Here is a 144,179-nt window from a genome sequence, read left to right as displayed (position 1 = left end):
GTTCTATTATCATAGTAAAGTCTTGCAAATTCAATAACGATATCTATCATTGCAATATCATCCTATCTAACAAGCATGTAGTGTTCTATCTCATAAAGCATATAAGTAAATCATCAAAACATAGCAATGTTATCCAAATCTTGAAATCATATAAGTTCTAAGTTTCAAAATGCATCAAAATAAAGTATCCATAATAGTCTAAATATAAAATCCACTGAAATGTCAGACTGAGTCGAGGTGAGGCCTCACACAGACTACGGTGTTTTAGAGGCTGAGAGGGATCATCTCTAGAAGGAGAGAGATGAGGCAGTTAGGAGAGCTTAGATCACCATGGATGCATATGATCAGCTATTCGGACTAGCGACAAAGGCACGTGACCAAGCAGATAGATATTTTGTTGTTGCACAGGAGGCTATTTATTATCGACATGCTTATGAGAGAGCTATCCTTGAGGGTTAGAGAGAGCCTAGTTATAGTGCCTTCATGGGGAGGAGATCGAGTCGATCTACTTCTCAACGGACTAGCAATGGTGGTGTTATGGGACCCCCTCCACATCCTGAGATAGGACCTAGTGGACAGGATCCACCCCCTGACAGAGGCAATGTTGGTTGAGACATTTTGATCATGTTATCTGAGCCTTTGGGCTTGTTTATTGTATTCAAACACATTATAATTTTTGAGTTATATATATATATGATATGTAGTTTTTGGCAGCAATCTATTTATGTTTTGTTTTCCATGTATGCTTATATGATGCTATGAGTTATATGATGTATATGATTCACGAATGCAATGGTTACTACATGTATGTATCAATGATGCTAATGAATGCAATGGTATCTATATGAATGCAATGGAAACTTTATGAATGCATGTATATTTTTTTTTTGTATGATAATGCCAGAACAAATTTCTAACTCAGATGCACCATGAAGAAATGTTAGTAAGATGATAGAGAGAAGAGATTGATGAAAGAAATAATGTTAGAAAGAATGTGATTTAGAGAGAAGATGAGAAATCAATAGACTATCAATAAGCACATAAGATGAGAATGAAATTGAAAGAATCACGAACCCGTGTCACATATTTTATTGTGCAACATATATTCATCAATGAGCCTTATTATTGAACAATGAAGCTTAGCACATCAGGGTATAAGGAACCAACATGTAAGATATCTCATTGTAGAAACAAACAAGTAGCAGACAAGGAGTGAACCCTCCATTCTGGGAATTACTCTAGGGGTCGAGGTATGTGTGGCATCCAATAGCTGAATGCTCCTATCACAGACACCCACTAGAGCAATTTCCCTAGAACTTCATCGGTTCACACCACAAATAGAAAACAAAGAAAAAGATAATGTCCATCATGGCTCCCCTAATTACATGTGGACATCCTTGAGTAGCATAGGAACATAATTTGTCACCAAATGATAAAAGATAAAGACTGAGCCGGACAAAATTCAGCAGCTATACTGACCTTGTGCCTTCGTTCTCAATTACTTGATGTGATGGTTGATAATGTCTGATCTCAGAAAGTTGCAGACCCCATTTAAGACTAACCTATCTAATTTCGAGTGTATCCTCTTTTGTTTCAGACAAGATAATGATCACTTGATATGGATATGATACAATTGATAAGACAGTTTGATCAGTTGATCGCAGATGCTTGACTGGATAGTCGTATCCTTTGTTAACATTGTGCAAAGTGTTTGTTGGATATCTGCTGGGGTATTTGTTTCTTGCGAGACATTTTATTGCAAACTTTTTGATTGATTTTTGATTGTTAGTTCTTTTCCAAGAGCTTTTTTGATGTTTTTGGATTATGTGAATTGATATTTGAATGTTTTTGAATGATTTTTTCAGGACATTATATGGATGTTTTTGGTATTTTTTCAAGATCGTATTTGAATGTTTTTTATTGATTTTTCCATGATCGTATTTGAATGTTTTTGATTGATTTTTTCAGGACATTATATGGATGTTTTTGGTATTTTGATTTTTTCACTGTTTTTGATATTTTGAGTTTTTCAATGTTTTTGGATTTTTTTCTCAAGACTTTATATGATTTTTTGGATTTTTTTTCAGAACTTTATATGATTTTTTGGATTTTTTCAAGACTTTATATGATTTTTTGGATTTTTTTCAGCTATGCCCCTAGTGTGCAGACCTGTATGAAATGATGATCTATGTGGAGACAATGAATTTTTCACATGACCTATTTTAATGAAATATGCATGATGAAGATGCATTTCCTATTCGAACAAGGTTGACTGTGTTTGTTTTAGCATTTGTAATACACCAATTGAAATGGAGATGCAAAACATTTCATAGATAAATGGTCAATCGATCCCTAAGGTCCTTTGGAACATCCAAATTAACACACTTAGTGGGTAGGATTTACAAATGGAGATGTGGAAAACTTCCCCATTGATTCTTGAAACTTTGATCTTCTTTTGCCCATGTGTGTGCAAATGAGTTAATTCCTTCTCTTGTGTTCATTAAAGATCCTTAGCATCCTATATGACTAGCTACATGGATTATCCTAACTTCAAAAACATCTTGAATAGAGCCTCGCTGCCAGCAAGCTTTTAGAGCTCCGACGAGTTTATAGACTTGTAATTTCTCAAATATTTCTCCATTGCCAATAGGCGTTCATAGCCCTGATGGAGTTACTCACATGTTCCCATAGTCAAGCTTTTTTTTTTTTTCATTTTCTTGCCTTGACTTGTAAGTTATGAAATCTACTTGGGTGTGACCATTACAGCAGCGCTGAAGTAGAATTTTATATTTTTTACTAATCATATGATCAACTAAGTGTCTAGAATGAATTAGAGATTTATTGTGTTTGAGATATAGCAATTGATAGATTTTGGGTTAACAAGTCTCAAATAGTGAAATCACTACCCAACCATAAGTAAAGTGTCTTCACAGGGTAATGCTGAAAATGAATGACCTTAAAACCCCAAAGACTTCATGTCTAAATATATAAGAAAGGAGATGACCCTTGTTTCTCTTGAATGCAAATGAATGATAAATTTGGACAGTTGCCTTGTTTTATTGGTGCTACTATATGAAAATGTAGAAACTTTGAGAATGTGATGCATAGATAAAAAAAAATTATATGTGATGCAATGCTTTGAATAATATGATATGCAATACGGAAAGTAAAACCTAAACTACCCAACCTTATGTTGATCTTCTAGTGCAATTTTAATTTGGTTGTATCCTGAAAAACCATCCATTAAGGATAGCATTTCATTCCCAGTTGTTAGGTCAACTATCATATCGATATTGGGTAGTGGGAAGTCATCCTAAGGACAAGCTTTATTTAGATCCCAGAAATCAGTATAGATTCTTATGCCTCTTGTGGGCTTAGTCACAAGTACCAGGTTGGATATCCATTCTACATAGTTAATAGGTCAAATGAAACCTACACCCAGCAACTTTTGTAGTTCAATTTTATCTAGTAATGCAATAATTCGATGCATTTTTCTCAATTTTTTCTTGTAAGGTTTAACTCCTGGTAACAAAGGTAAATGATGCAACACTAATTCAGGATCTAAGCCTAGCATATCTACGTAGGACCAAGCAAAATTGATAGGTCATTGCTTGAAAAAATAAGTGAATCTGTCTTTTTCTTCTTTGCTTAATGATTTTGCCATGTGGATGTTATGTACAATCTCTCCTTCTGCTATGTTTACTTCTTTAGTTTATTCTATAAGCAATGTTAAACTTTCTCTTTTGATAGGAAGGTTACCCAACTCGCTCTTGCCATTATGGGTGGTTTGATCTGTATCTTTTGTTGTAGAGGTACTTTCTTCTCCAAAGTATGTTGTTCTACCCAGGTCTACAGCAAACCCTACTTTGTGATCACCTTATGGAAATCCTTCTCTGACTCCAAGGAATTATGCAATTGCTTCATCATTTTCAAACCAATCTAGCGTTGGTTTTCCTTCTTGCCCCCAATCAATCAAGTGTGAATGTACAAGGGGTAAATCATTACTCCCTTCTATAGCAGATTTTGATAACATGAAGACTTGATTATTTGAATGACTTGATGTATTTTCTTCTTGTGTAGGCTTTATTTGATACCTTAGTATGACACTTGTTCGTGGGCTAGAATCATGAAGTGATAAGAACTCATAGTCATGAGAGTCTGTCTCACTATCAATGTATGTTTCATCATTTGAGCTATCATCGCTTATTTCTTCTTATTCCTATCACTGATTCTGTTGTAGATTGACTAGTCTTCTTTGGACACTAGTTACCCTTCTTAAGCTCGGTATAAGCCTTTGCAATCTTTCTTCATCTGACTCGTTGGGTTGAGCCTGAGTCATTTCCCATGGCAGAAGTATTGATAATAACCATGGATTAGATTCATCTATTGGTGGTAAGCCTGCATATGTTGCAACATTAGCTTGTACTATTGTGTTGGCAACTGTATCATTTTGTGACTCAATTCTAGGCTCTTACAAGAGTTATCTCATGTCTTCCCCATCTGATTCTGCGCTAGGCGATGCGGGTATTTGATTACTTGTTTGCAATGAAGAGGGAAGCACCTGCATGGACAAATCCCTTTGTGGTATGTAGTCTAACAGTTTCATTGGTCTATTTAGTATATCAAGGGTACGTTGTCTTGCTTTTGTGATATGTGGTAGATGCTTATACCCCAATCCTTGATTCCCTAGATTATCATTAGGAACAATAGGCTCTAGTCTTCCTTATTTCTGTAACCCCAAGCCTTTGGTACCATCATATCCATGTCTCTGGAGCATTTTGAATCCATTTCCATATTGATCTATGGGTATTCTGGGTATTGTCATATGATCCTCTTCTCTATATACCCAATAGTTGACATCTTCATTCAGGGATTCTTCTTGTAAGTCACCCCATCTAATGAAAGAGCATGAGTCTGTGTATCTGATAATTTCTTTTCCTTTGTCTTATTTTTGTACTATATTTTGAGGTTTCCCAAAAGACTTAGGAGATAGAGACAATTGTTTCCCACTTGAAGTATTTTTTAAAAAATACTCTGCATAACCCATATCTTGTATTTGTAAGGAGGACGTTGTAGGCATATTCTTTTTTGTTTCTGTGATCGTTAATGCCTCCAGTTGTGTAGTGAGAGGTGATACTTGATTAATAGGTACCTAATTATCCACACTTTCTTTCAAGTAATTGCAATGTTGGAAGGGATTTGGATCACCCTTTATGGTGATTTCAATACCATTATATGGGAATTTGACACACTGATGAAATGTGGATGGTACTGCTTTCATGGTGTGCATCCATGGGTGGCCCAATAACATGTTATATCCCAGTTCTTTGTCCAAGACTTGAAAAGAGACCTCTTTTTTTATAGGTCCCACTTGTATGGGTAATGTTACAATGCCTTTTGAGGGACGTTCTTCATCATCGTATGCCTTGATATTTATCCTCATGGATGTCAATGTGAAGTTTAGAATATCCTAGCGCCTTAACCAGTTTTAAAGTACAAATGTTGAGACCGGCTCCTCCATCTATGAGTACTCTTATGATTCTTCTCCTATGTATGTAAGCTTCTAGATGTTGCGGGTCATTATGAAGCATTCTATCACTAGGAATGTCTTGTTCTGTGAATGCAATACAAGTGCCTTGTGTCAAATTTCCTACCATGGACTGGAAGGCATTTTCATCTATATCTTTGTCCACTACTGAATCTTGGAGTGCTTTATCAAGGATAGCTCTATGAGTGGGTGAAATACACAAGAGTTCAAATAATGATATTTGTGTCAGAGTTTTCTTAAGTTGCTCAACAACATTGTAGGTCCCTACTATTGCTGGATGATTTTGTGGTATTCCTTGTAAAGTTACCTTTGATCTGTGAGTAACTACTACACAGTCTCTGTCTCTAGGAGTTATGGTAATCGTAGCCACTGTATCATATGACTTATAGGTATTGTCAGTATTATATGTTGTGTTATCAAGGTTTATGTTAAATCCCTCTTCATAGCCTTTATGTGTATATTTGACATCCATGATTTGTTCTATGAGTTCATCTTCAAACCATCTTGACTGAGATGGTTCATCATGCCCCCAGTCTCTGAGACAATGGTTTCTATCATCATCATATTTTAGTGCCTCTGATAGAATGCAAATTTGGTTATCATTTGTGTGAGCGTCTAGATATTTCTCACCTTTATCACACGTTTCTTGTGAATCATGGTTTACTAGATCCCTTGAGCTAATGGCATGAATAATGTAGTCGTATGAGACCTTTGTGTAGTTAGTTGTATTGTCTTGAGTACCTGATGTGGTAGCTTTCCCTTTTCATGCTTAACAAATGTATCATTAAAGATTGTATGATCTGTGTTTGTTGGGGTTTTATCGGTATCGATTGTGATGTCGCCTTGGTCTATCATATCTTCGACCAAGTTTTTCAATTTGTAGCAACTTGTTGTTTTGTGACCTTTAGTCCGATGATAATCACAGAAATCATTATCGTTCCACCATGTGGGTTTGAAAGGACCTGTTTCATATACTCTTATTTCCGGTAAAGTGATCATGTTTGTCTGTATCAACTTTTTGAGTGCTAACTCAATAGGTTCTCCTAGAGGTGTGTAATTTCTTCTTGGAACATTTACCCTGGGGTATCTTGTGTTCATGTTTTGTGTAGCGTTTACATTTGTTGAAGTAGGGTTATTCTTCATACGTTGATTTGATGATTGACTCGTTCCCAAAGATAAAATCGGTTGAGTTCTATTTACTGTTCTGGCATCTACAACACCATCATTGGTCACATTTTTGTTTTTCGACCAAAACTTGGATTTGTCATTGTTGTTGGTGTTTCCATACTTAATAAGACCTTGTTCCACTAGTCCCTTCTCACATTTGAGAGCTTTTTCCGTGATTTGTTTGAATGTGGTTAAATATTGCATTTGTATTGGATATTTAATCTTGGGAATCAAGTTTTCTATGAACATATCCACTTGCTCTATTTCTAGGATAATTGTCTTGCACCTCCTATAGAGAGCCCTCCATCATTATATGAAGGATGCAAATGTTTCATTCTCATATTTTTTAGTGGCACACAAGTCCATCAAAGTAACTAGGGTTTCAATGTTATGCGAGAAGTTTGCAATAAAATGTTCAGTTAATTCTCCCCATGATGTGATGGTTGGTGGTAAATGTGAAAACCACTCTAAGGTCGGTTTCACCAAAATATGCTATGCTTAAATACGCCATTGCTAAATAGGAAATAAGGACAATCACGAATTCCTTAACTATCGAAGCAATTCAAACATAAAACCAATGAAATAGATGCAAAATGGAATTAAATTAAACAATATGAAACTCCCTATTGTGCATCATGGCTTTCATTGTTCTTCTTCTCTTTGTGGTATGATGGCTCTTAGATATTGCACTGGCAACCTGTAATTGACACAAAGATTCAAAGTTCATGATCTAGAGGAATTGTGAGGATTGAATGCTCAATTTATAGATTTTTGGATGAGATTGATTGAAAAGGTGGAACAGAATGATCAAGAGGTGGAACTCAGGTGAGCTCACATGTTGATTGATAGTTGAACTACTGACTTGGAGGTGAAAAAGAATATATTGAATAGATTAATTGAGTCAACTGATTGAGTAAAGCTAACTAAAAGAAGAAAAAGAATGATTGGAAGAAATAAAGAAGATGACCAAGAGAACTAGAAGATGAAAATAGAGACTAGAGAGATAAATGATTTAATTAATTAATTTAGCATGTGCTTGCACTTTAACTTAGATTTTTAATTTAATCTTTGCATGAAATTTATTCAAATAATTAAATTTATTTAATTCAATTTAGCATTTGAATATATTTAGAACTTGACTTTGATTTTCAATTTGGTTTTTGAAATCATGCACATGTATTTGAATTTGGAAGAATTTAGAAGAATGTGAAATTAAATGAAATTAGAATTTGGGGATTTCGAAATGGAAGAATTAATTAGTTAATTAAATAATTTAAAGAAACTATTTAATTATGCTAGAAATGGACTTTAATTAACTAATAAAGATTATTTAATTTAAAGGATTAAATCATAATTAATTAAATAATAAATATTTAATTAATATTTAGAAAGGGGTTAATGATTAGATGATTAGAGATGGAAATTGAGAACAGAATTATTTAAATAATAAAAATTATTTAAATTGGGGAATTAATAAGAATTAATTAAATAATAAATATTTAATTAACATTTAGAAAATGATTAAATGATGATAGAATAGGAAATAGAATAATTAGTAAGATGATGAGAAAATTTGAAATTAGAAGAATATGATTAATTAACTTAATTAAATAATTTAATAATTATTTAATCAATTAGAGGAATAATTAGTACATGATCAATGAGACATTTTTAGGTGTCTACACCCTATCCAATGTACCGTATGGATTTTTGCATGTCAAGGATGTCAGAACATTTTATCACTGCAAACTAGAGGACGTGGGTGTATCAGTCATTCATGATCAGTATAAATCATTGTGTGATAACAAGGGCATATCGAAGGAACAATTTAAGAGTATCACCGAGAAAGGGTTCCATCATGCAATCAACTTCATTAATGATTTTGATAATGAGTTAGTTAGATTTGTTTTTGAGTCGTATTCATGATCAATTTATGTGGTTGGATCAACCACATAAAATAACCAAGGAATTCATCCATGCAGTAACCAGATTTTGCTCAACCGATGAAGTACCCTTACTTAGATCAGTACCAAAGAATGATATGGAGAAGTTGAGAGGATCAAAATAGGATGGTAGAGCCATGACAGTAAACAACATCAATGATCCAGTTATGAAATATGCCTCTATGGTGATCAGGTATAGGATTTATTATTCAAGCAGAATGAATAGCATACTGGCAGCAGCTATTCATACTGCTTACTAGATGGTAAAAGAGATTAACAAGAATGTTAATAGGAGAGACTAAATCAGTTGAGAAGGAGACTGAGATTTTGATCAAGAAGGCTTTAGGTTTGATCCTAGATGAAGAAAAAGATGAACAAGTTGAGGAAGGTAGTTTTGAAAAGTTCAAGTCAAAAGAACTTCCTAAAGGTGTTAAGATCGCATATTTTGAACCGGATAACAAGTATATACAAGATGATTCTATTAATACTGAACCGGAGATCATTTCTGATGATAACACCAGAGACAATGTTGATAATACTAGTGGTAATATAGATGTATTTGATGTTGATGTTCAAATGTTTGAACAACATGAGCAGCAAGAGGAACAAGTGGAGAAGAAAACTGAAGAAAAGAGCTTCAATGAGCCACCGGTGAACGAATAGCCTACTGATACTCAAACCCCATCGGTAAGTGTAAATGTAGATATTGACGATAGCCAAAAGGAAAAGACTGTTGATAAGAAGGATGAGGAAGTACCAATGAATGAACAAAATGTGGAAACACAACCACCACTGGTCAAGGACACTACTCAAGAAGAGAAGATAGAAGCAGATAAGATCGAGAAGGAGAAAACAAAGAAAGAAAAGGCAGAGAAAAAGGAGACAAAGGAGAAGAAAACAATTGATGATGATGATGATGACTTGGTGAGCATTAAAGGACCTATTGATATGGACAATTTGAGTTCTTTCCAATTGATGGAGATTGCAATAGCAATGCAATCTAGAGCTCAAAAGAAGAGAATGAAGGAACAGCAGGGAGAGGTAGAGACAATCAAAATAGTAGTTGATATTTTGTTTAGTCTCCTACCGATGACTAATACTGAAAGTTTTGTCACTCCCATTGACAAACTTGGACAGTTGGTTACTGATGTCAGAGATCAACTCAAGACTTTTGAAGATGCAACATACATATCAATTGAAAAGGATTAAAAGAAGAAAAGGATAGAACATCTGAGTCCTGAGATAGATAAAGGTAAGGTAGCACTTACGGTCAATAAAGACTTGTTGAAGAATGCACTAGAAACCGGAGGAAAGATTTTGTCTACTGTTTCAAAATTTTCACAATTTTGTATTGACTTGAAGGAGAAAAGGGAAGATGTTGAGAAAGAACTTGAAATCTTGAGTGAAACATTTACACCACTAAATGACTCAACTATTCATTTTGGTAGATCAGTTGTAGACTTACACCACAAACTTCAGGTGTATGAACATGAGCAGGTCAAATGGATAAGATCACTGAATGAGCTCCAGACTCAATTGATTCCTAAAGTTGAAATTTTACAATGAGCATACAAGGAGTCGGAGTCTATTTTAGCTACACCTGAGATTCGCACAATTGATGCAATGGAGGAATTAGTAGGGCAGATAAAGACAAATGTTGAGATTATCGGCACACTGTTAGAGACATGGGATAATGATCTAAAATAGTTGAAGTTTCATTTCAATGATACTTTTTCTAAAATTGCTTTGTAAAAGACTTTATGACTCTTATATCTATATATGCTCTGATCCAAATTTTTATGTAAAATGTATATATCTTTCATGTATTTTACTTCTTTATATGGCATTGTTGTCAAAGGAGGAGTAATAGTTAAAAGAGTCAGTCAAAATTTTGTATGCATTGTAAAGGGGGAGTAATAGGAGAAATTGCTAAGGGGGAGTACATTTCATGTAGTCAATTTTTGTATTGCACACTTAGTTGACAATTTTTTTTCCTAAGTATTTCCATCAATGCCAGAGGGGGAGATTGTTGGCATTTGATCAACTGGTAATTGTTTGTTTGCTTGATGCAACTGGTACATGTTTGTTTTATTAAAAGATTAGATTGTTGTATGATGACTATGTTGTATGTTGTCATTGATGGCAACTATGTTTCTACACTCATCTGAGTCTCACTGTTCAACCGGCAAGGCTTAACCGGTAAGCAGAGACAATTTTTATCAGAACCGGTAATTAGGAATTTAACCAGTAAAAGATAAATAGTATTATATTCTGACAACCGGTACAGGAAATTTATGAAGAATGGGATGATGCAGTTTCTTAGCAGCAATGAAGACTGGTAGATGAAGTTATGTTCATGACCACATGTGGTGATTTGATCAAATGAATGAGATTTGATTGAGAGAGTAGGTATTCTAATGGGCATTCAACTAGTAGTGATGAAAATCACTCAGATCAGTAAAACACAACAGAATTGGATTTGTTATGTCGATGGCTGACATAACTAAAGTGTGCAATGCAATATTGTCTAGATACATTAAACCTAGGGAATTGGTACAAGGTTCTATCCGACCTAATAATGTTTTTAATATGTGTGATGAGGTATGAAGGGATATATAAGTATGAGCTTGAATGTGTGAGATATCATTAGCAAATTTTGTATTTCTAATAGTGAGATGATCAAAGGAGTTCAGAGATGAATTATATGTGATGTTGTAATATTCTGAAGCAGATCTTATCAGACACTAATGGTGTTATACTGATATCATTTATACTTATTGTCTCCTAACAGTTGCAGCAAAAAATTCATCTCACAAGGTCACTCCTAATAGGGTGTTGTCGGATACTAACAGGTCTTATCATTAAATCCTCTAACCAGGTGACACATTAGCTTGTGTTTGCAAATCCCAATAACTTGGGTAGCTCCTAATAGGGATGGTCCTCACATGCCTTATTGTAAAATTCTTAACCAGGATTAGACACTCCTAACAGGGTGTGCCCCTAACTAGGTGTTGTAGACCTTAACCAATCAAACCTCTATATTACAGATAGTGGATCTTTGTGGGTACCAACTCCCCCCATGGTTTTTCCCATTTGGGTTTTCCATGTATAATCTCTTGTGTCATGTGGTTTATGCTTTATGTGGTGATTGCATACTTGGTGTTATTTCTTATATGCCTATTGAGTTTTAAGTTAGTGAAATTGATAATCAGATTTGTATTGTTTTTACTTGCACTGATTCACCCCCCCCCTCTCATTGCCTTATAAGTTCATCAAAGTTACCTCTAAAATATTTTTCTTGCGATAGAATTGGACATTATGCATTTAATTGCACTTACAAAGAAGACTATAAGAGACCTTATGATAATGAGAAAAAAATAGTTTAGAGGACACAACTTTAATAGAAGAGAGAAGAAGGGCTTATGTTCTATTGAGGAACATACATCAGAAAATGAAGTTGATGATAACTCAAATAAAGAATCCCTATTTCTGGCAATTGAAGAGGAGGATGCCTTGAAGGAACCAAAAGAAGAGAGAACAGTCAAGATAGTATTGCATTCTAAGATAGAACTGAATACATGGATTATAAACTTTGGATGTTCAAATCAAATGATGGATGATTTAGACAGGTTTATTAATCTCAAGAAATATGATGGAGGGTTAGTGAATTTTTTCAGAGAAGATGGTGCAGCTTTCAAGGTATTGAAAGTGTTCTATTCATGGTAAGCATTAAACTAATTATGTTTATTATGTTGAAGGATTAAGACATAGATTGTTATGTATTAGTTAGATGTGTAGAAAAGGCTATGAAGTTTTTTTTAGTATCACCGAATGTGTGAAGAAAACAGAAAACTGGTAAAAGAGTTGCAAAAGGAGTTAGAATGGTGGAAATGTATATTAAATCAAGGATGGAAAGGAGAATAAATATTTTCTAAAATAGAAGGTTGAGATTGTTCCAACAATTACAGAGAAGGTAAGTGATCTGGAAGAGAGAAAAGAGAAGGAATCAAATGATGATGATGATGAGAATACTCAGCAAAAGTGCTTGCCAAGTATGTTTAGAAGCATTATTCAGATAATTCGAGACAAGGAAAAAGGTGCTCAGATAAGAAGGAAGACTGCAAAAGCTCAAGAACAAGCCAATTTACTTTTTTCTATCAATAAATGAGCCGAAGACTTATGAGGAAAAAAGTTAAGATGAAAGATGGGTAAAAGTAATGAAAGAAGAACTAAATCAAATTTAGAAGAACAAGACTTGGGAGCTAGTACCTAGACCGGTGGACAAGAATGTAATAGGAACTAAGTGGGTATTCAAAAATGAGCAAAATGAGCAAGGAAAACTGACAAGGAATAAAGAAAGACTAGTATTAAAGGATATCCTCAAGTAGAAGGTATAGATTTTGAAGAAACTTTTCCTCTAGTAGTAAGGATGGAAGCTATTTGTATGTTTCTTGCATTTTCTTCTTACAAGAACTTTAGAGTTTATCAAATGGATGTCAAATCAGCATTTTTTAATAGAGATCGAGAAGAAGAAGTTTACATTGACAAACCAGATGGTTTCAGGCTGACAGAAGATCCATATATGGTGTGCAGAGTGAAGAAAGCATTCTATAGACTCAAACAAGAACCTAGAGCCCGGTATGCAAGATTGGACAAGTATTTGTTTCAACATAATTTAATTAAAGGAATAGCAAATAGTAATCTATATTTCAAGATTGATGGAGATAAGTTGTTGATTGTTATAGTTTATGTTGATTACATTATATTTGGAAGAAATGATATCTTATGTAAAGAGTTTGCTAAAGAGATGCAGAAAGAATATGAGATGTCAATGATTGGTGAGTTCTCATTCTTTCTTGGGTTGCAAGTTATTCAATCAGAAAGTGGAATTTTTATCTCTCAAAGCAAGTATGTGAATGAAAAGTTGAAGAAATTTGGTTTTGATGATTGCAAACTGGTTACAACTCCTTTAACCATTGGATGCAAATTGACCAAAGATGATGAGTCTTTGGAAGTTGAACAAAACAAGTATGGGTCAATGATTGGCAGATTATTGTATTTGACTGCATCTAGACCAGATATCACACAAGTTATGTGTTTGGTAGCTAGATTTCAAGAAAATCCAAAGGTGACACATGAACAAGTTGTGAAAAGAATTTTCAGATATTTGAAAGGTTTTGTAGATTTTGGACTTTGGTGAAAAAAAAGGTGGATATTTTATGTTGAAAGCCTATATTGATGCAGATTGGGCTAGAAGTGTTGATAACTAAAAGAGTACTAGTGGTGGTGCATTCTTTTTATCGGATAGATTGGTCTCCTAGTTCAATAAGAAACAAGAGTCAGTTTACCTATCTACTGCTGAAGTTGAGTATATTGTAGTGGCAACTTGTTGCACTTAGGTAATGTGGATGAGATGAACTCTTAAGGATATCAAGGTAACATATGATGACCCAATTCTTATTATGTGTAATGATACAAGTGCAATAAACATTTCAAAGAATCCAATTATGCATTCAAGAACAAAGAATATTTTAATCAAATATCACTACTTAAGGGAGAAAAATGTTGAGAAAGAAGTTCAACTGGAGTATATACCTACAAAGGAATAGGTTGCAAATATTTTCACTAAGGCATTGGAAAAGGATACATTTGAATTTATTTGAGAGAGGCTTGGGGTCATTGTCCCTCCTTCTTCTAGCTAGGTGCATTATGGGGATGCATCTTTTCAGGGAGAGCCTTCGTGCCTATTTCTTTTCCTAGATTGATGTTGCAACTACTTTGAAGGGGAGCAGTAGTGTGTGTATTGTTGTTGAGGCTTTTGTCCTTCATGGAAAAGCGGGGGAGATTGAGCAATTCAAGATAGAGATTTGGTTGGGGAGAGATTGAGCAGTTTGAGATAGAGATTTTTTCATTTGTTTTCTTTTGGGAAAGAGATTTGTTTCTCTTGAGAAGAGATAGTGTAGTTTGGGAGAGATAGAGACGTGATGAGATGTGATATGTTTAATAGAAAATTTTCATTGAGATATTGAGCAGGCAGTATTTTTTATAGAGCAGTATTATTTTGGGGTTTTATCAAGTTCTAGTTGTTGGTTGAGTTTTGTCGAGTATTGTTAAGTGTTTCCATCAATGATAAAGGGGGATATTGTTGGAAGTATGTGTTGTTGTGGTTGTCATTATTAGGATTCCCAAAGATACTGAGAGGGGGGGTGAATCAGTATCTGACCAGTATAATAATTTTCTTAACTTATAACATGAAAAGCATATCAAAACTGTGTGCCAGTAAACCAAAAATAATGCAGCAAAGAAGAATAATAACCACAACATAAGAAACACACGATAACACAATATTTTAATGAGGAAACCCAGTGTGGGAAAAACTTTAGTGGGATTTGTGACCCACAATATTCACTTACTGGCCAATAAGAGAATATTACTGCTTACAATAGGGGCCTGCACATGCAGGAAGGCCAAGTGCCTAGAGCTCACTCCTCAATTACAAAGAAGTCACAATGACTTACAAATGGATTATACAAATCCAATGTCTTATACTGCTTCAAATCAGCATCTACTATGCTAGATTCAGTATTGGTTTAAGCTCTGCTACATACATAAACCCTTATCCAATATCTGCCTTATAATTCGCATATTAGGTCTGCATTAATCCTTTCCTACTTCACATTCTAAATGATCTACAATGATCTCATACATATATGAGTCATATTACAATCTGCCAAGTTGGCTTACAAAAGATTTTACAATTAATTACAAAATATATATACACAAAATTCATGTCAGCCAGGGTGTCGGTAATCTTCCTTTTCAGTGTCGATGATATGTATGCCGATGTAGAGTCTATCAGTGCCGGTGCCTGTGTCTACCTGCCGATATCACATGATTGTAAGGTTTCCATCAATGACAATACCTTCAATCACCTACAATTTCTCACTGGAGTGTGCATTTTCCAATAATCTCCCCCTTTGGCATTGATGGCAACACTCATGAAAAAAATCCAAAAAACTGTGTGCTCAAAAATGTTGTTTCAAAACTGAGTGCTCCCCCTGAGCAAATGATGTCCTTTCTTCTGATCATTTTTCTCATCTCACTACTCCCTCTTTGGCACCAATGACAAAGGTCATCATTCGCTATCAGTGGAGTGTGTTTCCTGCCTGGATCCTTATATCCTATGGGTTACAATCTAAAAGAGTTCTGATAATACCAAATTTAGACTCTCAGTAAACTTTTCACTGTCTTTCAATGCAGCCTCTGTCCTTTGAATAGTACCGGTGAGGTGATGCATTTGTTCCTTTGGTGTCTTTTGTCCTTGAACAAGTGCCTCAGAGATCTCTTTACTCAAAGAGATGAGGTACTCCAATTTAGGGCTGAGTTTGCATTTAAGGTCTTTTGCCTTCCTTTTTTATTTTGTCTTTCTCATTTTCAAATTTCTCGTTATTCTTCAAGACTGTGTATCTTCTGCTCTGTAACTGATAATGGTTCAGATGAACCAATGAGGTTATCAACTATATTGTCAATCTCCTTTTGAACCTTACTTATTTCCTTGTCTATATCTGTTGTCAGAACATTTGTCTTGCATGTATCTCTATAGAGTTCCTTAAACTCCATTATTGTTTTGTTTAGTGTCGGTAAAAGGGTGCCAATGTGTTCCATGCACTTCTTTATTGTTACATCAAATAATTTCTCTTTCTCTTTATTCATTTTCTCCTTAAATGTGTCCTCATTTATTTGATCAACTATCAAAATGTTGTCGGTGATGTATTTAGACAATGTGTCTAGTTGACCTAAAGAATATTTATTATCCACAATGCACTTGGGTGCTATCAATTTAATGATGGGGATTGTATCATCAATAGCCTTATAGGCTTGTGCATTACACTCTGTGATTTTCTTTATTGAGTCCAATAAGACCTCTATTACATTTGTAGGCCAGAATTTTGCTATAGATGTACCAGATTTCTGTCCAACTATTTTTACAATTTACAAGTTGTCGGTTGTAGTAATAACCTTGCTTTCCTCTTTCTCGGGAGGATCTGTTTGGGTATGCATTTCTATTAGCAAAGGTTTTGGTTTTTCAATTTTTTTCGATGGCACTGTCTCAGTTTGAACTTGTACATTAACTTGTTTCTGTTCCAGTGCCTCAGATGGATTCTCTAAGCTCTCAACTATCAATTTCTCAGATGTAGTCTCTGAATGTACTTCTGGTTTCTGTGTATTTGCCTCTGCACTATTCATTCCTGGTTTCTTTGATTGTTTCTCAGTAGAGTCCTCTGTCAATTTCTCTGTCTCTGTGCTAACATTAATTTCCACATCTGCAACCAGTGGCTCAATAGCCACATATTTCTTCTTATCCTCAATGGTTTCTTTATCTACCACAATATTCACCTCTTGTGTATCAATATTCATGGTATACAAAATTTTAGATTCAAGATTTGTATCCTCTAGAGGAGTCTCCATACTCTTAGTAGTGGGTTGAGTGTCAACTGATTGTACCGATGTAGTATCAGAAGGAGGTGGGGGTAAGTTATCAGTTATCTTAAGGTTTGGAGGTCCACCTTCCTTACCTTTCCCCTTATCCCTGTCTTTTTTATATACTCTGATAGTCTTGGGTCTTTTGAGTTCTTCCTGTTCCTCTTTTACAACAAAGAATATGTCCCATTGGTCCGCAGTTTCTTCTGAAATTTCATTCATTCTTCCTGCCATCAGTGCTACATGTCGGTGACCGGTTGAGAATACAGTTCGGTTGGCCTCACTGATTAATTGATCAATTTCTTCCAGTGAGTTAACTGGATGCACTACAAGTAATTTTTCAATTTTTTATTTTCTTATCCAACTCAACAATAGCTACCCTTCTAGCTTCAAGTCTTCTATAAATATCAATGGGTATTTTATCAACAATTTCCATCAAAAATTTCTTGTAAATATCTAAGTGTAAGATTACATTATTTTCTATGCTCTCTTATCAATGGAAAGTGTATTGTATAGTTTGCTAATATTCTTCAACTTTCCATCCTCTGTTATTTCACTAAGGAGCTTATCTAGTGGAGCAATGTCTTGTTTTACCTTTTTCTTCTTAGGAGTCAACTTCTTTACTGGAGGGCTCACTGCCTGTTGCTTTTGTCTAGTTCTCCTGGGTGTGGGTGAGGGTGCCAGTGAGGGTTTTCTTTTCCTTTCTACCCTTTTGACTACCGCCTGTATATCACTCTCAGAAGAAGTTCCAACCGGTGAAAAGATGAGCTTCCGGTTGAAGTCCTTCCAACTCACTTTCCTTGATACCAGTTTGTTTCAAAACATCTTCCTTAATTGCCTTTTCCTATCGGGTTCCCTTCTTCACAGTTGTTCAACTTTCTTAACCCTTTTCCTTGACTGAATTCCACTTTCAATTGTTTCTGCATTTCCAAAGACTTTCTCAGTGGGTTCCTTTGGTGCTTCAAGGAGGGCTTTTGCATTAGTTTCTATGATGTTATCATCTGTTTCATAGTCCATTTCAGTTACCCAAATAGTTCTAGGGACAACTGCCTCCATCCAGATTTCATCTTTCTTAATTACAAAACATATTTCCTTTTGATATTTATCCATAATTGCTTGTGACAGTCTTGTTCTAGTCTTCATTTGAGCTTTTAGTGCTTGAAAATATTCATTTATGTTTTTCTCCCTGTTATCTCCCATGTTGTTTAGTGTATCCAAAAGTTGCTTTCCTACCGGTATGTCAAAACCAAAATCTCTCCTACCAATACTGGGTACTTGTTTAGTAATATACAGCATTAAACATACAAGTAAATTTCCAAATCTAAAGGTTCCTTTCTTATCTCCCTTTATCTTCTTCAGATTGTCTATTAATTCATCTTTGAGCCATTCACACACATCTATTCTAGCATTGTTGTTAACCATATCATATGAACTTTTAATACATAGGCTTGATATTGAGTTTAACCTATTTGCATGTGTATCTTTGGACCCTAAAATCATACTGACATTGATGTCCTTCACATTATTTACCCTTAGAGACCTTTTGTCAAATGTTGTGCCGGTTAGTTTCATTACTGTGTCATTTGAGACCTTTTGTGTTTTGTCAGGCCTACTACCGGTGGAAGCTAACCCTGTTACTGCCTTTACTACTTCTTTGGTGATCTTATGGATTGAATCCAACCAAAAGAATTCCCCCTGAACTCTGCTTAGCACAATCCTTATAATATCCTTGGGAAAATCTGGGACACTAAGGATTTCAGTAAAACCTAGGGTTTCCACTATCTTATGTTTCGGTTTGATATTTCCAGATTCATCACAAATCACAGTCTGATACATGTTCTTGATTTCATCATCTTCTAATTCCTCTATATGACAATGTATATATATCCTAGGGTCTTCAGCATATACTACTCCCTTAGGAATTTGAGAAAATGTACCTATGGTATCATCTTTCTTCGTAATTTTGGGAACAAGCTTGAATACGGGTCTAGGGCACTTGATTACTTCAATCATAGTAGGGTTTGCAATAAATTCAGGAGTGGATGAGGAAGCTATAGTTATAAATACCTCAATCTTCTTTTAGGATGAGTGCTTGGACAAACTGCTTCACTTCTTCATTAAGGATGCCTTCGCTAAGGAATTTTTGTGCTCTCGAAGATTTGAATGCTTGGTGAATGAAAAAGGAGGCCAAACACTTGCTTTATAATGTTATTTTCTCCAACTACCACATTTAATGCTTGTCGGTTAAGTCACAACTTAACTCATCTGTCGATATAGAAGTAATTCAACTTCTCACCATCAAACGAGGGAATAATAGCATGTTTTTCAATTTGTTGCTAAACCCCCAAATGATTTTCCTTCAGCTAGATGACGAGTCTCTTGCCGGTGGAGTGATACTTTGTTATGGCGATGGAGGAGTATTCCCATCAACATTCTAATCTGACTTTCTAATCCATTGCTTTGAGAATTCTTTCTTTACCTCTTCAACTTTTTCTTTACCTTTCAAACTAGGACCTTTGTTATTTGTCGTTGAAGTCTTGCTTCTACAAAATTTTGCAATATGTCCAATTTTGTTACAAGCATAACAAGTCACATTGTTTTTCTAAATAGCTTTCCCATATCCTATGTCAGTTTGTGTTCTGCATTGATTCGATAGGTGTCCAAATCTTCCACAAACATAACATCTTACATTCATTCTGCAGTTTTCTGAATTATGACCAATTTTGTTGCATTTAGAACATTGACTAGTGAGTGTATTAGTGTTCTAATAATTTCTAGATCTACACTGATTTTCTCTATGACCATACTTGTTATAGTTAAAGCATTTCCCATTGAATTTGTAAGCATTAGGTTGTCTTACCGGTTTACTATGATCATGATTGTTTGTAGCACCGGGGCTTTCACCAATTTCAAAGCCAAGGCCATTTGTATCACCATTAGGTTTCTGATTCTTCAGCATGTCAACAAGTTCTTCTAAACTTTTCTTGAATTTCTCCTTGTGTTGATTTTTAGTAGTCAGTTCATTCTCCAACATTTCTTTATGTCTCATGAGCTCAGTTCTGTCATTTTGTGTATGCATCAAATTTGTCTTTAATATATCATTTTCATGACTGAGTCTTGTGTTTTCATTTCCAGCATCATTCAATCTTCTAACCAAGTCTTCTTCATTCTTCTTCTGATTTTTTCAGTTTCTTTACAAAATCTCATAGTCATATCTTGCATCTCATTCTTCATTGTATTGTTTTCTTGTCTTAGCTTGTTTACCAGATCATTAAGAGTTTCCTTTTCATCTTCATCATTCTGCATCTTTTCACAAAGTTATCTTCTTTTGTTTCTTGCTATAGTGAAATTTTCTTAAAGTCCTCGAATAATATCCTGTGCAGCCTTCAGATCATCCTCAAGTTTGATATTTTTTACCTTTTTTGCATCATAGTCTGAAAGAGTTGTTTCCAATTGCTTTCTCAAATTTTCCATCTCTACCGGTGTCAAGATCTTCCTCACACTATTAGGCTTTTGAAAATAGAGGACCAGGCTCTGATACCAATTGTTAGGATTCCCAAAGATACTAAGAGGGGGAAGTGATTTAGTATCTAACCGGTATAATAATTTTCTTAACTTATAACATGAAAAGCATATCAAAACTGTGTACCGATAAACCAAAAATAATGCAGCAAAGAAGAATAATAACCACAGCATAAGAAACACACCATAACACAATATTTTAATGAGGAAACCCGGAGTGGGAAAAACCTTGGTGGGATTTGTGACCCACAATATTCACTTACTGGCCAATAAGAGAATATTACTGCTTACAATAGGGGCCTGCACATGCAAGAAGGCCAACTACCTAGAGCTCACTCCTCAATTACAAAGAAGTCACACTGACTTACAAATGGATTATACAAATCCAATGTCTTGTATTGCTTCAGATCAGCATCTACTATGCTAGATTCAGTACCAGTTTAAGCTCTGCTACATACATAAACCCTTATCTAATATCTGCCTTATAATTCGCATATTAGGTCTGCATTAATCATTTTCTACTTCGCATTCTAAATTATCTATAATGATCTCATACATATATGAGTCATATTACAATCCGCCGAGTCGGCTTATAAAATATTTTACAATTAATTACAAAATATATATACACAAAATTCTTGTCGGCCAGGGTACTGGTAATCTTCCTTTTCAGTGTCGGTGAGTTGTATGTCGGTGTAGAGTCTGTCAGTGTCAATGCCTGTGTCTACCTACCGGTATCACATGATTGTAAGGTTGCCATCAATGACAATACCTTCAATCACCTACAATTTCTCATTGGAGTGTGCATTTGCCAATAGTCATTGATGTCAAACTTGTTGTTTTGGATTGGTCTAGAATGTCTATGGTGCAGAATTTTCTTGCTATGTTGATGTTGCAATTGTTCTATTGGTTATTCTATAAGTATGTGGGTCCAGAAAGTGTTCCTGGTGTTATTTATTATGGTTATCTTTGTAGGATATAGTTTTCGTATCATGGATATGATAGTTTTGTAATATAAAAATATCCATGTGTTCTTCGGGTGTTGTAGAATTATTCATTATTGGCCATGATATTCTACGTTACACATATTCTTAGGTCCATATATGATTTTTGAGAGATTGGTTGATGTGTTATGGGTCTCACCGTAGCATGTGGAGATCCAAATTTAAGTTATTTGCATTGGAGAGTATGTTTTGACCATTAATTTCGTATATGGATGCGTAGCGTGTGGATATGTTGTTGGTTATGTGCCAGTAATTGTGAATTGGTAAATTGATCATTGGAAGATGTGTTTTGGTCCCCTCTTTCTCCTCGAGTGGATCAGTGTGTGTGGTTTCGGTTTGGGAAGTATATTTTGGTTCAAGCCAACTTGGTTCAAGATTTGATGATCTATCTTGTATATAAGTATGAGTGTGATTGATTTAAGTGTATGATTATGATGATGAGGTGTGGCATGTAGTTCTATGATTCAAAAATAGTCAGTAAGGTTCAGTGAAGAGCAACGTGTAACTAGGAAATCTAGGAAAAGCATCAAAGCATAAAGATTAGCTAACCACAAAGACTAAAATGCTATGAAATCAAGTCCTAATGCACTCGATAAAGGAATGAAAGACAAGACATTCAAACTGAAATGCAAACCATAACAAATTTCTCCCTTCATTTGGCCTCCATTGTCCTTCTTTATCCTTCAAATTTGGATATTTGTGGACCTCACACCTACAAAGCAAATGCAAGTGAAAGCAAGATTACAAGATGAAATTCACAACATAAGGTTACTCGAAGAATGGTTGAAAAAGATAGAAGAATGAGCTCAATTTATAGACAAATTGATGAAGACATGAAATTAGCATGGACAATTTTAAAGAAGCAACTTGATTTGAAATTGGCATGATTGAGGGGACAAAGCATGACAAATGCTATGTCAATTTATGACAAACTTCTATACAAGAAATATGACATATTTCTAAGACCATTTATAACAAATTAGCCATGAAATTAGCTTTCAAATTATGACAAAATGGCCTTAAAATTTGCTCATTAATTGATGACAAATTGGAGAGAAAATAGCTCTCAAAATATGACAAAAGCAAGCACAAAAAGGGGAGAAATTAGGGGGAATAATTAGTTGGCAAAAAGAAATTTGAAAATTTAGGTGGTACTAATTAATAATTTTTTCATTTATTAACTATCTCGCAAAAAGGATGAAGAATTAGCCAATTAAATAATTCAATTTAATTGTGACTCAAAAAGAAACTTAGGATAAATGAATAAATTTATTTAACCTAAGTGGTAAATGTGCTCAATAGGATTTAAATGATTGAATCATAAAAATCCCCTAGGAAAATGGACTAGAAATGCATTAGGTCATGACGATCGCAACCAAAGGACAATTGATAAAGACTTGATAATGACAAGGAACTGATATTAATTGATAAATACCAATGACAAATTGGTCAAGTACAACAAAAAGATTAATTTTATAGATGACAACTGACAAGGATCAATGACTAATTGACCCAAAGTTGATGAGGATTGATGATTGAATGAGATCGATGACAAATCAATCAAAGATTGATAAAAGATTGATTTGATGAAGGTTAATTTGACAAAAATATTGACCAAGATCGATGACAGATCGATCAAGATTGATAAATAATCCAATGATCAAAGATTGAATGGGATCTAAGATGATCTAAAATGATCAATAAATTGATATGAGATAATTGATATTTCAAAATGACAAACGTTTGGGATAAAAACCCTAATTTGACACTGATTAGGGTTGATCGTATCCAATTGATATGACAAATTGATCACGACCAATGATTGAGAATTGAAAAGTGATATTGAAAAGACCTAATTCGAATGCAAGAGATTAGAATCGAATAGGAAAAAAATATAGAGAAATGACATGATGTCGACAAATGATAAAGATCAAGTGCATGACATAGAAGAAATGTTAATAAGATACGAAAAAACTAAAATAAGGTCACGCAGACTTGTTAGAGTATGATGTCGCAAGTGTTTACCATTTTTAGATGCCTACACAATGAAGAAGAGTTGTGTTTGAATTATATGCAAGTTGTGCTAAGAATGTGATAGAGATTTCAGACAAAGTGTTGACAGTTGAGGTCTTAGTTGTGTGTGCTAATGTTGATAGCTTGATGTAGAGTTCAAGGACAACATCATGATCAGGAGATCCTTGTTTTCATAGCATCCTTGTATCTTGCCCTGTTGTAGATAGCTTTAGCTTTGCAAGTCCTCTTTTGTATATTGCCCCATGAGTAATTTGTCTTGGTTTGCAAATCTGGAGTAGTGAGCTCTTTTTGTAATCTTATATACATAGTGGATATATTTTTGTGGGTAGGTTCTCACCATGGTTTTTCCTAGTTTGAGTTTTCCACATAGAAAATCCTGGTGTTCATGTGTTGAATGTGTGTTGTTTAATTGTTTGTGTTTTGTGTTGCTTTTTATTTTGGATTGATTCACACCCCCTCTCAGTCCTACCTTGTGTTACACAATTGGTATCAGGGCAAGGTTCCTCTTGAGTAAGCTTAACAGCTTGAGGTAGATCCAATATGGATTAGGACGTGCATTACAAAGTTTTGATATTTAATGGTACAAATTTTTCATACTAGAAGGAGAGAATGGAGTCACATTTGGAGACATTGTAGAATCCAATTTGGGAAATCATTCAAACCAGATATACACCTCTGCAAGGTGGTGCTCAGATTTTGGATGAGATAAACTTGAAGGAGACTAATGTGAAGGCTAGAGCTATATAATCTTCAATTATATAAGCAATTCAGTGTTTGTAAGGGTAAAAGGATTGAAAGAAGCTAAAGTTGTGTGGAACAAGTTGTGTTTAACATATGAAGGAGATATGAAGACAAAATAGGATAGGTTGATGAATCTGAAGTAGAGGTATGAGTATCTGAGAATGCTAGAAGATGAAAGTGTTGAGAAGCATATTCATAGAGTGACTGATCTTGTTGTGGCATTAGAGCTACTAGTGGATATTTGGAGGAATATGATATTGTGCATAAGATCTTGCTAACTTTGTCTAAATCCTATGAGCCAAAAAGATGTGCTATACAAGAGAGCAATGATTTGAGTAATTATACTATTGGTCATCTTATTGGTTCTTTAGCAGCTTTTGAGATTTTAGAAATGTTGGAAGAGAAAAGAGGAACAAAAGAAGCAAGATTTAATGTTTCAATACATGATGATCCAAAATGCAATGGAGATCTAGATGAAGCTAAAGAAAATTTTGTGAGTAGACTATAGCGAAGCACTGGAAAATACAAAGGTAAGTTAGCTCTAAAATGTCTTTCTTGTGGTAGAATTGGACATTATGCTTCTAATTGTACTTACAAAGAAGACTATAAGAGACCAGATGATGATGAGAAGAAAAATAAGTTTAAAAGATGCAACTTTAATAGAAGAGAGAAGAAGGGCTTATATTTTATTGAGGAACATACATTTGAATATGAAGTTGATGATGACTCGAATAAAGAATCCTTGTTTCTTTCAATTGAAGAGGAGGATGCCTTTAAGGAACTGGAAGAAAATAGAACTGTCAAGACTATATTGCATGCTAAGATAAAACCGAATACATGGATCATAGACTCTAGATGTTCAAATCATGTGACCGATAACATAGACTCTGGATGTTCAAATCAAATGATCGATAACAAAGACAGGTTTATTAATATCAAGAAATATGATGATCATTGAAGTTTGTCGTAGAAGATGGTGTAGATATTTGAGTTATTGGAAGGTCCCGTGGATTTTGGACTTTGGTACAAAAAGGTGGAGATTTTATGTTGAAATCCTATACCAATGCAAATTGGGCTAGAAGTGTTGATGACCAAAAGAGTACTAGTGGTGGTGCATTCTTTTAGGGGATAGATTAGTCTCCTGGTTCAATAAGAAACAAGATTTAGTTTTCATATTTAGTGTTGAAGCAGAGTATATTGCAGTATCATCTTGTTGGACTCAGATAATGTGGATGAGACAGACTCTTAAGGATATCAAGGTAGCATATGATGAAGCAATTTTTATCATGTGTGACAATACAAGTGCAATAAGATTTTCAAAGAATCCAGTTATGTTGAACAACTAGAATACTGAGATTAGAGGGGTGAATCAATATTGCCTTGAATTTATTAAAACCTTTAAATAGTCATCCACATAACACAACTTAATTTGGAGAATTGAAATGAATAATAAAAAAATATAGTACACCACATAATACCAGATTTTATACATGGAAAACCCAAGACAGTAAAACCCATGGAAAGGATCAGCTCTCAATATTGTGTAACCAATTACATAATACAGGGGTGTCTCACTACTCAAAATATGATGACTCACTGTCGAAGGATGGCTTACAGCCAATATTATAAAATTTCAACTATTAAGATTGCATCTATAATATGCATGAGATACAGTTCCATTGAAGTACATAATAACTTTCACATTTGATGTACATAATTAGTTTCACATTCACTATACATAATCACTTTTACATTCACTATAGATCGCATGATATGATCAAGAAGATCATTATCCTATCCTTCACAAAGCAACTATATATATACCAATCTGAGTCTTCTCCAAGTCATCTCAATTGGAGGAAGGGTTGGATCAAAAACCATTTACACGCTACTGCTTAATTGTTCTTACTATACCGGAGAAGTCAGCCAAATCATAAAAGAAATTCTCCATGAACCGCGGATCAGGTTGAAACATAAAAACTATCATACAGTAGATGATTCCGAAGAAGACTGAATCAAAATCTTCACAATGCACTATGTCGGTAAGTAGGGTATCCTATTACTGGACCCATAACTATGTTGCAGCAAAACATTATCATCAGAAATATTAGATATAGATGTTATACCACATACAAAACATGTTCTCAAAATATTATGGCAATATATGGCATCACGAAGCAATGTGGACTCAAAAGAATATATATCATACTCAAATGTATGCCAGAGTGTGAGGCCCTACCCCGAGCCCATCATAGCACTTCATTTATTTTCATGATAGACTTACTATTTGATACACTATTTTGATGCATTATAGATTTAGATACTATTTGACAAGTGATTTGATATCGTTGGATATGATGTATTCCATCTTATGTTGATTTCAATACTTATGTGATGATGATATGATACATTTATGCATGTCTTATGGAGAGTTGATTTATATGATTCTTATGATGATGCAATTGAGTAATTGATTACATATGGATTTGCTAGGAAAAATGTTAATTGGATACTATCTCTATTGTTCTTTGATCAATTTATGAGATGTTGTGAAATTTATGTTAGGTGTATGATATGTATTTCCTTTAATATACTTATATATGCATGTGGTTTTGGACTACTGATGTGTGAAATGAGATGTGCACGAAATTAATCCATGTGACCATGGAAATACAAGACGAACTAAGGCCAAACCCATGTGTGATAGTAAAGCAAAGGTTTATCTATTTGAAGAGACAATACCTCATATGTGATGTGTTTAATTTAGTACTAGTGAATGCTTGAGTGTATGTTCAAATTTGTAATTGTTAATTTTAATTATTCCCTAAAAAGGACATGCCAAGTGTAATTTGTGATGTATATTTAATGGCGTCACTTGACACTTTTGAGGTGTTGTGACTTGGCATATGACATGTCTTTAGGAGGGAAATTGTGAAACCCTATACATTTTAAAATATCTTGTTGTGGTCCCAAAAGATAACTTGGTTAGAGAGCCTTTGGTTTGGTCAAATCAAGTTTGACCCGTAGACAAACTTTAGGTAGGTTTTTGGGGGGTCAAACTAACTCCTATAGTTGAGGTTAGGTAACTTTTGAAAGCCCACTTGATATTCCTATGGGTAAGGGACATTTTTATCCATTTAACCACTCACATGTGATTGCCAAGTCACTTCAAAAGTGGGTTTTCCAAGATGGACGAAAATTCAGCTTTTTGAAGATTGACCCTTGGTAAGACAACCTTCCATTTCAGTGATTGATGCACTTCCTCACCTTACACTTACCTTTTTAGTTTCCATTTTTTAAAAACATGTAATATGTTGGGAAGACCAACCTATGGGATCTCACATCATTTCCAAGGAAGTTGGAAAGTGTGAGGAGAGCCTACTTAGGGAAGAAATTCAAACTTGGAATTTTGATCACCCACTTTCCAATCTAGGAGACTAAGTTTTTGAGTAGGAATTTAGATTGAAGAAAGAAATTTTGGCTAAGGAGACCTGTAGGGGGAATTGGACAGCTCTTCTACAACACACATACCATTGACAGGAGTAAAGGTTGGTGTTGTTCCTTCTATAGCTTAGATTCATTCATGTTGTTGTTTGTAGATCTGAATTTGTTCATGAGTTGAGTGTGCTTCCACATTTTGAACTATGTTTAGGGTAGTTGATTTTTATTTGTGAATTCTTGTATTTTTGTTCATGGGAGTCAATACTAAACTCACCCTTAGGAGGGAAGAGTAGTCTTGGGGTGAAGGGTTTTGGGACAATCTTTGGGTGTAGAGTCTCTCTTCTAGGAAGAGAGGGATAAACAAGGATCTAGGATCCTTGCTACTGTTATTTTGTATAAAATTTGGGGGTCATAAGGGGAGTTTTGGCTTGAAATCTTTGGGGGTCATAAGATATGTTTTTGGTCATGTGAGAGACCAAGCAGGAGGTTATTTTAGCCTTGTGAAGACATTTGAATGTAATGGTTTTATTGCAGATCTCCTCTTCGATTCTTGGTCCACCTTCACTCCTTGTTTTGAGTCACTTGGTGACTATGTGCTAGCCTTGGGTTGGGAGTTATGTTTGGATATGTTTTCTCTTGTGAAATATGAATGTATGTTTGTGCTTTGTGTATGCTTGTATCCCATTTGGTTCTTGGTTCTCCTAGCTCAAGGGTGGCCTCTTGTAGGCCTAGGTTGGGAGGTGAGCCTCCATGGTCACAACCAAAGCTACATTTGCTTGCAGGTCTGCAACTTGTGTAAAGGATGGAGAAAAGAAAGGCTTCTTTGTGGCTGTCAAAGTGTGATTGCAAGTGCACCTTATTGCTCATTTTCAGATTTAATTTCTCCTAATATATATGGTTGTGATTCTGGAAAAAAAATTGTAAGGAAAGAGACTATGAATTCCTTGTATTCATTATATTCAAAAATGTATTGCTTTCCCTATTTGGTTTACTCATTATCATGAAAAAGAGATGACCTAACAATTTGAAATGTTAGGGCATTATAAAAAAAAAATAGGGTTGCTTTTCTAATAAAGTAAATATATTAAGATATATAAAAATATATATGTGGGTGTATTTGTATACATATAAAAAGTGGATTTTATATGTATATAAGTACATTGGCATATATTTAAAATATTTAGTGAATATGTTTGCAGTGTTTTTATTAAAAGTATTTTTGGATACAAATAAGAAGATATATATATATATATACATATATATATATGGATGTATATATTAACGTTATAAATATACATGTGTATTTTCACGAAACTATAGGGTATGTATTTATTTCCTATATACCTAAATAAAGATATTTTATTGATTTAATTGTGGTGAAGAAATGTTAAGGTTGGTAGAATAATGCTTATGATTTTTAAATCATTAATAATATAAGGAAATTATATTAAAAATAATATAGTTAAAATTGAAGAATTCAATTGGGCGATTTAATTAACAATAAAGTTGTATTGTCATTATCGGAATATTTTAATCAGCTTTAAATATCAATGAGAATTATTAGTAAATTATAAGAAATTGAGATATAATTTATTAGTAAATATATTTAAGATGAATTGAATGGTTTTCAAGACTTGGTTAAAAATTTAAATAATTTAATTATTAAATTACTTATGGACTTAAGAGAAGTTCTAAAGTTTCTCAGTTAAATAAAATGTTTAATCGCTCGCATTAAAGGCCTAATTAAGGTGACACTTAACATATCTAATTAGTGGAACTCAGTGAGCTACCACTTCTAAACATTACGTAAATCACAAGTAATTAATGTTGGAATACAATGAATCCAAGAACACTGAGAGGGGGGGGTGAATCAGTGTTATGTCGGTAATACAAGATTTTAATCTTTTATAACATACACATATAAACCGGTAAATGAAGAAACATATAACATGAAGTAAATAAACCAACCACATGAATGAACACCATAACACACTAAATTTATATGTGGAAAACCTCAAAGAGGAAAAACCACGGTGGGATTTGTGACCCACAATGTCAATTCACTAGCCATATGAAAGATATTGCATAGCATGGGGGCTTGCACATGCAGGAAGGCACACTGCTCAACACAAAAGAGTCTCATTGACTACAAGCTTTTGCTGAGATAAAATAGTAATGGTGAACTCAAAAAATGCATCTGCAATGCCAAAAAGAGTTCTGGTTAAAGCTTTGTTTTGTACTGGTTCATAAACCCTGAACTCTTCTACCGGCATCTCCTTTCCTTCAAGAATGCTTTACAAACCATCTACTGATCATAGCATGATATTACATTTGCATAAAAATGACCTACATACATATCCTTTGGATCACCTTATTCTACTACCTTGTCATATTTCAAAATGACCTAACAATACTGACTTATATACCCTTTACAAACAATATGCCTTATGTCATCTTACAATACAAAAAGATATTCAATGTCGGCCCTATACAATAATTACAAAATATTTTTACAAATAAAACCTTTTGGATCCCAAACCGATGTCGGCTTCACTAAAGTGTTGGATATCGATGTCGGTGCTAGTGTCAGTGCAAGTGATGACCCTGAATACTCCAATATTGGTATTTGTCGGTGTATGCCTCCAAATGTCATTATATGCCTTCAATAGAATCTTGTATCCATCAATGACAACATATGAATCCAATGAATGTCAATTTCCAACAATCTCCCCCTTTGGCATTCATGGCAACACTCATGTGAAAAATGGATTCCATGTCGGTTCAACTGAAAGATGAAACATGCTCCCCTTGAGATGATTGGCTCTATCTGCAACTCTATCGATATCCTCCCCCTAGGATTATATACTTTTCACATAATATACACTCTCCCTTTGGCATCAATGACAAAGACCGATGAAAGAATTGAAAGAATAATTACATATTACTTTACCGGAGCTTGACCAATCTCAAGATTTCCAGATAAGATTTCTCTAGCAACTGTACATAGGTATCCCAACTGGTTTTGAATGTTTCAGATATGGATACAAGTCCACTCAGTAAACTTGCAAGTGTTTCTATCTCAGTGACTTATGCTGGTGTGGGCTTCGCAAGCATATCCATACATTCTCTCTTATGTACACCAAGTGAATCCAATCTTGGACTCGCCAAACCTCTGAGACTTCTTGCTCTTCAAATAATCTTGTCTCTTTCCTTTTCAAAATCAAAAACTTGGTTCTCCAAAGTCAAAATTTGTCCATCAATGGAAGTTGTAAGTGAAGTTAGTCCATCAAAATAATTAGCAATATTAACAATATTTTCATGTAATTCCTTTAACCTCTTATCTACATTTGTTGTAAGAATTTCTATATTACAACAGACACTATAGATGTTAGTACATTGTTTCAAAGAATTTTCAATGAGTACAAGTTTCTCTTCAACCTTCCTCTTCTCTGTCTCAATAATCTAGTCAAAAGCAGCTTTCTTGACCAGAGTAAATCTTTCAAGTGCTTTCTTGTCAGAAATCTGCTACAATGACTAAAAAATTTTAGATATGTGTTTTGTCAATGCCTTAAGCTTGTCGGAAGAGCTTGCTTTATTTTCAATCATACATTCAGGAATCAATCTATGTAAAACTGTTATTGATTGATGTATTATTCCTTTGTCTGTAGATCCTTCCTTCATTAGAGTTTGAGTAGCCATCATCATTAGCTCTATGGGACTCATCTATGTGATTGATCTCTTCTCAACTTGAGAAGTGTCAATTGCCAAAAATTTTGGTAGGGAATCAACTATCGGTTTAGTCTCCTTTTCCTTATCTTCTTTATCCTCTCTCGGTGTATCCCTTTTCTCATCCTCTTTTGCACCGGTGGCTTTGCCACATGGTGCAGTATCTCTTATTGCTGGTGGAGTATTGTCTGTTAGGATTCCCAAAGATACTGAGAGGGGGGGGTGAATCAGTATCTTATAGGTTTGTTAATTTACTTGAATTTAAAACATGAAAAGCATATCAATATTGTGTATCGGTAAATAGAAATAGTGCAGTAAACAAGAATAACAGCAACCACAAGAAAATACACCATAACATAGTAGTTTAATGAGGAAACCCGGTGTGGGAAAAACCTCGGTGGGATTTGTGACCCACAATATTTGCTTACTAGCCAATAAGTGAATATTAGTCTTACAATAGGGGCCTGCACCTGTAGGAAGGCCAAGTGCCTAGAGCTCACTACTCAATTACAAAATGGGAAGTCTCACTCACTTACAAAATGGATTATGTAAATCCAATGTCTTGTACTACTTCAAAATAGCATCTACTATGCTAGATCCAATACCAGTTTTAGCTTTGCTTCATACATAAACCCGTAACCTATAATACGCATATTAGGTCTGCCTTATTTCACCTATCCACTTCCTTACAAAATGTTCTATAATGATCTCATACATGTATGAGTCATTTTACAACTTGCCAAGTCGGCTTACAATGATTTTACAATTAATTACAAAATATATTATAAACAAATTCTTGTCGACCTAGGTGTCGGTATACTTCCTTTCACTGTCGGTGTCCTGTGTGCCAGTGTAGAGTTTGTCGTTGTTGGTGCCGATAAATTGTCTTGCTGGTATCATATGATTGCAAGGTTGCCATCAATGACAAAACCTTCAATCACTTACAATATCTCATTGGAGTGTGCATTTGCCAACAATCTCCCCCTTTGGCATTGATGGCAACACTCATGAGAAAAAGTGTCATCAAAAAAAAATCTGCCAGAATTGTCTTACCAAAAATGTGTGCTCCCCCTGAGTGGATGATCTCTACTTCGAGATTTTTCTCATCACACTACTCCCCCTTTGACATCAATGACAAAGGTTGTCAAAGTGTCAACTGAGTGTGGTTTCCAGCTTCAACCCTGTAACCGGTTGGTTATGATCTGAAAAAGGTCTACCAATACAAGATTTAGGCTCTCAGTGAATCATTCACTGTCCTTTAAGGAGGCCTTTGTCCTCTAAATTGTACCGGTGAGGTGTTGCATTTACTATTCCGGTGTCTTCTGTCCTTGAACTAGTGCCTCAGATATCTCTTTTCTCAAGGAGGTGAGGTAGTCCAATTTTGGACTAAGTCTCCATTTTCGATCTTTTGCCTTTCCTTTTATTCTTTCCTTTTCTCTTTCCAATTATAGAAGTTCCTCCTCAAAACCTACTATTTTCTGCTCAAAAACTGATAATGGTTCAGATGAATTAATGAAATTGTTAGCTAGTTTATTTATTTCTTCCTGTACCATACTGATCTTCTTGTCTATATCTACCGTCAAAAAGTTTGTTTTACATGTATCTTTGTACAATATTTTAATCTCTTTTAGTGTTTTACATAGTGCCAGTAAAAGAGTGTCAAATTGTCTCATGCACTTCTTTATTTCTTCTTTAAAGAATTTATGCTTTTCTTTCTCAATTTTCTCTTTGAATGCTTCCTCATTTATTTGTTCCACTGTCACAATGTTGCTAGTAATATACTTAGACAATGTCTCAAGTTGATTTAAAGAATCTTTGTTATCCACATTACACTTGGGTGCGATCATTTTCAAAATTGGAATTGTCTCATCAATAGCTTTGTATGCTTGTGCACTGCACTCTGTTATTTTCTTGATTGAATCCAATAGGACCTTAGTTACATTAGTAGGTCTAAATTCTTCCATGGATGTACCAGATGTTTGTCCAATAGTTTTTACAATCGGTAATCCACCAATGTGAGTAACTTCTTTGCTTGTAGTGACCTCTAGTAGGTCAGTTTATGTTTGCATCTCTAAGCAAAGGTTTGGGTTTCTCATCTATTGCCGGTGGCACTATCTCTATATGAACTTTTTCCTATGAGGGAACATGTTGCTCTGCCTGTTTCTCAATGTTGTCCACTATTGGTTGTTCCTCTATACTACATGTTGTCAGTGGCTCAGTAGATGAATCATTATGTACATCTGTGGTCTTTTCTTTTCTAGTGTCCGAGGTCACTGTAATGTTTTTTGTCGGTGGCTCTTTTGCCACATTTGATTTCCCAGTTGATTCCTTATCTACCACAATATTGACTTTCTGAGTTTCAATGTTCATTGTGTATAACACCTCAGAATCAGGATTTGTATCCTCAAGTGGTGTGTCCATATTCTCAGTTGCCAGTTGATTGTCAGTAGTAACTACCGGCGGAGTATTTAGAGGTGGTGGGGATAAGTTGTCTGTTATTTTTATACTAGGTGGTCCACCAACCTTACCTTTTCCTTTGTCTTTTTCCTTCTGATATACCTTGAAGATTTTAGGTTTTAGATAGTCTTCTTATTTTTCTTTTTCTACCAGGAATATGTCCCATGCATCTGTTGTTTCCTTTGTTACCTAATTCACTCTTCCTGCCATCAATGCTACATGTCGGTGAGCAGTTGAGAGTACTGACTGGTTAGCCTCAAAGATTAATTGATCTATCTCAGCAGGTGAGTTAACAGGGTATACTGAAAGTAGTTTTTCAATCTTTATTTTCTTATCAAGCTCAGTAATAGCTACCCTTCTAGCTTCTAGTTTGTTGTATGGATCTCTCAATATTTCATCAACAGTTTGCATCCAAAAATTCTTGTAAATATCTAAGTGTAAGATTACACTGTTTTCTACTTTCTCCTTGTCATCAGCTGATAGTGTGTCATATAATTTGTTAATGTTTTTCAACTTTCCATCCTCTATAATTTCATTTAGAAGTTCATCAGTAGTTTGTTGAGTCTTCTTCTTGAGAGTCATCTTTTTCTTTGGAGTTAATTTCTTTGTTGGGGGCCTCACTACTTGTTGTTTTTGTCTTGTTTTTCTAGGATAAGGTGAGAGTACCAGTGAAGCTTTTCTCTTTATTTCAACTCTTTTGAATATAGCTGGTATGTCACTTTCAGAAGAAGTTGCAATCGGTGATAGATGGGCTTCTGGTTGAAGTTCTTCTAGTTCACTCTCCTTGATACCGGTTTGTCTTAATACATCTTCTTTGATAGCTTTTTCCCATCGAGTTCCTTTTCTAACAGTTGCCTCAACACTCTTAACTCTTTTTCTTGATTGGATTCCACTTTCTATTGTTTCAGCATTTCCAAAAACTTCCTCGGTAGGTTCCTTGGGTGCTTCAAGGAGGTCTTTTGCATAAGTTTCAACAATATTGTCATCTGTTTCATAGCCCATTTCAGTTACCCAGATGGTTCTAGGGACAACTGCCTCCATCCAAATTTCATCTTTCTTTATTACAAAATAGATTTCCTTTTGGTACTTATCTACAATAGCTTGTGACAATCTAACTCTAGTTTTCATTCGGGCCTTCAATGCCTGAAAATGCTCATTTATGTTCTTTTCTCTGTTCTCTCCCATGTTGTTCAGTAAATCTAACAACTGTTTGCCTACCGGTACATCAAAACCAAAATTTCTACTACCAATACCGGGTACTTGTTTGGTTATGTGCAGCATTAGACAAACAAGTAGGTTTCCAAATCTGAATGTTCCCTTTTTGTCTTTCTTTATCTTTCCCAAATTGTCAATTAGTTAATCTTTAAGCCATTCACACACATCTATTCTTGCATTATCATTTACCATATCATAGGCACTTTTAATGCATAGGCTAGAGACTGAGTTTAACCTATTTGCATGAGTAGTTTTGTAGCCTAAGATCATACTGATAAATTTGACATTGATATCTGTTACATCATTTACCCTTAAAGATCTCTTATCAGATGTTGCACCGGTTAGGTTTATCACTAGGTCATTTGAGACCTTCTTTGTTTTATCAGGTCTGTTACCAGTGGAGGGTAACCCTGTCACAGCCTTTATTGCATCTTTTGTTATTTTGTGAACTGATTCCAACAAGAAGAATGCACCATGTACCCTTCTTAGTACTATCCTTATAACATCCTTGGGAAAATCTGTGATACTGAGAATTTTAGTGAAACCTAGGGTTTCAACTATCTTGTGTTTAGGTTTGATATTTTTGGATTCATCACAAATTACAGATTTATACATATTCTTAATTTCCTCATCACCTAATTCTTCTATATGACAATGTATATACATTCTAGGGTCTTTAGCAAAAACAACTCCCTCAGGAATTTTAGAAAATGCACCAATGTTGTCATCTTTCTTAGCAATTTTGGGAACTAACTGGAATACGGGTCTAGGGCATTTAATAACTTCGACAACAGTAAGGTTTGCAATGAATTCAGGAGTAGATGAAGAATCCATGGTTATAAATACCTTTATCTGCCTTAAGGAATGATTGCTTGAAGAATTGCTTCACTTCTTTGCTTGGAATGCCTTCGCTTGGGAATTTTCGCACTCTTGAAGGTTTGAATGCTTGATGAAATGAAAATGGAGCCAAAACATTTGTTTTATAATGTTAATTTCACCAACCACCATATTTAATGCTTGTCGATTAAGTAATGACTTAACTTATTTGCCAGTATAGAAGTAATTTCAACTTCTCACCATCAACCGAGGAAATAATAGAATGTTTCACATTTGATTGCTAAACCCTCAAAGGAATTTTCTTCAGTTAGATGAAGAGCCTCCTACCGGTGGAGTGTTACTCTGTTCTGTCGGTGGAGGAGTATTCCTGTCAACATTTAGATCTGACTTTCCAATCCATTGTTTTGAGAATTCTTGCTTTACCTCTTCAGCCTTTTCTTTACCCTTCAAACTAGCACCATTGTTATTTGTCGGTGATGCCTTACCTCTACAGAATTTTGCAATATGTCCAATCTTGTTACAAGCATAACAGGTCACATTGTTTTTCTGAATAGCTTTCCCATATCCTATGCCAGTTTGTGTTCTGCATTGGTTAGATAAATGTCCAAATCTCCCACAAACATAACATCTTACATTCATTCTACAATTCTCTAAATTATGACCAATTTTGTTGCATTTGGAACATTGACCGGTGGGTGTATTAGTGTTATGATAATTTTTGGATCTAAACTGATTTTCTCTATGACCATACTTATTACAGTTAAAGCATTTGCCATTAAATTTATAAGCATTTGGTTGCCTTAGCGGTTTGCTATGTTCATGTGTGTTTGTTGTACCGAAGCTTTCACCAACTTCAAAACCAACGCCATTTGTATCACCATTAGGTTTTTGATTCTTCAGCATGTCACCAAGTTCTTCTAAGCTTTTATTCAATTTCTCCTTGTGTTGATTTGTAGTAGCTAGTTCTCTTTCCAATATTCCTTTCTGTCTCATGAGTTCATTTGAGTCATTTTGTGTATGCATTAGATCTGTCTACAACATATCATTTTCATGACTAAGTCTTGTATTTGTATTTTCAGCATCATTCAGTCTTCTAGTCAGTTCTTCTTAATTTTTCTTCCTATCTTCAATTTCTTTGCAAAATCTCATAGTCATATCCTGCATCTCATTCTTTGTTGCTATGTTTTCTTGTTCTAGCTTATTCATCAGATCATTAAGAGTTTCCTTTTCATCATTCTCATTTTGCATCTTTTCACAAAGTTCTTTTCTCTTGTTTCTTGCAATGGTAATATTTTCTTGAAGTGCTTAAATAATATCCTGTGCAGCCTTTAGATCATCTTCAAGTTTGATATTTTTCAACTTTTCTGCATCATAGTCTGAGAGAGCTGCTTCTAATTGCTTCATCAAGTTTTCCATCTCTACCGGTGTCAAGATCTTCCTCAAGTTGTTAGGCTTCTAAAAATAGAGGATCGGGCTCTGATACCAATTGTTAGGATTCCCAAAGATACTGAGAGGGGGGGGTGAATCAGTATCTTACCAATTTGTTAATTTACTTGAATTTAAAACATGAAAAGCATATCAATACTGTGTACCGGTAAACAGAAATAGTGCAATAAACAAGAATAATAGCAACCACAAGAAAACACACCATAACACAGTAGTTTAATGAGGAAACCCGGTGTGGGAAAAACCTTGATGGGATTTGTGACCCATAATATTCTCTTATTAGCCAATAAGTGAATATTACTCTTACAATAGGGGCCTGCACATGCAGGAAGGCCAAGTGCCTAGAGCTCACTACTCAATTACAAAATGGGAAGTCTCACTGACTTACAAAATGGATTATGTAAATCCAATGTCTTGTACTGCTTCAAAATAGCATCTACTATGCCAGATCCAGTATCGGTTTTAGCTCTACTTCATATATAAACCCTTAACCTATAATTTGCATATTAGGTCTGCCTTATTTCGCCTATCCATTTCCTTAAAAAATGTTCTATAATGATCTCATACATATATGAGTCATTTTACAACTTGCCAAGTCGGCTTACAATGATTTTACAATTAATTACAAAATATATTATAAACAAAATTCATGTTGCCCTGGGTGTCGGTATAATTCCTTTCACTGCCGGTGTCTTCTCTTATTTCCGAGACCCTTCATCTTTCTTCCTCTATACCCTTTTGAATGCAAGAGGTTGAATATCCTCTGCATCAAAGTCAGAAGTGATAGAAGAAATGAAAGTCTCATGCCTCTTTACCTTAGGAGCACTAACCGTTACCGATTGATCTACAGGTTTAGATCCAGAACCTAGTTTTGTATCTATCCTGTGAATTACATTCTGAACAAATGTAGACATTTTTCCTATCTTCTTTTCTCTTTTTTCTTGTTGAAGCCAATTTTATACTCAAGAGTCTTCTCCTCTATCGTGCCAAAGTGTTCAGACTTTTCATCCAAAGGAGAATCAATCAGCATTTTAGCATATAGCTCCAAGATGTTGTCATCTACTTCATAACCTAATTTAGTGACCCATATAGTTTTAGGTTCCATGGCTTCCATGAGTGTCTCATCTATTTTTACCATGAAGCAAATATCAGTGGAGTATTTCTCCACAATGTGTTTGGAGATTCTCTCCCTCAGTCTCATGTTCTCCTGAAAAGTTTTGAAGTAGCCCCAAAGCTTCTCATCCCTATTACTACCAAGACCGGTGATTGCATCTTTGATCTACATACCTACTGGTATGTCATGAGCCCAATGTTTCTTTCCCAAACCCGGTAGCTTATTCATGAAGTATAACATCAAACAGATTATAAGATTGCCAAACCGAAAATTTCCTTTCTTAGCACCTTTGATCTTGCCAATATTTAACATCAATTCACTCCTTAACCATTCACACAAGTCATACTTTTCATTATTCTTTATCATTTGGTGTGCAGCATGGATACAAGAATTGGAAACAGAGTTCAATCAACTTGATTGAGTTACCTTGTAGCCAATGATCATGCTAGCGAATTTTACGTGTGTCTTTGATGGTGCTGACCCTCATTGATCTTCCATCATGGGTTGCGTTAGCGAGCTTCTCAACCGCGATGTTGGATATCTTCTTACCTAGTTCCTATCCAACTTTGGGCAAGTTGGTGACTGTCTGAATAGCTTCCTTGGTGATCATGTCTGGTCAATCCAGCCAGATGAATTCATTATGGACCCTACTCAAAACATATCTGATCACTTCATCCTTGAATTTCGGTATATATAGGATTCCGATTAACCCTAGATCTTCAATGATTTGATATTCCAGTTTGATTGTTTGGGAGATTCCTAGTATCATAGATTGATACATTCCCTTGATTTCCCTAGTGCCTAAATCCTTTAATGTGCAGTGAATATAGGCCTTGACATCTTCCACAAAAACCACGCCATCGGGAACCTTTGAAAATGCGCCAGTAGAGTCTTCATTCGTAGCAATTTGGGGAACTTCCTTGAAAACAGGCCTAAGCCTATCCTTAACCTCAACAACAGTGGGATTCCCAATGAAAGTAGGATCAGATGATGATCTATATTCCATTTCAAAGAAATACCTGGAAAACAATCGTCGGTTTGAAGGATCTTGATTACTCCTCAGATAACTGCTAGAAATTCTTTGGAATGACTTTGCTCGCTTTTGATCACCTATGATTTGCCTTTGCTTCACTCTAGTTTGATTGAGTGTTGGGTGATTGAAAATGAATCTATTTTCCCTTTTTATCAGCGAGTAAACCCTAATTCATCACTGTCATAAATGCTTAGCGATGTACCCTACTAGATGTCGGTTTTCAGAGTTTTATGTCGAATAAACCTCCATCAATGATCAATACCACTCTCCAGATCTCTTTCGAGGAATATGCAAGATTTTCAATGAATTTTCCAACCCCTAAGGCGTATGCTTCAGTTACCAGTTGAATTTCCTGTCGGTACAGGAATGCTCTGTTCTACTGGTGGAGTTACAGGTGCAGTTACCAGTGTAGTTGCATCTCCACTTGGTTCTTTAGATTTTCTAACCCATGTCTTGGTGTGATCTTGTTGTATTTCATCTACCTTCTGCCTTCCTTTCTCATTTTCTTTATCATTTCTAACCGGTGTAGTCTTTCTTTTGTAGTACTTAGCAATATGACCTATTTTGTTGCATGCATAACATGTAACATTGTTCTTTTGAATTGCTTTGACATATCCGGAGTCATTCCTTGACCTACATTGATTAGCCAAATGTCCAAATTTTCCACATACATGACATTTAACATTCATTCTGCAATCTTCTAATTTGTGACAATATTTCTTGCAATTTGTACATTGACTAAGAACTAAATTATAGTTTTGATTTGCTCTATTTCTACATTGTCTAGCCATATGCCCAAATTTATTACAAACAAAACATCTACCATAGAATTTGTAAGCATTAGATTGCCTTACTGGTTTCCTCTGGTCTGATGAGTTCTGCATACCAGTTGTCTGATCTTCATTTGCAGTACCGGAGATTTCACCTTGTACAAATCCAAGTCCTCTAGAATCTTCACTTTGCCTTTGTCTTTTCAATAAATCATCCAACTATGCAGCACTAATCTTGAATTTTTCTTTATACTCACTTGCAGTAGTTAGATCATCTCTCAGAGTTATTATTTTACTTTCAAGCTCTTGTTCATTATTTCAGGATTGTACCAAATTAGTTTTCAACATATCATTCTCATGAGCCAATCTTCCACATTCTTCAGATTTTTTCTTCAGAGATACAGCAAGATTTTCTTCCTTCTTTTTGTCCTTAATATCTTTTGACATTCTCATAGTCAGGTCTTGCATTTCATTCTTCATGAGCATGTTTTCTTGACTCAGTTTCTGACATTGTTCCTTAAGTGCATTTTTCTCTTCATCATCCTAGTTTTGCAAAAGTTCCTTTCTCTTAGCTTGAGCAGATGATAACCTTTCTTGCAGAACAAGAATGAATTCACTAGCAGAATTCAATTCATCTTGCAGTTTTAAGTTCTTCATCCTTTCAACATCATAATCCTCAAGTGCCATCTCAAGTTGCTTCTCCATAGCCATATTCAATGATTCTGGTTTCGGGATCTTCCTCAAGCTATTAAACTTCCTCCAAGGTACCAGGCTCTGATACCAATTGTTGGAATACAATGAATCCAAGAACACTAAGAGGTGGGGGTGAATCAGTGTTCTGTCGGTAATACAAGATTTTAACCTTTTATAACATACACATATAAACAGTAAATGAAGAAACATATAACATGAAGTAAATAAACCAACCACATGAATGAACACCATAACACACTAAATTTATACGTGGAAAACCTCAAAGAGGAAAAACCATGATGGGATTTGTGACCCACAATATCAATTCACTAGCCATATGAAAGATATTACATAGCATGGGGGCCTACACATGCAAGAAGGCACACTGCCTAGAGCACACTGCTCAACAAAAAAGAGTCTCACTAACTACAAGCTTCTTCTAAGCTAAAAAAATAATGGTGAACTCACAAAATGCTTCTGCAATGCCAAAAAGAGTTCTGGTTAAAGCTTTTTTCTGTACCGGTTCATAAACCCTGAACCCTTCTACCGGTATCTCCTTTCCTCCAAGAATGCTTTACAAACCATGTACTGATCATAGCATAATATTACATTCACATACAAATGACCTACATACATATCCTCTGCATCACCTTGTTCTACTACCTTGTCATATTTCAAAATGATCTAACAGTGCTGACTTATATACCCTTTACAAACAATATGCCTTATGTCGGCTTACAATACAAAAAGATATTCAATGTCGGTCCTATACAATAATTATAAAAAAAATTTACAAATAAAACCTTTCGGATCCCAAATTGATGTCGGCTTCACTGAAGTGCTGGATGTCAATGACGATGATGACCCTGAATACTCCAATGTCAGTATCTGTCGGTGTATACCTCCAAATGTCAGTATATGCCTTCAATAGAATCTTGTTGCCATCAATGACAACATATAAATCCAATGAGTGTCAATTGCCAACAACTACACTTCTAAACATTATGTAAATCACAAGTAATTAAGTGTTTAAAAAAAAAATTGTTGTTGTGTTTTTGCCCAAAAGTTTGGGCACTACACAAAGCTTGATGGATTCATACTGGAGTATACCGGACTCATGTTGCCAGAACACAAAAATATCAATGACAACATTCTAACAATATCCCCCTTTATTATTGATGGCAACATGACAACTACCAACTATCTACATAGCATATATACACATCTATTCATATATACAAAACCATCAATACATATCTACATATCTACTCACTCATCACTCCCTCTTTAACATCAATGGAAAAGGGTACAAACAAAAATGCTATGTGCAAACTCTCCCTAAAAAAAATTGAACTAACTAGAGGATTGTTTGATTTTCTGAATATGTGTAGTCCATCTACTTGTATTGTTATCCCAATGCTGAATAGCATCTGTCACAAGTTCTATCTTCACTTGGAGGGATATTAGAGTGTGCTCTACTTCTTCTATTGAGCTTGGCTCAGAGAAAGTAAATTGTTGTACCTTGGATAGGGCACAATTCATCAATGAAATGCAGTCACTACACATGTCCCTTAACTATCCTAGAGGAAGGATAATGTTATCCATTTGCTATTACATTTTAAAGTTCTTTTTGTGCGATTCCTCGATAGTTGATCTTCCTGAGCCAGAGAGATCCTGAGATAGTTGAAAGTTGTGATAAGCTTGTTTGATTTTTGACTTGATGGAGTCAATCTCTTCCCTAATTCTTTTGGTTGCCTTTGGCCATTGCATACTATAAAGGTACAATGCATTTCTGCCAATAAGACATATTTGAACTTGAGCTATAAGTTGAGATAGATGATTATGTGCATTTGCACACTTACCTTTTAATTCTTGCAAGAGCTTCTCATTCTCAGCTTCCTTCTCTCTTGCAAATTTTTCTTCTAAGAAGGTGGAATAATTAAAAGAATGAATTTAATAAAGCTTTACACTTATCCAACCTAGAGGCAGATGGATCAATTGAACTATCTAGGATAGCATTTTGTAGTGCAACTATTGCCTCTCCAATCAGCTTATTATTTTCTTGCAAATCCTCGAAGAGATCTTTCTTAGTTGAAGCCTAAATGGTTTCTTCAATCTGAAACTTTTGAATTGGATCCACTTTGGTAAAATCAAAAATTAACTAAGAAGAAGTAATAGGTTGGAAAGTAAGGGGTGCAACAAGTAAGCTCTTCAAAGACTCATCAAGGGCACTGAAGTTGGTACCTTCATCTTCTTTTACCATAGTGTCATATGTTATGATACATTTATCTTATGATATATTTTCCTCTTCCTTCTTTTCTTCCAATTGATCCTTCACCACTTTAAAGTTGTATGAAAGGACATCAACAAAATTAGGTACATCTACTAGAGGATCTTCATCCATAAAAATGTTATCTGAATCAACATTATCTATAGCAACATTATTTGAAGCAATACTATCTATGATAGCTTCAGTAGACACAACCTCAAGTGCATTTGTACATGTGTTGGTATCATCAACTAACAACATTCCAAGTTTACTTGTTACATCCCTAAGCAATTCTATTGTTTCTAATTTCAATTTTTCTACAGCTTGCATATCTTCCATAAGAACATCTAATATCTTCTTGGTCTAGAGATCAGTTTTGAAAACTTGTGCAAGGGAGGCTTTGTTTTCCTTAGAAAGAGTATTGCCAATAGTTTCCAAAGCATACTTCTTAATCTCTTGATCCTCTTTTATTTCCTTTTGCATAAGCTCATCCAAAACTTTCCAAAGATATTGTGGTACATCCTTTTTTAAATCTTCTAAACCAACATCTAGTTTCACACAATATTGTACAAAATCTTTTACTATTGTTTCCTTATCTTCATCATTAGAATCAAGATGCATATTACCTACCTCTTTTATGTTTCCTTTGAGTGATATAGATTTGAACAATGTGTCAACATCCAGAGGTTCCTTGATTACTTTCTTGTCTTTGCCCTTTCTAACATGAATTATGAATAATTATGGTTTTGAATCCTTTGACTCTTCTTCTACTGATTCTACATCAATTATTTTAATTTGACTTCTTTAGGATTTCCCCTCTTGGATGGAGTAGATGAAGGAATCTCCTTCTTCCTTTTTGTTGGTTTCTCCTTCACTTCTTTCAGAGATGCCTTCTCTTTGATCGGGGTTCCTTATGAAGCAACAATCCTACCGGATCTCTTGACCTTCTCGACTTCTTCTGCAAAAACACCCGCTTCCTTCAAAGATTCATTAATAGCTTTTTGTACATTCTTCTTTCTTTCCTTCTTGGTATGTTCCATGTGAACTTGCATAGACTTTTCCTAAGTAGTTCCAAATCTTTTCTAAGTCTCATCAATTAGACTATCGAATAGAACTTTTGCCAATCCTTCCAAAGTATCTTCAGAAACTTCATATCCTATCAGAACTATAACTTCCATAATGCACTTATCTATTGTGATCAAAAAAGTCATATCATTTTTGTACCTCTCCATAATTGACATAGGGATCATTTCCCTATTGTGCATCTTATATTGAAAAATAGAGAAGAATGAGGTAAATGCAACATCTTTTGTAGTATTATCTTGAAAACTCCTTAAGTGTTTTGCAATCTGATGTGCAATTGGTTTGTTAGCTGCCCAAAATACCTTGCCAATTCTGGGAATCTCTTGCATGAAGTAGAACAAAATGCACAATGATGGGGTTCCATGTTTAAATACATGCTTCTTTTCTTTGCACTATTTCAAATCATCAAAGAATTGCAATTTCAACAGCTCACACAGATCATAGTCAACATTTTTCTCTACCATCTCATATGCCATGTTAACTATTATGGCTAAAATTGAGTTGTCCCAATTGGTAAAATAGATCTTGTTACCAATCATCAGAGATGCATATTGAACGGAAACATGCTCAACCATACAAACAAATAATGCCCATCAAATGTTGCCTTGGTCAATTTCTCAACATCTTTGTTCTTTGCAGCCTTAGGAGTCAGAGGTGCTCTTGAGTCATTCAATTCAGTAACAACTTTCATCATATTCTTGGTGATTTGAAATGATTCTTCAATCCATATAAATTCATCATGAAATCTACGCATTGTCATTCTGACCCATTTGTCATCCAAATAGAAATTGGGGAAATCATTCCATACATTCAAATTCTTCTCAATTAGGGTTCGAAATATAGGTTTTATCTCAGTCATCTTTTGTGAGCTCGTTTGTCCATAAACTTTGCATCTTGTTGTGGTCGTATTCTTCCAATTTCACATATATGTATGCCCTAATATCTTCTATCAGTAAAACTCCAAAGGGTATGCTAGATAGAGAACCCATTGGATCATTCTCAACTAATTTGTTTGGGTATCTTTTAAAATTTGTTCAGCACTAAGTGCTAATATCAATAATAGTAGGAGTTTCCATTGATGAAAATGTTGAAAATAACAAGTTCACAAGAAATATACCTTTCACAGATTGTCGGGAAACCCTAACCCTTGAATCTTCTTTTTGCTCCTTTTTCTTTCTTTTGGCTTCTAGTGAGAAAACTACTTATCAAATTCTCCTTTTAACCTTTTATGTCCCACTTACTTGTAATAAATGTACAGAGATAATATAGTACTACTTTATAATATATTCATTATGTTTGAGTCCATAGAGACCTTTCGGATTTCCGCATTCTACCACAGTTTAATGTTTTTCCAACAGAATCTTCATCATTGCGTGGGAAACAACATGTTGTAACTACAGCCTCGCATTCTTTGGCAGAGGAAAGATATTTCTTAATTTGCTCCCCCTAGGCCAAGCCTAATGATCTTAATTGCCATAATAAGTGTCTGCACTGGAGCTAGGTGCAACCTCGACTTCTGTCTTCCTCCAAATCTTCTTCACATCAACCTTCACATCTTTTTTATTGATTTTCTTTACCAGAACACTTATTTTAGCTTCTCCACTTCTATGTAGTATTTGCAATGTGTCCAGACTTGTTGTAGTTGTAGAATCTATCATTTTCCTAACTTTTCCTTGACCTATACTGATTAGCCTTATGTCCAAAAAATTTGCATGTATAGCAGCAACCTTCAAAATAACTATTTCTATTTTGATCTATTATATCATGATTTTTACATTGACTATATTTATGATCATAACTACTACAAGTATAACATCTACTAGAGAAAGATTTAACATTTTGATTCATTCTATTTATACATTCAAATTCTTTATGACCTAGATTATTACAATTAAAACAATAGCCATTAAAAGAAGTGTTTATTTTACTTACATGTTGCTTGATCAATGTCTTACCGTTGTCATCCTTAGTAGACTTACCAGGTTTTGGTTCTTCCGTCGGAGGTGGACCTTCTTTTTTTTTTGTCTTGTGTTGTGAGATTGCACTAGTTTCAAATCCCAAGCCATTTTTGTTTTTTGGAGACCTTTACACAGCTAGCATCTTATCAAGCTTATCTAAACTTATTTTAAGTTTCTCCTCTTGTTTCCTTAATTTCTCCAAATCTGATTTTAGAGTTGTGACTTCTTGTTCAAGCTTCTTGCATTCTTCTTATTTGCATTTAACCATTTTGTTTAAATACTCCTTAGTTTTTTCATCTTCTTCACTCTTTGTCTTTAGATCTGCAATAGTGCTATTTGATTGCTTAAGCTCTTCACTAACTTCTTTATGGCTTTCTCTAAATTTTCTTATTTACTCTCTTAATTTTCTGATGCATTCATTTGCCAATTGAACATTTTCCTTTAGATCTCTATTTTCATTTTCAACATTCTCAAGGTCTTCAAGAGTAGTTATAAGTTCTCCATTTGCATCGAAGTATCTCTCCTTATCAATGGTGGCTCTAGGTGCCATATGTTCAACTTTCTAAATCTCCTTCGAGTTATTAGACTCTTCTAAAGGACCTTGCTCTAATACCAATTGTTTAACATCTATAATATTGAGGGGAGGGGTGAATTAGTATTCCCTTGAATTTATTAAAAAAATTAAACAACCATCCACTTAACATAGCTTAATTTGTAGAATTGAAATGAACAATAAGTTAAATATAGTACACCACATATCACCAAATTTTATACATGGAAAACCCAAGATGGGAAAAACCACGAAAAGGATCAGCTCTCAGTATTATGTAATCAATTACAGAATACAGGGGTGGCTCATTGTCGGAGGTCTCACTGCCAAAGGATGGCTTATAGCCAATATTACAAAATTTGAATTGTTAAGATTGTATATATCATATACATGAGATACAATTCCACTAAAGTACATAATCACTTTCACAGTCTCTATACATAATCACTTTCACAATCACTATACATAATCACTTTCACATTCACTATACATAATCACTTTCAAATTCACTATAGATCGCATGATATGATCAAGAAGATCATTATCCTATCCTTTGCAAAGCAACTATATATATATATATATATATATATATATATATATATGAGTCTTCTTCAAGTTGGCTCAACTAGAGGAAGGGTTAGACCAAAAACCCTTCACACGCTACTTCTCAGTTGTTCTTACTACATCGAAGAAGTTGACCAAATTAGAAAAGAACTTCTCCATGATCCACAAAGTAGGTGAAAACACAAAAAACTATCATATAGGCGATTATTCCAGAGAAGACCAAATCAAAATCTTCACACTGCACTATGCCCATAAGTAGGGTATCCTATTACCAGACCCATAATTGTGCCGCAACAAAATATTATCATCTAAAATCTTGGATATACACATTATACAACATACAAAACATGTTCTCAAAATCTTACAAGAATATTTGGCAACGCAGAGCAATGTGGACCCAAAAGGATATATATTCGACTCAAATGTATGTCAGAGCTTGACAGATTCATACCGGAGTATATCGAACTCATGTTGTTGAAATACAAAAACATCAATGACAACATTCTAACAAGTTATGCATTCAAGAACAAAGCATATTTCAATCAGATATCACTACTTAAGGGAGAAATTTGTTGAGAAGGAAGTTCGATTGGAGTATATCTTTACAAAAGAATAAGGTGCAAATATTTTCACTAAGGCATTGGCAAAGGATACATTGCAATTTCCTTCAAGAGAAGCTTGGGTTCATTGCCCCTCCTTCTAGCTAGGTACATTATAGGGAAGCATATTTCCAAGGGGATCCTTCATGCCTATTTCTTTTCTTGGATTGATGTTGTGGTTGCTCTCAAGGGGAGCAGTGGTGTGTGTAGTGTTGTTGAGACCTTTCTCCTTGATGGAAACGGGGGAGATATTGAGTAATTTGAGATAGAGATTTATTTGATTGAGCAGTTTTGTGGGGAGAGATTGACCAGATTGAGATAGAGATTTGTTTTATTTTGGGGGAGAGATTTGTTTCTTTTGAGGAGAGATAGTGTAGTTTGGCAGAGATAGAGATGTGATGAGATGTGATATGTTTGATAGAAAATTTCATTGAGATATTGAGCAGTATTTACAGTATTTTTGACAAAGCAGTATTATTTTGCAATTTGATCAATTTTTGGTTGCAGGTTGAGTTTTTGTCAAGTGTTGTCATCAATGACAAAAGGGTATATTGTTGGAAGTATGTGTTGTTGTGGTTATCATTTATGTCAAACTTGTTATTACGGATTGGTCTACAATGTCAGTGGTACAGAGGTATCTTTCTATGTTGATGTTGCAATTTCTCTATTCGTTGTTTTGGAAGTGTTCAAGTTCTGAAAGTGTTGTCGATGTTGTTTATTATCGTTATCTTTGTTGGCTATAGTTTTGGTACCATGGATATGATAGTTATGTGGTCCAGAAATATCTTTGTTTTCTTTAGGTGTTGTGGTATTGTTCGTTGTTGGCTATGATATTCTACGTTAGACATATCATTAGGTCCAGATATGATTTGTGGGAGATTGTTTGATGTGTTATGGGTCTCAGTGTAGCATATGGAGATCCAAATTTAAGTTATTTGCATTAGAAAGCATGTTTTGATCGTTGATTGCTTATATGGATGTGTATCATGTGGATATGTTGTTGGTTATCTTCCAGTTATTATGGATCATTGAATTGATCTTTGGAAGATGTGTTTTGGTTCCCTCTTTCTCCTAGAGTGGATCAGCGTGTGTGTTTATGGTGCGGGAAGTATATTTTGGTTCAAGCCAACTTGGTTCAAGATTTGATGATCTATCTTGTATATAAGGATGAGTGTGATTGAGTTAAGTGTATGAGTATGATGATGAGGTGTGGAGTGTAAATGTATGATGCGAAGATAATTAGTGAAGTTCTGTGAAGAGCAGTGAAGAAGAGTTGTGTTTGAATGATATGCAAGTTGTGCTAAGACTGTGATAAATATTTGAGATAAAGTGTTGGTAGTTGAGGTCTGAGTTGTGTGTGTTGATGTTGGTTGCTTGATGTAGAGTTCAAGGACAGCTTCATGATCAAGAGATCCTTCTTTTCATATCATTTTTATATCTTACACTATTGCAGTTAGCTTCATCTTTGCAATTCCTTTTTTGTATCTTGCCCCATGAGCAGTTAGTCTTGGTTTGCATGTCTGGAGTAGTGAGCTCTTTTTGTAATCTGATATACACAATGGATATATTTTTGTGGGAAGCTGCTCACTATGGTTTTTCCTATTTGGGTTTTCCTCTTAGAAAACCTTGGTGCTCATGTGTTGCATGTCTGATGTTGTTTAATTGTTTGTGTTGTATTAATTTATGTTTTAGACTAATTCACACCCCCCCCCCCCCACAGTCATGCCTTGGGTTCAACATTCAATTGGGAGCCTTCGATCATGAATAGGATTAGATTGAGGACTTAATCATAAATGTTGCTTCTGATGTAGAGTTTTAGAGGAGAAGAGAGATATGGGTAAAGGTACAAATGGCAGATGAAAAAATGAAAAAGATTGACCCAACGTACAAAGGGGCACTCATTGATTTGGAGGACATGCCTCATGATAGAATGATCATAAACTTAAACAAGATGAGAGGAAGGAGACGACATCATAACATTGCGTGCTCTACATTAATATCTATAATAATTTTATACAGTCCCTGGAATTTATGGACTTTGTCCTAAAAAACAAAAAGGAGCAATTTTCTAACATGGTCAGAGAAAGGTTGGCATCAGGGACCCATGAAGATACTAATCGAATTATAAGAAAATTCTTAAAGGAAGTTAATTTTTATATATCAAAGATGACCCCTGAGGAGGAAAGATGTATTGTAAGGAATAGTGGATGTCTATTACTAGAAGGATGCATCCTCTCTTTTGCAATTGTATTGGATTCCATAAGAAGGGAAACTTCAAACTTCTCATCTTTACCAACTAAAGAGCGGGCTCAGGAGTTGTATTTTGGATCAGGTTATAACTCCCAATATGAGGCACTAGCAGTGTGGCCAATATTTCCTAATTACCAAAAGCATCAGATTACAAAGAAGGTAGGAGATCTTACTAGCAACTTGGTTGTTACAAGGTTGAGTGACACATCTGCAATGCAAGTAGTGTACAATCAGGAAGTTATTGACAAGCTTCTAGCTAATTTTAGTAAGTTCAAAATTGTCAATGAAAAATTGCTTGTAGAGTATTATAAGGTGGTGTCACTCATCCCTTCTACATATGCTAGTGCTACTTCTTTTGATCCTTCGTCTTTCTAGCCAGCAGTGTTATATGATTCAAGTTCAATTGAGGAGGTTAAGGCCCTCAAGGATGAAGTAGCAAGGTTGAAATATGAGCTCAAAAGGAGAAAAGAGGCTATAAAAATGCCAATAAATGATGGAGAGAAAAGAGTTAGTAATTTGTTCAAGGAGTATAAGGTGGTGACACTCTTCCCTTCTCCATATGCTAGTTCTAGTAGTAGTTCTACTTCTCTTACTCCTTCATCTTCCCAACCATTGTCGTCCGATGCTTCAAGTTCAATACAAGAGATAAAGGCCCTAAAGGATGAAGTAGCAAGGTTGAAAGATGAGCTCAAAAGGAGCAAAGAGGCTCAAAAAAGCTCATTAGATGATGGAGAGAAAAGAGTCGGTGATTTGCTTAAGGAGAATAATAAGGTTGTTTCACTCCTCCCTTCTCCATATGCTAGCTTTAGTTCTACTTCTCTTGCTTCTTCGCCTTCGAATCCATTAGTGTCATATGCTTAAAAGTCAATTTAGGAGATAAAGGCCCTCAAGGATGAAGTAGAAAATTTGAAAGATGAGCTCAAAAGGAGAAAAGAGGCTCAAAAAAGGTCAATAGACGATGGAGAGAAAAGAGTCAATGATTTGCTTGGGGAGTATAATAAGGTGGTGTCATTATCAAACCCTTTTGAATCTTTGTCACTAGTGTTAGATCAATATGTGTTAAGTGATTTGATTATAAAACTGGTAAACCACATGACAGCCAATGTCATTGGCAATGCTGAAAAGTTTTGGGAGTGTTATAAAACATTGAGAGATACAATCAAAGTCCATGAAGAGGCACAAGTGAGATTGCTATGCTTCCAAACAAGTTGATCTCAAGTTAAATTTATAAAAGTCTTGATTGATTGAATGCAAAATTTGATGATAATAGTCTTAGTTCATGTTGGTGTAAATAAATATTCATCATGGATATTATTACACTTTACTTAAGTTAACTTAGGATAATGCATCTATTCGTAGTTTGGATATGAGACACTTAGGAAAGTGTGCACATAGGGATATAGCTTGTAGGAGAAAATCCACCTTTTGTGATCTTATTTTGTTGTTACACTCCACATTCAATGGGTCATCCACCTCTTGTGGAATATTATATTATTTCTCCTGCCTACCCCTAGTATTTATTACCTACCCTTGTTTCTCATTGAGCCACATGTCATGATTGTGTGCCCGTATATCCATATGGCCTTGCCTATATAAGCAGGCCCATATTCATTGTATTGGTTAATCCAGTTGATCGTTTGCATATTGATGAGAATACAGTTTGTTCTTGTCATTCTTTTGTCTCTCTTTTATACTTTTCATTGTGCCCTTGATCTTGGCAAAATCTCACATGGTATCAGAGCCATTGGGGCTTCATTGATTGGTTTTGGGAGATATCTTGGAAGGCTTCTATTTTCGGATCTGAGGGATTGCATTTTTTGGAGGCATCTTAGAGCATTTTCAACCTCACCATTGCGTCTGGGAGGTTGTTTCCATAAAAATCGAGTATAAACTCAACCTATTTTGGCGAAAGTTGAATTTTGGGTGTGGAGGAATTTTTTGCCCAATTCAAGCGGTACAGTACGGAATTTTCGGATCTCAAAAAAAAAAATCTAAAAATTTTTACCAATTTTGAAAAAAATAAAAAAAAGGGAAAAAGGGGTTTTATTTTTTTTTTAAAAAGAAAAAAATAATTTAAAAACATGTTGTTTGGGGGTCCATAGACCCCCCCCACCCTTTTCTGCCCCCACCGTACATTTTTCTATAGGTCGTGTGTAGGTGTCGGCAGTAGCAGACCTGTCATTGACAGCAGTCTAGCGACCCCGAGCAGCGGCCCCGACGCCACCACTGGCAGCCGCCCAGCCCTGGCGCCTCTCGCCTGTCCATCGCCCCAACGCCTCCCACCGACCCAGCCCGTCGTCGGTGCTTCCTGTCGGCCCTCCAACGGCTGCCACCTCAACACCAACCACCGCCACCTAAGTGTCGGGCCCTCCTCCACCTGCCACATAGGCAGCCTGACCCAGACAGCCTACCTGCCACATCAGCAGGCCACATAGCCCACCTCCGCCTGCCACATCACTCGCAGCTACCCAGTCAGCGCCACCTCGCATTTTTTTGCACAATCAATATTTTTTGCACAATTAGCACTCAGTCAGTGCCCAATCAGCTTTTTTTGAAAAAAAATTAGACCCCTCTCCATTGAGCAGTTTGGATTTTTGGGTCAACTTTGGAGGCTCATAACTTGCTCAATTTTGCTCCTTTTTGGGTGCAAATTTTTTTTATTTGGCCTATTTTTTTGTTCTCTTCGCAGTGGTGTGGTTATTTTCTAATTTTGGTGCATAGGTTTTTGATAATTTTTGGATTCTCTCATCTGACCTGTCCAATCCTCAATTTTGCAACTTCAAAGGCTTCGTTTGAGCTCATACGACCTCCTTTTCAAGTGTCATTTTTTTTAAAGTGCATATTTTTTTGTCTACTTTCATAATCTATGATCATTTTTTAGATATTTTTAGTGGATATTTTACTTTCAGATAGTGGTGTTTTTTGGCCTATTTGGTACTTGTAAATTGCTTGGATCTTATTTGATATCTCTTGCATTATAAGTTTGAGTCTCATTTGTCCTTATTGAGGCATTTGTAAAGTTGAAATCAGAAGTCCACTTTGCCACTTTTTGCAAGTGGCCCATTGTACACGCACTAAGTATAAAGTGTCAAATCATCATTTTGGGGGGGTTCTTTGATTGAGTGAATTTGGGGGGGTGTCTTGTGTGATTGTGCCTCTCTTTCCTTGTGCTCTTTCATTTTTTTTGCAATGAGTCCTCATAAATTTCAACCTTTAACTCCACATAATTATGCATCATGGAAAATTAAAGTATGGAGCAAATTAATGGAAAAAGGTCTCACGCATTACATAGATGGAACAATAGCAGCACCACATGATCCTAATACTCAGTTAGAATGGCTCACTAAGAATTGCATGGCTCTTGGAACTTTGTGTAAGTATGTATCAGTTGACCTCATTTTTCACATTGAGAAGTGTACTACAATCAAAGAGGCTTGGTATATGTTTCAGAAATTGTATGGTCAAGTTGATGAAATTGGAGGTTACAAGATTGACAATGAGCTCACCAACTTGGATCCCAAGAGTTTTGATACAATCCAAGATTATGTCACCAAAGAAAATGAGCTAAGAGCAAAGCTTAAGGATTGTGGAATTGACAAAAAGGATGCTCAGTTGATATTCAACTTGTTGGACAAGCTTGCACCAAAATATGTAGCATTTGTGTCTAGCTTCCAAACTCATCGTTTGACAGTGGGGAGTTCCTACATTATGCCTTCATTTGATTCTTTCACAGAAATGTTGATATTGGAACAATCTAAGTTGTTGAACATGGGGCTTCTCAAGTCTTCAAAGTCCAAGGCTTTGGTGGCTAATCAAGGGAGTCAAGGAAAAGATTCCAACAAGAAGAAGAAGCAATCTAATTCAAAGCCACAGCAGGAAAAAGGGCAGTCATCCTCTCCTTCACAAGGCGATTTTTCATCCTCTTCCAAAAAGGGGACTCCACCTAAGAAGGATAAACCAACTTGTGCATATTGCAAGAATTATGGTCATGATGAGCATCGATGCCACACCAAGCAAGTTGATGAGTTGACAAATCTTCTTAAGAAAAACAACATCAACTTGCCATCCACCTACACAAAGAAGGATTCATCTCCTTCCTCTTCCTCATAGTCTAAGGGAAAAGGGCAAGCATTTGTGGCTACAACATGTTCTTCACAATAGTGGATACTTGACTCAAGTGCCTCTTATCACATGGGTTCTACAAAGGAGCAGTTTTCTTCATTGGAGCCATTTAAGGTACCTCACATTTACTTAGGTGATGATACACAAGTTGAGGTTGAAGGGAAAGGTTTAGTTGACATGGATGATGGAACATTTGAGAATATTATTTATGTTCCTAACTTATCTACCAACCTTCTCTCTATCTACCAAATCACTCACTATGGGAATGGGAAAAAGATTGAGTTTACACCCGATTGAGTTGTGGTAAAGGAACTTGATGATGATGTCTTGGTAGCAATGGGACAAGTCAATGACAACTCAAGGTTTTATTCATTCTCCCACTTTGTGCCAAGTTCTCCTTCTAGGGACTTGCTTACTCACTCAAATTCAGAAAGCAAGCTATGGCATGAGCGGTTTGGTCACCTCAACTACCGCTATCTTCAGTAACTCAACACTAAAGACATGGTCACAAGTCTACCTTGAATCAGTTTTTCAGAGGGTGTATGTTCAAGTTGTTCCATGGGCAAGCATCCCGAGAAGAATTTTGATAAGGGGAAAGCTTGGGGAGCTTTGGAAGTTCTACAACTTGTTCACAGCGATGTACCAAGTCCATTTCCAGTACCTTCATTTAGTAAGGCCCGCTATGTCCTCACCTTCATTGATGACTACTCCCGCTTCACTTGGGTCTACTTTCTTATTCATAAGAGTGAAGTATTTGACAGATTTCAAGACTTCAAGACTCGTGTGGAGAAGCAATCTGGGAAAGTAGTCAAGATTCTTTGTATAGATAATGGAAGGGAATATGTGAACAAAAGACTTGAGGATTTTTGTACATTTGAGGGGATTGATCTTCAACATTATGTTGCATACACTCCACAGCAGAACGGAGTTGCAGAACACAAGAATAGAACTCTCAAACAAATGGATAGTTGTATGATACATGCATGTTCTCTTGATCCCGTCTTTTGGGCAAAGGCTATCAGTTGTGCCACACACATCCAAAATCGGGTTCCTCACAAAGCTTTGCAAGGTATTACTCCTTTTGAGGCTTGGGCTAGTAGGAAACCGATTGTGAGACATTTCAGAGTCTTTAATTGTCCAGGATGGGCTCGCATATCTCCGCAAAAACGTAAGGCATTGGAACCTCAAAGTAGGCCTTGCATTTTTGTTGGATATCCTGAGGGTGTTAAGGCATATAGATTGATGGATCCTGAGACACATGAGATGTTTATTGAGAGGAGTGTTCACTTTGAGGAGAGCTCTCCTAGCTTAGCCTCTATACCTCCTCTACCTTCCTCCAGTGTGGATAGTGATGCTAGTGATTCAAATGATGAGACTCCTTCAACTCCGACTCGCAGCATTACACCTTCGTAGTGTCCACTTGCATTTGAAGAACCTCATTCTCCACCTCAACCTAGACCTCATTGGGCTCGACAGACACTTGAGTCCATGGGTTCTCTTGTTGGGGATCCTTCAGATACACGAAGGACTCGATCACAACATCAGGACCTTCCACATGCATTCATTTCTACCACTTCTGATCCATAGACATTTTGGGAAGCATCAGGGGTTCCTGAGTGGGACCACACTATAGAGGAAGAGTATAGTTCCTTGATGAGGAACAACACATGGGAGTTAGTCCCTCTCCCTAAGGGGAGAAAGATGGTTTGATGTAAGTGGATCTATTGAACCAAGTTTGCAACGGATGGTAGTGTGGATAAGTATAAGGCTCATCTTGTCGCAAAAGGTTTCTCTCAGGTTCCAGGTGTTGACTATACTGAGACCTTTGCGCCCATAGCCAAGATGAACTCCATTCGCTTGACACTTGCTATTGTTGCAGCTCATGGTTGGGATGTACATCAGATGGATGTGAAGAGTGTTTTTCTTCATGGTGATCTTGATGAAGAGATTTATATGGAGTAGCGACAAGGTTTCATCCAAGATACTTCCTTGGTTTGCAGACTAAGGAAATCTCTCTATGGCCTTAAGCAGGCCCCCAAGGCTTGGTATGCCAAGATGGATTCCTTTCTTCTCTCAGCAGGGTTCACCAGGTGTCATTCTGATCTGAATGTCTACATTTTGCAATAGGATGACTCTCACTTGATACTTGTGCTTTATGTTGATGATTTGATCATTGCATGGAGCACCGCATCCATCATTAGCAGGGACTGACTTGGGTCTTTTGCACTACTTTCTTGAGATATAGATTTCATAGTCACCTTCTAGAATTACACTATCACAGCCCAAGTATGCTCTTGATCTACTTGCACGCTTTCATATGGTTGATTGTAATCCCGCACCAACTCCCTTTCTTTCAGGAGTCAAGCTTGAGGCTCAGTGTTCTTCTCCACCAATTGAAGCCACATTGTATCATCAGCTTGTGGTTAGTCTCATCTACTTGACTCATACACGCCCTAATATTTCATTTGCAGTTGGCATCGTTTCCCACTTCATGTAGGAACCACATTAGCTTCAGTGGAAAGCTGCCAAACACATCCTTCATTACATATAGGGTACACATCACTATGGGATTTACTATGCAACAGGCACAGGACTTCGCTTGGTTGGTTACACAGACTTCGATTGGGCTGGGGATCTTAATGATTGTAAGTCTACTTCAGGTTACAATTTCCACCTTGCTTCGAGCCCCATTGGTTGGCAGAGAAAGAAGTAGCATGCTATTGCTCTCTCTTCGACTGAGGCTAAGTATCGAGGAGTTGTTAACATAGTGAGTGAGACCATTTGGCTTCAGCAGATTCTCACAGAGTTTGGGTTCACCATCAATGGCCGACAGTTCTACATTGCGACAATTAGAGTGCTATTGCAATCTCGAAGAACCCGTTCCAACACCAGTGAACCAAACACATCGAGATTCATATGCACTACATTCGAGAGGTGATTCAAGAGTAGGTCATTGATTTGCAATATTGTCCTACAGCAGAGCAAGTTGCAGACGTATTCACCAAACCTTTCACCGAGAGTAAGTTCCAGCAGTTGTGAGCTCTCTTGGGGTTGTGGGATGTCTCATTAGGGGAGGTCAATTGACTTCTCCTTCCTCTCTTATGGGGGGGACTTTTTCCTCTTTGAGGTTTTGTCCTTCTTCTTTGAGAGTCTTTTGTACATTCATATCTCTTTTGGGGGGGAGTTTTTTCCCACTGGGTTTTCTCCCTTTCTCCATTTGTGAGAGATTACATTGCATACTTTTGCTTGAATTTGGATATTGTACATGGGTACCTATCATGGCCTAGTAGTCGGGACCCATCTTGCATTGTTGACTTGAGTCTTCATTCCCCTAAGTTGCACTTAAGGTGGGGTTTGGTGTAAATAAATTTTCATCGTGGATATTATTACGCTTTACTTAAGTTAACTTAGGATAATGCATCTCTTTGTAGTTTGGATATGAGACACTTAAGGAAGTGTGCACATAGGGATATAGCTTGTAGGAGAAATGATACCTTTTGTGGTCTTATTTTGTTGTTACACTCCACATTCAGTGGGTCATCCATCTCTTGTGGAATATTATATTATTTCTCCTACCTACCCCTAGTATTTCTTACCTACCATTGTTTCTCATTGAACCACATGTCATGATTGTGTGCTCGTATATCCATATGGCCTTGCCTATATAAGAAAGCCCATATTCATTGTATTGGTTAATCCAGTTGATCATTTGCATATTGATGAGAATACAGTTTGTTCTTGTCATTCTTTTGTCTCTCTTTTATATTTTTCATTATGCCCTTGATCTTGGCAAAATCTCACAGTTCCATTTCACAAATTATTGCAAAATTTGATGAGTTGGGAACCATTCTCCAGGCTCATGAGTTTTTTCATGACTCGTTAATTAAGCTACTAAAAGAATATGAAGAAATGCCAGTACTAGTAGACGAGATGCTTTATATTTTGACAGCAGAAGGTAAGCTGGTGAAATGTTTTTACTAGAAGACTGATTTTTTCCTTACTATTTGTCACGCAACTCACATAATTAATAATGATGGTGTTATAAACTTAAATATGTTTAATGTTACACTAGACATGCTTTATTGCATTGAACATTCAATGGGCAATCTTTGGACTTTTGTGAAGACATTGATAGGACGTTCAGGTTGTGACAGTTACATTGATCATGTGACAATGGTCAATCAATTTCTCCTGTCTGATGCCTAGAGAGAATTTTGGAAATAAACAAAATTTTCCTCCATTATAATTGTAATTTTATGTTTGAAAGCGAACAACATATATAATTATATTTTCATAATAGCAGTAGCATAAATTCTTATTTATTCTCAGGCTTGGATCTCAATATAACTAGTTTCATCTTATTTATTTTACGAATAGTTTTCATGACATATGAGAAATATAAACTTAACTAATTTTGTAAAAACCAGCCCAAATATTAAAAATGGGTTGCAGTTTTGTATTTATTTTCCAATTAATTAATACTTAGAAGTATTTTAAATTTACAAAGTACAATATCTATTTCAAAGCCCAAATAACAAAAATGGGTTTCAGTTTTGTATTGATTTTCCAATTAATTAATACATAGAAGTATTTATAATTTACAAATTAAAATATCTATTTCAAATTAACAAATTTACAAATTACATTTTTGGCCCCTGGTAATTGTCGATCTGCTAGAAGTGGATCATCCAATTAGCTTTTGTAGCATGCTCCACTATTGATTTGATGGAGTTGGAAGTTGTTCTAACTTATTATATATGACTTGCAAATCTGTTGAAAATTCACAACTGATAGTGAAAATTGACTCAAATGTAACATTTAATGATATCAACAGTTTGATAGAATCCAAAAATTTTGCCTCATCTACCTTTGGAGGAATCTAATCCAAATCATTCCTCATCTTCTCTTCCATCTTTTTCATTAAATTAAAATTGTCAATTTATCTCTCAAATGTGTCAAAAGGTTGCAGCGAACCAAGCTTTGTAAACAATTCAACTTTTTCATGTAGGTCCTACAACTTTTTTCAACGTGATCCAAAAATTCCTCAGTTTCACATAGATTTTAACATTTTTGAATCATATTTGATACCTTTATTGAGGCATCAATGTGGTTCTATATTTCGATGTAAATTCACTATCACTACTTGTGTAGATTTTTTACAAGATCTTATTAGGAATTTTCTCTTTTGATTTCAAGTCTTTGTTGTCCATGACATATTGTTTGAGCTTTTTATAATGTTCCATCAGATTGTCCAACAATGAAAAAAAATGAAACAATTTATCGGTCATCTACATTATTTCCCTCCAAATATTTTGTTTTATAGGCCTTATTGTTTGACTACATACATCAAATAGTCTTTTTCTACAAGACTCATTTATCTCTCGTTCTTTCATTAGGCCTATGGTCAACTTTTTATTGGCCTATTTAAAATTGTCATTGTCGGTTTGTAATTGACCTCCTTTTTTATTGGCTTGGTCCCATGCGGCATTGGTTGGCACCAGGTTTTTTTCTTTGCGCTCTTTCATTTTCATAATTCTTCATATTTTCATAATTCTCCTTCATTTCATCTAACTTTGCCTTGAGATTACTCAATTCCACTAATCATTAACTTGGCTTGCAGATGTAGAGCCATATTTTGTTATCCTACTCTCTAAATCCTTACTCTGGTTAATTTGTTGCTTTCCTTTGTGCTTTCTCATTTGCTAGGTTTGCCTTTAGCTTTTCTATTTGAGTTTGCAATTGAATTTGGCTCTCTCTCTAGCTTTGGAAATGACGTGTACACCACTTGGTTGTTTCTTTTTGATACATTGATTTTGTCAATATTTTTTATTCCTGAAAAAATCCATTTGGACAGTGCTCACGTCATATTCAGATGGATCCATTTGATGCTCTAGCTTATTGTTAGCTCTAGGCAATAAAATTATGTACTCCATGGTTTCTTTATCTGGGTTAAATTTATGAACCACCCTGGTTGTTGTAGGCTCTGAAGTTACAATAATATGCTCTAATAATTGTTTCTTTCCTTCTTTATATATATATATATATATATATATATATATATATATATATATATATATATATATATATATATATATATATATATATATATATATATATATATATATATATATATATATATATATATATATATATATCTTTTCTTTTTCATCTCAGCTTCAAATTGTGTGTGATCAAAACCTTGGATTGTTGAAATAATTGATTGCTTGAATGGAGAAATAGTACTACTTGTAGTCTTGGTCATACTAAAAATTGGATTTGGAGGGGTGACTTGTGGAAATAATTCCTTTGGACTTTGAGTTGTCATAATCTTTTGCTTCTTTGGAATGCTTTGTTCATTGAGATCATGTAGTTGTTCAGTCTCCTCTAGTACTAACCTCTTCTGACGATCAGTGTGAGGTTGTGGAATTGAATTTTAAGAAGAAAATAATTGAATTGGTCCTTCTACCATTGTTTTCCCTTTGGTAGTTTTACTTTTAGATTGTTCTGGTGCTCCAATTCCAGTTTTATCATGCACATCTCTGGGGGCTACTTCTGGTACATAAAAAGTTATGTGTCCACTAGATCCAAAGGCACCACCATCATAACCCATTTTTTAAACAATTGATGCCCCTAAAAAAATTATTTTGTGGCTTCATTTGCAAAAGGTATGTATCCATAGTTTACCTGACCAATACCACCATCATGTTCAACAATTTCATAATCATCATCACCAACTTCATTGTTATTGTCAAATTCATTGGGATGCTCTTTATTCCACAATTTGCTAAATTCTTCATCTGCTGGGATGTCATCAAGATCTATAGTACTCTTTCAATCACCTAGGTTCTTCCTCATGGACCCAAACTTGGTGATTTTGTACCTGACCAATTTTTTTTCATTACAAGCCAAATTTAGTTTCTTCGGTATTTTTTATATAATACATGGTTTGGCAACTCTTGTATAGAAATTTTTGTAGCTCTTGATTGGCATCTCTGCCTCTAGTGTTTTCTATTGGTGCAATTGCATCATTTCCGCTGAGAATTATTCAAAAAAAAATCCTATCTCAGCAATTGTTTCCTCCATTGTTTTTTTTTTCTCATCCCAAGAGATCTTGTTTTTCAATCTTTCTAGCAAGGGTTTACTTTCATGTTGAATTAAACTTGCTTTATTGTTATTGGCTACAATTCTTTCTTTGATAACATTGAGTGTGAGAAAATCAAGGTTAGTAAAATCACAAGCATGTAATGTTAAATAAACAATCAAAAGCAATGAAAGCATTCTAATGTAAATTCGTTTCACCTTGATTCTTCACCTCCTTCGATTGTGCAGGAAGTGAAAGTATGCACCCAAGACCTTCACTTGATTTTCTCCTTCTGATTGAAGGGTGTGGATTTCTCTTCACTACACAACAAAAAGGAATGGTATTAGATAGATTTGATGGATAATGGGTTAGGCTTATATGAGGCAATATTTGGGCATAGTGTGGGTATGATGGGTTCTTTTGTTGCTCAAAGGGACAACATAACAATGTGCAAAAGATGGATGAAATGAGAGGAGATGAGACTCCAATTTATGGATTGGAGGAGCCCAAAATGGATGGCCAAGATTGAAGAGGAATGGAGGGCTAGGATTGAAAGTGAGATGAGAGGACAAGTGGGAGATCCAAGAGATTTTTCATCAAGGCATTTCTTGTCTCCACGCTTCTCAAGTACATGGGGAAGAGTTCCCCAAGTACCTTGGGAAAAGAGAAAAGGAATATAAAAATCCTTGGGAGAGGACAAGAGGAATTAAAAATTCCCAAAAAAGAGGATGTGTGGGAAGAATGGAGGATAAAAGAATTAAAAATTCCTTGGGGAGATGCAAGGGATTTGGCATTCCTTGAATGAACCAAAAGTGGGTGGCATTTAAGGTTGGAGGGTGAGATGGGAAGGCCATTTATGGCAAAGAGTTGACCCACTCCTATTCAAGGTGATTAGGGATGTGCAAATGATTAAAGGGGAACAATTAGGTGAGCTAATGAGGGATTATGAAAGAAAGTAGGTGGGTTAGGAGGATGGGACATGAGGAGAGAGAATGAATGGGGAATATAAAATTGGAGGAAATAATAATCATGATTAGGCTAGATGATGGGGATTAGAAGGGTGATTTGTAGGAATCAAAGAATTAGTTAATTAATTGGAATTAATTAACTAATTAAGATTTGGAAGAAATATTGTCTAAAGTTGGGGATTGAAATGATTTTTAGAAGAATGGAATATAACTAATTTTAATAAATTAATTATAAGGCTCGGGTGACAAAATTAATAAAAATATAATTTGATTAATTTTAAGGAGGACTAACATAATTAATTATGCAAAAAGGCTAAATTAATTAAATACTAATTTAATTAATTTTAGGAGTCTACCTTTATCCCTTTTATGCGGCAGCAAAATTGGCGATAGAGAAAAGATGCCCCAGCGTGAAGACGCAAGTAAGGTTACCCCCTCGAGAATTTAATCGAAAAATTTAAAATTTTGCAAGGAAATTCTCGAAAAGATGAAAATAGGAGAAAATGATGAAGAGAATCAGATGAAGAGGAAAAGGCAATAAAAGGGCGAAAGAAGGGCTAATATAGGCCACACAGGTCCCCGGAAGGGTCATTTTCACAATCACAAGTCAACGAGCAATAGAAAGCCCAGAGTGGAGTGAAGATGGTGTGCATTCCACATCATGAGCAATGTGGCAAGAGAGTTTGGCTCTTCCAACGTCCACCCAAGTATGGACCACTAGTGTGTACCCCTATCTTGGATTTATGATTTTAGTAGAATAGCATTAAATAGATGTATTTAATGAGAGGCAAAGGGGAGCAGGGCGCAGACGTCGATCACCTGATCAACGTCTGCTCCCAAGGATCACCATTTGCACGAGAAATCCTCGTCCATGTAGGTGAGGCGATGCATCACCTATGAAAGTGTCAATCAAGCGATTGACATCTATGATGGTGAGGAAAAGGAAAAAGAGGGGTGGCCTAAGGATCGTCGTCTACGCTCTACAAGATAGAGCCCAAAGCATAGTTTTGATATCTCCACAAGGAGAAACGTTGTCTTCACCTAAAGGAAAAAGGGGGGAATAGAAAATGAATGGAAAAGGATCTTAGGGGCTTCCAGAGGATGCCCCAAGGCATGGGAGGGGGGGAAATAGAAGAAGGCTAACATGAGTGAATGCATGAGTGCAGGAGGATTTGGCGCCACTATAGTCACAGGACTGCTAGCCGGCCACAATGAGATATCACAATCAATTGATTGGAGTTGAGAGGGATGTGTTTTATCATTGCAGGCTACAATGGGTATCCAAGTGGTTGAGGATTCTTGCGCACACAATGATGATGGCAGTGTTCATCGAGTGATGACATAGTGAAATGTGCTCCTTTCATCTACCGATGAGAGAGACTCTCATTACCTTGGAGAATGTGTGGCGTATCTTGTGAGTGTTGATTCACAAGGTGATTCTAGAGTACCAACTAGAGGGTGAGGACTACTACCTACATCATATGTGCCAGACAGATGACCTTCCCATGGATAGCACGTAAATGGTGCTAGAGTGGGTCATGGAGCCACATCAACGGATTCCCCGACTCGTGTTACATATTTGTGGCTTGATCAATGGTCGTATGATGCCCGGTCTCAGTGGGCATGGTTTTTCTATTGGCTGGTCTAGATGTTTATATTATAGTATGGAGGACAGAGTGCAATATGCCTGGGGATACGCCATACTCGGGCAAATGTACCACGATATTCACATGTGTGTCTATCAAGGGTACAAGAACCTAGGGACTAGTGTGACTCTATTGCATAAATGGGCATTTAAGCACATAGTCATGTGTCTGCCTCTTGGAGTCAGGGAGCGATGGTGACGGTATCCTTATATGGATTGATATGGAGAATTACTTCACTATACACGAGTAAGTGTGTGATGGGCTTTTGGCGTTGATGTATCGATGAGATGATGGATTTTACTTGGTGCCCCTATAGACTCTACGAGAAGAGGAGGGATGATGGCTATTATTTTTCTTTTGTTCAAACATAGTGTTGGTTGATCGATCGCACTGTACATGTGATAGATCGGTACTTGTCTCATCGAGTGCGCACCCATCCTCCAATAACACGAGAGAGCCACATGGAGAGACGTGATAGGTCCTTTCGAGGCTCGAGTTAGCTTTGTCGAGATGAAACCAGTGCCTTGGGACCCTAAGGCAGATTTTATTGATGTTGGTTGTATAGGGGCATATGCAGCATGATGGGAATTCCATCGTCCAGTCCAACTGACTATACCAGGGGTACTAACACTAGATGAGATTGTGCCCTCCATGGACCAGGTTGTTAGAGGGGATGGGGAGGATGGGGGGGAGGGAGGAGATGGAAGTAGGGGAGGAGATGGAGGAGGAAGAGGGGCTAGAGGAGGCCGGAGAGGGTAGAGAGTAGGGAGGATTCCATGGAAAAGGACAGAGGGGGAGATAGGGTGCACAAATGCAGGTGTCAGGAGCACCTATACAGGTATAAGGTCAGGTGGGAGGAAAAGTTTAGATCCCTACAGTGGCACCACCAATAAAGCTACCACCAGTGCAAGCATCACAAGTACAAGTATCATGGCCATAGGTACATGTACCTTCGCTATAGCTACAAACACCACAGATCTCATTGCCTCATGGCCATAGGTACATGTACCTTTGCCACAACTACAAACACCACAGATCTCATGGCAATGGCTACGTAGCGGACAAAATGGCCCGCTGCCATGCCTTCTCCATCCGATCCCCCCCATGCCATGCCATGCCATGCCATCACGCCATCGATGGTCATCTAATCAACCGCAGTGGTCCCATCAACCCGTACACCACACGGATCTCCCTACGCCATTAATCCTGAATGCCCGGTTTTACGCGCTCTTCCTGCCATTAGTCCTCAACGCCATGTTTACCTACTCTTTCGTTAATGCACTGCGCGCGTAAATTCAACCCTTCAAATGGACTCGGAGCGACAAAAAAATCCCCCATTCTTCCACAGATTTTGGCAAACAAGCAACAATGGAGACTCGGACAACTAGAAGATAGATTCGATTGATGAAAAATGGTTCCTTAGTTCAGAAACATATCAACCCAGTCATCGTAAACCACGGTAGGTGTGTAATTTTAGACTGCATTTTACGTTGCCAATGTGTGTAATATTTGCAATGTTTGCAATGTAATTTTAGACTGCACTTTATTCTGGCAATGTTTGCAGTGTAATTTTAGACTGCATTTTATTCTGCATTTTATTTTAGTAATTTTACACTTATTTTTTTAATGATTAATTATTATTTAAACTTATGTTAATGAATTTTAAATTACTAATCAATTATATTTTTAAATATTTGTAGGCAACTAAAAGCTATTTCCAAATCAGACCTGGTGAAGCAAGGCCATCTCTACATATTGCACACCAAAAATCAAGTAAGTTTGTCCATAGTAGCTTTCTTCTTCAATCTTTAAAATGCATTATCTTTCATGTAATAACCCAATTTTCTATGAATTTAAAAAAAAAACGTTAATTTTTTTATAAGTAGTTCAATGGTTTGGTTAATTTTTTAGTTTGATGTCTTATAAATTGTATGTTTTTAATTTGTCATTTAATCCAACTTACTCTTGTCTTCGAAGTGTCATATCATAACTTGATCAAAACATGTATTTATCACGTATTCATTGGCCTCCATATCTAAGATATAGACGTCATAGCATGTTATGTTTGCATCCTTATACACTTCCATTATTATTCTTTTTGCAAAATAGGTAGAAACCTCCAAAAACATTTATCTCCTAGGTCAAACCATCACATATATATCACCACATTTAATCAAAACCATTTACATGTAGACATGATCAAACATTATCCTTCATCTTGGATAGTCAAATTTTATCCAAAAATAGCTAAAAAAATGAAAAAATGAAAAACCTAAAATAAAATAAGAAAAGTAGAGTCCATAGGCACATGCTATTCATTACTAAACCACACAAAAGGAAAAAAATGAAACAAAATATCTTACATCCGCTTGTAACAAAATATCAAACAAACCTTTGAACGGTTGAACCACAATATATGAAATTCTATATTATCGAGAATTTAATGATATTTCTATAATTTCAATATTAGTAAATTATGTAGAATTTCATATATTGTGGTTCAAAGGTTCAAAGGTTCAAAGAATTGTTTGATATTTTGTTACGAGCGGATGTAAGATATTCAACATTAATAATCATTTTTCATTTTTCATTTAATCCAACTTACTCTTGTTTTTGAAATGTCATATCATAACTTGTTCACATCATTGTAGACATCCATATCGTAGGTTTGATCACAATCCATATTGTTGCCATCTGTTTGTTCTATCAAACGGGCATCATGTATTCATTGGCGTTGAGGACTAATGGCATCATGTCCATAGTAGATTTCTTCTTCAATCTTTAAAATGCATTATCTTTCATGTAATAACCCCATTTTCTATGAATTTAAAAAAAAAATGTTAATTTTTTTATAAGGAGTTCAATGGTTTGGTTAATTTTTTAGTTTGATGTCTTATAAATTGTATGTTTTTAATTTGTCATTTAATCCAACTTACTCTTGTCTTCGAAGTGTCATATCATAACTTGATCAAAACATGTATTTATCACGTATTCATTGGCCTCCATATCTAAGATATAGACATCATAACATGTTATGTTTGCATCCTTATACACTTCCATTATTATTCTTTTTGCAAAATAGGCAGAAACCTCCATAAACATTTATCTCCTAGGTCAAACCATCACATATATATCACCACATTTAATCAAAACCATTTAAATGTAGACATGATCAAACATTATCCTTCATCTTGGATAGTCAAATTTTATCCAAAAATAACTAAAAAAATGAAAAAATGAAAAACCTAAAATAAAATAAGAAAAGTAGAGTCCATAGGCACATGCTATTCATTACTAAACCACACAAAAGGAAAAAAAATATATATATATCTTACATCCGCTTGTAACAAAATATCAAACAAACCTTTGAACCTTTGAACCACAATATATGAAATTCTATATTATCGAGAATTTAATGATATTTCTATAATTTCAATATTAGTAAATTATGTAGAATTTCATTTATTGTGGTTCAAAGGTTCAAAGGTTTGTTTGATATTTTGTTACGAGCGGATGTAAGATATTCAACATTAATAATAATTTTTCATTTTTCATTTAATCCAACTTACTCTTGTTTTTGAAATGTCATATCATAACTTGTTCACATCATTGTAGACATCCATATCGTAGGTTTGATCACAATCCATATTGTTGCCATCTGTTTGTCCTATCAAAAGGGCATCATGTATTCATTGGCATCCATATCTTAGGATATGGACATCATAACATCTTATGTTTGCATCCTTATACACTTCAATTATTATTCTTTGTGCAAATTAGGTTGAAACCTCCATAAACATTTATCTCCTAGGTTTAGACCCATCATAGTATGCATCTTAGGTCAAACCATCATATATATATATATATATGGATATCATAACTTCTTATCATATCATATACATCCAACATCCCCCATTACACACATAGACTAATAACATTACATTTACATCCACACCATAACCTCATATCCTACCATCATTATATCCCACAAAATAATATATACATAATATCAACACATTTGATCAAAACCATTTACATGTAGACATTAAACATCACCCTTCATCTTTGATATTCAAATTTTATTCAAAAGTTTTTTTGTTTTTTTTAAAAAGTTAAACTTAAAAGAAAATAAGAAAAGTAGAGTCCATACGTACATGCCACTCATTACTAAATTACACAAAAAGAAAACTATGAAACAAAATATCTTACATCCACTTGTAACAAAATGTCAAACATACCTTTGAACCAAAATATATATGAAATTTTTTATTATCGAGGATTTAATGATATTTCTATAATTTCAATATTAGTAAATTATTTTTTATGGTTTCTATTTCCATGATTTTTGTAACATGTCATTGAATTTCATTCTAATATTATTTTGAAACTCAAAAGAAAGTGTGAACACTAAGGCAAAGAGAATTGTGTTATGGAGTGATTAGAAAAATTAATATAATTGTTCCAACATATTTGAATAAGATAGAGGGTCACTAACTATCTTAATATTATTCAAAATGGGTAAAAACAAAAACAACAAATGGAAATCACTTATCGAACTAGGTGTCCAAGATATTCCAAACCAAGGAAATCATTTCTCAAGTGATGACCTTGAATGGACACCTATTGGAGTTGGTGGTCAAATGGACTTATGTGTTGCAATCCCTCTTGAAAGGCTCCCTCACTTTGTCAAAGGAGAAGGTTTGTTGGATTGCACAGAGACAAACTTTGTACGCAAGAAGCATAGAGAGTCAAATTCAAATAATCCTACTGATCACACTACCAAGACATATTCAAGGTTTGCCTTTATTTAGTATAATAATTGAACATGTCACAATTTATATTTTCATTTATTATGTCAATTAATATATATTTTTTGAAAATTTATAAACAGTTATTGGTGTGCTTTTGGCCCCGAGGACAATAGAGAAAAAATTAGAAAAAAGAAAAGGATAAGAAAGTTCATCCGAAAAAGGGGTTGTCAGGCTCATTTTCTTGTCAGGGTTATGTATGGTAGACCAGATGTTGCTATTATTACATACAATGAATTTACCCATTGTGATGCTAATGGTGAATTTTGCCATGGAAAGGATGATCCTTCTAGTGGTCCAAGAAGCAATTTTGCACCAAGATTATCAAATGAGTGTAAATCGTATATTGAAACCTTATTACTAATGGTGTGGGGATTGACACAATATGTGAGCAACACTACTTAGATCATGGTTTGACTAAATTGATGAATAAGAGGGACACATGTTTGTTGAGAAAAGATGTGCTGAATGCATGGAAAAGAGTACGCTCCCTTCGATCTCAAAAAAATGAAGATGATGCAAAAAGTGTAAGCTTGTGGCATGTAGAGGGGAAAGATAATTTTTTCTACTATAAAAGACCAAACAATGTGGAAAATATTCCATTTGTCATGGGCATTCAAACACCATGGATGCGAGAAATGCTGGTGAAATATTCACATAACTCAATCATTGCAATGGATTCCACATTCTCAACAAATAAATATGGTGTAAGTAAAATAATGTTGCCCATATTTATGTATCTTAAATTAATCTTTGATACTTCTTTTCTATGTATTTCTTCATAGATATCTTTTATTTATTGATATAGTTTATTCATGTGCAGTATGAGTTATATACATTGCTTGTATTTGACGAACAAGAGGCCGGCATACCTATTGCATGGGCCATATCCTCAAGAAATAAAGTTGAGGATATAAATGAATGGCTTACAAAGGTTTATAAAATAGGAAAACAGAGTAAAGAAGATTGGCAGGTCAATGCATTCATGACAAATGATGCTAGTGCTGAGATTGAGGCAATCAGGTTTTTATTGACTTTAATTTTTTTTTTAATTTAAAATAACTTCAACCCATTTTCATTACTTAATATTTAGTTTGAATGTTACTTATGAACACTAAATTTTGTTTCAATGTTACTTATGAACTTTTATAATGTAACTTGTAGATCATCCTTTAATTGTCGGATACTTTTATGTATTTGGCATGTGCGAAGGGCATGGTTGAAGAATGTGTATAGGTAAGTCAATCTTTAATTAAAATATGTTGAATATTACATAGTGCAAAATCATATCTAAGTGATTTTTTTTATAATTTAGGTATGTCAACAAAAAGGATATTGCAACAAGTATGTTCAATAGATTGGGTGAAATAATGTACACAAAGAGTGATGATGAAGGCATTATTACTCAGTCGATAAAAAAAATCATGGAAGATTTCAAAGAAGAAAAAAAATTTATTGATTACTTTCAAAAAACTTGGTGTCATGATGAGAGGCGTATTGGTAAGTTCACTAAATTATTCATTATGGTTTCTATGTATTTACATCATTTTAGTTTATTTTTATTTGACGTGATTATATTTGTTTGTTTAGCAATGTGGGCCAAAAACTTTCAAAGCTTTCCTCATGCAAATCAAGAAACTAATGCTTCCATAGAATCGTACCACTTCCATATCAAGAGTCACCATTTAAGTGATCGTGCTAAGAAATGTACAAGGAGAATGGACTGGCTTATCTATGTACTTCTTCATAGGGTAGAGCCCTTCTATAAAAATAAAAGATATTTGTAGCTATCTGGGTTTCTAACAAACTTCAAAAAGGAATGATATTACATAACTGCATTAGAAAGATCAAAAAAAATACCAAATGCAGATTGTCATCCATATGATCTTCTCCATAACACATATAAGATGAGAAGCCAAACTATTCGAACCAAATGGTATTTTGTAAGAAAATTTGGACCTGATTTTTATGTGTGTGATTGTGAGTGGGCAAAAAGAGGAAACACATGTAAACATGTGTTGAAGATTTTAGATCTTCTAAGGAGAAACAAAACAAATGAGCAAGATCAAGGTATTGGTAAGGTCCATTTGAGATATAAGTTTAATATTCATATTTTTAATGATTATTATATTTTTTCTCAAAACTAACTAGATTAATCTTATTAAGTTACAGAAGGTGTTACTCTATTGGTTGATGATGACCACGATGTTAGAGGGAGTCTTAGTCATGAAAATATCACTACAGGTAATGTTGATATTGTCTTTACAATTAAATATTAAATAATTTTATGGTTATCAAAATTAAGTAATTCTTATTTCAAATGCAGATAGTTGTGTTCAATTAGAAGATCAAGATGTGTTTGGAGTTGTCATTGGTGAAGACCAAAGAACGGGTAAAATTCTAAATCATCATTTTATAATCAAATATTTAGATTCTTTTAATTATTTTTCTACTTAATCACATTTTTTTTATAATACAAATGATTGGAATTCATTTGATGCTTCCTCTGATAAATTTCAAAATTCTGTTCATTATTTGAATTCATTACTCCAAAATTTACCAACAAGAGCAGATGAAAGATATTGTCTTTACAATTAAATATTAAATAATTTTATGGTTATCAAAATTAAGTATTTCTTATTTCAAATGCAGATAGTTGTGTTCAATTAGAAGATCAAGATGTGTCTGGAGTTGTCATTGGTGAAGACCAAAGAACAGGTAAAATTCTAAATCATCATTTTATAATCAAATATTTAGATTCTTTTAATTATTTTTTTACTTAATCACATTTTTTTTATAATACAGATGATTGGAATTCATTTGATGCTTCCTCTGATAAATTTCAAAATTTCGTTCGTTATTTGAATTCATTACTCCAAAATTTACCAACAAGAGCAGATGAAAGAAATATTTTCAGTGAATGCGTTGAGAGATTTAGAAAAGATATTGATGCATCTCTTTCTTCCAAATTTACACCAAACCCTGGGTCAGAGAACATGCCTATCAAACGAATGCCACCATGGTTTAGTCCAAGTAAAATGCACAAACGTCATTCTATTCATCAAAGATGTAATGTCATTTCTCAAGACTTGAACAAAAGAGTGGGGTGTGAAAATTTCCAATTCCCCTCTATAGGATGTAGAAAGAAGAAGAAAAAGAAGGTCACTAATCGCTCAAGCACAGCAATACAAGAAGAAAGTCTTATTATCATGCAACAACAAAGTGAGTACATTTATTATAAAGTATTTTGGTAATTTACATAGCAATGTCTTATTTTTATTTCATATATTAAACATATGTTATTGTAGGTTTGGATGATCAAGCAAATACTCGACGACGTCAATTACCTTTTTCCATTGATCTAAACCAAACAATAACAGATGAAATAGACCATATAGATGGTAATTTTTTAACTATTAAATGTATTTATTAATTCTATAAAAAAATACTCAATTCATATGTCTAATAACTTTTATGTCCTTATTCAAACAAACTAGATAAAATTTGTGGAGATCAACCATCAATGGCCAATGTTATCCCCACTCAGACATTTCAACAAGCCAGTCCAGGTATTAAATAATATAATATTCTTCATACTAATTAAATAATGTGGCTTTACGGTTGAACATTTTATCTCAGTTGATGTGCATGTTTTTGCAGTTTTAAATGATCAACAAATACATGAAGAACATATGTTGCCCTTTCCTACGGATCTTAACCAAACAACAACAATGGATGCAATGCAAACTAAAGATGGTAAGAAAATTGAAAATTAAATTTCAATCAAATTTTGGATCTTTAACTTCTAAATTAATTTTATTTAAGTTGACATGTTAAATATGCATGTTATTGCAGCTTTAAATGATAGGGGAAAAAATGATCTCAATAATGAGTCTTTTACTTTTAAAACCATTATGAATTGAACTTCAATCAATAATGAGTCTTTTTACTTGTAAAAACATTATGAATTGAACTTCAATCAATAATGATTCTTTTACTTGTAAATTAATTTTATAACTAGCTCATTATATGTGCAGGTATTGATGATACTATAATGGAGGATCGTGGTCAATATTTTCCTGGATAACCATTATGGTGTATGATACTTTATTGTAATGGATTATTTATTGAGTGTGTAACTCTATTTAGAAATTGGATCTTGGATGGAGTGGCTTGTTTTTTCAAGATAGAGACATTATTTGCATACTATATTTTTGACTTTATTTGCATACTATATTTTTACTCTATTTAGAAATTGGATCTTGGATGGAGTGGCTTGTTTTTTCAAGATAGAGACATTATTTGCATACTATATTTTTGAGTTGGACTACTATTGTGTATGTGAGAAATTGGCTAAATCCATTATGAATTTTATTCATTTTATGCCATTAGCATGCAATTTTCTTTGGGTCATGTTATTTTTACATGATACTTCAAATATGTTTTGACATCTAACATGTCATGTGTTGTGTAAATTTTTAATGATTTTGAGGTGTACACCAAAGAAATTGTCACTTGATTAAGAATGCAAAACTATAAACATTCACCAAAACTAATAGAGACATGAACTAACTTGTCTAGAACCCTTGATAGTAAACAAGTCAATAAAACACTATATAGGTGTCTAGTAGGATTTTGATTTATTTGACTAGTACTTGTCCATGCATATCTTATCCAAATAGAGTCGTGTCCCAATTTAAAACTCATTCAAACTAATAATTGATTTAACTATGAAGTGGGTTCTATTTAAATCTTCAAGGAAAACATAGAACTTCATATTGAAATATTCAAAGCATCTCCATTTTAGAAAAGAAAAGGCATCATTAAAATGAGAATATTGTTTATTTTATTCTATCGAATTAACAAGCATGAGTATTTGGTTCTATTCTTTATAAGTAGGGCAGGATGTATAATTCACTTATTTTTCTAGTTATCTTATATCATAGTCCAAAAAGAAGTTGTCTAGAGCTTGATCTGGTATAACTAAGTTATCAATGATAAACATAGGTACAACAATAAATGAGAGAAAAAATGGTTAACTTATTCATGTATGAAACATTAATTTAATTTTATGAATAGTACCACTTTTATTGTATAAAAAAATTCTATTTAATTTTGTATAAATCATTAATTTAATTTAAAATTATTAGTACATTAAAAATATAGTTGTTGAATAATTTAAAATTATTAGTATAATCAATTGATATAGAAAATATGTTAGAAAAATTAAAATATAAACATGGAAAAAATAATAATATATAATCGTTAAAATAGTAATTAACAACTCGTTTAAATAAATTCACTAAAATGAAAAAATATTTTTACATACAACAACAATGATTATAAATTTATTTGGATTAAAAAAGAAACATGTTGAATTAATATATTTATTTTGATAATATTTTTTTTTTTAAATCAACATACATTTTTTCAAAATTTCTTAAAAAATAGTTCAATTATATAAAATAATCCAAAAACATGGAAACAAAATTTTTTTAAAAAATATTTTAAAAAAATTATAAACATTTTGTTTTTATTAATATTTTTTTAAGCAGGTAAACATGGCGTTGAGGATTAATGGCAGGAAGAGCGCATAAAACCGGGCATTCAGGATTAATGGCGCACGGAGATCCGTGTGGTGTACGGGTTGATGGGACCACTGCGGTTGATTGGACGGCCATCGACGGCATGATGGCATGGCATGGCATGGGGGGGATCGGATAGAAAAGGCATGACAGCGGGCCATTTTGTCCGCTGCGTAGCCATTGCCAGATCTCACGGGCCACCCTAGATCAGATCACCCTTGAGCAAGATATAGAGAGGGCTGGGTCAGCCAGCCTAGTGGATGAGGAGGGCCAGGAGAGGACCAGGGCGGATGGGGAGTGGGCTCGTGCAAAGAGCCTACAAGACGAGGTGGACAGGGAGTGAGTTAGAGAAAATTGGCTCCAGGCAAAGAGGTACACGCTACGAGTGGCCCTAGAGGCAATGACAGTGAAGAGGGATGCCTATCAGACAGAGACAAAACACCATGACAAATATGTTATAAGCATCTCGCAGGGGAGAGATGGTGACAAAGATAGAGCAGATGGATACAGAGATGGAGGGACTGAGAGCACGGCTAGCACAGCAAGAGGCTAATGCCACCCACCTCAAGGAGGAGAGAGATATAGCCAAACAATTTCTCATATCAGGTGAGATGACACAGATTTTCACTAATGCCATGGAGTCGCGTCGAGTCGTTGAGAGGGCCATATAGGAGGCCCAATACTACTGAGGGCTCTATCAGGATGTGGTCTCTACAGATCAACGAGCATTATCCTTTGTGGAGAGGACACCAGATCCAACATATATGATCATAGACATCTGGAGAGGGGTAAAAACATAAAGTTGTGTCTCAAATGGTATATTGATTCAACTTTTTAAATTGAATCAATAAAAAGTGAAATATATGTTTTTAATTTTGAAATGATGTAAACTAATAAAATGTATATTTTTTTGTGTATTTTATGTTTGTAATTTAAAAATAAAATTAAAAAAAATATTTGAATATATTTATATTTGTAATTTAAAAAAATATTTGAATATACTTTCTTATAAAGCAAACACTATAATTTAGTTGTTGATAAAATATTGAAATTGAAGTTACACAAGGTGTCACACTTTATATAGTAAATTTTACCTTTTTTATTCAATTTTTTAGTGTATATAGATAACTTGAAACTTTAGTGCAAAATTATGTGTACTGAAATACAACTCTTTCCATTTGGCATCACCTTTTTTTGAATATTTTTCCAAATTAGAAAAGAATTATATCATCTTGACATAGACTCTTTTCTTTAGAGCGTCATTTTTTTTTTAAGTTTGTATATAAATTTTAGTATTTTTCCTTTACAAGATAATCAATCTTATATTTTAGTGTTGATAATCTAGTTTCAATAAAATAAAAAATTAATATTAAAAGATATATATTTTGAAAAATGGACTTATAGATCTATAAAGGGTATTTTTACATTTCAAAAAAAAAAAAATTAGAAGAGTAGGAGCTGTTGAAACATTCAGTTCTTCAATTATTATTTTTTTTGGTTAATAAGACCCAAAGTGGTATAAAATATACATTTAGTAGACAATTTCAATTGCAAAAGTTGTGGCCCATATATAAGATAGCTATAATATGTCTCTATAGACCATATGTTTGACTAAAATTATTTTTTAGTTAGAATTACTTAAATTCACTTGTGCTAATAAGTTGAAATAAAACGTGACACAATTTTGTGCTTTTACCCAGAGTCAGTGAATATGAGAGCTCTACGACCACCATCGGCAAGGCCATCAGGAGGAGGGAGGGGCCCAAGTGTTGCTGACAGAGAGAGCACCAGATAGAATTGTGACATGGTATTTTGAACCTCTGGGGATTATATCTCATTGTATTACCACTGGACACATCATTTTTTGATATATATGAGGTGGCCCATGATTTTGGCAATGATTTATTTATTGTGTACTAATGATAGACATTTATGATGGATTGTGATGCATTTGATGATGGACTCATGATGATGCATGCTTATGTCTAAGTGATTATTATGATATGGCTAACATGTTTGTGATGCGGGGTGGATTATGTAGGCATGTTGTTTATGATGTTTGTATAATGAGATGCATGTGTTATGATTCGATGTATGAGATGTTCGTAATTTTGAATTCATCTTTCATTGATTGTTTAAGTTGTTTTGCTTAGAACTTGGTTTCGTGGTTGTCTAACAGTTCTTTGCAGGTTTTTCCCAAATTTACCTATGACACCTAGTACTTACATTTATAAGTGGTTAAACCACAGACCCAATAAAACCACTCTAAATGGTAGTCAACATAGTTAGTGGTCTCGAATGTAACCAAAGGACCAAAGAATGGAACCCAACATGAACACTTTTTGCTGCACATGACCACAGGTTATAGGAACACAATCACCATATCATAAGGTAGTGTCATACTACCAAATATGAGCTACAAGCCACAAATATACAACATGCGAATATGTGACCAACTCCAAGATCTTACACATTGAACACCCAAAGCCCATTGTTCTACTTCAATCTCTCTAGTATTCTACAAGTGCTTGTCATATAATTTCCTAAAACAAAACAAAATCTACTACAAAAATAATTAAAACAATGATCAATGATCAACCCATTCCTTCTTACAAATTCTCACAAGCTTGTCAAGATAAAAATTTAAAACTAAAAAATACTCAAAAACTCATATTATCATGGATCCATAATGTGGAAGAACATGCAAGTACATGCAAACTACATGCAACATCCAAAACCACCTTTGCTCTAATACCAGATCAAGGAAAAATGATTGCAAACCCATTAAAAAATATAAATAAATTTTAAATTTTGATTACTAAACATGTAAATATTTTCACACCAATCCTATGAAAACAATATTACACAAATTAATTTAAAAATGTTTTAACATAGAAAAAAAAAATTAAAAAAACTCAAGAAAAGAAAAGAAGAAAATAGTTACAACTACAAGAATGACACAAATAAACCCTAAAAAAAACCTTTGTTATAAATGTCAACCTCCTAAGAGAATAACTTTGTTATAAATGTCAACCTCCTAAGAAAATCTGTCTAAAATATCAACCTCTAGAGCACATCCTATGTACTATTTACAACATCAATGATTATAATCTATTTTTAAAGTCCACGTCTATATTAAAAATAAAAAATAAAAAAATCAACAATTCAATCTTGAAAAAAACTTTACTAGAAATAAAGCATAATACCACTATCTCAAGAGACTCGAGGAAGCTTGAAATCTTCCGTAAAACATTACTTTAAGGCCAAACCAAAAAAAAATACTAGAGACCAAAATAAAGCCTCAAAATGCTATGATAAAATTTCTTGCATAAGCAACTTTTACTTCCACCATTCAAGTTGGCATATGCGAGTCCAAAGCTTTCCCATGAAGCACTACTTTTTAAAATAAATTTTATAATTCCACCATGGCCTCGTATTCAATGCCTCATTGCAAACAATATTTCCAAGTCCTCGAAGAATAACAAAATAATTACATGTATCATCACCTATTTTACCATGTGAACTTTGAAGATGCATTCATAATTAACTATCTACAAATAAGCAATATTACACATTAAAATAGGAAAAGGTGAATAGCACACCCAATTATTATAGCTAACATGTAGGCCCCACCAACATTGGTTCATTTATTTGCCTTATCTTGTGTGGTCATTTGTTTCTTACAGCTTGAACTATTTTAAATTTTCATAACTTTGAAAACTCTAGAGGTTTTTGGTCCCATACTTCCCATGCTTCTACTCCAACTCTATCACTTTGAAGCTCTAGAACACTATCATTATGGCCCTCCACCATAATTCATGTTGTAACTATTATCAACTTTGGATCTTTATCTCTGTCCACAAGTTGTAGATGCCCTAACCCTATAACTCAAGCCAATGTACCCATCTTGAAGCAACTTCCCAATCAATCGGTTATTTAATGTCCCTTTAATCCCCATCAAGTTTTCCTCCTAGTCCTAGTTCTTTTATGCATTGCAACTCCCAAATAAGACCCTAAAATAAACCATATTCGATACCCATCCTTGAATAGGAACATCATATAGGTTGAGTTGTCCTTCCTCCCCACCACCACCTCTACATCACATCATCTACCAGTAAAACACATCCACCAAGATAACCCTCATAGCACAACTACTAAGGACACACCTCCCACCGTACCAATAAGTAGCTTCTATTGATATTGCTTCAAATCTCTACACTTTAGTTCCTTTGTTTCACACAAATATAGCTCTTGCAAAACATTTAAAGATGTCAAAGTCCAGAACTTGTGGCCTCGACACCTCCAATGTTCCTACTGTGACCCTATCGCTCAAATCCTCTACAAACGTCAAATATTTTGGACCATTTATCTGTCCTATGAACCCAAGGACAACTCTCACCCAATATGCAATGATAATTATTGACCAAAATAGCAAAACCCGTCTTGAGATAATATTTAATTTAATGCTTGAATGTGGACCTTGATTATAAACACAATAACCATTACGGAACAACCTGGTGGCTATGGTCTCTTTTCTTCATGCTCTAGTAAGATTGCTATTATGTGAGACAGGTAATTTTGCAACTAGTCTCACTGATACAAGTCTTCTAATTTTGAAGCATTATTATGATAAGTCTTGTAAGTTTGAACTGCTAATTATGCTAGTCTCTAGTTCTCAACATAAAGATACGTCTGGCACTTTGTGAACCTTCTCTTCAAAAGTTTGTTGGACCAATAAGATCAAAAAGATTAAACTTATAGGAAAATGGTTGAAGTATAGCATATATGGCTTCACAATAAATTAAAAGGATTAAATCACAAGAACATAAGACTAAGTAGATGCACTGACTTAAGTTTTTACCCAGTTCATGCTTTTAAATTTCAAGGCCATTTAACAAAACCACTCGAATACTGATTTTAAATTCTTCAATGCTCAAGGAGATTTTCGTAGCAGATGGAGCACTAGTTAGCATGCCTACAAAAGCGTAGATGATGAATAGATAACATGCCACTTGCAAATATATCTGACAAAGAACTTGTTTTTAGCCCCCCACTTTTTTGGCAGGCCTAGAAACTAGGTAAAATACTAGTAATAACTATTTGTCAAGCAACTTATATATTAATTAAATAATTAATAGACTAATTAATTGTACATAGACCAATAATATGTCACTTGCAAATATATCTGACAAAGAACTTGTTTTTAGCCCCCCACTTATTTGGCAGGCCTAGAAATTAAGTAAAATACTAGTAATAACTATTTGTCAAGCAGCTTATATATTAATTAAATAATTAATGGGCTAATTAATTGAAAATAAACAAATATAACATTTGTAATTTCCTCACATTGCTCTTGAATAAAACAGCAAAGAGTGAGTACCAAGCAAATACAAGCAACAGAATAGGCACGTCACAAGCTTTAGCACTCTTTTCTGCTAAGATATACCCCATGCTTGTCGTCAGACAGTAACTGGGCCCATGCCTGGTATGGGAAGAAAAGATGGCTATTATTATGTAATTGAATTACAACTTAAGGACTCGCTGCATAGATTTGATACAAGGCCGAAATTGAGCAGTATCTATCCTAAACAATAGACCCTTATATGAACCTGATCATTGTAAATGAATAAAAATCCACCTCGACTGAATTACTTCTGCTGCCTGATAAAAATCATGCCTCTCATTTCTTGACAGCATCCACATCACAAGGAATATCCTTGTTGATTCTTCAAGGATTGCTCAATTTGTTCTCAAAAGAAATTCAATTACTGTTTTGATAACACCCCAGCCACTAGAGAAGAAAAGTCATAATTGGCTCCTGAGGAAGAATTTGAAGCCTCCGAGGAAACAGAGGTGGGCCTTCGATTCACCTGCCCTGACAAGCTTGAAGCCAGCACATTCATGGAAGATTCGGAAGGCTTGTACATGTTGGTAATTCCCTCCTTGTGCATGCTGTAAGAACAATAGTTGTTTGTACATTACTATAATGACTGCAAGAAATTGCAGCAACAAGAGTTCTACCCAAAACAAAGATATCTTAGTAGATATCACAGTAATATAAGCAAACAATTATAGTCAAATTCAAAGTTGGAGATGGAATGAATCAAACAACCATACCCTGAAGTTCCCGTAGAAACTTGAGGTGCCAACAAGCTTGATTGTACAAAGCCACCTGCCTGCAAGGTAAAGTCTCAGATTTCAGGTTGCATCAACAAAGCCTTAAGCAACCATAAATTTCAGAATTAAATTGATAGATCTGAATAAAGAAAAAAATTCTTCCAGCAGGTGAAAGACTAATTTGTTACCTGAGAAGATGCTTGGAGTCCATCCTGCGTTGCTAAACTATTGGCTATTCCAGGAACCATCATTCCAGGAAATTGTGAATTGGCATTCTTCCAAGCTTGCCCAGTGGTTACTCCTAAACTATTTACTGGTACTGTAGCATTATTATTCAGTAGCTGCTGATGTTGAGTCTGGAACAAAGATGCTTGATTACCAGGCGATGCATTGGCAGCCATCAGCATGGACTGCTGCTGAAGCAGATATGCTGCCATCTGTTGCTGCTGTAATGCATATGGCGAAGACATCGTTGACTGCTTGGAAAGAAGAACAACAAAGTTTAATAGAGTGTCATAGAAACGAGATAATGGTACACTAAAAAAATAGCTCAAAGACAATGATCACCTTTTCAAAAAGGCTCATGATATCTTTCTTTGCATCCGTTGGGAGCTGATGTTGTGACTGTGGCTGAGATTTTGGTTGAGGGTGAGTTTCAGACGGATGCTGGGCCAGGCTATCATGTACAGGTTGAGATGGTTTAAACAGATCCTCCAATCCTGCCATGACATCATTCTTAGAAGCAGAAGATTTTGTTGCATCGCTGTTCTTTGTTGAGTCTAGTGCTTCTGCAGCTGCAAATATAAAGGTTCAAATGTACTTTATGATGATAATGGGCATTACTATACTGTTCCAAAATCCTGCAAGCAAAATCAATACAAAAAAACTACAGAAAAAAGTTCTTACACTGAAATGCAGCCCACGAATTATCGTCATCTATTTGAGAAGGTGATTCATCAACACTTTGTGTAGGTTCTTGAATAGTTAGTAGATCAAAAAGGTCTGTAGCCACTTCAACCTTATGGGATGAAGTTACAGAAGTGGACTGCACTGCTGGTGATAAATTTTTAGGAGGCGCAATGGCTGGTATTGCAGTACCTTTTGATGCCTCCTACAAGAACATGAAATCAACTGAGAAATAGAAACCAAATTTACATGTTGAGTTAAACTGAACTAAAAAGCTACCGAACACTATAAACCAGAGTTGCACAGACATGTGTAGCCAGGTACATAAAGGACCAAAATGTATGTACATATACCAGGTATGAGAACAGAAGTTTGGAATGTACCAAAGACAATATTGTACTGGGTATTTCTGGAGCATATCTCTAAAGATTGCACATAATAAACTTACAAGGATTTTTCCTTATCAGAATAATGGACCGCTCGTGTAATAAAGACGCTTAAATACCAAAAGCAATATAGATGGTGGAGTTTTCAAAAAGAAAATTAACATATAAAAAGGCATTAAAAGCTTTGGACATCAATTTCAATATACCTGCATGATTTAGACATCTCTGTTGAAAGTTTAAATGTGAAGTGCCTAAGAGACAACAAACAGTTACTGTACTCATCACAAAACATGTATATGAACCACAAAGTCAGTAAAAATAAAGAATCCCAAGGAGATGGAGAAAGTAAGCAAGCATTTCCATGCCATACGTATCACCTCAGTAAAATTCAAGTCAACATAATTTTCCCTATTTAGTGTAATCAAAAAATAAATCTCTCTAGAAAAGTATGTAGCAGCCAGGCAGCTGACTCTGAAGATATCCAAGCTGAATTCATCAAATATGGTGTAGATTCCAAGGCCTTACCTTTGGCAAGGCTTTTCAATGAATTTATTTGTTCAGGCTTTCCTCAATCTTGGTCTCAGCAAATAATTCATCCTATTCATAAATCTAGGGATCTCTTTAAACGTGGCATCTACAAGACTATTGTGATTGGGCATACTTTTGCCAATTTTTACTCCGATGTGCAACTTTCTGAGTACCTAGAGAAAGGTAATAGTTCTGCTCATGGGCAGGCTGGTTTTAGGAGAGATTATCAAACCATTGACCACATCTTCACACTCTACGCTATTATTGAGGAGGCTTGCCACTGATCTTCCACAATCTTTTGCCGTTTCATAGAGACTTCAAGAATACCTTTAACTCAGTTCTGAGGCACCTGCCTTTTCAATGGATGCGTTCTATGGGCATTCCTAATTCTCTCATTACCGCTGCTTGGATGTTTTATGAGAAATTTATTGAGCAGTTTTATACCTCTCATAGTTTCTCCAACTTTGTCAAGAGTACCATTGGGGTCAAACAACGGCATCCTCTCTCTCAACCCTCTTTAGCATCTACATTGGTGAGTTGGTATATTTCTTCAGCAATACATGCACATGGGAAATAGTTGCACTTTATATGGGGTGGTTATCGCCATTCTACTTCTTGTCGATGATGTTGCTCTCTTATCTCTCTTCTGAAGGTTTACAACAATAACTTTGTGCCCTTACTTATTTTTGTGATGTAGTGAAACTCAGTAAAACTAAGGTCCCGATTTTCAATATCTCCAAACATCTTTCAAAATTCCAATTCTTTTATCAAGGTAGACTTGGAGATCACATTCACTAACACATGCTTGGGAGTACAATTCTCTAGTCCCTCCGTCAAGATGAAGCTCAACTCACATTCACATCTTTGTAAGGGATATGCCTTTCTCTCTCTCTCTCTCTGTCTCTTGGAATGTCGATGTTTCCAATCAGCTTCCAGGATATCCCTCCAAAGATGTGTCTTTTTGGTACTATCATTAAGCCCACAACTTTGTACAGCTCAGAAGTTTGGGAGCCTAGCTTGGGATCCGTTGATTAAACCATTATTAAGGGGGTCCAAACTACCATGCAGCAACATCTTATTAGGTGCAAACATATTAATCCTCAGAGCATTATCCAAATATAGTTTGTTGCTCAGCCATTGCATCTCGAGAATATCTTCCAGCTTACTTTCTACATACACAAACTCAGATCCCTTGGTGACTCTGCTTCTATTCATGATAGATATCCGTATTTGGCTCTTTGCTCTTCTAAAAAGATTGTCTCACAAGGTCCAATTCAGCACCATCATTGTTGGTATACCGAGGCTAGCTTGCTCTTTCTATTGCAATCTCTATCAACAAACTACCTCCTTTCATGTATTAGACGCTTCTCCTCACCTCCTTCCTTTGAAAGAGACCATCACCAAAGCTGCTAGAAAGGACATTTACAAGTAGTACATCCATGTCATTTGAACCTCCCCTCTTGTGCTCTCAAACCGAAGTTTTCTTTTTGAACTAAGCATTTCTTATAAGCTGAAGATGGTACATCTTGCCACCTTCATTATCTCTAGCATCATTGGACACATGGCTTGAAGTTTCCCCTTGGCAAAATGAGTGTTTTTTCCTATCAACTACAAGTTGAAACAGATCAACATATTCCTTTCCTTACTAAATATATTGTATTTTCTCTCTCTAGGAAGTTGAGACAAATGAACATTTCATCCTTAGATGCCCCATTTATTACGAGATTCAAAGGAGATATAACCTAAGTCACAAGGTTCGAATTCGAATTCGAATTTGACAGCCATGAAATTCGGATGAAATTCGACAAGGGAAAAATTCGAAAAAAAATCTGATAAAATTCGCCTTCTATAATTTTGTTTATTTTTAAATATATGTGTACTTCTAATAAATTATCAGAATAGCGACCTGTTGTGACCATTTCACACATCGCCCCATTTAAATGGGGGCCCCCTCTTTTTTGCTCGTTTTTGCTCACCTTTCGCTTTTCTTTTTAGGGTTTTGGTAGTTTGTCAGTTGTCTGGATTAGGGTCAAGCCTTAGGGTTCCCGTTTTGATCTTTTCAGGCCAGAGTCCAGTCAGTCTTGAGAGCTTTTTTGAGCTTCCTCTTGTAGGATGTAATTTTGAATAAAGTGAATTCGCCAGAGGCTAAGTGAGTTGGTCTATTTTCAATTGGAATTTTGAATGCAGAGTCTAAATTTGTCTAAGTGTGAATGATGAAATTGCGAATTTTGTCCAATTGAGTGATTTTGACCAAATTTTGAAAATTTTGATGATTGATCCTAGGTATTGGAAAGGTCTTATTTTTGCCTTGTGAAGTGATTAAAATCCCAAAATCTTGATATTTTGGCCTGTAGGAGCAAAATCGCTCCTGTCCCTCAGTGAAGGACCGGAGCTCGTTCCTCAAAATCTTACTGTCTCTGCAGGATCAAGATGATTTTTCGATTGAAAGTGGTAAAGGGAGGCATGATCTTTCCGTTGAATATAATTTGAAGAATTTCATGAGCACGGAAATGCCCCAGGAGTAAAAATCGCTCCTGTCCCTCAGTGAAGGACCGGAGCTTGAAATCAAACATTGCCTTGTCCTTGCAGGATTTGAACAACTTGACGATTTGAAGAGATCAAAGGAGATTTGTTTTATCAGTTGAATATAACTTGAAGTGCCTTCGTGAAGGAAAATGGACCCAAAATGATAAATCGCTCCTGTCCCTCAGTCAGGGACCAGGGCGAAATTCAATGTAGCTCCCGTCGCTCTCCCAGGGACCAGAGCGAAATTCCTCATGAGACATGTTTTAGGCAAAAAAGCAAACAAGTTTTAGGTTTAAGGCAAGCAAAGATGGTGTAACGGATTCATTGAAGACAATATTGAAGATTACAAGACACCTAATGAACTCCAAATTGGCCTAGGTGCTCCTGTCCCTCAGTCAGGGACCAGAGCGATTTTTGCCTTAGGTCAATTTTTCGCCAAGTTTGAATGAATTCCAAGCCAAAGATGAATGAAAGGGGACACTACAAGACCGTTGAAGATAAGTTTAGAAGTTGGCAAAGTGTAATTAAGCTTGCACATGCAAATTCGCTCCTGTCCCTCAGTCAGGGACCAGAGCGAAATCTTCATGAAGGCTTGGGTTTTGAAGGTTTATCAAGTTTCAAGTGTCCAAGAGGGATCAAAGGACCTCATTCTACATGGTGAAGGCAAGTGCGTGTTGACAAGAACAAGGATGAGCCCAGGATGCCCAAGTTCGCTCCTGTCCCTCAGTCAGGGACCAGGGCGATAATTACCATATTGGCCAAATCCTTCAAAAATCATGCCAAGTCAAGGTTGTATAAGGTTGCACAGGGTCTAAGGTGTCTTAAGAAGACGATATGCAAAGAAATCAAACGTCAAAAGGTGATCAATTGAGCCAAGGAGACAACATCGCTCCTGTCCCTCAGTCAGGGACCAGGGCGATTTGCACAAGATCATTCATTTTCCTTCAAAATCATGACAAGGCAAAGATACACAAGATCAAGAGTATCGTTTGGAAGGCAATGAACGAGGAGTTAAGGTTAAGAACGAAGAATTTCGAGCTAGAACATAGGGATCGCTCCTGTCCCTCACCAAGGGACCAGGGCGATAATCCTTCAAACATTAAAACGCCTTGTAAAAGCCAAGTGAAATAAAAGTGGAATGAAGAAACGACATCATTGCTTCCCTCATGATGAAGATTGAGGCTCGAAAATGCAAAGGTCAAAGAGAAAACATAAAGTTCGCTCCTGTCCCTAAGTAAGGGACAAGGGCGATATCCCCCTTGAGGACACAGCAAATCACAACGACCACTGGTGCTTATCCACACGTAGAGACCCTACTTACCAGAACATTGGAGTCATCCTAACTGATCCTTCTTGCGAAATCTTCAGCAGTTAGCGACTTTATTCAAGAGAGGACAAGATGCCTTTGGGTATTTTATTCTGTGTATGATTGTGTACAAAATACACGTCAACAGAATTGGCGCTAGAAGGAGGGCCTTAGTTTCCGAAGTCCGAAAAATTTTGAAGAAGAATACATTGCAAACATGATCATGAATCACGATGGTGTTGCCACATGAAGGATTGAATCAAGTATTGCAACCAAATTTGCAGATAGGCAACACTCAAGAAGATATCGTTTCAGGATTGAATCAAGGAGTGTGGAACGTAAGGAGAAGTGAAGTTGAGTATAACAGAGTCAGAATCGTTTTGGAACAAGAAGAAGATAGAGCCGAAGAACATCAAAGGGTCGTAGCTAGAGAACTTCGCAATCAAAGGAATCCACAATAATCTTCGCAAGACTTCACGCTGGATCGCATTGGTTCTTTCTCGCCCCGAGAAACATCAAAGATTATTAAGGTCAACACCAGGTGTCAAGAATCTAAGTGAGCTTCAGTTTACTTCAAAGGCGAAGCGAGTCAAAAGAGAAGACACTCCCAAAGAATTTGAACTAAGATTGGAAGGATCTCCTGAATCATCACAAGTTCTTCAAGAACAAGTACAAGCGGCGATCCAATCAAGTATCCAGGCAATTTCTCAAACAAAAGACCAAGCTAGTTCATCAAGTCCAGTTTCAAACTCTCAAACTTCAAAGAGTACGATGGCTCAACGAGCTCCGCTCCCTCCTCCTCCTCCTCATGTACTTAATGGCGCGACTTGGTTAATTAACAATCCATCACCGTTGGAATTTGCAGTCTATCATGATATGCCAAAGAATCCAAAGCATTTATGTTCCAAGTTCAATGTCAGTGATTTCCATCGCACGGCAGAAGATCATATCAAGATGTTCGAAGACCTTCTTCGTAACAGACAAATTGAATATGGAGATGTAGCATGTAGGCTTTTTCCCTACTCATTGGGAGAAGAGGCATACTTTTGGTTCATTCACTTGCCTACAGGGTCAATCAGGACTTGGGACGCGATGAAAGATGCATTCATTGCCAAGTTTGGTATACCAACCACACCAGCTGAGTTATATAGACAATTTGTTGAAGTCCGAAGGAGAGAACATGAGCCCATCACTTCTTTCACAACAGGTTTCACCGTGCATACACGATGCTACGGCATCCTTATCTCATTGCGGACCCAAGGGAAATCTATTATGGAGCTTTAGATCATCTCACTGCTATGTTTGTAAGGACGCATCCGACCCCGAATGATCTAAATGCAGCATATGCAAAGGCAATTGAAGTTAGTAAGCACATGGGACAGAATATCACTGGACCACTACTACACATGGGACCTGTCGCAGCACCAAATCAGATGCAGTCAGTTGGAATGGCATTAGCTAACCAGACTCCAGTCATGAATCCGATTCCACAAGCAACATATCCGAGCGTACAGCCGGCAAATCAGTTGGTCCTTCACCCTGGAGTTCCAATTTCACAAGCTCCACCAGCACAACCTGTGTACCTGCAAAATGCCACAAGCTCGTCAAGGACACAAGAAGAAAAAGACGAAATGAAAGAGTTGATTGAACAAGTCAAGAAGCTATCAACCGAGGTGACTCACCTGAGGAACCAGAATAATCAACTCCAAAGCATGCAAAGGATCAACCATGGTCAACATACGAACAATCAAAATTTCCAAGGAAACAATCAAGGTTTCAGAAATAATTATCAAGGAAATAATAACCCAAGGCTTCCAGAGGAGACCATGGAATACGGCTCCCAATAATGGAAATGTGGTGACGCCACTAGATAACCCACCAAATTCGCAGAATCAAGAAAATCCTTCTACAAGCAAAGTGTTTCTAGCAGAGGCAGCCTTGTCCAGTTGGTGCAGACTCCACAATACGAACCAACACTCTAAGTTGCAGTGTCCTGAATTCAAGATCGCGGCCAACATTTTCCAACAAGAGATGCGCAGCACTGATCCACCCGAAAATCCGCCCACAACAGGGTACGAAATGGTCCCAACCACGCAGTACGGTCAAGCCATGATTGTTGAAAGCTGCAAGTATTCACAAGAAGAAATTAGTCAAGCACAAAATGGGAGATTTCCACCAAATCTGCCAATGGACCAATGGTACCTCCAGGATCCCAGTTCCCACCTGCATCTGCAAATGGACCCATTGAAGATCCAGAGTATTATTTTCCACCATTGAACAACAGTGTCCTAGTTGAAGGGATAAAAGAGGTATTTCACCAATCTTCGGGAGGTGTGAACCAAAGAGTCTATCATAGAAATCAGAGAAATCAAGAACCTCTAACTACATCGATCCCTCCAAACAATTTCTCTACTCCGCCGGATCCCCAAGCCAGCAACATTCCGGAGTATCCGCAAAACACGCAAGAATACAGACAGAGAAATATTGCACCCCCCGTGGGCAATGAAATGAAAAGATTGGCCGCATTGGTGTTAGATGAACTCAAGAAAGTTAAAGTTAGTCTACCACTCTACGAGTTGCTCAAAGTCTCAGAAATCAAAGACGCAGTCATCAATAGCCTAAGTGAGTCTAGTACGGTAAGGTCAAATGTTCAGGACTCAACCAACAAGACTCGAGCCACTATTAATGTGACCCAAGAAGAAGCCACTGACCAAGGACAATCTGAACAAAATGAATGCCTGGTCCAGACCATAACCTTCCCAGCCAAAAAGGAAGATATGTTGGAAGGAAAGGTATTACTCAAAAGGGGCGAGACTAAGAAAACTCAATCCACTGTCAAAGAGGGCCTCGCCACTAACCAGATTCTTCCAGAAAAGGAAGTTGCAGTTAAGAGAGATGTGGTCAAGAAAGGAAAATCCATAAACAAAACAGATCATTCAAGAGAGCAGAGTCTAGCAAAGGACGATCATTCAAAAGTCAATGAAGTAAAACATCAAGAACCCAATGAAGATTCTTCAACCCCTTCTCAAGGAAAAGACGAACCGGCCCCGTTCTTGCTATCAGTTAGAATTTTCGGAAAATTATTACACAATTGCCTTTATGATTCAGGAGCTTCCAGTAATGTGATGCCCCTGGCTGTCTGTCAAAGACTAGGAATAACTCCCGCTCCTACCAAGAGAAAGGTCACTCAACTAGACAAGACAGAAGTTCCAGTCATGGGCGAGTTGAACAATATCCACATGCAATTGGCTGCGGACCCAAGAGTACAAAATTTCATAGACATATCAGTGGTGGATATTCCAGATTCATATGGGATGCTCCTGAGTAGAGATTGGTCGCGAAAATTGAATGGGTATGTATCAACTGATTTCGCACACATGTGGTTACCATGGAGAGGAGTCCCGAATCAAATCAAGATCGATAGCACTCCAAGGTTGAGATTGATGATAACTGAGTACGGGGAAGACAATGAAGTCCTGTTTTTAGAATCCGATCTAGGAACATACAAGCCTAAAGTGGAAGAAATCCTGATGATACAAAACGTACAAGATGAAGATAGCCAACAAGAAGTGATGGAATCGACAGAGATGGTCATTGAAAGTGATCAAGGATCCGACCAGGAAGATGAAGGAATGTTTGAAAATTTCAGGAGGTTCGTACATAGAAACATCCAACAAAGTGTGCAACTTGGCAACTTAGCATCCGTCCGAGATTTGCTTCTTCCAAATTGGTGTAGAATACACAATGCCGTCCATTCGGAACTATCTTGTGCTTTATGCCAAACCACATTAGAACAAGTATACAAACGAGCCCCACAGACATTGATCTTAGAAGAAATTCAAGATTCAGAGGATGAAAGCTCTACAGAAGATGAAACTTTATCCGACATATCAACTGAAAGTCAGGAAGGCACGGAGACGGAAAATCAAGAAAATGCAATATGGACATTAAGGTTTGATGGATCTAAGTCCAAACAAGGATCTGGAGCCAGCTTCGAATTAATTAGTCCGACAGGAGAAACCTACCTTGCCGCTCACCGATTACAATTTCCTTGCACCAACAACGTAGCTGAATATGAATCCTTGATTCATGGACTATTATTAGCCATCAAAAAGGGGGCCAAAATATTGCAAGTATATGGAGACTCAGAAATAGTTATAAGGCAAATCAGGAAACAGTATGTTTGCCACGACAAAAGATTGACCAGATACAGTAATCGAGTCTGGGATCTCATTGAGAGTTTTGAAGCTTTCAATATCAATTCTATATACAGACATCAGAATCAAGTGGCGAATTCCCTTGCACAGGCCACCAATTCATTGATACCATTAGCAATGGAAGGATTGAAGAAGTTCACAGTCGAGTTAGTATCAGTTCCTTCGGTCCCAGATAACATCACCAATTTTCAAGTTTTCGAAGACGACAAGCACATCCTGGAGTTCTTAACTAACACAGATGTCTTCATAGCCCAGATCATTGATGAAGAAGAAGTGGGAGAAGCAGAATTTGATGCCGAAGGTGTCTTGAATTTAAAGACAAACACTATTCCAAAAGGAATGGTAGAATTGGAGAGAATTTTTGATCCTGACAAGCTGAAAGAAAAGAAGAACCACAGCATGGAAGGAAACATGTGTGACACGATCAATTTAGGTGATGATATACAAGCTAAGAATGTCTTCATTGGAAAGTCCTGTACCACAACTAAAAGAAATGGAATCCTGAAAAACATGAGAGATTTCCCAGATGTCATTGCATGGAGTTATGAAGATCTCAAGACCTATGACACTGCGATTATTACTCATACAATTCCGTTGAAGCCAGGAAGCAAGCCATTCAGACAGAGACAAAGACCGGTTAATCCTTTATTGGAACCCTTGATATATCAAGAAGTAAAGAAACTGCTTTCGGCCAAGATCATCTTCCCAGTAAGACACTCGACGTGGGTCGCCAACTTGGTACCTGTCAGAAAGAAAAATGGAGAAATCAGATTGTGTGTTGATTTCAAAAATCTCAACCGAGCATCAGAGAAAGATAATTATCCGCTACCATCACTAGATGAGGTGTTGCAGATTGTCAACGGGTCGCAGATGATGTCTTTTCTAGATGGATATTCAGGATACAACCAAGTTCTAGTCGAACCTGAAGATCGACTAAAGACTGCTTTCACTACCAAATGGGGAACATTTGCATACAAGAGAATGCCTTTTGGACTTATAAATGCCGGGGCCACATTCCAGAGAGCTATGGATATCGCTTTCAGAGACTTAATAGGGAAGTGCATTGTTATATATATGGATGATATCACAGTTTTCTCCAGGCAAAGAGAAGATCACGTGGACGACTTGAGGAGAGTTTTCCAAAGGTGCAGAAGATATGGTGTCTCTCTCAATCCAAAGAAATGTATATTTGGAGTGACAAAAGGAAAGCTTTTAGGACATGTCATTTCAGAAAGAGGAATCTCCATCGATCCTGAAAGAGTAAAGGCCATATCCACTATCAATTTGCCAGCTAGCAAGAAAGAACTCAAATCATTTTTCGGCAAGATTAACTTCGTTAGAAAATTCATTACCGGATTTGCCGAGATTGTCAGACCTTTGAACGAAATGTTGAAGAAGGACGCAAAGATTGAATGGTCTCCACAAGCCAAGAGGGCATTCGAGGAAATTAAGACGGCTATCACAGAAGCACCAGTATTAATCAGTCCTGATTATCTCAAGCCCTTCTATTTATATTCCTTCGCTTCTGACTACACTTGTGCCGCCATTCTCACCCAGAGAAGTGAAGAAAGGGATGAAAATCCAATTGCATTTATGAGCACCCCGTTGAAAGATGCAGAACTCAGATATCCCAACATTGAAAAGCAAGCATACGCCCTAGTAAAGGCCGTTAAGAAATTCAGACATTACCTCCTGAGGGCCAAAATTTATGCAATAGTGCCTGATGCAGCAGTCAAGACTCTTCTCATGCAAAATGAATTAGGAGAAAGAAGAGGCAAGTGGGTCGCCATTATCCAAGAATTTGATATTGAGATCCAGCCCATGAAACTTGTTCGAGGACAAGCTTTGACACAAACATTGGCAATTGATGGACCAGGATTAGTCCAGCAAGTTTATGAATTAGAAGACGTCACACCTGATGAATGGTATAAAGATATTGTGACATACTTGCTTAATCACAGATGTCCCGTTCGCATGACACCCACACAAAAGAGAGCACTAAGAATGAAGTGTCAACACTACATGCTTCAAGGATCTGTTCTATATCGCAGAAATCATGAAGGAGTATACCTGAGGTGCGTTGGCAAAGATGAAGCTAAACAGATAATCGAACATTTCCATTCCAAGTTTGGAACCGGACATGGAGCCAACCTCGCTACAGCTCACCAGATCCTAAGGGCAGGATATTACTGGCCTACACTTTTCAAAGATACATTTAATCATATCAGGACTTGCCACACATGCCAAGTCGCAGCTTTTAGAGAAAGGAATCCTGCCATGCCACTGAATCCAGTGATTGAAGCTAGACCATTTGCCAAATGGGGAATGGATTTTATTGGTGTTATCAACCCCGCATCCTCAGCACAACATAAGTACATCATCACAGCTACAGATTATTGTACCAGATGGTCAGAGGCACAAGCACTTAAGGTTTGCACCACTGAAGTTGTAATCAAATTCCTGGAAGAAAATATAATCACAAGGTTTGGATGTCCTTATGCGTTGGTTTGCGACAATGGCTCGGCATTCACATCATTGAAATTCTCGAATTGGGCTTTTGAATATGGAATAACCCTCAAGTTTTCATCAAATTATTATCCTCAGGGTAATGGGTTAGCTGAGTCAACCAACAAGAATTTACTCAGCGTTATCAAGAAATTGCTAGAAAGAAGTCCAAGAGAATGGCACACCCAGTTAAGATCCGCCTTATGGGCAGACAGAATCAGGACCAAGAACGCATTAGGAATTTCACCTTATTTTTTGGTTTATGGTCAAGACCCAGTCTTCCACATGCAACTCAGGATCCCGACTTTGAGATTTATTCAAGAGTACATGGAGGACACTGATGCTGTTCAAGCTCGATTGACGCAGTTAATGAATCTGGAAGAAAAGAGAGATCAAGCATTAGAAACTTTTGCAAAACACCAAGGAGTGGTGAAAAGATGGTTTGATCGACAAGCTAGAGTCAAGGCGTTCCAAATTTCAGATCTTGTCCTGTACTGGGACAAAGCACACGAGAAAAGAGGAGAGCATGATAAGTTTGATAAGCTTTGGAAAGGTCCTTATCAAATTTCAGAGATTTTGGGTGAAAATGCATTTAGGTTGAAGACTTTAACTGGAGAAGACATCTCATTGCCTGTCAATGGGAGGTATCTCAAACATTATTTTCAATCCTGAGATGCCTATGGCCTTCCCTTGTACATAGTTAGTTTAGTTTGCTTTCGTTGTTTTCCGTTTGTTTGCTTGTCTTTCGTTTTGGTTTGCCTTTGCTTTGTTTTCGTTCTTTGTTTAGGTGTTTTGTCTTAGGTTAGTTGTTTTGCCCTGAGGGGTATCCATTTGAATTGGGTGATTTCGTCATGTAACGCTCTGACTTCCCGCTAGGTTGTTGGTTGCATTTGGACAATCATGAGGTCTTTTGGAATTACAAAGAGAGTTTCTTTTAATAAAGCTTTGAGTCAGGACGTATTTGCATTGAAGTAAGATTAGATTATTGAACTCACGTATTTTTGTCCTCCAGTTATTATATCTTTACACACTTATAATCTCCGAGTCGTTATGGTTTCCAGGCGAAGCTGTGATCAGTGAAAAATCTAAAGTCTAACTTCAGCGCCACCGCAATCCTCAAACCCTAGTGAGCTTCACTACTCACGAGCCAAAGAATTGACGGGACTAAAAAGCGGTATCAAAAGAAAAGATGAGAAAATGAAAAGAAAAATCAAAAGAAAAGAGAATGAGCTAAAAGGAAATATCAAATTGGCTAAAGGGAATTTACGAGTAACTCCATCGGGGCTATAGACGCCTGGCTGGCAATGGAGCAATGTTCGTGAGCTTGCGGCGATAACCTCGTCGGGACTATGGACGTCTGACTGGCAACGAGGCTCTATCCAAGATGCTTTTGGAGTCTAGACAAACTACGTAGCTTATCACAAGGGAACCTGAAGATTATGACTGCCTTGTTGAGGGGAATTAACGCATTTGCACACACAAGGGTAACTGTGGACTTGATACTTTGTCTCAATATGATGGTCTCTTCTTGTAAGTGTTTCTTAACTCTTGGTTTTGTTGAATGAGGTTTTCTAAGTCTTTCTTTTAGAAAGATTGATTCCCAAATGTTTTTCAACATTTCTCAGTGGTGTCGCCAGATGTTGTGACCATTTCACACATCGCCCCATTTAAATGGGGGCCCCCTCTTTTTTGCTCGTTTTTGCTCACCTTTCGCTTTGCTTTTTAGGGTTTTGGTAGTTTGTCAGTTGTCTGGATTAGGGTCAAGCCTTAGGGTTCCCGTTTTGATCTTTTCAGGCCAGAGTCCAGTCAGTCTTGAGAGCTTTTTTGAGCTTCCTCTCGTAGGATGTAATTTTGAATAAAGTGAATTCGCCAGAGGCTAAGTGAGTTGGTCTATTTTCAATTGGAATTTTGGATGCAGAGTCTAAATTTGTCTAAGTGTGAATGATGAAATTGCGAATTTTGTCCAATTGAGTGATTTTGACCAAACTTTGAAAATTTTGATGATTGATCCCGGGTATTGGAAAGGTCTTATTTTTGCCTTGTGAAGTGATTAAAATCCCAAAATCTTGATATTTTGGCCTGTAGGAACAAATTCGCTCCTATCCCTCAGTGAAGGACCGGAGCTCGTTCCTCAAAATCTTACTGTCTCTGCAGGATCAAGATGATTTTTCGATTGAAAGTGGTAAAGGGAGGCATGATCTTTCCGTTGAATATAATTTGAAGAATTTCATGAGCACGGAAATGCCCCAGGAGTAAAAATCGCTCCTGTCCCTCAGTGAAGGACCGGAGCTTGAAATCAAACATTGCCTTGTCCTTGCAGGATTTGAACAACTTGACGATTTGAAGAGATCATAGGAGATATGTTTTATCAGTTGAATATAACTTGAAGTGCCTTCGTGAAGGAAAATGGACCCAAAATGATAAATCGCTCCTGTCCCTCAGTCAGGGACCAGGGCAAAATTCAGTGTAGCTCCCGTCCCTCTCCCAGGGACCAGAGCGAAATTCCTCATGAGACATGTTTTAGGCAAAAAAGCAAACAAGTTTTAGGTTTAAGGCAAGCAAAGATGGTGTAACGGATTCATTGAAGACAATATTGAAGATTACAAGACACCTAATGAACTCCAAATTGGCCTAGGTGCTCCTGTCCCTCAGTCAGGGACCAGAGCGATTTTTGCCTTAGGTCAATTTTTCGCCAAGTTTGAATGAATTCCAAGCCAAAGATGAATGAAAGGGGACACTACAAGACCGTTGAAGATAAGTTTAGAAGTTGGCAAAGTGTAATTAAGCTTGCACATGCAAATTCGCTCCTGTCCCTCAGTCAGGGACCAAAGCGAAATCTTCATGAAGGCTTGGGTTTTGAAGGTTTATCAAGTTTCAAGTGTCCAAGAGGGATCAAAGGACCTCATTCTACATGGTGAAGGCAAGTGCGTGTTGACAAGAACAAGGATGAGCCCAGGATGCCCAAGTTCGCTCCTGTCCCTCAGTCAGGGACCAGGGCGATAATTACCATATTGGCCAAATCCTTCAAAAATCACGCCAAGTCAAGGTTGTATAAGGTTGCACAGGGTCTAAGGTGTCTTAAGAAGACGATATGCAAAGAAATCAAACGTCAAAAGGTGATCAATTGAGCCAAGGAGACAACATCGCTCCTGTCCCTCAGTCAGGGACCAGGGCGATTTGCACAAGATCATTCATTTTCCTTCAAAATCATGACAAGGCAAAGATACACAAGATCAAGAGTATCGTTTGGAAGGCAATGAACGAGGAGTTAAGGTTAAGAACGAAGAATTTCGAGCTAGAACATAGGGATCGCTCCTGTCCCTCACCAAGGGACCAGGGCGATAATCCTTCAAACATTAAAACGCCTTGTAAAAGCCAAGTGAAATAAAAGTGGAATGAAGAAACGACATCATTGCTTCCCTCATGATGAAGATTGAGGCTCGAAAATGCAAAGGTCAAAGAGAAAACATAAAGTTCGCTCCTGTCCCTAAGTAAGGGACAAGGGCGATATCCCCCTTGAGGACACAGCAAATCACAACGACCACTGGTGCTTATCCACACGTAGAGACCCTACTTACCAGAACATTGGAGTCATCCTAACTGATCCTTCTTGCGAAATCTTCAGCAGTTAGCGACTTTATTCAAGAGAGGATAAGATGCCTTTGGGTATTTTATTCTGTGTATGATTGTGTACAAAATACACGTCAACAGGACCCTTGTTGGAGAAAATTCAAGGGCGACCCAGCAGTTGCAGACACCCATGACCCAATAGATACAAAACATATACAAAGAATACCCACGACCAGCTGAGTTGTGTTTCGAGGCGGATAGCAGTGCTTTATAGAGAAAATTCGATTAAATTCGATTTTTTTTAATGAAAGTTTGAAATTCGATTAAATTCGAACATCATCCACGAAAATCGCCATATCCTGTGACTTAGGATATAACCACCTCTCTCGAAACTCGAGCAACAATCTCTCTACTCTCTTTAAATATCCAGACTAGTGGTGTTGGCTCTTTATCTTTAGGAGGTTGTCACCCTTCAGCACAAATCCTTACATGTGGCTAGTCGAGATTCTAGAGCCCCTAGGTTGGCCACATCCTTTCAACAGATCCAAGAGACTAGTAGCCCTAAATGGTCTTTGGATACTGTTACTTCTCTCATAGATGCAGATAATTGATTTGGCATCCCCTGTCTCGAGACTCCATGGAACATAGCTAAAAGATGTACTTGACAAAAACGATCAAACTTGTTCCCGATGGAAGGAAAAACAGTTGCATTTTGAGGAATAGAATACCTTTTGCCAAAGGCATCAACTAATTCATGCAGCTTTGGGGTTTTCTATGTTGTGCAATTATACGATATAGCCCACTTGACATATTCGCTACATATTCAAAATTATCATTTCATCAAAGCTCCAGCATAGATGTTATATCATCTAGGATAAGGCTTCCAACTTTGCTAGTAATTTGTCTTAAGCATAGAGTAGAAGATGGATCCACAAAGAAACTTCATTCCTCCTGTCCATAGAAAGAAAATCCTATTTCAATGAAATTTTGCACTTTCTCAAATGCATCATCCAGTTTGTGCACCTTGATCATTAGGTTTTTGTAGCAAGCAATGATATTATATAAGTCAACGCATATTGTCATCCATATCATTATGCAGCACCAAAACAGAGATTTCATCAGGCAGATCATATTTTCATTGTAATAAAGTGTAATACCTCAATTCCTAGTTCCACATTACAGTGAAATACAGTTGCTAAACGCAGTGGTCATAGGATCTGAAAATACAAACCCAAAACTCATGTCCTGTGTACAAGGAGAAATAGAATGATAGTGCACTATTTTTCATAGACCATATCTCAACTCCCGATAGCCATTATGGTTTCAGGGAATTGATTGGGAATTGCAGGACTAACAAACCAAATTTTACTTGGTTTGCTTTAGCATCTCCCAGAATAATCTCTCTTCCAGACAGCCAAGGTAAAGTGAGACAAACAGCCACCAAAAATCTCAGAGAAATTTTAGAGACCATATTTCATTAAGTCTACATATTCAAGACCAAACTTCAAATTTATTTTATTTTATTTGAGCAAACTTACAAAAAAAAACAGGGAAGCACTTCCCATATGTATCTAGTCCATGAAATTTGAAAGTGCAAGTGTAGGTTCAGGAGGCAACTGAAGTAAAAGTGGGCATATTTAATCAGATTAAAATTAAACTACTGCTTGTAGATTATGTAGGTTGCTGACAACTAATTTCCAAAATTATGATTTTCAATTGCTATTACTCAAAAGAAAACTTCAGATTATTTTAATTGTGCTATAGTTAAACAGTTTCAAATTACAGCCAACTACTGGCCACAATTATGTTCTTTGATTGATTTACTTGAAATAAAAATCCAGATTACTTTAATCATGCTATAGTTAAACAGATTAAAATTGTTTGACCATCATTTAAAGATAATTTAAGTATATGGTTGTTCAAATACAACATCCGCAATACCATACTTGAAGTACTTAAATCCCAATGTCAATTTAAGTCCACAAATAAAATGCACTTTAAATAGCAAGGATTGGCTAAAGAGTAATATATAATATGACCATAAGACTTCTGCTTTACTTTTGGCCATGTCTACCGCTGCGCACCCCTCCCCTGGCTCGCATCTTCCTCCTCCCACTGCACACCCTTCCCATGGCTCGAATCCTCCTCCTCCTGCTGCAGACTCTTGTAGGAGACCTGGAGACAAGCCAGGTAAGGGTGTTCAAACTGATGCCTTCCTACAGATGCCACTATGTTTGCTCTCCTCCTCAGGCAACGATGGCGCAAATCTGCTAATTTGCACTCTTTCTAACCACCCAAGCCCTGTCCTCCACAACTAGAAAGTATTTCAAATCATCTGGAATTACTCGGAATTGGTTTCAGTGCTCCCAATGAGAGGACGAAATCATCTTGCAAGGCTCCTGATCATCTTGCTAGGGCTTCTACAGCTCGCAGAAGCCCCAATAATGGGGCAAAACCCTCTGATGGGACAACCACCCTAAACAATCAAAGGCATGGGCAGATCGAGTTACCACAGACTTTATTAAACCTCTAAGATTGGCGGCTTCTTCTCCTGTTCTCGAATTCACTGGGGATGTCACAAAAGAAATAATTAAGGCTGAGCATTTCTTCACAATTAATGCACTGATTGACCAGTTCAATTGTCTTATGGCTTGTAACCTTCCAGATTTGCATTGGTGGATTGTCAATGCTTGGAAGCCAATGATAAATGACAATCTGGAGGTATATCCTTATGCTCGTGGTTTCTTCATTGCAGTTTTTGACAATGTGAAGGATTGTGAAGCTATTTGAGCGAGTGATGGACTTGGGGGCAACATTTGCTTCTATTGAAACCCTGGTATCCCAATTTTAATCCTCTAAACCATTCAAAGTTAAAACCATATGTGTTAGACTTCCAAACCTTCCATTACAGTTTTGGTTTAATGCATGCTTTGAAGCCATTGGCAATTCATTAGGTGAATTTTTGGCTGTTGACAGTGATACCTTAGATTTCACCCACACAACTTTTGCTCACATTTTAGTCAATCTGGACACATCCAAGGATCTTGCCACAAGTATAACTTTCAAGGTGGCCAATTGCTCTTGGACTCGGATATTGGATTATGATGGTCTAGCCTTCTGCTGTTGAAGGTGCCATGAAACAGGGCATTCTACAGAAAAATTGTGCTAGGCCTATGCCGAATTCTAACTTGCTAGGGTCTTGGTGGAATGATGCTCTGCCACAACACTACACGGTGGATGCTTCTGTTGTGCTCTTAAGGAAGATGTCTGATTCAACACCCATTGCCTCCCCACTCTCCTGTGCTTCTTCTCCATTGTCGGAGAATCCGGCCGTTATGATCCCTTCGACAGGTGCTGAAGGGCACTAAAAATATGCAGCTTGAGTTGTTGGCAAATAGGAATAAGGAAATGAAGATCAGTGAAAGTGAAGATAAAGGAAGTTCTCTTTTGGATGACTCCATGATTAGTAGTGGACTTGTGGCTTCTTCTGAGCTTCTGGATTGCCCTTTGAACAGCTGAAAAAAAGATGTTGAGCACAAAACAGTGCCCAGCCCAAACATGGCTGGACAGAAGTTAAGAGAAGGAAGACCTCCCCTTCAAAGCCCTTGCATCAAATGATGTTAAGATCTTCCACAAAAGGGAAAAAATTATGAGATGTTCTTAGGTAATAGGAAATTGTTTCCCATGTTAAGATGGGAAGGTTTGTTCCACATTGTTATTAATACAGTAGATTTACCAGCAAAGGTATTTTGTGGAACAGTTTATGCACCCATTTTTAGGGCATGAACTTTTCCAATATTTTATTCAGACAATTTTATGGGGTATGGCTCCCTTATGCCTAGCTTCCCGGTCAAAAAATATATATAATATGACCATAGGCAAATGATAATATGTCACTTTTTACATCACAACAAAATGCAAGTCCTGGGCATATGAGACCCTCCTTGTGGGAAAAAGGGCACTTTTTTTCACTTCACTTCAATTTATATTTATTTAGATCTATCAGATTTCCACAGTCCATAACGCTGATTATAATTAGTTTCTGAATTCAATCGTGTAAGAACTTTTGCATCATGAAGCACAAATCCCTCCCATGAAGGGCATCAATTAGATCTATCAGATTTCCAAAGTCCAATATGCTGATTATAATTAGTTTCTGGATTCAACTGTGTAAGAACTGATTATATTTACTTATATTTTATATATTGAAATTTTTATACTCAATGGGTTTCACCCTCATAACCAAGCTCAGCAATAAAATGGACTTTGCAAATCTATACAGGAAGAATATGAGAGGTGAACAGACATTTGAAAGGATGGGTAGCAAATGATATAGAGCTCAATCAGCACAATAATGGTTAAAATAAAATTAACTTTTATAAAGGATATATGCATTGTACACTTGATTTCCAAGCAAAAAAGTTTGGATATGAGAAGATGAATAGATAGACAAGCAACTTTTTATTTTTTGTATATCCAGCATACGTTAGCATAGACATAGATAAACAGATGGATGAATGGACAGAATTATTATCTGGTAAGCATACAAATGTGTATCAAATGGTCAAATATTTGACTTGAGACCCAAGTCCTGCGGGTCCTTCATTGACAAAAGGATTGACATATATACATGCACACAAACAGAGTACTGAACCATTTCACCAAGGATTATGATCATTACTAAGCAGAGGAAGAAAGATATAAAACATCTTTTTATGACATCAAATCCCTTTGAAATGGTAGGATGAATATGATGGAATATATACATTAGAAAAACTTACTTGATGTGATTTTTTTGGATCTTGCAATGGAGAGCTTTCATGCTTTTGTGCCTGATTTTGCACACCTTCATTGTCCGTATGAGAAGGTCCTACATCATTCCCTAGGTGGTGCCCACCTCTTTCTGAAGTCTCCTGGATGAGTTTTTTATTCCAACTGTGGTCATAGCCTCTATGATCCTTTCCACCATTTACAGTCCACTGCTTATCTGCAGAAATATGTTTCTCATCTACTAACCTTGGAGGTGATCTGGAGTCACGCGGAACCCATCTCCTCTCCTCGTACCTAAAGCATATGAAAAGAAGATAGTAAAACTAGATAAAATGCTACATATGTTAGTAAGAAATTATATTATTTTGCTGATTACTACAAGAAATACTTTTTGTAGAAATGAGCTAATGGCATTAAAATTTCTCTAAAAGAGTTCTCAACTAAACTGAAATCGGAAAGAACAGAGATACTATTCATTTACACATACTTAGCACGAATAAAATTTTCAAGTCCAACACGATCATAATTTGGGGGCAGTTCTGCTTCCCAAAAACTATTTGCCTTCGCATTGCCCATGCCTGCAATCAAATGCAATTTATCATGACTTTTGAATTGTACATGTATTGTATAATTGTTGATAGAACACTGAGTTGTATCCAAATTTGAAAATAAGTACTAAAGATTTTACTTTGAATAAAGGCAACTTGCTCTGGAAGCCATGTATCTAGTGTAGCAGATCGCACCTGAATGAAGATTATTGTCAATTAAAACATTAGGCATGATGAACCAAAAAATCTTAGCACATAATACTCAGAAAAGGTCATATCAAGTTACATGAGAGAAAATGATTGACTTTAAAAAGAAAAATCATTTAATCTTATATAAGACCTCTGATTTGCTTAAAGAAATATATCTCCACAAAGAATATCGACTGCAAATTCACTCTTACGTAGCATTTACCTTACCATATCGCAGTTCATTTGAACCTTTTGAGAAGAATATTCTTTAGAAAACAGATCAGATTCCCACCCTAATCGTAAACAATATAATGTATACAGAACATTCCCATTAAACTCTTACAATGATGTTTATGACAAGTTGTAAGGAAGCAAGAAATTTTCCAAGTGTAACTTGCCTCCAAATTGTAAATCATCACAGAAACTTTGAAGTAAAGCATGTTGAGGAAATAATTATTATCCTTGCACTATGGACATAAGTAAAAGTCAAGGGAAAATCAAGTACTCTCACAACAATAAATTACATTGTTCTAAATAGTTTATAGCTTTGCAAAATCAAAACTGAAAATAGAAATAAACAAGAGACCTGTTGTGACCGTTTTCACACATCACCCCATTGTAAATGGGGACCCCCTTCTTTTTAGGCCCTTTCAGTCTTTTGGCTTTGTTTTTGGGTCTTTTCGCAGCAGTCTCTCCAATCTCTTTGCTTTGCAGGTGTTTGGGGGATTGAATTGATTAAGTCTGCTTTTCGTTTGAGTGAATTTGATGAAGTCTAGGGCTTGTTTTGTCAATTTTAGGGTTTCTGCCTTTAGTCCTAGATTTTAGGGGTTTCTGTTAGGGTTTTGGAAAAACTGAACATATCACTAGAATCAAGACCCCTCAAGGAACCTCCCAGTAAAATTTGAGCAAAAATGGAGCAACTTTCTATTTTTAGAAAGTTCCTATTTTTTAGGGATTTTACTGAGCCCCGGAATGTCTTCATTTGGCCAAAAATCAAACTTAATATTTTTAGTAAGTTTCTATTTATAGTAAGTCATTCATGTATCCTGTTTTGGGGTCTAACGCTGACGTTCTAAAAGTTTCTATTTTTGGAAAGTTTATTTCTGACCGGACCATTCAAGCAAGCAATGAAGATCAAGCATTCACGACTACTTCTAAATCCGGAAGGTTTGAAAAGAAAATAGAATAAGTCAAAATTGGCTAAGTATTGGAAGCCCATTCCTGAAGTGGAAAGCTCGAGAAATTTAGCCTAATCAGGAAGAAGCTCGGAAATTCACCTGAGTCAGAAAGAAGAAAGGAAATCATGAATTCCTCCACACATGGAAAAATCCACCCTACTCCTCAGGAGGGCGTCAAAGTGGAGTGGTCAGGGAAGAACTGAAAGAATCATGAATTCCTCCACCTATGTAAAAATATGTCCATGAGTGAGTTAAGGCTCCAAAATGAAGAATGCACAGAAAGTGTGAAAGATGATGAATTCCTTCACCTGTGCAAAATTCCGCCCTAGCATTGTGGAAGGTGCCAAATCCAAGGGATGAAGGAAAGTCCAACAAATCATGAATTCCTCCCCTTATGCAAAAATCCACCCTACTCCTCAAGAGGGCGCCAAAATGGAGAAGTCAGGGAGGAATGGAAAAAGTGTGAATTCCTCCTTCATGGTCAAAATCCACCCAAGCACTGTGAAGGGGCACGAAAATGAAGAATACATGGAAAATGTAAAAAATTCATGAATTCCTCCCTCCTTGAGGAATTGCGCCCTGGCCAAGGAAGAATGTTGAAATGGCTAAGTCAAAGAGAATCAAGGAAATGATGAAATTCGAAGACATGGGGAATTCCATGCCTAAAGCGGGAAACTAAAAAATTTGTCCAAGGCATGAAAATCCAAGGGTCAAGGAGGAAATTGAAGGTTAGGAATGGATTGAAAAAGCAGTAAATCCCCCTAGTAGAAATTTTAAAAAATCCATTTTTAGACACCAAATCTTATCAGAAATCCAGAATTTTTTGCAGATTTGTAATCGTGAGAGAATTCTCTCTCTCCTGGGGACCTGGGTCCTAAATTTTATAAAAGGTCCTAAAAAATAGGAGATGTGAAAAGTTGGTCAAAAAGCTCCCTACGGACATGATGAATTCAAAGAGCTCAAAAATTCCTTCCTTCAGGACAGTATTCCAGGAAAGTGAAAATTGACCAAGTGTTGGAAATTCCTTCCTTCAGGGCAGAATTCTTGGGAAATGTGAAATTTGGCTAAGGCATGAAGGAATTCCTTCCTCGAGGGGTAAAGTAAAATCGAGGTCAAAATGAGGTTGAGGAATTTTTCCTCCACATCAAAATTCCTTCACCATGGAGAAAATGCGCTCCAGGAAAGGAATGGGTGCCAAACGAAGGTAAGGAGGAATTTTCCTTCCAAGATGAAATTCCTCCATGACATCAAAATTCCGCCTAAGGAAGAAGATGAAAATTCCAAGGCAAGAAAGGAATCGTAGATGAACAGAACGAAAAAATTCCCCTTAGGAAAAATTTTGAAAAATCCATTTTTGGGCATCAAATCACATCCAAATTTCAAAATTCTTTCAGATTTGGATTCGTTCGAGAATTTTCTCTCTCCTGGAACCTAGAACCCTAATTTGGAAAGTTCCTTAAAAATAGGAGATGGTGGAAAATCATTAAAAATCTCCTCCAGAGCAAGGAAAGTTCGAGAAACTTCAAGAAAATTCTTCATGGACCAAATTCTTCTTTCCTGAAGTTTTCTCTCTCTAAGGTTTTCTCGCCAAGTGGCAGCCGAGTCAACGCATGCTGAATTGATGAAGCATCTCTTTGCATGCAATCATCACATATATGGCATTATGGCAGATTCCTTTTGCATGTCGTTGTCACGTTTAGGAGATGATGGTGCATTTATGGCATCATGGGCAATTTTTGCATGAGGGTACATTCATTGCATAGTGGGCACTTTTTGAATGTAATGGTTGATTAATGCTTTATGGGTGCCATTTTTGGCAGGATTGTAATTAATTGTATATGGGCATAATGGGTTATTAATTGGAGATTCCCACCTTGTTGCATCATGTATGGGGAATCTTTTAGGGAAAACCCTAATTAGGGTTTGCATGTTATCATGCCAGGAGCCTATATAAAGGGGTGACCCCCCTCATTTGAGGAGGAGAGATTATTGTTTGAGATTGTTGCTAAGGATTGTTGAAGTAGCCAACTTAATACATCGTTCGACTTTGATGGTGTATTCTTGTTCTATTTTAGCAATTTGCATGGTCTTGCTCTCTTCATAGATTAGATTTGCTTTCATGTTGTTAGAAGAGCTAGATTTGACAGGATTACTTGTTGCAAAGTCCGAAATCATACTTTTGGTGTATAGCTGATTGTTGCATACCGTGCAAAGTTAGCCTGAGCCCCCCTGTTATGTGTGTACACTTAACTTCGATTACCAGTGAAGATTGTTCGATTCGATGGTCCACATTGGTGATCTGAAAAACCTCTACACACCCTTTGAAGATTGCACCGCCTTCGCGTAGTTGTGTTTTGCTGGCAAAGCGAAGCGTGGTTTGATTTTGCATGAGTGATCTCATCTCTTGTTCTTAGGATTAGATTAGACTCAGCATAGTTCTCTCTACCCTATTCTCATTTACTTTCAGCGTATTTCAAAAATCCAAAAATCCAAAAACTAGGACTTTCATTGCAAATCATTCACATAGAAATCCTTGAGCTTGCGTAAGTTTGTTATCCTCTTCAAATGAATACATAAGGCCCCTTGGGTTAGCAACAAACCCATCAATCAACAAAGTCACGTCCACGCAATGAAGGAACCTTGGAGTTAGCCATTTGAACTTTTTGTGCAATCTTAGCATACGGACTAATTTTGATCAAGAGAGAGTAAGGTGACCATTGGTAACTTTATTCTGTGTTCGATGCTGTCATAAAATACATGTCAACAAGACCTTTTGTCATTTCTTGGTGGAAAATGCTTTGAAGATAAATGTGATAGAGTAATATCACCATATCACAAAACCACAACATTGCAAGAGCAAAATGAAAGAATGAATGTATAGAAGAGCATATCCAAACAATATGAACAAAATGAGAGCAAGATACTGCAAGTGCATATTAGGCTGAAGTTTGACCACTTCAAGAGGGTGACCTCCAAGAACAGAAATCACAATATGCTATCAAACATCTGACTGCTACCTCTTATATATAACATAACTAAGTTATCGTGATTCCGTGATCCCAATTAGACAGACTACTAATGTAATTATTAAATCTAGGAACTAACAGATAATCAAGTCAAAGGTTATACGTGCCAAAAGTCGGCCACTCTATAACCTGATATATCCAATGGGCTGGGGGCCATACCATGCCTCCCCCTAACCTCCAAAGAAGCGTTGTCTTATAAAGTAGCATCTCCTCTTGGCATTTTTTTTCATTTGATGTAAGATTCTATGATCATCCTGTCCTCATCCTATAGCTCCTTGTGTAGATGAATGCTTCCAATTACAAAAAGTACTAGAATGTTATCCCCACTCTTACAAGATTCACTGCAACAACTTGTAAGAACCACAGTATTTGGGTGCCAACTTCTTATCCTTATTTTGTTAATTTGCAGACATCTCCTTGTATGGTCGTGTAGTCTAAAAAATACCCAATCATTCACCACAAAATCCCTTTCACTTCTATAACGATCAGCCTGATGTTTCAGTTGATCCCATGCCATAGCTAAATTCTCTTTGAGAATCCAGATAACATCTTGCTGATGTTGAATATGCTCTTCCACTGCATGAACCCTAGACTGAACTTTCACTCATGATAGCCTTTGCTCCAGAAAGTATAAGAAAATATCATGATCAGTCTTTACCTTAAAGTGTCACCCACCAAGTAGTGAAACCATGACTTGACTTAAAGTGGAACTGCAAACTTTTCCTTCCCATGAATTGACTTAAGTACAGTCTTGCCCTTTAGTTGGCATCTTTTGAAAGCTATAGGTCTTCCCTTTTGAATCTGAACTGAAGAAATGCCAAGGCTGGAAGCATCACATGTAACAATAAATGTTTTGGTTAATCTCAAGTAGCTAAAAATTGAGTGCTACAAACAGATTGTTTGAGTTGCAAAATAGTTCTAGTTGATTCTTCACTCAAATGAATTGCATCCTTCAACAGGACTCTGAGTGGAGCAGCAACCCATCCATAGTTCTTAAAATTCAACAGCAGTATCTTGTAAGACCAAAGAATTCTGTGTGGTTCTTGAGATTCTTGGGAATCTGCAAATCAGGCATTGCCTTGAATTTATTGTGATACACATTTACACCTTCATACGAGAATCTGAGACTATTTGATCAAGGTATTCCACTTCCTATACTCCAAACACACTTGGAAACCTTGGCATAATGTTTGTGCTGCTTCAAAAGTTGTCCTACTTGATCTTGGTAGAGATTTTCCTTTCATGTCTTCTTGTTACTGAGTATGTCATCAAAGAAAACCAGTACGAAATTACCAAAAATGGTTTGAATATGGAATTCATAAAACTTTAAGATATAAGACCATTTGTGAGATTAAATGACATCACCAAAAATTCATAAAGAAACTCATGTTTGGAAAGCAATTTTTGGAATGTCCACTTTGATTCTAATTTAGGGATAACCAAATCTAAGATCTAGTTTGGTAAAATGCTCTACTAAACTTACATGTAAATCATTAATAACAGGAATAGAAAACTTATCTTTGATGGTGAGATCATTGAGCCCTTTATATTCTGGGCACAGGTGCTAGTTGTCATCCTTTTTACAAACCATCACAACAAGAGAAGTGCGTGCACTTTGACTGGGTCAAATTACATCTGCCTCAAGCATTTCCTAGTCCATGCTTTCAATCTCACTTTTTTGTGCATATAAGTGCCAAAACTTATGCATCAATTTTGGGAATAAAACTGTGGACCTGAATTGAAATCCCCACTGCACTACTCTTGATGAGACAATCAGTCAAACAATGAAGAATTAATTGACCTCAACATTAGATTCATTTGGTCAAAAGATATCATGAGACGGTGAATCCCAATCAATTGTAATTTGCCTCTACGGTCCTGCCTTTCTGATAGTGTAATGTCCCCTTTTTGGGGTTACCCTAGATTTTTGCCCTAGAATCACAAGTTCAATTAAACAAGAGGTGTAATATAGTTAGAATTTTAACTTTACCCATAAATATGTCTTTAGCAAGATAAAACCCTGGAATTGGTCCTGCAATCATGTTAGATAACTTATAATTCCTCCAATATTCTAATAAGGGTTAGGGTGACATATAAATGCATATATATTATTAATTACTTAAATCTATTTGAATGAATCATTTAAGAAGACAAGAATCAATAGTTTCATTCCCATAATCCACCATTATAGGGGTTGGAGAGGAAGCATGTTAAGAAGACAAGAATCAATGGTTCCATTCCCATAATCCACCATTATAGGGATTGGAGAGGAAGCACGTTAGGGTGCCCTAACTTCACCACATCTAAGCCCAAGAGTGCGGAGTATCCATACTCGACCTCTTGGCCCCAAGAGGCAAGAACTCTTGTCCATTCAGCATGAGGTGGGCTACTTAGAAGGGAAAGATGCACCTTCTCCCCTGATCATTACTCCTCAATAAGATGCCCTAACTTTACCACGACTAAGCCCAAGAGCATGGAGCATCCTTATTCAACCTATTGACCCCAAGTGGCAGGATCTCTTGCCTATCCAGCATGAGGTGGGCTGCTTAGAAGGGGAAGAAGCACCTGCTGACCTTATTGAGGTCCTCCCTACTTACATGGTGGTTTATAGGAGATTGCAATAAATAAATGATTAATTAATATAATAAAGGTTATATATATGTCATATATGCCACCACAAAATATTGATAGATTATCTATTCATCATGATCTTGCATACCACAAGAAATAAGATGGCTATGATCTGCAATATGTAGTAGTTTCTGATCTGATCAATTTATATGCTGCTGGCTTGTAACTGATCTCCCGTTTGAGTACTGATTTTTGCTTTTTATTGCTTGATCTGAAATCTCTATTCTTCAATGCCCCTTTTCCTCATAATGGATTGCCGTTTTATATTTTTGAGGAGGGACGGAAGAGTCCCCTTATTTCCTTTGGGACCTATCCCTTTGAAATGTTGTGCCTCTTAACTTACCCATTTACTCTTCAGATTAGGTCACTGTTCTTAAGTCTTTATTACTGCCATTTATAATATTAATTTCCTTTCTATTCTCTAATCCATCGCTCAAATCCTTCTCCCACCCTTCCTCAATTCAGGCTATACATATATATATATATATATATATATATGGCTTTATAACCACTAAGGAAGTTAGCCAGCATAAATTAATAAACAGACAGCCATAATAACAAGTCGGCCCTAAATGTAAATTTTTATTCTTTTAATGAAGGGCACCATATTTGGAGGTTGGCCAGGAATAGAAGAAGGCAATCTTGTTCTCCATATAGAGGATGACATTAATTTAGGGAGAGAGGTTGGCTCATATTAATTTTCTAACACCCAGATTTAATATTAAAGAAGTCTGTGACTGTAATCTGTTGTATTTATTTGCAGGGGCATTACAGACAGACAACATTTCCCTTATTTGTTGAAGAACCTTCATAGACTTAACTTATTTTGTGAAAACGATCATGCCAATCTGGTGTGACCTCTACTTCTTAATTTATATTCTCCTTTGAAGAAGCCTTCTGTGATGTTGAAGCAAACCTTGTCTTGCACCCGGTGGGACCTACCATGATGAACCAGATGTTAAGAATAGGTTCTTGGCAACTTGTACACCTATGATAGCCTCACTAAGACATACCCAATGAATACTAGAATGCACAAAGTTGCCAAAAATAGCCTGAAATTGGGCTGGTGCATCCTTACATCTTATACCACAGTGCTTGCCTTGCCAAGACACATCCAAGAATTGTTCTATTGCCACAGTGGGAAAAACCCCGAATCCAGGCTCTTGTTTTTACACCCTAACCTGTTTTCCCTGAAGCAAACAAAACCCTATATATTTATTTTATTTTATTTTATTTTATTTGGACCTGCAAACAGATTGTGCGGGAAGTCTGAAGTGAATTTCTAACATAACAGCAGTAGGTCTAAAACAAAGAGAAAAAATTACAGATTTACCAAGAATGTTTATCTTGGCTTGCAATAAGGACACACCACACCACCAAACCTTGCCAAAATCAAAGCTCTAATACCACTTATAATGGAATTACTTTTATAACATGAACAAAATAACATCAATAAATCAGCATTGCAGATCCACAAGTAAGAGAAAAATAACAATATGAATGCACAATTAAAGTAGAATAGAGCAAATCCAGACAATATGAACAAAATGAGAGTAAAATACTGAATATTAGACTAAGTCATTTTGAGTGGGCAATCTCCCAAAGTCTTACAACAAGAACAGAATTCACAATATGATATCAAACATCTAACCAATACCTCTTCTATATAGCATATTTAGGCTATGCTGATCCCACAATCCCAATTAGACAAACTACGAATATAACTATTGAATCTAGTAACTAACAAATCATAATTTATATGTTTGGTGTGCCACTTGTTGATCACTATATAGCCCAACACATTAATGGGCTAGGCAAGTTGGGCTGAAAGCATAGCACATGCAGTGGCATAAAGGTTCTTCACTGCACACGTGAGGTTATTCAATCCTGCCTTCTGGAGACCTTGTAGGTTTAGTCTCGTCCACTGCACACAGGATTTCTAAACTAATCCAATTACTCTCAAAATCTCGTTATTATCAAATCACATCATTAATTCATTAACCCAATTGAAATATGCACTCCATGTAAACAAATTAGGGGCAAGCTAATAGACAAGTAGGATGATGCTATATTTACAGTAGCATAAATGGATCAAAATATCAGAAGAGACAATATTTTAATATTTGACTTCATTGAACTAGAGGATAGTTTTTGGTTGTTTAACATTTCAGTCAAACTGTATCTCTCATTGGCCACCCATTTCACTTCTCATAAGAGTCTAGAAAATTAGTTGACTGACTATTCTTAAAGTTGTTTGCATCTCACTAACTCCAATATCAGATATTAGGGTTTGCTTAGAGGGCAATAATGAAGATGGGGATGATTGAGCCCGATTCTTAAAGAGAAAGCATAACTATGTCACTCTTTAAATAAATGGAACTGAATCTTGTTATGCCACTCTTTAAATAAATGGAACTGAATCTTGCCTTTAGTTTTGCAATCACACGTTCCCTGTTAGTCAACAGATGTAAATAAAATTTTCCAAATTACCACTCAAACTGCATATCATCTACATCCATCATATGCTAATCTGATGGATAAATTACCTGAGTATTTTTCTCATGAGAAAAGTTCCAATATGGAGCTATATTTTCGATGGTTCTTATGTATCTATGTTTGTTTAGCATGCATTCAATATTTGATCTCTTCAACATTTTTCCTTACATGTTTCCCAAATAAGATCCACTGAAATCCTCTCAAAAACTGTGGAAAGGAATATGCTTCTCATGCGCATCTCATGTCCATTGTATTCTAAACCTCTCAAATGACCTTGTCAGTAAGTACATTATTTTTAAAGTTACACTGCAATAGTTTGAGGATATAATGTTAGTTTCATCATTTACAGTAAAAGTTCTTGCAATTTGTTTTTTTACCTCTAAATGATTGTTTCAATAACATCTCCAATGACATAATCAGGGAGAGGTCTTGCAGACAACAGTCATATCCCCTCCTGATTTGTGCTGATAATTATGACTGAATATCTTGAAAAAATACAAAAACTCAACAGTATAACCTTATTATCACACCAGCAAGGGTTTCGCAAGCAGCCAAGTCAATATTAGTTCAGAACCCAACATGAACTGTCACAATCAATATCAGAGCAGATTTGACAAGAATAAAATAATATATATTAAGGGTAGTAGACTCCAGAAATGATGAATTATTGGATTTACCAGTTTAGAAACTCAGTAGACTGCAATTTCCTGTGTAGTACAGCTGTAACAGCTGGTACTAAGATTTATCTGAGTAAAGCAGAGCTAAATATTCATCAGAAATACATTAGTAAACTGAAAATCTCATACCCGACAGTGCTGCCTCAAAATAGTAAAGTGAACTGGACAGTTTGCTGCTGTAGTTGTACCCCAACAAGTTGCAAATTATGCAAAACTGCTGTGCTCTGGAATGATGCTAATTTCTTATTATAAACTGCCTATAGAAATTCCTGATTTTTTGTCTAATTTTGGTGCTAAAATCACCTACTGAAATCTAACGGTTTTTGTCCTTTCGATTGAATGAGCAAGAGTTCAAAATGAGGATTTGAAGAAAAAATGACTGAACGCTGAATCTGCTGGCCGTTGCTTGTTTAAATAGCTTTCTTTATCCCTTAGGAGGTGGGTGCTGACCCTAAGGCAGTGACTTTTAGGCTGGCCACATCTCTTTTTTTTAATTTCTATAAAAAGAGAAAGCTTCTTCTCAATGAGGAGGCCACTTTTTGGCTCATCAATATTTTAATACTATATCAAATATATTGGGCAATTATCTCTTTTATTTTTTGCTACATATAACATCTACAAAATTTTAATATTTCTTTACCAGCTCATTGGAAAGGGGAAAATAATAAAACTCCCTTTCTGGAATTGCTTGCCCCAAAGCAATGCAAGTTTTGATGCTCAAAATCTCTGGACCTTCCCAAGTAGCATCATTTTTTAGATGATTCTTCCATCTCACCAAGTATTTTGTAATGCTTGTGTTTCTTAACTTCCATCCCCTGATGTCCATAGTGGCTTCAAGCTAAAGTATTAATTTCCCTCATCATCCAAAGGAGGTAAAACTGTAGAAGGCACAAGGTGTTATCCAATCACCTGCTTGAGGTATGAAACATGGAAGACATTATGGATTTTGCACCCTTCCAGTAATTTTGGCTCATATGCCACAGCTACCACTCTTCGTAAAATCCTATATGCTTCATAAAAATGTGGTTTGAACTACTCTGCTCCACTCATTCAGAGAGATAACTACTTGTAAGACTGCAATCTTAGGAAGACCATGTCACCTATTTGCTAAATTGTTTCTGGATTTGATTGTGTTGAATTTTTTTTGCATCAAGATTTCGGATCACACTCCATGATCCATCATCAGGATGAAAATAGAGAGCATAAGGAAAGAAAAAAAAATCAAAAATTCTCTCTGTTCTTCGCTGATCAGCATGTTGTTTGGGCTGATTCTAAGCTTCTGCAAGTGTTCCTTGATAATCTTTAACAAGTCTTGACTAGTTTGAACCAAATATTTGGCCCCTAGCATCCTACTATCTGAAATGACAAAATCAACATAAGTTGGAGTATCATATCCATACAAGGCCTTGAAAGGAGACATACGGATAGACACGTGGTGCATATTTAGTTAACCTATCCACCACCACCAAAGTTGCCGGAAACTCCTTTGTCCCTCCCTAGGAACACATATCCCCGTATCCGTTCCCATTTCTGAAATGGATACGTATCCGATACAGCCTAGATACACGTCGAATATTGTACCCACGCATGCCCAAAAATCCTTGATTTCCAACCATGCTAGATACTAATGTGATTTGATTTTTTTTAAAATTTGACATAAATCTTCCTAAATTTAATTTTAAAAAACTTCATTCATGCATTTTTTGAAAAAACAATGATATTAACAAAACCTACACCAAATGAGAAAGACAAATGAATCTATTTCAGTGACCCATTTTTTGGGTTATCTTCCAATGCAACTCTACTATTTTTGCATATTGTAAAATGTCAAATCAGCTTATCATTATTTATGTAGAATTATGTGTCTATATTGCTTTTGAAGTAATGAAAATCTCCTTGAATAACTTAGAAAATTGTGTTAAATATGTGTGTGTTTTTTATGAATGACGTATCCAGCCGTATCCATATTGGGGGTCTTAAAAAATAGCCGTATCCGTACCCGATACTGTATCCGTGTCCATGCAACTTTGACCACCACATAAATATAATCCTTACCCTATGTCTTTGGAAGTCCTGTGATGAAGTCCATAGATATACTTTCCCACTTCTGTTCAAGAATGGGTAAAGGTTGAAGCAAGCAGGCTAGAAATTGTTTTTTCAATTTGTTCAGCTGGCAAGTGAAACATTCGTGTACATGCTTGAGCACCTCTTCCTTCATGCCTTTCCAAGAAAACCACTCTCTAATCCGCCTATATGTAGAATCCTAGGTGTCTTGCTAGGGTAGTCGTAGAACCATGAACTACTTTAGGATTTTCTATTTTACCTTTCATTCAATAGTCAAGAAGATCCTTCCCATTTACATGATAAGTCCATCAATAACCTTAAACCTTTCAGCATTTTTCATCTAGAATATCATTGGAAAAATCATTTTTGACTGAAAGGTACCAACTGAGAATCTGATCCAGTCTGAAGTTTTTTTGTTTGCTTTCAAATCTTTGACCAGCAAATTGTTTTATTGGTTTGAGGTGAATTTTGTTGTTTATTAGTTTTGGGGGTTTCGCTTGCTTATGCCAATGAAAATTTCCCAAATGCAATACATAAGAGAAACAATTCACTGAAATAAAATTTCAGAACACAGATTTTATTGCAGCAAATTATAAATTCAAAAGAATGACTATTTTAGACAACTAGAGCCAAAACTAGCCTACCAAGTGTCCAACGCCCTGCCCGGGTGAGCTTATTTTGATGCTGGAGGTGGTGCACAAAGCAATACAAGAGCCTCCAAGTGCTGCAAATTGTTCCAATGTGTTTTATTCTCCTTATATATAATTATCAAAAACAATTTAAGGAAGAAATAGCAGGTTAGGTGCTTATTGCAAATTCTTGCCAAGAGAAAACTCCAGAATTGACCCTTTTTCCCCACTAAAATGCTGATGTAGCCCAAATGTGTTAATTTTTCCCTGAAAGAACCACTGATTTGTCTTTATTTGCTGCCAACAATGAATTTACACACAAATTTCTAAATCAAAACCCTCTTATTTATTTTATTGGCTTCACAGGAGAAGCAAAGAGGGTACAGCCAGCGTGGGAATAGTGTGGCCAGAATTAAAAGCACAATAACTGCTGGAAAATGTTCTCCAATCTGCTCAAATGTTTTGTAGATGATTCATTCTTGCTGAAAGTATGAATTTTCCTCCAGATATTGGCCCCAAATGACCCAAGAAGATTCCTCCAATGCAAAGGTGAATGGGTTTTCCTCCACACACTGAATAAGGGTGAGAGTTTTCGTTCTCAACCTGAAACTCCAATCAAACTTGCTGTTGTAGAGCTCTCCAAGCAAGAAATTGTCAAATATCCAATGAATAATGAATAAAATGCTGCCCCCAATGTCTTTTAAACATTCCTCAAATTCGAATTTGGGGTTAGGGTTGTACTTTTGGCATCAAAAAACATGTTAAAATGTTTCTTTTTATTAAAAAATAACTTCCCCTAAGTGGTTCGACCCATTGAGGGTCTAATTCCTCATTAAAAGTGGTCATATTATTAAGTTATAACTTATAGGGAAATGTGGCAAGGGGCCATTTTATAATTCATCATTAACTTTTATTAATCTCCTTTTAATAAAGTTACTTTATAACTTTTCTAATTATAGAAAAAGTAACTTTATAATGAATTATTATAAAGTCTATGTAACTTAGCTCACCAAGGCCAAAAAAGTGACTAAGTATAGATTCCTCTTGGTAAAGCCAATCATTCCCTAGCCTCTACCTGCGAAGATGGCTAACAAGCAAAACTATGCAACTGAGTGATCATAGGAAAAATGGGGACATTACATTGACATACTTAGCTATTAACAAGTCCTTCCAACCATAGAAGCAGAAATCGTGAAAAGATCGTGATCAATCTTAAAAATCAGAAATCGCCAAATTTGTCGAATTTTTCCCCCATTAAATCACATTTTTTTATTAAAATCATTGCAAGATGTGTTTCAAAGAGTTTTGTGGATGTAAATGAGTTAAAATCCCGAAAAAAATCAAGATAAGAACCATTAGAGCAGCATGACTAGGGTTTTACGCAAGTAAAATGACACTACATGGAGACACAATAATTTAATTTCATAGATAAATAACCCATTTTTCTCCTGAGCCATAAAGGGTTTTCCGAGTAAAATGATGCTCCACAAATCCAAGTTGTTTTTGTTTCTCGTGATTCCTCCTTAAAACAAACACTATATAGATGTTTCTCTTTGACATGAATATTTTCCTTCTATGCATTTAAGCACAAACTAGGCTTCACCATGAACTTGTTCAACACCATAAACTTGTGCAACAAGGCGTGAACAGCAAGGCATCAACCCTGTCCGTCGTCCCCTACCAATTTATTTTTTTAAATTTTGTTTTCCTTTTTTTAATTTATATTCAAAATCAAAATATAATATAATGTACTAATAATATAATATAATAATTATATAGTCATAGTATCATATTAGTATTAGTAATATATTATTAAAATATAATTATTATATTATAGTTATTATAATTATCATATTATATATTAAAATAATATAATTATGATTATATTAATATTATTATATTATGATTAACTATAATTACTATACTATTTCTATAATTATATCATAGTTAGTATATTATATTATTTTAAGATAATTATAGAAATAATATAATAATTATAATATATTAACATTAATATAATAATTATGATATAATATAACAGAATGATTATAATTAATAATTATATATTAATATTAATATAATAGAATAATAATATAATATGATAACTATAATATTATTATTATATATTAATATAATATAATAAAGTAATAATAATTATAATATTTATAATTTAATATAATTATAATATATTTACATTTTTTTAAATTCGATTTTTTCCAGATTTTTTTTTGATTTGTTGATTTTTTTCCCCAATCAATTTTGCAGCTATGCTTCCAACCATCATAAATCTTAGAAATGGAGCATATGTTTGGCATCCTAAAGAGTGCATCAGCCACTACATTCTTTTTCCCTTTGACATATTCAATTTCAAAATCATAAGCTTGGAGCTTAACATAAATCATTAAGGTCTTGCTGGTTAAAAAATAGGCCTGCCATACTTAGCACAAACTGCCATACACCACATATTACCTAAATTCTGCTAGAGCATTTCTTTATCATAAATGGAGAATACCCTTTCTGGTTCCTTAGTTTCTATCTCTTTTTTTTAAGACTACAAGAATCGGGTATAGCACCCCCCTATAAACTGCAGTGCACCTGTTAAACTTTTTAACGTGACCAGTGACGCTGGCACGACACGTCCTCCGATACCACGTGGGTTGGGGGGGACTAGACCTTGTGACCTTGTACTTCACCACTGGAAGCTCTCGCCTATCGAGCTAGGCCCCCAGCACAAAAAAGTGGGGTTAGTTTCCAACTCTCAAAAGCTATGGTGTGACTATTTTGCATTAGCACTGCTTCAACTTGTTCTCTTTCAACTTGTTCTCTGAACGAAAGTAAGTGAAAAATCTGGTATTGCAAGTACTCATCACTTCCTTGGACTGCTCAAACACCCTTTGTGCTTTTTTGTTGCAAGAGAATGATCCCTTTTTGGTTAGATTAATGATTAATCAATGGGGTCGGCAGCTGAGAGAATCCACAAACAAATCTTTTGTACTAGCTAAAAAGACATAAAAATTCCCATAACTATGTCAATGTCTTAGGAATCAACCAACTAATGATAGCTTAGATCTTTTGCCAATCCACTTCGACTCCTCAAGCACTAATAACATGTCCTAAGTTCAAGATTTCAGTCAATCAAAACTCACATTTTGATTCTTTAACATACAAGGATTGCTACTCCAAAATCCCGAGAACCTCATCCAAGTATCTCAACATTTCCTCCTATTTTTTGTTGTATATCAAGATATCATAAAAAATACTAAAACAAAAGTCCAGAAATGCTTAATCAATATGTGATTCATGCATGACTAAAAGGTAGCGGGAGCTTTGGTGAGACTGAATGGCATGACCAAGACTTCAAAGTGTCTATAGTGGCAACAAAAAGCCATTTTCACTACATCTTCACAAACTCGAATTTGACGATAACCAAAGCTCAAGTCAATTTTAAAAAACATACAGATTTATGGAGCTCATCAATTCAAGGAATCAAATAAATGTTCTTGACGGTTCTTTTGTTCAATGTTGTAATCGATGCACATCCTCATAGCACAATCTTTTTTCTTCACCGAGACTACTAAAGCAGCAAATAGACTAGAGCTCAGTATGATTTTCCTTGCTGCCAAAAATATTTGACTGCCTTATCTATTTCCTCTTTGTGCATTCGCAGATTTCTATGACTGGCAATGACAGGCTTAATCCCTATCTCCAATTCTATAATGAGCCGAATACCTCAACCTAGTGGAAGCCCTCAGGGTTTTATCCTCAAAGACATTACTATCTTACCCTAGAATTGTCTGAATGTCTACTGGGTATGAGTCCCTTTTGGGAACTGATTTTGATGAGCTAATGAGGCAATTGAAAGCCCATGCAACTTGTTCCTTGTGAGAAGATATCTCCATCCTCTTTGCGGTGACAATCCTAGTTGTCCCATCAAATGTTCCTTTGAGTAGTACCTCCTTGTCTGATTTAAACTTGACTTCCACTGACTAGTAATTTTGAGTCAATTCCCCGAGGGAGTGTCGACATTGCACACCTAAAAACATAGTTGTTTCTCCCAAATTAACCACATAGAAGTCTTCCTACAATTTGTGGTCCCCTAAGGTAATACCAAGCTCTCTCACTCTTTGTGTGCAAGAAATGGTGTATCCATCTACAACAATAACAAAAAAGCCACTAAACTCTTCTATCAAAAGGCCCCTCTTAAACACCAATCCTTCTTTAATAAAATTATGCATGGCCCCATTGTCTATAAGAACAATGATTTTCTATCTCAACAAGACTCCACAAAATTTGAGAGTACAGAACTTGGGAGCTCCTAAAAGTACAACCAAGGTGTTGTTGTTGGTCCCTCCTCCCACCATTTCAAGCTTACACTCTTCTCCCATGGTTATTGGCTCTAGCTCTTCTATTTCAAGCTCATCATCGAAGGCAACATCGATATAATGGATTTGTCCCTTCCTCATGTTGTTTGTAACTAGGGTTATATGGGTTCGGATTGCCTTAAGGCAACATCCGAACCCCCTTTAGGACCGGGTCCTATCCTAGGGTAACGTGACCCTATCATATGCACAACCCAATACCACGCTATGCTAAATACACGCCATCTAATTTATTGGCGCCAAAAACCCAAGGAGGCCAACTTGCATTCAAGAAGTAAAAGATGTGTATAAATAAGTGACAATTTACAAGTCAATAAACATTCATTCATTTTTCTACATGCAAATGAGAAAACAGCTCTGCTCATCAAGTGCGAATTAATAAGGAAGAAGGCGAATTCATCCAGACTTATGCGAATTTGTGCAAGATGACATAGGTGGTGTTATAAGACTTGAAGGACAAAGAAAGAACAGATCTGCTACACAAATAGACCAGATCTGACAGAAAAGCTAAGTATTGTAATTGTGCATTTAAGAGGAGAACATATAATCTGACCTGTGGGTCTTTCATGCTGGGTTTTTTCCTCCTTGGAGGTTTTCCCAGGGTATCCTTGTTTGTCTACTGTTTTATTTCTGATTTATGTTGGCTTATTAAATACTGCAAATCTGATTACAATCTAGGGCATATTTAATTTATGTTGGCCTAATAAAATACTGCAAATCTGATTACAACCTAAGGCATAATCAATTATATAAATCTGATTAACATACCTAGGGTTTAAAATTACACCTCAAACAACAATGGCTGAGAGCCCATGGCTCTCAGCAATTGAAGCACAATGACCACCTTCTCAATTCATTTATGGAATCCACAACTTTTTTTAGGTAGAGTATATTCCTACCATTCTTTTATAAGATTCCTTTTGTTTTGATTAAACAAAGGTCCTCTAGAAATGAATTTGTTCCTTGGAACTGAAGATCTAGAGCATTCCTAACTACATCCTAAAGAGTTGTTGGATCAAAGGCTGTAACTAAGTTCTTGAGGGGTTCGGCTAACCCTTTGATTAATAGAGCTATGATTCTCATGTCTCAAATGTTTAGTGCCATTTATAATAACCTCTGAAATCCAGTCACATAATCTTCTACCAATCCATGATGTTTCAATTAAGCTAGCTTTCTTAAATGAATTTCTAGACCCTTCCTTTCATATCCATACAATAAATTCTTCCCAAACTCTCCTAAAGTGGTGATGGAATCATGTCCCTAGGTGGTTTTCCCATGATACCACCACTCATGAACCATCCCTTCTAGACGAAGAGTGGCAAATTTGATAGCCTCTTCTTCAATCATTAGGTTCAATGAAAAATAGGTGTCAATCTTTTACAACCATCATAGGTAGGAACGGTTAATTTGCCAACAAGTCTAGAAGTCTCTAGGAGTCTAATATTGAGGGGTCCTTCGTCCTCCACTTTTTGGTGCATTCGTCATGTACAAATCACAATAATCCCTAAGGTACATATCCATTTAAAATCCTAGACTGAGATTGTGATATTCCTTGTGATAAACATTCATCATCTCTAGGGATGGACATTGCTATTCTTCTTCTACTTGTGGTTCTTCCCTCGGTAAGAGTTTAAATCTAAAGATCTCAGAGCTTGGAATAGGTGGAACTGAGCTATTAGGATTTGGAACCCAACTAGTCACTGATGCACTATCCTCTCTATTAATGGCCCTCCTCGTACCATTGCCACATAGAGTAAGAATGAAATAGGCTATGAAGTCTCTAGCTGAATTTGCCAGTGATTCCTAGCTCTACATGAGTTGAGCTGCAAATTCTCTCAAGGCCTCATCAGATGATTTTTTTCTCTATCACCCATCTTTTTAGTTTCAGTATCTGAAATCTGAAAATTCTTTCTCTTTTCTCTTTTTGAATAGTGGAGATCTCCATCACTATGTAGCATGAGCTCACCCAATAAGTTATCAAAGTCACTACTCTAATTCCATTGTCATATCCCCTCCTAGTTGTTGCTGATAATTATGACTAAATATCTTTAAAAATATATAAAACTCAACAATATAACCTTACTATCACAACAATAAGGATTTGGCAAGTAGCCAACAATAAATATTAGTTCAGAAGCCAACTACAAATTATACAAACTCACACAGCCAATATCAAACCAGGTTTGACAAAAATGAATAAATAAATATTTAGGGTAGTATAGTCCAGAAATGATGAATTATTGGATTAACAATTTTAGTGACACAATAGATTGCAATTTTCTGCATTGAACAGCTATAACAAATGGCACTAAGATTTATTTGAGTACAAGCATAGGAAGATTTATTTGAGTACAAGCATAGGTGAATATTCACCAGAAATACGTTAATAAAGTAAAAATTTCTTACTAAACATTGTTGCCTCAGAATAATAGAGTGAACTGAATGGTTTGCTTCTGTAGCTGTGCCCCTACAAGCTGCAAATTCTATGAAACTTCTGCATTGCAACTGGAATGATGCTAGTTTCCAATTGCTAAACTACCTACAGAAAATCATGAAGTTTTATGCAACTTAGGAGTTAAAACCACCTACCGAAATCTAAGGGCTTTCATCCCCAAATTCACTGGAGATGTTCAAGGGTTTTCATCCTTGAAACTCTCACAATCCTTGGAGTTTTCGTACTTTGGATTTAATGAACAAGTGTTCAAAATGAGGGCTGAAAGAGAAAATTACTGAATGCTGAATCTGTTGGCCTCCACTTGTTTAAATAGCTTTCTTTATCCCTAGGATGGTGCCTGCTAACCCTAGGGAGGTCACCTCCTTACTCTATTTTATTTTTCCTATAAAAACATAAAGTTTATCCTCAACGAGGTAGCTACTTTTGGGTTCAATATTTTAATATTACATCAAATATATCAGGCTGTTATCTCTTTTTCTATTTTTTCTATTTTTTGGCTACATATAACACTACAATATTTTAATATTTCTTTTCCAGCTCATCGGAAAGGGGAACATGACAAAAACTGTGCAAAAACATGCTAGTAATCTTAATAGGCCCATTTGTTCTGCAATCTTTCAACAATAGTCATACAAAGAGATTGTTTTCTAAAATTAAGGGCATTCCATTGCAAGCTTATCCCAAATTTCATCTCTGCAAACTAACCAATTGGTCAAGTTGTTTGCAAGAATCTCTGCAAACTAACCAATGGGTCAAGTTATTTGCACGAGCATATAAAAGAATAAATGTGATTTAACATCAACACTAGTGAAGCATTCACTACACTGGGACTCTGCTATGAACTTCGTTTACGGACAAAAAATTTCAAAAAAAAATGAGATGTGGAAAGGTAAAAGGGCAAATATATAAAAAAGGAAGATTGATAAATTTAGATAATGAAGAATTAAAGAAGGTTAAATGACCAACTATGACACTCAAAAATCCAAACCTTGGATATATGCACCCCAAGGCTTCGATGTATTCCTGAGCATTGAATGCATACAAAGATCCCCAGGTTCACACTTGCCCACCGTGGTCCCCTGCATTATAAAATAAATATCAATTTCCTCTAAAATACAAATTTAATTATTTAAGGTATCAGTAAACATATTTTACAGAATCCAAGCTTACATTCAAAAATTCTGAAACATGTAAAAGCTGTTTCTACCAGTACATGGCTTGATCATACACATAATCTATACAATTGAACAAAGACTACAACCTATGCTATTTGCTTCAGACTGCAATGCTTGTGGCTCAAATAACAACAGAATACTGATTCTCAAAATATAAACACATAAAACTTGGGTGTTGCTAGGTTTGTGCTCCATCTCATTCTAAATCATAATAGATTTCAAACTTAAATTTAACATGGTACAGATCCAGGCACAAATCAACCCTCAAAATAAACATCAACTAGAAAAAGGAAGAACATTCTCTTGTATATAGCACTATCCAGCTCCTAGGATCAAATAGATTTCCTGATCACGCATAGTTTCAAAATTCAAAATTCTCTAAACATAACTTATTTAGAGAAAAAAAAATAACTATATATGAAACATACCCAAACACTTTTTCCTAGAAGCCATGAAATAAATAAATTTGACCCAAATCACATGCAGCATATAAATAAAAGTAAATAAAAATGCAGGGAAAAATGTGTAATTTTTTATTTATTTGTAGACATTGATAATGAATATCATACGTGTGGCACTATATTGCACAATAAGAAATATCTTAAAATTTATTGAAGAAATACCTGCTTTTGCAATCTGCGCACTCTCTGTTTTCAGGTAGCTTTAAAAGTCCTTCCAGTATCTGCAGCATGGCAATAAAAATGCATGTAAACTCTTCACAGATGCTCAATCAGTTAGATAAAATAACTGACCACTGTCTCTAGTATCTACAACAAGTTATCAAGACCAATCAAAGTTTGGACTGAAAGCAATCTCTCATTCATGTTTTTTCATTTCATTCAAAATGAAATGTTCATGAATTTACCATTTTTCATCAGAAAATTCAAAATCTAGAAAAGCATCAAATTTTCGGTTAGGTTATCATGATTGATTCTTCCACAAAAGTTAGCTACTCAGGTGAATTTAAAAATAAGTTGCCAGGAACTGCCCTTTTTTATCAGAAAATAAATTCATTATTTATACTTTAGTAAAAGTAGTAATACCAAAAAAAGGGTTGATAGCCTTTGCATAAGCCCCACCCTATTGCATCTTTAACCCATTCTGTTTTTTTTAATAACGAACCTGGATTTTCGTGAATATATCTATTTATATAATCTACATTAAAAAGACCTAGAAAATCACACTAGGTGACCACCTCCACCATAGGCAACTCATATGTTTTGGGCAGCTCCCAACACAACCACAACAGACAAACTTAATAAAAAGATACACTGCTCCAGATGACAAAGGACTATGCTGGACAGCAACATGTAGACTGCCAAACCTTCTGCTTTTCTTCCCAAATGGCCATGGCCCAAGCTGCAGTTATTCTGCAAATGTTGCTCCACTGCATACAAATTAACTCTTTATCTCATTGTAATTCCCTTCCGTCTGCTCCATTGCTCACATCAATATGCATCCAACCCTGTCTCAATCCACTTAGTTGTATCTCCCGGTATGTTTACCATTCCAATTCCTTTCGCTATTTCTTGCACCTGTTTTTCTAAATCCAATTTCAAATCTTGACCAACGGGTAGGCTTTCCAAGCTGCTACTACAGATCACCACTCCAAGTATGTGCTATCACATCAGCCAAACCCAGTACGAATGCAGTCCCACCAACCCAAGAAATCATTCAACCCCAGATGAGAAAAGAGGGGTCGACCGCTAGATAAACATTTTCCCAATTGCATCATCTTTGTGCACCCAATAGGAGAGTTTGCCCTACCCATATGGGTGTTGGCTCAAATTAACCACAACAGCTGGTATATACTTTACCTTCTCTCCCCACAAAATCTGGTATGTACTCATAAATCATAAGTTTTACCTCATCCCGCATCTACTTGGGAGAGTGAAAACATTTCTACAAGTGTCATAGTTCCAAAGGTTCTGTGTGTCCTATAACTATTCTCCATGCTTAGTTACCCATAATAGTCACTTCCCTCATATTCTTGAATCTACCATGTCCCACATTCAAAGTTCAGTGTTTCAATCTAAATCACAATCTGTGACTCTGGACAATACATAAAGGTTGCATCTTCTTATCCATGGTGTTTATATGCTTTTCTTGCCAGTATATCCTACAGTCCTTTACTTCTCTCCATCCACGGCATAATTATTGATTGAACACGATGTGTGGACTTAAAGATGTACCACTGTTGACCATGAGATACATCGCTCTGTTGAAACTCACATGGTCAATATCAACCTCAATGAAATCATTATTGGAACCTCAGACTCACCAAAAAATTGTGCAGCATCCAAACATTTACTTTCTAAATAACTTTAACAGTGCTGATTACTTACAATTAAACCACTTTAATTTCAAATTTTCCTGATGTAGAAGAGGCGGACTTGAAGCTCTAAGATGTGAGGACAGCATATGTAATAATTATTTATAGGTCTAATAGTCAATTATAAGAATGGATGTGTCATTGGATTACAATTACTGGTTGTTGAGTGTATAAACAACTTTTACAAATTTGTGAATACATAGCATACTTTACTAAGAGATCGTTTGCTTTGAGAGAGAATCATTTTATGTGGCAGCTAAACTGAGGCTGGCAATGAATGTAATCCTCCAAATTGAAAATAACAAAATACAAAAAATGTTTTCGAGTTCCCTGGTGTATTGCTTTTATCTGTGTTTAAGATTCTGACTTTGTGTTTTTTAGTGCTTATGTGATTTTTGTTAATATTATAAATTTTGTTGCATAATCATAATTTTCTCAATCCTTGTCCTATCTAAGATATAAGAATTACAACATGACATCACTTGCATATTTTAATTTTATCTTTTCCTTTGTAACTTCCTTGTAATTTCATTTTTTATTTTATTTTTTATTTTCTCTGTTGCTATTTTTTTTCAATTTTCAATGCTATTAATTTTTTAATTCTATTGTTATAACCTTCCTTGTTAAAATTTGTAAGGAAAATAATTTTTTTTGCCTTTTTCTTTGTATGTGTGTGCATGTGTGTTAAACAAGAGATAATGAGAGAGGAACATTGAATCACTTACCATCCAAATACATTGAAAAGACAATATTGTGTTGATGATAGAATAGCTACAGTCAGAATCTATTAGGACCGACAGAGACAATGTAATTGTCTAATTGGCCTATCGGCCTTAGACAATTACGTATAGCAGCTATTAATGAAAACCAATATTATATGCCTAATATATTAAACAATATTAAAATTGATATTAGTTAATGTCTATATATATAATCGATATGAAAAACATTAGCAAATGATTGTTGTCGATATGTATTCGACTATCGATATCTATATTACATTATCGATCTTTATTATCACCGTATTGTCTAATTATCGGCGATGTGTGTTATTGCACATAGCTGATTATGTTTAAATTAGTTTAGTTATAAATACCGATTATATTAATGTATCGGTTTGCCTCCAAAGTATCATATCCCTACATGTAGAGTCACGACCTCGGGTATCCTATATCATACAACCTATCAAATCAGAAGTATGATACATATCTTGCATTTGTATGAGTCATCAGAAAAATATAATATACCCAGTCACAGTGTTAAGAGAAATGACAGTGCCCAAAGAAGACAGCGATATATATAGGATTCGATAAGGCGGAGATATAAAAAGCAGACAGTGATAGCAATACAATAAGAAATATAGGGATACAGTTCGACTCAATATAACAGTGCGTGATAATATTCTGCAGTCAGTGAATATAGATATACAGTTCGACACAGTTCATGATTATATACTATAGTCTGTGTGATTACAACAGTGCGTGATCTATAGTCTGAGTGATTACAACAGATAGAATCACATTCAAGTGTGACTCATGTACATATTAGTTCGGGAGTTTCACTCACATTAAATTCAATCTATATTCTGCAGATTGGATTTGAATCTTACATAGGTTGAATTAATATCAAACTGAGATCAAAGTTTAAATTTAAAATTATCTGATTACCTACCTATTATAATCTGATCAAAACTTAACATGGTATCAGAGCCAGCATAAGAAAAAGATCAGATCAGATTTATATAGGCGAGACTATTCTCTATATATCCTTGAATTCTTCAAAATGGTGAATGGTGTTAGATTTGAGGATCAACTTGAAGGAGCTTCCAACTTTGTATCTTGGAAGTTTAGGATCATGCTTGCTTTAAGAGAAAACGAATTAGATGAGTTCGTAAAGAAAACTATACCGGTACCTGACGAAGAAAGTGAGAAGCTCCAATGGATGAAAAAGAACAATAAAGCTATGAAAATGTTGGTGGATGCTATGAAAGATCATATTGCACCAATTATCTCAAAATTGGAAACAGCCTATGATATGTTCAAATCATTAGAAAGTATGTATGAGATAAATAACACTAGTAGAGCTCTTGCATTAAAGCAACAACTCCATCATGTAAAAATGATCAAGGGTGAATCTATCACCTCATACTTCATGAGGATAACAGAACTGAGAGACCAACTCTCCACCATTGGTCACACAATTGAAAGTAAAGAGTTAACCATGTTGGCCCTCAATGGTCTCCCTTCTTCTTGGGAATCATTCATTCGGGGGATAAGTGCACGATCTAAACTTCCTAAGTTTGATCGCCTAAAAACTGATGGCATTCAAGAAGAGTCGAGACTAATCACAAGAGGGATTGGACATAGCTCCATAAATGAAGATATTCATGTTCTTGCCTCGTACTCCTCAAAGAAGAAAAGTAAGATAGGACATTTCAAAAGAAGGAAGGATATTTCAGAAATCTAATGCTTTAGATGTGACAAATATGGTCACTACGCAATGAAATGTCCAACCAGGACTATACCTCAAGCTTCCATTGCGGATGTTGATGAGACTCTTCCACAAAAGGATTCAAATGGATTCATATTCTGATTTGAAAGAGATAAGTTTTATGGCTGAATAATGTTCATGAATTTAATATGTACTTATTAATTCAAATTATTACATTATGCGTGTTATTTGTGAAACAACATTGTCAGCAGATGTTCGCTTACGACAAACTATATTTGGATATCTTGTTTTTTAAAATTTATTCAATTTACTATGAGAAACTTGTCTCTTACATATAGGACATCTTTAGAATCACAGCCTGTTGCTTTTCAGGTTATAGAGTTTTTTGAAGTTCTATGTGTGATGAAGAGATTGAAATTCAGGAGCAATATACAGAGGACTTTAGTGGAGATTTTGTACCTAATTTTTTATAAATATTTACCTGCAGAGGAGCAACAGTTCACTTGTGAAAGCCATAGAGGCACTTGTGCTGGTAATGATAGCATCTAGGGTTACAAAGCCAAGATTGACAGAAGAGGGCTCTCTCAGTGAGAGGGAGCATACTGAAAGGGGATTTTGTTCTAAATCTCAAGATGATCATATTCCTGCCTAGGGCTTGATCTTATGATAGTAGATCCATGGTGGTTTTGGATCTGGCACTTCCAACCGTATGAGGATCATACCAGATGATGAGAGTCTCCTAAAGAGAGATATCTTCCATGATTGCGACCATGTGAGCAGGGGATGCTTCCGTGACAGAGGGAGCAACTAAGAGGATGTGCTTCTATTGATATCCAAGGATCTTGGTTATATTGGTTCAAAGGGAGTGGACCATGTCAAGATGATTTCTCTAGTGATCAGTCAAAGGACTACGATTCATGAGATGGAGTCCCATTTATGTAGGGCTGGAAGGCCTTTATGCTGACTTCTAGGTCATGATATTCCTGGATAGATGAATACTTGGTGAGCTTGGAATACACCAAGAGTGATGCAGACTCCAATCTTGTATTTCATGAAAGGTCAAAGCATGTGGAGATCAAGTATCACTATGTTAGAGACATGGTGGAAAGGTATGCTATTCACTAATGTATTCTTCTTTTCAAAAGATGTTTTAAAGTGTAAACTCTTGTGATTGCATTTCTCTTTGAGAGAGACTTAAGGAGAAAGCCCTTATCTACACCCTCTGATATGGTTCATGGTAGATGTCATGTGTGTGACTCCATCACAATTTTGGTTCAGTGCTTGATAAGCCCCCGTGAATATTATTGTGAGGTGACGATCTCTCAATAGTGAGAACTTGTACATCTGATCATTATCGTAAGGTGACGATCTTACGATATTGATTGATCATACCATTATGATGGATATCATGAGACGTGATATCTATAGATATGTCATAATGGTTTACATCTCTAGTAGTAATATCTATGGATATGCCATAATGGTGGATATCATGAGACGTGATATCTGTGGACAAGCCATAATGGTGGATATTACATAAAGAGATATTCATGGTGGATTTCATGTGACGTGAAATCCGTGGACATGCCATGTAGTAATTTCTTTAGATATACCATAATGGTGGATATCATGAGACGTGATATCCGTGGACAAGCCATAATGGTTAATATGATCTAAAGAAACATTTATGGTGGATATCATGTGACTTGATATCCATGGACATGCCATAAATACTTGATATCACAATGAGGTGATATCTTCTTCTTACACATATAGTGAGGCTACTTATATCATCACAAGAGGTGATGCAACTTGTAAAGGTTACGAAGGATTCCTCCCTAGCTAAGAGGGAGTGTTGATGATAGAATAGCTACAGTCAGAATGTATTAGGACCAATAGAGACAACGTAATTGTCTAATTGGCCTATCGGCCTTCGACAATTACGTATACCAGCTATTAATGAAAACAGATATTATATGCCTAATATATTAAACAATAATAAAATCGATATTAGTTAATGTCTATATATATAATCAATATGAAAAACATTAGCAAATGATTGTTGTCGATATGTATAATTGACTATCGATATCTATATTACATTATCGATCTTTATTATCACCGTATTGTCTAATTATCGGTGATGTGTGTTATTGCACATAACTGATTACGTTTAAATTAGTTTGGTTATAAATACCGATTATATAATGTATCAGTTTGCCTCCAAAGTATCATATCCCTACGTGTAGAGTCACGACCTCGGGTATCCTATATCATACAACCTATCAAATCAGAAGTATGATATATATATTGCATTTGTATGAGTCATCAGAAAAATATAATATACCCAGTCACAGTGTTAAGAGAAATGACAGTGCCCACAGCAGACAGCGATATATATAGGATATGATAAGGTGGAGATATAACAAGCAGACAGTGATAGCAATACAATAAGAAATATAGAGATACAGTTCGACTCAATATAACAGTGCGTGATAATATTCTGCAGTCGGTGAATATAGATATACAGTTCGACACAGTTCATGATTATATACTATAGTCTGTGTGATTACAACAGTGCGTGATCTATAGTCTGAGTGATTACAACAGATAGAATCACATTCAAGTGTGACTCATATACATATTAGTTTGGGAGTTTCGCTCACATTAAATTCAATCTATATTCTGCAGATTGGATTTGAATCTTACATAGGTTGAATTAATATCAAACTGAGATCAAAGTTAAAATTTAAAATTATTTGATTACATACCTATTATAATCTGATCAAAACTTAACATATTTGAGCTCTCAAATGCAATGGGATGTGAAAATCTTTGAATGTATAATGAAATATATGTGTTAATATTAAATGAGAGATAATGAGATAGAGGAACACTGAATGACTTACTGTCGAAATGATGACCCACCTTTAGTACTATTTTCTTCCATGTTGAAAAGACAAGACTTGGAGCTCTCAAATGCAATGAGTTATGAAAATCTTGGAATATATGTATATAGATGTTAATGTTAATATGAGGTTGGATTATAATTACCAGTTGTCCAGTGGTTAAATAACACTTACCAGTTGTGAATATATAAATACTTTGAGGAATGGTTTATTTCAAAGCTGAATCAAGTTCTTAGAACAGCTTGGCCAAGACTTGCCAAGTACATAGTCCGTATTCTCGAGGCAGCTATGGCTAAGACTCGTCAAGTATGTAGCCCTTCGAATGATATTACTAATATATGAAAAAATATCATTTACCAGAGAATCTTATATTAATGTTTTTGTCTGTATTTGAATCCTCGATGATGCAATGTTATGGCATGAGAACCTGCCCAGTCACAAACAAAAGGTAAAGACTTGGGGTCTAAAAATTCTAAGTGAGGTACACCTTGTAATGTTATTATGCACAGTTGTTCATGAAGCATTGTAACCTCAACCATATCTCAAGTAAATTCTCAAACCATGGACTGAACACTTCCTCTCATGTCTCAATCAAATGAGAGACACCAGTGATATTCTTTCGTTGCATTGACTAATATCATCATCAATGGTGCTGACTGCTAACATTTCAGCCATTTGTATGCAGCTGCAATTTAATGAGTCGGTTCCTTGATGAATGTATGTTGTGTCATATAAGTTGCAGGCAATGCAGCTGTTAGCAGGTTTACTGAAGAGATCGTAACACAATTTTTTTAATGGATCCATTTGTAAATGTTGTAGATGTAGTAATCAAACAGGCAAGCCACATGGAATTCTTTAAATACAAAGAACATATAGCAGATAACAAATTCAAGAGAAGTGTCCCGACATGATCGATGAAACCATGGTTGAAATGATATCATAATCTAGAAACTGGAAAGAAAAACCACCATAAAGATTTTATGGATGTATGAATATTAAGTTACCAAATCAAATGTTTCCTGGGATAATCAGATTCCTATGAAAGCTCTTCTTAGACTCCCCAAACATGCACCCTGATGAACAATACACTTACAATTGTCTTTTAAATATGTGCATGTTTTTATCTGTTGTTTAGTGACTGACTTTCTAACAAATAACAGCTAAGGTTCTCCCAAGGATGAAGCCAAGGGAATCAACACATGAAATTTAGCCACAATGTAGCGAAAAACTCCAATCCATTGGCAAATGTGACCAAGCATCTTCTCTATTACTGATAAAGCCTCCAGCCCCAGTCTTACCCCAGCTTCCTTTTGAAGCCTCATCAAAATTCAACATGTACCATCCTTCTTCTCCAGCAATGCTCATGAACTTAGATCCCTGGTCATTCATAACCTGTCTATAAAACATGTTACTTACTGCTAATGCCGGAATTCTAAATTGACTTTGTTCCTCTACCAAATACCCTATTTCTTGCTCTTGCATGCTAGTTCTAGCCATTAAGGCCAAACTGATGAACACTGAAACAAAATCTCATTCTTACCAGGAGATCATTTCTGATCCTTAATCACTCTAGCATTCCCAGTCAACCATAAATCCCTCACAAAACTTGAAGAAGAAAAAAATTATTTTGATAAAAATTGCTTTACTTTCTTCTTTGTTCAGCATAATGTGATATTTCATACGGTCTGTTTTGTTAAGGATTTGCATTTCCCTCAAACATAGTCAAGCTTGACATCCCCACATTCTTACACTATTCACTGACTATATATTTTACTAATCAGCTAAGGAAAGCAAACACTCTGGCTCAAGTTTTTGAGTTCCATGCTTTCCTGCAAATTTCCTCTTTAATCAGACGTTTTGCTTTTCCTTCCTCAACAGATTAAATATTGTTTTTAATTTCAGATCCCAAATCAACTCATCATCTCATTCATCCAAAAGATTGATATGATGTTGACGATATTAGCAAGAGTTCTCTTTTTTACCTTTGTTTCTAAGTTATCCCAGTTGACATGTCAAGCTGACCTCATAAGCTGTTTGCAGCAGACATGTTCAACCTTGTACAAGCCTTTATCTCTTGCATTCCTAGCCAAGTTCCAAAGCATAGGCTCACATTGACACAGTGGAGACTTGAAAGCTATTACAAGAATCGCTTAAGAAATCAGCTAAATTGCACATTATTGATTTTCCAATTAAGATGATTTGTTGCTTCTAGTATCGTATCTTTCAAACTTCCATGCCAGGACCCCAAGCAGAATGCCCATTGGCTTTGACGATCTAATTTGGTTTTTGATTTCCACAATACTTGGACCTCACTAATTTGCCCTAGAAACCATCATAAAACATAGCCATCATTCGAAATAGATTTTCTACCAAATCTTTATTTGAGTATGATCAGTTCTAAGCACCTCTTTGAAATATACCAGCTTATAATTCTCAACAGAACAATTGACTTCACAATAATATTCCCAGGAATCAAAATAAAGTTCTAATACTCGGATTCAGACTTACAACAAAAATATAATGCACTAGGATTATCTTTCTTGAATAAGCAGTTTGAGTACGAATACACATTCAAGATTACTATAGATAAAGTTAAGCATCCGGTACACAAGATTCTCGAAAATTACAGAGTTAGGAGATGTACAATTCACAGATGGCTTGGTTGTCTAGCCTTCATGTGCCACCATCAAGTCCCAAACATCTTACAGTGATCCCATCCTGATCGCTTGACAACAATAATGGCACCTTAAAGGGGTGTCGGGTCCTTGCTCAACTCCTGTGTTTGATGTATGATGTTTGGGATCCTCTACCTAGCTAGCAGCTCGCTTATCCTACACCTGACATGTTTCCTCTTCTGCACCAGATAATTGGTTTGCTTTGATTGTGTCAACTCATACTCACAGCAAAGGAAAGGAATTGCTTTAGCAATTTGCCACGGCTCTCCTACATCAACCACTCTCAGCCAGCGATCCGCAAGGCCTTATTCGCATCAACACTCCCAGCCTGAGTATTAGTGTGGAAGAGGGTTCCATCCCACTAATGACTCCCTTCCAGGTTTTCATCTAGAAGATAATTGCATTGTTTAATGCATATTGCAACTAAATTCCTCCATGCCTTTCCTGACTACATCAACCACTCTCAGCCAGCGATCCACCTCAAGGCCTTATTCGCATCAACACTCCCAGCCTGAGTATTAGTGTGGAAGAGGGTTCCATCCCACTAATGACTCCCTTCCAGGTTTTCATCTAGAAGATAATTGCATTGTTTAATGTTACAACTAAATTCCTCCATGCCTTTCCTGACTATAGCAATTCTTATTTATTAACACTCATACAATCACCACAAGGTCGGCCTAGGCATAACCATCAAAATGTAAGATAAGGTTGGCCCAAAGGATGTTGATACAAATTATTTAATAATGTTAATTATTAAAATTAATTTTATTTAGAGTTTTATTTATCTATTTCATAAAATCACAAATAAAAGATCCGGCCGACCCAACCCTTGCCCAGTGTCATTACAATTCGCCCATCCCAAATTTTGCTTGTCCTCAAGCAACTTTAAATTTGAATGCAAACCTCCCCATGTCTCCTCATCTGTGTCTTCATCTGAAATGACCTCAATATAATGTATATGTCCTTTTCCCAAACATCTATTGCCTAGTTGCCATGATTCTTTGCATGTGAAACATAACCTTTTTCTTTGCAGCTCATTTTTAGACATATCCACCGTATTTGTCTTAGGTGGTATCATGTCCTTCTAAGGAGGCTTCTTTGATAGCATAGAAATTGTTTGCTTGAGATGCCATTTATCTTTAGTTACTGAATTTTCAAAACTCAAAGCCCTATTGATAGATTCTTGTAAGGTGCTTGGTTCAAATGCTCTTACTAACCCTTTGAGGGGTTTAGACAACCCTTCTATAAATAAGACCAAAAGCCTTTTCTCTGACACATCAGAAATCATTACTGCTAGCCTCTGAAATACTGTTGCATAATCTTCCATCTTAACCTCTTGCTTCAACTATTCTAACTCTCTAAAATGTATCTCTGAATCCTTCCTCTTGAACTTCTCCAACAATCTTTGGTTGAAGTCTTCCAAGGTAGTGATTGAATCAAGCCCTTGGGTTACCAAGCCATGGTACCACCATTCGTGAGCCACACCTTCAAGATGCAAGGTGGCAAATTTGAAAGCCTCTTCCTCAAACATTAGATTCAATGAGAAATATATATCAAGTTTTTGCAACCAAGCATCAAAAATTGGGATGGTAATCTTTCCCAATCGGTGTTGGATGTCCTTTCTTTTTGTATTCCCTTCCCTCCCATGCCCAGTTGCTTTCTTCATCTCATAATAGTCTCTGAAAGTCAGATCTGCACGGATAACAAGGCTTGGGCCTCATAAGTATCATGAAATCTTGTTGTGTCTTCCTCTAGATCAAGTTGTCCTTCCCCAATACCTTCAGGTGTTTCCTTGTCAATAAATTTAGCCCTAAAGGTCAGGGTATTAATTGAAGTTCTCCCACCATTAGCTGAAAGTTTTCACCACTAGCTAAAGCTTTTCCTCCACCCAAACTGCTGTCTTCAGCATCATTTTGAATGGTCCTATCAGCATTTAATTGTGACTCATTCCCTTTAACAGTTGAACCATTTCCCTCATGGCATCCCCCACGCTGGTATTAATTTCTCTGATCTCCTTAATGAAGTCTTGGGGATTTGCCTCTTCCCTATCACCCATTGCCTTCTCCTTTCCCCTTTGCTTGTATCTTTGATTCCTATTACTCATCAATCCACAGGCTGGACCACTAAAATATATCAGCTTATAATTCTCAACAGAACAATGAATTCACAATAATATTCCCAAGAATCAAAATAAAGTTATAATACTCAGATTCGAACTTACAACAAATATAATGCATTGAGATTAACTATCTTTCTTGAATAAGTAGTTTGACAGGGAATACACACTCAAGATTACCATAGATAAAATTAGGCATCTAGTATACAAGACTGTCGATTCACACTAATCCAAAATTAAAGAGTTAGCAGATGTACAGTTCACAAATGGCTTGGTTGTCTAGCCTTTGTGTGCCACCAATAAGTCCCAAACGCCTTACAATCATCCCGTCTTGATCGCTTGACAACAATAATGGTGCCTTAAAGGGGTGTCGACTCCTTGCTCAACTCCTACATCCAATGTATGGCGTTCAGGGTCCTCTGCCTAACTACCAACTCGCTTATCCTGCACCTAACGTGTTTCTTCTTCCACACCAATGAATTGGTTTGCTTTGGTGGTGTCGGCTCAGACACACAGCAAAGGAAACGAATCTCTCTAGCGATCTGCCATAGCTCTCCTACATTGACTGCTCTCAGCCAACAATCCACCTTGGCTCCTTATTCGCATCAACACTCCCAGCCTAAGTAATAGTGTGGAAGAAATATGGTAGTTGGTAGGAGAGGCTACAAAATCTGAATATGATATTGGCAGGGGTTCCGTCCCACCAATGACTCCCTTCCAGGTTTTCGTTAGAAGATAATTGCATTCATTTGATGCATATTTCAATTGAATTCCTCCATGCCTTTCCTAACTATAGCAATGCTTATTTATACACACGCATACAACTGCCACAAGGTCGGCCCAGGCATAACCGTCAAAAGACAAGATAAGATCGGCCCAAAGGATGCTGATACAAATTATTAAATAATGTTAGTTATTAATAATTTTATTTAATATTTTATTTATTTATTTAATAAAATCACAAATAAAGGGCCTGGCTGACCCAGCCCTTAACCAGGGTCCTCTTCATATTCATAAGCCTCTTTTTTCTCTTTGCCATTGCCCACCAAAATCGCATCATGTACTTCTCTACTAGGAACACTAGAATGCAACAATGTATGATGGAGATAGAAAAATGCATGCCCGTGATCAGCAGAGGGTCGTCCCTGCCAACCACCTAAATCCCAGCATTCCAGTTCATTTACAAACTTGTCTCAATTCCTTTCTACAAAATGTTAAACTTCTTTGTCTTTTTTTATAAACTATGAGATAAGTTCAAACTTGACAGTTGTATCTTTTAAAATTTCAAAGGATACATTTCAAAGATCAAATCATCAAACCATATGATAAAATGGAAAACCATTCATTTTTACTCCACATGTTAGCTACCAAAATTAATCCCAGAAACATATGAAAATAACTAATAATATTAAAATAGCATATTAATTGATTAAGCATTAACAACTTCAAAACTGAATTTCTCATTAGTTATGAGTTCCATTTTCTTGTGATTCAACAACAAAAATGCTTGAATTTAAGATTACAAACTAAGACTTCTGTTAAAACAAATCAAAAAGAGTAGTGATTTAAATTTGATGTGCATTTAACTGATTTTCAGTTGCACCATTAAAGGTTGTAACTCTGAATATTTTAACATGTTGTTCACCTTGGGTACTTAAAAATTGTTTATACTTAAGGAGTGTAGATATTAAGAGTAAAAGAGAGTGTTCAAATTTAAAGCTGGTGGTGCCCCTCAAATGGACTTATTCCATCTAATGAATTGTCTTGATTTCTATTCCTCAAATGACAACTAAATTGCTAAATTTATCTTGCAACAATGAAGTATGAAAATAATCAGAGTTTTTTCATTCAGTGGACAAGTTCATAGCTGCTATCCCTCCAACACCCAGAAAAGCATCTTAAAATTATCTGGTATTTACATATGTAATTCACACTCTTCTTCAGCAGCAGCAGAAGAGCAACAAACAAGGCTAAAAACTGTGTGCAATTCTTTTGCTGGCCTTCAATTTCAGATGGTAGGTCTTTAAAATCATATTGTGTCATTCTCTGAAAATCCTTTCATCTTGTAAAATAATATGTTATACATGTCCATGAGTACCTTCTATTGTTCTTAGAGCTTAGACTTATGTTATATGGCTAGCTGCATCATGTGCTTCTCCATGTGGATTTTTTTAACCCTCAGGCCCTTCTTATTGAGCACATGGATTGTCCAACTTATAAGGTTTTGATCGAAGGTAATGGAGAAAATGATGGTATAGGAAAAAATGAACTTTTTAAGGTTTAGCATAGTTCATCTTCACATTTTTCTGTTTATGATTTACAACATTGTGATGGCAGTTAAAATGTACAGCCTCTTTGATTCAATTAACTTTGGGGATTGATGTGTAGCCATTGCCATTCAATGATTTCTTAATTACCAGGAACTTTAACTTAGATAGATTAAATGAGAAAGCCAATTTCAGAATTAATATTTCTGTGTTTGTAACCACACTCAATAGTCCTAAGATCAACCGTTCGAGAGTGTACAACAAGATTCAAGTGTATTAATCTGAGCATATAAATTTACTAATTTAGAGCTTTTGTTATCATTTGAATGGCTATGAATAAACTGAAGCACCAATTATTTGATATTGATTATGGATAACAGAAGAAATAATGATATGTTTTGTCTTCTAGCCAGAAGTAGCATTGAATTCCAACCTCTTTAACTTCTTGAAAAATTATTAGAAGGTTCAATCTCACTGCTAGGATAATGCTCATCAAAAGATGATTGATGCCTTCTACTGAGTTTTACTGTCTTTTCTTTCTTGATGTTCTTATTCTCTTTTGGATTTAAACAAAAAGTAGATATATCTGTTTTATGTATAGCCTTTAATATTCCAGCCAGATTTTAGAGAATCGCCTGTACTAGATTTTATATAATCATTGTATGAGAATTTACTTTAAATCTGGACATTTGTAATTCTATATTGCTATACTATTGGATAGGGATAAAGTTCAAGATCATTTGCAATCTCATTGAATTAAAAAATCATACATAATGAACCCTAGTGCCACCATGCTAAGTCATTTTTGTCATCCATGACAGTCTGCAGCTTGTGATGATCGATATAATCTTACTGTCTTACATTGAGTTGGGATGCAGCTTACCACTGTTGAAGGAAATATAGACAAACAAAGACCATTTCCATTGAAATAAACAAGAGAAAAATATAGTTTATAAACTATTTGATTAAACAGAAATATATAACTGATACACATCTGATCAACTAGATGCATATATTTTAATATTTATTAAAATTCAATCAGTTGAAAAAATATTTTTTATCAGATACTTGAGCAAATACAAAGATATGTTCAGTATTATTAACTAAGGAGGTATTTGGATGAAACTTATCCATAATACCATAATTTAAGTTAACAATGTATTTATTATTTATATGAAGACAATTTATAATATCATCCTTCATTGTTTGAGAATTCATTTTTAATTTGGGCATTTGTAATTCTATATTTCTATACCATTGGATAGGGATAAAGTTCAAGATCATATACAATCTCATTGAATTAAAAAATCATACATAACGAGCCTTAATGCCACCATGCTGCCATATTTGTCATTCCATAACAGTCTGCAGCTTGTGATGACCAATATAATCTCACTGTCTTACATTAAGTTTGGATGCAGTTTACCATTGTTGAAAGAAATGTAGGCCAACAAAGACCATTTCCATTGGAATGAACAAGTAAAATATATACTTTATTAACCATTTGATCAAATAAAAATATGTGTATATAGTTTATTAACTATTTGATCCAATAGAAATATATGTATATATTTTTATTTTAATACTTATTAAAATTCATCAGTTAAAAAATCATTTTTATCAGATATTTGATCAAATAAAAAGATATAATTTATTATTAATTAAGGAGGTATTCAGATGAAAACTATTCATAATACCATAATTAACAATAAATTCATATGAAGACAATTTACAATACCATCCTCCACTTTTCTTTAGTTTTATTCATATTCTGCGTATAAAGTGCCATATCTGATTTACTTGTTAGGTGAAAAGCAAAGCTGCAATTTTAAATTTCATATAAGAATATTTATTTTTTAACACCTTTCATATGAAATGTCAGGATAACTTTACATATTTAATTACTGCTACAAGGGACCTAAATCACATCTGACTAATTGAGAATAGGACATCCTTTTAGTATGTAACTGAAGATCAGTTCCACAAGCACTGCAACCATATAATATCACTTTTCACAAAAAAACGATAATGACTTAAGATGTGTTTATCTGTGTTATTCTCCAATTCATATCCCTATGACGCCATTTTGATGCACATCCACTCTCCTTCATTCTCCAGACTATAGGAAACTCATCTTTAAATTTGTTGCCCTTTCAAGAAGTTACAAATTTTGAATTGCAACCTAAGATTAAAATAAAATATATGTTGCAAACAATCCACACTCCATGCCTGAAAAAGGCTGTCTAGCTTTTAGTGACAGAGAACGCAACATCAAATAATATGTCCAAAGTTGAATCCTATCTAGTCCATGCAAAATTAGACTTCTACTAGGCTAGTCAAGAATAATGTTGATTTCCTCCTAAGAAAGGGCAAGGCTAGGAAGCTTGTATGCATACATGGACTAATTTTTTGCAAATTTCCCAATTGCTCAACTAGGATGGTTGGAATGTAAATTCACTGTCAAGATCTCCCAACCGGATGAATTAAAAATGAATGCCTGGGTTCTTTTAATTACAAATGAATTCAATATTTTTATTTTAAGCTAAATATCGTATGTGATCCTTGCTCCAGAACGATATAATGGGTAATTTAGACCTGTTCAGCCAAACGATTTGTCGGCCGCTTTTGCCACAATAACTTAAATCACAAAAAAATAATGGACGGAGCTATCAATCAGATGCTTAAGAAAATAAAAATTATGCGAAACAAACCCTGCCCATCCAATTACCAATATGAACAAAAAAAAGCCCCAAAAAACGATACAATTACTACCAGGGCCACCAAAATCATCATCTAACACAGATCCAAGTCCAAAAATCCTCAAATACAACAAAACACCATATAAAATTGCAATCGGCCACTGCAAACTAACTTTACTTATATGCAAATAGATCAGCAAATCCCTTGGACCCTAGGCATTAAATTCCTAAAGAGAAAACAATATTCACCCTCACTATTTCAAACATAAAAATTTGAAAATAATCTGCTAAGAATAAGTGTTACCTTTCTGTGTTTTTCATGGAGCTCCTTGGTGACAGATGCCTTATCGTTCGACGCCATTTCCGCAGCAATTGATGCAGATTATTAACAAATTGAGAGGGTTTTAATATTACAGAGAGAGCATCATTAGTACAATGACTGCAAACTGTAATATTAGGCTTTATTACCCTTACACAAAATACAAGGGTCCTCGTGAGGAAGTACGTCCGGTGGAGTGACAATATTTCTTTCACCACATTGACTTTTCAGACAAGCAAAATGGAAAGCAATCATAGTAGATGGTGGAGGGACCCGCTCTCTGTGGGATTCCTTAGTATTAGCTCTAGCCACCCTTCCCAAAAGCTTCTTGTGCTCTAGTGGGAAGGTATCTTCCAACTCCTAGAGATAGAGGAAAATGTTTTAAGGAATAAATTTATTTATTTACTCAAAATTAATGTTTTAAGGAAAAAATTTATTTATTTTCTCAAAATTAATATTAAGTTTTTTTGTGGAAAGTCGAGTAAAATATTGTTTTTAATTTTATTTTTTTTTAATTAGTATTTTGTTAATTGTTTTTGGAAGGTAGACTTTTATTTTATTTTTATAGGATTTATTGTGTAATTTTTATCTTGATTTTTTAAAGATAAAAAATACTATATAAAGAGTAGCATACATATTTTTAGAGGAATATGAAAGATGTCATATTTGTTTATTATTTCACTTAAAAAAAAAAAAAATTATACTGTAATTAATACTAGCAATTGCACCTTGGTATGTTGAAGAGGTGTGGAAGGTCAATTAGAGGAAAATTTGGTCAATTTTTTACATAAATTTGTGTAGTACATGAGATCAATTGGTAGGCCATTTAGAAAATGATGTTTGTGCAACAAAGTTCTCAATGGAGAAGTGATAGTTTCAAATCCACTTTGCATCATCTTACGAGGATTGAATCATAATTGAAACAAAAACCTTTGAATTAGAAAGATAATCAAGTTTTATTACAAAGACGCTCATGTTATGTTTGCAATTGGATGAGCGGGAGAGGGAGGTAGACATAGGGATAGAAAGAGGGAGAGATAGAGGGGGCGAGGGGGGGGGGCAATAAGAGAGAGGGAGGTAGACATAGGGTTAGAAAGAGGGAGAGATAGAGGGGGGGAGGGGGGGGCAATAAGAGAGAGAGGGGGGTAAAGAGATAAAGATAAAGAAGAAGATGGAGATAGAGATACAGATGGAGATGCAGATGGTGAAATAGAAGAGGAAGATGGACACAAGGACAAATAAATGGAGAGATAAGCATAGAGAAGAGAAAGGATTAGATAGATGTGGAAGCTCAAAAATTAAATAGAAAGAGAAAGGGAGAGAGGGAGAGATGTGGTGGTAGAGAGAGATGGAGAGATAAAAAGAATAGAGATAAATGGATGGATAGATGTATATAGAGAGGATAGAGATATGAATATAGAGGTCTAAAAGGAGGGAGAGGGAGAGGGAGAGAGAGATAGGGGGTAGATGTGGATAAATAGACAAAGACATGTATAGATATAGAGGAGGGGGAGAGGAAGACAGAGGTAGAGAGGAAGAGGGAAAAAATAGATAAAGAGATAGAGATATGTAGAGGGAGGGATAAAGATTAAAGATAAGGGGATAGAGAGGGAGAGATAGGGAGGAAGATATAGAGAGATGGAGATATAAGAGGACATAGAGAGAGGGGGCGAGGGAGAGATAAAGAGATAGACAAATAAAGAGAATTAGATATAAACTAATAGATATGGAGAGAGAGTGGGAGAAATATGGGGAGATAAAGGAAGAGATAGGCATATATTGGAATAGGAGAAATAGATAGAGATAGACAAGAAGAGAAAGGGAGAGAGAGGTAGAGATAAAGAGATAGGTAGAGGGATAGAGAGGGAATGTGTGTGTGTGTGTGTGTGTGTGTGTGTGTGTGTGTGTGTGTGTGTGTGTGTGTGTGTGTGTGTGTGTGAGATAGAGAGAGAGAGAGAGAGAGAGAGAGGGGAAGACATAGATAGACAAAGAGGGATAGTGAGAGAGAGAGATCGAGGTATATATAAAAAGTGATAGAGAGAAGTAAGAGAGATAGAGAAAAATAGAGAAAGATATTGTACAAGAGAGATGGAGTGAATGAGGAAGAGAGAGAGGTGGATATAATGATACATTGATAGCAAGGGGGAGAGATATGAAGATAGAGATGGAGGGGAAAAGAGTGAGAGAAATAAGGTGACATAAAAAATTAATAGAGAAAGGTTTAGAGAGGGGGGAGAGAGAGATGGAGATGGGGATAGGGATAGGGAGGGAGAAATAAGGAGTGTGCATGCGCATGTATGTGTGTGAGTTAGAGATAAGTGAAGTAAAGAGATATAAAAAGAAAGAGTGATGGGGAGAGAAGGAGAGATAGGGATAGAAATAGGGAGAGAGAGGAGAGAAATAGGGATAGAAAGAGGTATAGGAATAGAAAGGAGAGACAAATTAGATATAATTTATGAAATATAGAGGGGTTAAGAGAGAGGAAGAGAGGGAGAGGGAAACATGGAGAGGGAGAAATATAGATAGAAAGAGGGAGACAATGAGTGAGACGAAGATAGAGAGATAAAGAAAAAGATGTAGGAATTCATATAGAGAGAAAGAGTAGGAGTGATGAAGGGAAAGGAGTGTACAAGAGAGAGATAAAGACAAACATAGAGATGTGGAGGGAGAAATACGGAGCCTATATCTATATGAGTGAGAGAGATATAGATATAGAGATAGGAAGGGAGAAACAGGGAATGTGTGTGTGAGTGAGAGAGATATGGAGACAAACATAGAGAGGGAGAAAGATATGCATAAATAGATAGAGAGAGAGATAGAGAGGCAGAGAAATAAAGAGAGGCTAGAGGAGAAGTAGAGAGATATAAAAAGAGGGAGCAATAGGAAAGAAGGACATAGAGAGGGATAGATAAAGGGAGATATAGAGATGGATACAGTGGAAAGATAGAGGGAGAAAAGAGATACAAAGAGAGCTAAGGAGATAAATATGAGAGAGAGATAGAGATGTAGATAATATTCAAATGACATGCTACCCTAAGCATAACTCCCCAAGGACACGTGATATCCTTAAATTATAGGCATGAAACAAGTAATCAAATTTTAGTTTCTCTCTCTTGATCTATTGCTCTAAACTTTTAATTTAGGTTTTAAGTTGATTTTTTTATATATATAAATAAAAAATTAAATTTAAAGATAATTTTTCTAGAAAAAATTAAAGTTTTATAAGACTAAAATTTAAAAATTAAATTAATTCTATTATGGTCTATTTTTGTTTATAACTCCATAAGAAGATAAGAATAATTAAAATAAAAATTAAACCTTGAAAGAAGAAGAAGATTATTAGAATAAATTAATAAAAAATAAGAGAATATTCTAATAAAAGAAGATAAAATTAAAATATATTCTTATGAAATGAATATAGTAATAAAGATAGATTTTTAATTCAAAATACAATTATTTTACAATAATTTAAATTTTA

General features: G+C 35.8%; 1 protein-coding gene across 1 annotated transcript; it reads right to left on the bottom strand.

Moving 5' to 3' along the window:
- Positions 1-79,980: 79,980 nt before the first annotated feature.
- Positions 79,981-140,986, bottom strand: LOC131055534 (ADP-ribosylation factor GTPase-activating protein AGD5). Its single transcript, XM_057990001.2, has 11 exons — positions 140,687-140,986; positions 123,557-123,615; positions 122,747-122,837; positions 102,175-102,229; positions 101,974-102,064; positions 101,498-101,780; positions 81,679-81,883; positions 81,340-81,566; positions 80,961-81,248; positions 80,773-80,831; positions 79,981-80,607 (listed from the first exon to the last, which is right to left on the bottom strand). The coding sequence occupies exons 1-11, from the start codon at positions 140,741-140,743 to the stop codon at positions 80,421-80,423; spliced, it is 1,602 nt and encodes a 533-aa protein (XP_057845984.2). The 5' UTR covers positions 140,744-140,986; the 3' UTR covers positions 79,981-80,420.
- Positions 140,987-144,179: the final 3,193 nt, after the last annotated feature.

Source organism: Cryptomeria japonica, chromosome 10 (genome assembly GCF_030272615.1).
Source record: "Cryptomeria japonica chromosome 10, Sugi_1.0, whole genome shotgun sequence".
Lineage (NCBI taxonomy): Eukaryota > Viridiplantae > Streptophyta > Pinopsida > Cupressales > Cupressaceae > Cryptomeria > Cryptomeria japonica.
This window is presented reverse-complemented; position numbering and strand designations above follow the sequence as displayed.

What these genes read in the sequence shown, in the direction of transcription:
- LOC131055534 (XM_057990001.2), bottom strand. Translation starts at nt 140,743, where the DNA reads ATGGCGTCGAACGATAAGGCATCTGTCACCAAGGAGCTCCATGAAAAA. An exon ending in ATCCAAAAAAATCACATCAA is followed by an intron (nt 81,884 to 101,497) that starts GTAAGTTTTTCT and finishes ATGTTCTTGTAG; the next exon opens with GAGGCATCAAAAGGTACTGC. An exon ending in TCATGAGCCTTTTTGAAAAG is followed by an intron (nt 81,249 to 81,339) that starts GTGATCATTGTC and finishes CTTTCCAAGCAG; the next exon opens with TCAACGATGTCTTCGCCATA.